The following is a 144,179-nucleotide window of genomic DNA, read 5'->3' as shown; positions in this document are numbered from 1 at the left end:
ACCTTTTGCTTTGATGACTGCTTTGCACACTCTTGGCATTCTCTTGATGAGCTTCAAGAGGTAGTCGCCGGGAATGGTTTTCACTTCACAGGTGTGCCCTGTCAGGTTTAATAAGTGGGATTTCTTGCCTTTTAAATGGGGTTGGGACCATCAGTTGTGTTGTGCAGAAGTCTCGTGGATACACAGCTGATAGTCCTACTGAATAGACTGTAAGAATTTGTATTATGGCAAGAAGAAAGCAGCTAAGTAAAGAAAAACTGGTGGCCATCATTACTTTAAGAAATAAAGGTCAGTCAGTCTGAAAAATTGGGAAACCTTTGAAAGTGTCCCCAAGTGCAGTGGCAAAAACCATCAAGCGCTACAAAGAAACTGGCTCACATGAGGACTGCACCAGGAAAGGAAGACCAAGAGTCACCTCTGTTTCTGAGGATAAGTTTATCCAAGTCACCAGCCTCAGAAATCACAGGTTAACAGCAGCTCAGATTAGAGACCAGGTCAATGCCGCACAGAGTTCTAGCAGCAGACACATCTCTAAAACAACTGTTAAAAGGGGACTTTGTGCAGCAGGCCTTCATGGTAAAATAGCTGCTAAAAAACCACTGCTAAGGACAGGCAACAAGCAGAAGAGACTTGTTTGGGCTAAAGAACACAAGGAATGGACATTAGACCAGTGGAAATCTGTGCTTTGTTCTAATGAGTCCAAATTTGAGATCTTTGGTTCCAACCACGGTGTCTTTGTGCGACGCAGAAAAGGTGAACGGATGGACTCTACATGCCTGGTTCCCACCGTGAAGCATGGAGGAGGAGGTGAAATGGTGTGGGGGTGCTTTGCTGGTGACACTGTTGGGGATTTATTCAAAATTGAAGGCATACTGAACCAGCATGGCTACCACAGCATCTTGCAGCGGCATGCTATTCCATCCGGTTTGCGTTTAGTTGGACCATCATTTATTTTTCAACAGGACAATGACCCCAAACACACCTCCAGGCTGTGTAAGGGTTATTTGACCAAGAGGAAGAGTGATGGGGTGCTACGCCAGATGACATGGCCTCCACAGTCACCAGACCTGAACCCAATCAAGATGGTTTGGGGTGAGCTGGACCACAGAGTGAAGGCAAAAGGGCCAACAAGTGCTAAGCATCTCTGGGAACTCCTTCAAGATTGTTGGTAGACCATTCCCGGTGACTACCTCTTGAAGCTCATCAAGAGAATTCCAAGAGTGTGCAAAGCAGTCATCAAAGTGAAAGGTGGCTACTTTGAAGAACCTAAAATATAAGACATATTTTCAGTTGTTTCACACTTTTTTATAGTATATAAGTAAAAATACTATATATAATTCCACATATGTTAATTCATAGTTTTGATGCCTTCAGTGTGAATGTATAATTTTCATAGTCATGAAAATACAGAAAAATCTTTAAATGAGAAGGTGTGTCCAAACTTTTGGTCTGTACTGTACATCAATTTCACATACGTGAGTTGTGTAGAGTGCATCAGCTTGGCCTATGTGAGTTGTGTAGTTTACATCAGGTTGGCATACATGAATATTGTAGAGTGCATCAGATTGGCATACGTCAGTTCTGTAGAGTGCATCATATTGGCATACATGAATTGTGTAGTGTATGTGAAGTTGGCATACGTGAGGTGTAGTGTACGTCAGGTTGACATAGTGAGATGTGTAAGTCATAGGCCAGGTTTGCCAGGGCAGGTGTTGCATTGATATGTGGTGTCCTTGTGTATCCCTGTTCTGTAACACACTTGGCACCTCTTTTGCCAATTTGCTTTTTTTTGGTTTGAGGGACCTCACCGGGGAAATGTTGACATCTTCAGTTCCGGAAGTACTGCCCCCCCCCCCCCCCTCCTTCCTGATGGCCAAAGATTAGGGCCTTGATTAGCACCTCCTGGAACTGAAGGTACAGTATGTACTGGTCTAGCCTGCACATCACAATAGCACGTAAGCGTTGTACTTTTCCATCTGTACTATGTGCATGGCCAGCTTCTTGCACCACACCTTGACTATTTTCATGGCACTGTATGGCTGGAGGACTTGATCAGAGATATCAACTCCCGCCATGTTCTTGTTGAACTCCAATACACAATTTGGTTTCTGGACCTATGTAGAGGTACCTCGTAGAGCGGTGGGGGTGCTGCCATCATCAAGTATGTTGATCAAGAAAAGGATATCCCTCTTGCCCTTGTACTTGACCACCAGCATGTTGTCACTACATTGGGTTCTGTGCTCACCCTTTCTGTGCAGCTGCCCAATTAGCGTTAATGAGGTCTCTCCGATTTTTATGGAAATCACCGTATGCTGCAGTAGCTCATGCAGCAAGGGACTTGAAGAGTGTAATGCTGGTATAAAAGGTATCTACATAGAGATAATAACCTTGATCCAGCAGTGGGTCCACCAAATCCCACACAATTTTCCCTCTCACTACCAGGAGAGCGGGACATTCAGGGAGTTCAATCTGGGTGTCCTTCCCTTCATAAACTTTTAACCTGTGGGTGTACCCTGAGGTACTCTCACACAGTTTGTAAAGCTTAATTCTGTACCTGGCCCTCTTACTGGGCAGGTATTGACCGCATTTGAGCCTCCCCTTGAAATGTATTAGGGATTCTCCCACGCAGATGTCCCTTTGGGGCACGTACACCTTAACAAAGTTGTTGCTGAAGTGATCAATGACTGGCCAAAATTTGGAAAGTCGGTCATAGTTGAAGTCACCTTTGGGAGGACATTGTGCATTATCACTGTAATACAAAAATTTGTGGATTGCCTCAAATCGGTTACAGGTTATCATAGCCATGCGGAACAGTGGAGTGTTATACAAAATGTCAAGAATGCTGAAGTTCTGGCTTTTTAACTAACCCCATGTGAAGTACAAGGCCTCAAAACTTCATCATTTCTACTGAGTCTATAGTGGTCCAGTTAAAAAATGATGAAGGGAGGTTTTGTGCCACAAATTGCTAGACATACAAATTTGTTTGGGTCACCATGAGGTGTACAAAATCCTCAGACAAAAATACTTTAAAAAGTCTATTTCTGTGAGACTGGTGGTGTTAAATTTTATTCCTGATTGCGCCACAAAATCAAGAATCAGTGGCTCATAATCGTTAGGCGGTTGAGGTCCATACGGTGTCAGTAATGGTGGGTGCTGGATCATTTCCTGTCCTGGGGCGTTTAGCATCACATGAAGAAGAGGAGGAGGTGGATGAAAAATAAAGGAAGGTGGAATCCTCTCCCTCACTATGAGGGTCGGAGCAAAGAATGCGTATGCCTCCTCCACTGAATACCGTGATTGGGATGAGGGGGACATTTTTCCATGTATGAAATGTTTGTGTGTGTATCAATTTTTACTCAGGTGTGTTTGTGTGTGTGAATGGTGTAAACTTTTTTTATTTAGAATAGAAAGAAAAAGAAATTAATCTAGAAAAAAAATTTAAAAAATAAAATAAATAGAATATAAAAATTTGTTAAAATAATAAACTTACCAAAGAGACGTTTTTAAAACAATAAATTACTGAGCATCTGCAACTATCTGACACTAACCATGACAATACTCAGTAGAAAATGCTGTAGTAGTAATATTTTTACTGTCCCTATTATAATCCTATCATCTAATCTAAAAAAAATGTTTTATTCTTTTTTGCACAAAAAAAAACAGCAACCGGAGGTCGGTCACTGTTGTACATCACCGACCAGCGCTCGATGGCTGTAGGATGCACGCACGAATGTGGTGTAAAAAAGGAATAAAAAATAGGGAAAAAAAGGCCTTGCCAAAAGTGAGTACAGGTGCCAATCAGTGATATGCATTTGAGAAGCAGCTCTACGGTTGTAGGATTTTTGCGGAGGTGGTACAAAGGGGAGGGTGGAAAATAGACAGGGACAAAAAAATCCTGGAAAACAGCAAGAAGGATCATTGATTTGTGTCACTGATCAGCTCTCAGTGGCTGCATGGAGCCTTCTGACTGAGCACTCCTCCTTTTAGCCACAGGTGTTTTTAATCACAGCAGGACCACTACCCCTCCACAGAGAGAGAGATTTTGTCAAAGAGAGGACTCACATTAGGTTCCCATGCAGATGAAGACTTTATTCTCAGAGAGGAAAGGCATTGCTAGGCCCTTGTAGACGAGAAATGCCTTATCGTGGCTACAAGGTACACATAAATTGGCCAATTTATGCGCTAAAATTTCTAAATTTTTCATATTTCTAGTGCAGTAATGCAATTCAATTTTCATGTTTCATGTTTGCAGGTTTGGTGCTACAGTGTTTATTTATTTGACTGAACAAAAAGAACTGTCAGAAATCGAGCGATCATGCACTGATAAGCGCTCGGCAGCAGAAGGGGTGTGGGAAGAGTGATAGGGAGAGATGGGAAAAGGGTGGGAAAGGGGTGAGAAGGGGATTGAGGTGGATTAAGAAAGATCAGGGATAAGGAACAGATCAGTGAAGGATAAGGAACAACTTCTTCTTTCTTCAACAGCAGCAGGAACACCAGCAGTGATGGCACAGACTTTAAAAAGTCTGTGGCACCACAAGGCCCATCACAGTTTCATTGCCTGAAACACTGAAAACGCAGACTCCTGGTGCCCTGCTGTGAATCACTATGACTGCAGTCGCAGTGTCGCATTAAAGATATGACCTATCCATACGTCCAAGATTGTCGGTAAGTACCTACCAACCTGGACATATGGATATGTCATGAAGATATGATATGATATGATATGAAGATATGATATGTCATGAAGAGGTTAAAGAGAATATGTCAGCAGGATTTCACCCCAAACTTTTTATATGCACATGTAGCTATTTCAAAGAGAAACCCAGCAATACCTTACATGGCCAGTCTGTTCCTCCATTACTGAGAAATCAATGTTTGAATGAAAGTGCAAATGAGGCTGATGTGCTTTTGGCTCTGGAAGCTCTGTATAAAACCTCTGTCACTATGACTCTATTCCCCACCAAGTGCTGCCTACTCCTGCCTAACTGACCACTCCTTAGCTGTGTTAAAGGGAACCTGTCACCCCGAAAATCGCGGGTGAGGTAAGCCCACCGGCATCAGGGGCTTATCTACAGCATTCTGTAATGCTGTAGATAAGCCCCCAATGTTCCCTGAAAGAGGAGAAAAAGACGTTAGATTATACTCACCCAGGGGCGGTCCCGCTGCTGGTCCGGTCGGATGGGAGCGTCTCCGGTCCGCTGCAGCGCCTCCCATCTTCATTCCATGACATCCTCTTCTGATCTTCAGCCACGGCTCCGGCGCAGGCGTACTTTGCTCTGCCCTGTTGAGGGCAGAGGATAGTACTGCAGTGCGCAGGCGCCGGAAAGGTCAGAGGCCCGGCGCCTGCGCACTGCAGTACTTTGTCTGCCCTCAACAGGGCAGAGCAAAGTACGCCTGCGCCGGAGCCGAATTTTGGGGTGACAGGTTCCCTTTAAATCAAGTGATCGAATTGTGCATCAAGCAGGAGTTGGCGCTGGATAAAGTAGAGGCTTGGGCAGAGCTTCCATGTGCTGAAAGCACCTCCACCTTATCTGCATATCCGTTCAAATGCTGATATCTCATTAACTGAAGATTGGACTGGACATGTAAAGTTATTACTAAATTAGTCTTTTGAAAAGGTTTAAATGCACATAAATAGTCTGAGGGGTGTAATCCAGCTTACAGATTCCCCTTAAATTCCAGGTATGTATGTAATGTCGGGGGCTCTGGATCTTAGCTGCAGAAGAAGTATTTTGTATTTGGCACTTTGTCTTTATTGCCTAGAAATTAGGAAGGAACAATAAGAGTACCATCAGATGTCAACCTAATGTATATTGCTGTGGAACATCTTGAAGTCTGATCAGATCACATTTTTCTATGTTCTCTCTCTCTATACACACATCTATAATATAAGGCTGGGAGCATCACTCTGTCTGAAGCCTTTATAGACTGCGCAAGCGCAAGCGCCGGCGCAGTCTGGACCCCACAGAGTGACGCAGCCTAGGAAATCGCGGTATGCGTAAGCACTGAACGCACACCGCGATCTCCAACGGAGAAGCAGGGACGTGGCAGGAGGGTGAGTATAAGCTATATTCACCTGTGCCGTTCCAGCGCTGCACGTCGCTCCATCTTTCGGGTCCTCTGCCTGTGATGTTCACAGTTCAGAGGGCGCGATGACGCGCTTAATGCGCGCCACCCTCTGACTGAATAGTCACAGCCAGAGGACCCGGAACACGGAGCGGCACGCAGCGCTGGATCAGGGCCAGGTGACTATAGCAAGTGTCAGGGGCACCTGACCCCCACAGCGCACCGGTGTCCCCGCCTGCTCAGGCCCCCCAGCACTCGTCGCCCAGCGACGATAGGTGAGTATGTTATTTTTCTTTTTATATATCGCAGCAGTATACGGGGCATATGCTATGGAGCATCTTATGGGGGCCATAAAACTTTATGGAGCAGTGTATGGGGCATATACTTTGGAGCATCTTATGGGGGCCATAAACCTTTATGGAGCAGTGTATGGGGCATATACTATGGAGCATCTTATGGGGGCCATCAACCATAATGGAGCAGCGTATGGGGCATATGGATGGGAGCAGCAAATTACAGAACGGTGGCGCAGGATGGGAGCAGCACATGACAGAACAGGGGCGCAGGATGGGACCAGCACATGACAGAATAGGGCAGCACATGACAGAACGGGGGTGCAGGATGGCAGCAGCACATGACAGAACGGGGGTGCAGGATGGAAGCAGCACATGACAGAACAGGGGAGCAGGATGGGAGCAGCACATGACAGGATGGGGCGCAGGATGGGAGCAGCAAATGACAGAATGGAGGCACAGGATGGGAGCAGCACATGTCAGAATGGGGGCGCAGGATGGGTGCAGCACATGTCAGAATGGAGGTGCAGGATGGGTGCAGCACATGTCAGAATGGGGGCGCAGGATGGGAGCAGCACATGTCAGAATGGGGGTGCAGAATGGGAGCAGCACATGACAGGATGGGGGCGCAGGATGGAGCAGCACATGACAGGATGGGGCACAGGATGGAGCAGCACATGACAGGATGGGGACGCAGGATGGAGCAGCACATGACAGGATGGGGACGCAGGATGGAGCAGCACATACCAGGATGGAGACCATATACCAATATAAATGCTCGCCACCCGGGCGTAGAACTAGTTCAATAGCTAGTATTATATATTGTGAGGCAGTGACATGTAAGGGTCGCTGTGTGTTCACCCCAGGATGCGCTCAGAGGTGTATTGAGGCCATGGGAGTACATTGCAGTCACGGGCGTAGCTGTGATTGCAATGCGGAATAAAAGTAAGTGTTAGTCTTGGGCAAACTAGTAGTCATGCAGTCCATTTCATTCCTAGCCGGGTTTTCCATGTGGCTGAAGGCCACAGGTTGCTTGTAAAAATCCCTAAAACAGAGGGTTGGGGGTGTCAGGTTCAGAGTCAGTGTCAGTCTGGTGTTTGCAGGAGTACAGAGCAGTCGGCTCTGCAGAGCTCCACCTATGTGAGGCAACTTAGGCAAGCGGAGCCAAACAGCCAAGGCAGCTGGAAGGCCTGGCACCCACAGTATACACAGCGGTTCAGTCACCCACCGCAACTGGTCACGGAGGTGGACTGGCATGTCTATTGGCTGCAAACTTGAGGATATAATTCCAGGCTGCGATCCGGAGCATATTGTGTAGTGTGTATTGTCACGATCACTGATACTTACATGTCCGGCCGGCGCGCTCCGGACGTCTCTCCTCGTCCTTCTCTGCCCAGCTTCTCTGGCTCTCGGCGCGTCGGCGGTCCACGCATGCGCCGTTGCATCTCCTCCGCCACTCGGCTTTCTGGGATGTCGTAACCCGGTGGCTCCGCCCACCGGGTATTTCTGCTCGGCGCTTCCTCAGGAAAGCGCCTGTGTGTCTTCGTTGCTGCGATCCTGCTTATCCAGCATCGTGCTCAGGCCGTTCTCTTGTGCTGACTTCCAGTGCTCCTTTCCTTCCATGCTTATTCTGGCTGTTCCTGGTTCTTTTGTCCTCCGCTGCTTCCATACCCTTAGTATTGCCGTCACCTAATATTTGTGTTTCTTTTCCAGCTCACCGCCTCGTCATCCTCAGCGTTCCTGTTCACCAACTTCACCCAGTCGTCCCTTTGGCTCTGGCAGATGCGGTTCCATCCTCTTTGGACCTGCTCCTAACACTCCCTGTATAGGGGGTGCGTTCATCAGATTTGCTCGCCCTTGGGGGCTCTGGGGTCGTGACCCAGAGGGTCCACTCTCGGGTTCACCATTTCCTCTGTCTCACTCCCGTGTAGCGTGATAGTACACACAGGCCATGGATCCCGCTGGAGCCTCTGCTGCTCAGAAAGAGTTACTCTTTCTTTGAGAAAATCAGTCCCGTAAGATGGCCTTTATGAAGTCCATGGACTCTCGTCTGTCCTCACTTCAGTCCTCTGACCCCAGGAATGCTTCTCAATTGGCCAGTTTGCAGCAAGAGCTGGCGCAACAGCGAGATACCCAAGCCAACATTTTAAGTTATATGGCCTCTGTAGATACTCGGCTTTTCTCTCTGCAGACTTCTGCGTCTGCTGCCGCACCGGTCCCGGCTTCTCACGCATCTCCTCATCTGGCCAAACCTCCACGCTATAACGGTGATCCCAAATTATGTCGGGGATTCTTAAATCAGTGTCGCCTCCATTTTGAGCTTTTGCCTTTACAATACCCCACTGATCGGGCCAAAATAGCTTTTATAATTTCTCACCTAGAGGGAGATGCGTTGGCGTGGGTAAATCCCCTCTGGGAACATGACGATCCAGTGATTTCACATTTAGCAAATTTCTTTGAGACGTTTCGTCGAGTATTCGATGAACCAGGTCGCCTGGCCTCTACTACAGAATCTCTATTTAATTTACAACAGGGCTCCCTATCTGTTGGTCAGTATGCCATTCAGTTCCGCACGTTATCTTCTGACTTGGGTTGGAATAATGAGGCTTTGGTTGGGGCATTTTGGCGAGGTTTATCCGGGCGTATTAAAGATGAGTTAGCGGAGGATCTGATATCTTTGGCTACCCGTATCGACCTTCAATTTCAGGGGCGAGCGCGTGAGAGAAGGATTCCTCGATCTTCCCTACCAACACATAGACTACTTAGTCCTAGGCCCAGGGTATCTACCACCGTACCTGCGCCCGAGCCAATGCAAGTTGACCGGCTCAAAATGTCTGAGCAACGGCGCCAGGAGAGACGCACCCAAGGTCTTTGCTTCTACTGTGGCAGTGCCTCCCATCTCCTCCTGTCCAAATCGTCCGGAAAACTCCTCCGCCTTTGCCAGGTAAGAGAGGCCTCCCTAGGTGCATGTGATACCTCTCTACCCCTCACGCTTTCTGTCTTACTGCATGTCTCTGGTAAACGCTATTCTTTGCTAGCCTATATTGACTCAGGTGCAGCTGGGAATTTTATTAGGCTAGAGGAGGTTATTAGATTTTCTGTTCCCGTTAGGACCTTAGAAAACCCTCTTTTCCTCGCTTCAGGACAGATTGGAGTGGGGAAAGTTTTGCAAGAGGGAGGCCGATTAGTAGAGAGTTACAATAGTCCAGACGAGAATGAATAAGTGAAACAGTAAGAGTTTTTGCAGAGTCGAAAGTAAGAAAAGGGCGAATTCTAGAAATGTTTTTGAGATGCAGGTAAGAAGAGCGAGCCAGTGATCGGATGTGGGGGGTGAATGAAAGGTCAGAATCAAGGATGTTGTGTCTTCAGGTTTCTTGGTGGTGTGTGAACATGTTCTTACAGACTTGTTCACTGTGCAAGTAGCCCATGTGTTCCTGTTTCCATGATTGTTCTCTTGTGTCTACAAGACTGGGGAGTTCCACCACTCCTCTTGGGCTAGCTGCACAAAAGCTGTTCTGCCCTGTATGCACACATGGATTTTTCCTCTCTGAACCCTGTTCACACAGGTAATATACAGATGATCAGGTTTTTAAATACATCAGATAGGGATTGCATACATTAGTTAGGACTGCTCTGATATGAGTATACCGTGAAGATTGGTAGAGCAGCTTAGTATACATTTTTTGCAAAAAACGTATCAACCAAATACCCTGTTATTTACATCTTTTACTAGCACTTGCGGATTACTGCAAACATTTTTTCAAACTGAGTGTTTTTGGTTTTACCATTCTCTTTTGTGTCTTCAGGTTTCTTGGTGGTGTGTGAACATGTTCTTACAGACTTGTTCACTGTGCAAGTAGCCCATGTGTTCCTGTTTCCATGATTGTTCTCTTGTGTCTACAAGACTGGGGAGTTCCACCACTCCTCTTGGGCTAGCTGCACAAAAGCTGTTCTGCCCTGTATGCACACATGGATTTTTCCTCTCTGAACCCTGTTCACACAGGTAATATACAGATGATCAGGTTTTTAAATACATCAGATAGGGATTGCATACATTAGTTAGGACTGCTCTGATATGGGTATACCGTGAAGATTGGTAGAGCAGCTTAGTATACATTTTTTGCAAAAAACGTATCAACCAAATACCCTGTTATTTACATCTTTTACTAGCACTTGCGGATTACTGCAAACATTTTTTCAAACTGAGTGTTTTTGGTTTTACCATTCTCTTTTGTGTCTTCAGGTTTCTTGGTGGTGTGTGAACATGTTCTTACAGACTTGTTCACTGTGCAAGTAGCCCATGTGTTCCTGTTTCCATGATTGTTCTCTTGTGTCTACAAGACTGGGGAGTTCCACCACTCCTCTTGGGCTAGCTGCACAAAAGCTGTTCTGCCCTGTATGCACACATGGATTTTTCCTCTCTGAACCCTGTTCACACAGGTAATATACAGATGATCAGGTTTTTAAATACATCAGATAGGGATTGCATACATTAGTTAGGACTGCTCTGATATGGGTATACCGTGAAGATTGGTAGAGCAGCTTAGTATACATTTTTTGCAAAAAACGTATCAACCAAATACCCTGTTATTTACATCTTTTACTAGCACTTGCGGATTACTGCAAACATTTTTTCAAACTGAGTGTTTTTGGTTTTACCATTCTCTTTTGTGTCTTCAGGTTTCTTGGTGGTGTGTGAACATGTTCTTACAGACTTGTTCACTGTGCAAGTAGCCCATGTGTTCCTGTTTCCATGATTGTTCTCTTGTGTCTACAAGACTGGGGAGTTCCACCACTCCTCTTGGGCTAGCTGCACAAAAGCTGTTCTGCCCTGTATACACACATGGATTTTTCCTCTCTGAACCCTGTTCACACAGGTAATATACAGATGATCAGGTTTTTAAATACATCAGATAGGGATTGCATACATTAGTTAGGACTGCTCTGATATGGGTATACCGTGAAGATTGGTAGAGCAGCTTAGTATACATTTTTTGCAAAAAACGTATCAACCAAATACCCTGTTATTTACATCTTTTACTAGCACTTGCGGATTACTGCAAACATTTTTTCAAACTGAGTGTTTTTGGTTTTACCATTCTATTTTGTGTCTTCAGGTTTCTTGGTGGTGTGTGAACATGTTCTTACAGACTTGTTCACTGTGCAAGTAGCCCATGTGTTCCTGTTTCCATGATTGTTCTCTTGTGTCTACAAGACTGGGGAGTTCCACCACTCCTCTTGGGCTAGCTGCACAAAAGCTGTTCTGCCCTGTATGCACACATGGATTTTTCCTCTCTGAACCCTGTTCACACAGGTAATATACAGATGATCAGGTTTTTAAATACATCAGATAGGGATTGCATACATTAGTTAGGACTGCTCTGATATGGGTATACCGTGAAGATTGGTAGAGCAGCTTAGTATACATTTTTTGCAAAAAACGTATCAACCAAATACCCTGTTATTTACATCTTTTACTAGCACTTGCGGATTACTGCAAACATTTTTTCAAACTGAGTGTTTTTGGTTTTACCATTCTCTTTTGTGTCCTCAGGTGCAGCTGGGAATTTTATTAGGCTAGAGGAGGTTATTAGATTTTCTGTTCCCGTTAGGACCTTAGAAAACCCTCTTTTCCTCGCTTCGGTGGATGGCAAGCCCCTGCAAGAGACTATAACCCAGGCCACGCAGGTAGTAGAACTTCAAGTTGGAGTTTTGCATGAAGAGAAAATTACGTTTTATGCTCTAGCCAATATTTTGCATCCTGTTCTCCTGGGTCTACCATGGTTGCGGACCCACGAGCCCGCGTTAGATTGGCATAATGGCAATGTTCTTCATTGGGGGGATAATAATAATAATAATAATAATTTTTATTTATATAGCGCCAACATATTCCGCAGCGCTTTACAAATTATAGAGGGGACTTGTACAGACAATAGACATTACAGCATAACAGAAATACAGTTCAAAACAGATACCAGGAGGAATGAGGGCCCTGCTCGCAAGCTTACAAACTATGAGGAAAAGGGGAGACACGAGAGGTGGATGGTAACAATTGCTTTAGTTATTCGGACCGGCCATAGTGTAAGGCTCGGGTGTTCATGTAAAGCTGCATGAACCAGTTAACTGCCTAAGTATGTAGCAGTACAGACACAGAGGGCTATTAACTGCATAAAGTGAATGAGAACATGATGCGAGGAACCTGATAGTTTTTTTTGTTTTTTTTTTATAAATAGGCCACACAGGGATAGTTAGGTTAATGCATTGAGGCGGTAGGCCAGTCTGAACAAATGAGTTTTTAGGGTACGCTTAAAACTGTGGGGATTGGGGATTAATCGTATTAACCTAGGTAGTGCATTCCAAAGAATCGGCGCAGCACGTGTAAAGTCTTGGAGACGGGAGTGGGAGGTTCTGATTATTGAGGATGCTAACCTGAGGTCATTAGCGGAGCGGAGGGCACGGGTAGGGTGGTAGACTGATACCAGGGAGGAGATGTAGGGTGGTGCTGAGCCATGGAGTGCTTTGTGGATGAGGGTAGTAGTTTTGTACTGGATTCTGGAGTGGATGGGTAGCCAGTGTAATGACTGGCACAAGGTAGAGGCATCGGTGTAACGGTTGGTGAGGAATATGATCCTGGCAGCAGCATTCAGGACAGATTGGAGTGGGGAAAGTTTTGCAAGAGGGAGGCCGATTAGTAGAGAGTTACAATAGTCCAGACGAGAATGAATAAGTGAAACAGTAAGAGTTTTTGCAGAGTCGAAAGTAAGAAAAGGGCGAATTCTAGAAATGTTTTTGAGATGCAGGTAAGAAGAGCGAGCCAGTGATCGAATGTGGGGGGTGAATGAAAGGTCAGAATCAAGGATGACCCCAAGGCAGCGGGAATGTTGCTTTGGAGTAATGGTGGAACCGCACACGGAGATGGCAATGTCAGGCAAAGGTAGGTTAGTAGAGGGAGAGAACACGAGGAGTTCAGTTTTTAACAGGTTAAGTTTCAGATAGAGGGAGGACATGATGTTAGAGACAGCGGTAAGACAATCACTGGTGTTTTCTAAAAAGGTCGGTGTGATATCAGGAGAAGAAGTGTATAATTGGGTGTCGTCAGCATAGAGATGGTACTGGAAACCAAATCTACTGATTGTTTGTCCAATAGGGGCAGTATACAACGAGAAGAGGAGGGGGCCTAGGACTGATCCTTGAGGAACCCCAACAGTAAGGGGAAGGTGAGAGGAGGAGGAACCAGCAAAACATACAGTGAAGGATCGGTCAGAGAGATAGGAGGAGAACCAGGAGAGAACGGTGTCCTTGAGGCCGATGGAGCGGAGCATAGTGAGGAGGAGCTGATGATCCACAGTATCGAAAGCTGCGGAGAGATTCAAGAGAATTAGCATGGAGTAGTGACCATTAGATTTAGCTGTTAGTAGGTCATTAGAGACTTTAGTGAGGGCAGTTTCAGTAGAGTGTAAAGAGCGGAAGCCAGATTGAAGAGGGTCGAGAAGAGAGTTATCTGAGAGATAGCGGATAAGACGGGAGTGGACCAGGCGTTCGAGGAGTTTAGAGATGAAGGGAAGATTAGAGACAGGTCTATAATTAGCGGCACAGTTTTGATCGAGGGATGGTTTTTTAAGTAATGGATGTATGATGGCATGCTTAAATGAGGAGGGAAAAATACCGGAAGTAAGGGAAAGGTTGAATATTTTTGTTAGGTGAGAGGTGACAGCCGGGGAAAGGGACTGGAGGAGATGTGACGGAATGGGGTCACTGGTGCAAGTGGTCGGGCGAGAAGATGCAAGGAGCCTGCTTACTTCTTCTTCTGTAACTGCTTCAAAGTCAGAGAGTGAACTAGATGCAGTGGGGGAGGGAGGACAGTGCATGGTATGAAGAGATTGGATTCCTGTCGGGCTCGTTGTCTGTTGCCAGTACATCTTGTTGGTGGTTCTTGCTCTTCCCTTGCTCTTCCTGGTCTGCCATCTGTCTACTCTTCCTTTTCTGATGTCTTCAATAAAAAGGAAGCAGAAAATCTTCCTCCACATCGGTCCTATGACTGCCCAATAGACCTCGTTCCTGGTACCATGCCTCCGCGAGGAAGAATATATCCCCTCTCGCCTGCAGAGACTCAAGCCATGTCGGAGTATGTTCAAGAAAACCTTGCCAAAGGCTTCATTCGGAAATCCTCTTCTCCTGCCGGAGCAGGTTTATTTTTTGGCAAAAAAAGGATGGCTCTCTTCATCCTTGCATAGATTACAGAGGTTTGAACAACATAACGGTGAAAAACAAATACCCATTGCCATTAATCTCCGAGCTCTTTAGTTTCAATATTTTTATTCAAAGTTTTAAATACAACCAAAGCTGAACAAACCTCTATACAGAAGAGAAATGTGCATTGATAAAAAAGAGAAAAATGTAACAATTACTCTTCACCTACAATCAGCTTTAAAGGAGGCAAACATAACATTTAAGGACACTTAGACAGTACAAACAGACAAAGGGTGAACACATCAGGGAAGGGGATATCGAATTTGTCATCAATTTAGTATTATTTTTAACATAACAGAAGAGATCATTCACATAGGTTAATACCCAAAGGTCTCGATAATCCGGCTAGGCATTGTCAAATATAATCTTAATCAAGTGTGTATCACAAAAATACCAGAAGTATATGACACTGCACATAAATAAATTGTAGAAAGGCCAAGTTCACCGAAATTTACTTCCCCCACAGACCCCTCAACCACGCATGCCCCACATCATGGGGAAACCGTGAGAGCCTGGGTCAGTTGAGCGGCAGGATTGAGGTCTATCCAGGGGTTCCAAGTCCGGAAAAAGCTGTTCCACTCATCATTTCTGGTTGCTTGAATACGTTCATAAAGTAGAATCGAGTTCACCCTGTCTTTAACTAGCGAAATGGATAGAGACGTGGTTCTCCATCTGGCCGCAATATGTATCTTCGTGGCCATACATATAATAGTTACTAATTTGTGTAGACTTTTAGAGAGTTTAGGATACTTTATTCCCAGTAGAAATACTGATGGGTCCATAGGGATTGCTTCACCACAGATCTGATCGATGATCAACTTGACCTCGTGCCATAAGGCCTTGACAACGGGGCAACTCCACCATATATGTAACATGTTGCCTGAGGCGCTACAACCCCTGAAACAATTGTCGGGTATGTGTGGGTGGATGGCATGAAGTCTCGTTGGAACATAGTATGCCCTGTGGAGGACTTTGATCGATGTTTCTGCTAACGAGGCCTGATGACTGCCCTTTGTTAGTGTATCGCAGGATATATGCCATTTTTCTATGGGCAGAACAAGGCCCAGATCCTCCTCCCATTGTATCATAAATTTTAACTTGTCTTTAGTGCGAGGTGTATTAAAGACAGAGTAGACCAAGGATACCAGACCCTTCCCCATGGGGTCGTATAGACATCTATTCTCAAACCCAGATACAATGAATGGGGTCCTAAGAGGTATAATATGTTTAGCAAAGTGAAAGACTTGATTTATGCGTAGTGCTTCCCTAGATGGTGGCTCATATTTCTGAATAAACTCTTGTCTAGTGAGTAAAGTATTGAATGGGGTACAGAGTTGTTTTACTGTGGTGATTCCCTTCAAGATCCACCATGAGAAGAGAGAGGGCTCTAAGCCTGGTGGGAACATGGGGTTACAGAAGAGGGAGGTGAGTGGGGAGGACTCGGTTTGTAAACCATATTTGAATCTCTCCTTCCTCCATAAAATTAAAGAGTGGGCAGAAAAGGGGGCAGTGTCAGAGATATTTTGTGTAATTTTCCCGGTGGACCAGAGGAGGCCGGGGAGAGAGTACGGTCTTAGGAAATGGGATTCTAAATGTACCCATCTAGGGCATCTGCTACCAGAGTTAATACTTGCTAGTTGGGCTATTTGGGCAGATTTGAAATACAACGTGAGGTTAGGAAGGGACAGTCCGCCTATCTTTCTATGTAGGGACATAATATTTTGTTTAATCCTTGGTCTCTTACCGTTCCATATAAACTTTGAGATGAGTCTTTGTATATCACGTAAATTTTTTGACGGTATTGTAATATGGAGGGATCGAAAGAGGTATAAAAACCTCGGAAGAGATATCATTTTGTTTTTAACCAATAAATTTTTATTGAGAAATTGCATGTTAAACGACACATCAGTGAACATCAGGAAGGGGAGGGGGAGGAAGGGAGGGGAGGGCAATCGGAGAGGGAAGGGGGATGAGGGAAAAAATCCAGTGCAAAATACATGAAGACCACAACATTATCAGTACATAATACACAATTACAGTGTCAAGTACAGCAAAAAAGGAAATTAAAGAAACATACGTTTTAAATGAGGGTAAGAGCAGACTGAGAGATGAATGCGGAGGACACCCAGGGGTCCCACCATGAGAGGACCCTAGTTTTCCTCGACAAACCCTGAGCCATAATTACCTCGTAGCAGAAGTGTAAGTCGATTTTGGCAATCCGTTCGGCTCTGGAAGGGAGATCCGAGGACTTCCAATGTTTGGCAATACATTGTCTGGCGGAAACTAGGACATTAGAGACTATGGGCCGGAGAGGAGAGGGGAGATCGATGAGGGAAATGCCTAGGACAGCGAGCTGGCCACTCAGCGCCAGGGGGAGACGAGTCAAATCGGTAATCAATGCCTCCACCTCACGCCAGAAAGCCTGAATCTGCGGGCACGACCACCAGACATGGGAGGAGGACCCCAAGGCGCCACACCCTTTCCAACAAAGAGGGGAGGAAGACGGGGAAAACTTTGCCAAGCGGACAGGGGTAATGTACCAATGCAGCTGAATCTTTTTCACCTGTTCCAAGTGGCCAATACATGAGGAGAATTTAGAGGGATGTATCATTGCAAACTGCCAATCCTCCAGGGAGGCCTCAAAGCCCAGCGAGGACTCCCAGGAAGTCATAAATTGAAATTTGTCAGTGGAACCATAGGATATGAGGGCTTTGTAGATAATGGAAATAACATGGGGCAATATAGTGGCTGGTCTGAAGAACCTATGAGCCGGGTCCTCTGTTAAAGGCGGGGGCGCCCCGAACGACCGACGTGACCTGAGAAAGCTACGGAGCTGAAGATATTGGAAAAAGTCAGTGATATTTAGGGAGAATCTCCCTGAGAGGTCCTCAAATGACAGAAGGCCATTCGAGCCAAATAGGTCCGCCACCCGGAGCACCCCGCGACTTCTCCAGGAGGAAAGAGAAATGTGCCCGATAGCATACTCCAAAGCCTGCAGAGAGACATAATCATACATGAACCCCAGATGGGAGGAGCTAAGCAGCGCCCAGAGTTTAGCAGCATTCCTGATAGAGCGGAGACAAGGGCCCACAAGAGGAACCCGAAGCAGCTGAAGTTCTAAGAGTAATTTAAGCGAGTTTTGGGGGGCAAAGTGAGACTCAATAAGGAACCAGGGCAAGCATGAGTTCCCCTCCCACCATATTTTAAGGGGCTCAAGGATCGCCGCCCTATAGTAAGACTGCACCGCAGGAGCGCCCAGCCCACCCACGGAATACGGTAGGGACATAATCCGACGCCTGATCCTGTGTGGCTTCTTGTTCCAAATAAACCGATCTATAAGCGATTGAAAAACTGAAATAAACTTCGAGGGGATAAAAAGGGGGAGGCAACGGAAGAGATACATAATTTTACGTAGGAACAGCATTTTAGAAGTTTGTATGCGGGCCATCCATGAGAGCGTCGCATTCGATAGATGATCCATGCCCTTCCTGACCTCTGCAAGAGTTTCCTCACAATTTGCGCGAACTATATTGTCTAACCTAGTTATCCTGATACCTAGGTACGTGAAGCCCAGGGGAGCCCAAATGAACGCGTATTGCGTTTGAATTTGGATTTGAAGGGGAGGCGGGAGAAAAAGGGGAAAGATTGTGGATTTAGTCAAATTAAGTTTGTACTATGAAACCGCCGAGAACTCAGTTAAAATGGAGGTGATCGCGTTCAACGAGGTTAAAGGTGAGGTGCAGGTCAGTACCACATCGTCGGCATAGAGACCAATTTTGTGTTCAGTTACCCCCACCACAATTCCCTTTATGTCCGCACTTTGCCTGACCATTGCAGCCAAGGGCTCCATGACCAGAGCAAAGATGATAGGGGAGAGGGGGCAGCTCTGACGCGTACCATTCCGAATGGGAAATGTCCGAGACCCAAAACACGCCGATCGAACCGACGCACAGGGGTTGGAATATAATGCCATAACCGCTCTACCAATTTGCCCGGTGAGCCCAAATTTCTCCAGTGTGAGTTCAATATATCCCCAGTGCACCCTGTCGAACGCTTTTTCGGCATCAAGCGACAGAAATACACTGGGGAGGCCTCCCCTCTCCACCACATCCAAAAGATCTATCAGGCGCCTGGTGCCGTCCCTGGTCTGTCTGCCAGGAACAAACCCAACTTGGTCTGGGTGAATGAGGCTAGGGAGAACCGAGAATAATCTGTTGGCCCAGATTTTTGCATAAATCTTCACGTCGCAGTTTAAGAGTGCTCTCGGGCGGAAGTTCCCCGGAGATGTTGGGGGTTTCCCTTGTTTGGGGAGAGTCGCTATGGAAGCCTCCAACCCCTCAGCCCTGATACTGCCTGTCGATAGCCAATTATTAAAAAGGCGCAAAAGATAAGGGGAGAGGACAGAAAAGAACTGGGCATAGTAAAGAAAAGAAAAGCCATCTGGCCCAGGGGAGGAACCCTTGTTGGCCTCTCTGACAATCTGCGAGAGCTCAGACTCGACAATGGGGGAGTTTAGGAAAGAGAGCTGCTCCGAAGTGACCGAGGAGAGATTAGCCTTCTCCAAGAATGCCAAAATTGACTCCCGCGAAGGCTGGGGAATCCCTGGGACAGACCCGAGGTCATATAGAGAGGAATAATAAGATGCAAACTCCTCAGCAATATGAATAGGGTTGCACACCTGGGAACCGTCAGGCCTGAGCAAGAATGGGATCTTGGATTGAGCCTCTCTCTTCCTAACACGTCTAGCCAGAACAGCACCCGCTCGATCACCCATTGTATAAAATTTAGCTCTAGTTTTCCTCAGAGTCTTCTCAGCTTTATGGAGGAGCAAGTTGCGGCCATGCATGCGGGCTTTAGAAAGATCAGAGAAAAGCGCTGGTGTAGGGGATAGTTTGTAAGCAGACTCGAGATGAGTTAAATCATCTAGGGCAGATTGGAGAGCTGCATTATACTTCCTTTTTGCCGTTGCCGCCATCTTAATGAAGCAACCCCTGATTACCGCCTTGTGGGCAAACCAAAGGGTGTCATCACATATGTCAGGAGTATCATTGGAGGCAAAAAATTCCCGCAAGGCCTCCTCTATACACTGGGAGCTGGATTGGTCAGCAAGGAGATGGGCGTTGAGACGCCAGTGTGCGGGAGGCCTGATGGCCAAGGGGTCTTTTAGAGTAAGGGTCACCGGGGCATGATCCGACCAGGTGATACTGCCTATATCTGCTGAGATGCAGTGAGGAAGAGCCACGTCATTCACCAGCACAAAATCAATCCTGCTGTAGGAACCGTGCCTGGGAGACAAGAACGTGTAGTCTCTCTCGCCGCAATGCAGATATCTCCAGATATCATGCAGGTTGAAAGAATTAGTTAGAGGACCTGCCTCGCATCTTGACAGGGAGGAGGCAGAACAGTCCAGATCTCTAGACATTGGAGCATTGAAATCCCCAGCAATCAGTTTGTGACCGTGCTGGATGTCGTGTATAATTTTGAAAACCCCCTCCAGAAATTTGAGCTGCCCTACATTAAGGGCATAAATCAAGGCAATGGTGTAGGGTGCATTGTTGATAAGGCATAGAACCACAATGAACCTACCCAGCGGGTCCGCTATAGAGCGAACCAGCTGAAAGGAGTTGGCCCTGCTAAAGAAAATGGCTACTCCCGCCTTTTTTGACGGGCCATTAGCAAAAAATTGGTGCGGGTATAAACCTGAGTGCATTCTGGGGTTATCACATTCCAGCAAGTGTGTTTCCTGAAGACACAAAATATCATGGCGGGATTTGCCCAACTGACGCCACACAACAGACCTCTTGCCCGGAGAGTTGAGACCATTAACATTAATTGAATACAACGAAATACTCATAATGAGGTCATGTAAACAGTTTTGCAATCATCTGGACACCGATAACCTGTGTATGAGGATAGAAGACATGTGGCCAGTAAACTAGAGCATACATATGGGAAAACCGGAAGAAGGGAAGAAAAAGAAGGGAGGGAACGAACAAGACACACGACAAATAACAAATAAACCAGTGGACCGAGGTCCATTTAGGGATACCCTGAGTCCAAAAGGTGAGAATCAGAAAAACAGTTCACCTATGGGGCAAACAACTGCTGCGGATACACTCGAAAGAGGGACCAACGCAGCTAAAAAACAAGAAAAAAAGGAAACCAAAGTAAATCTGTGCGGGAAAATAGCCAGGAACCGTAGATGCAGTGGGCTCAGGCCACCTCCCAGTCCGGTGTAATGCGGGCCCTGAAGCCTCCGCCACCTCCAGGCCTAGAAAGGGTCACAGAGACCGGAGAGTCAGGAGATGAGAGTCCCCATTTGGAGAGAGCGGAAGCTGCGTGAGACGGAGTCAGGCAGGTGGTGATCGATCCATCTTTGCGGATGAGGAGCTTGGTAGGAAACCCCCAGCGGTACTGGATGCCTTTCTCTCTGAGGATAGTAGTATAGGGGGCAAAGGCCCTCCGAAGGGCCAAAGTACCCGGGGAGAGATCTGGAAAAACAGAGATGCGTGCAAATCTTTCAGGGAGAGCTGGATTCTTCCTTAGAGCCTGGAGAAAATCTTCCTTCATTTCGTAGAAGTGTATGCGTGTCTCTTGGGACGAAGGGCCCCAGGCCAGACGGTTTAGGGATCCTGTGCACACGGTCAATTATGATGTCCTTTGGAGCAAACTGAGGGAGAGCTGCAGCCATAAAGTCCTGCAAAAATAGCTTCAAATCCCCTGCAAGGACAGATTCCTCAATGCCTCTGAGTTTAAAGTTATTTCTCCTGGACCTATCTTCCAGGTCCAGGGCTTTAGAGTGGGTTTCAGTGGCCAGGGTTTGCAGGGTCTCATGAGCGTCCCACAGTTCGTTATGGGAAGAGACCAGCTCCGCCATCTTGCGTTCCAGGCGGTCAGTGCGATTACCCAGCTCCACCACCTCCCCTCTTAATTCAGCCAGCATAGTGCGCATATCCTCTTGAATGGAGGTTCTGAGGTCTCCAAGTAGGCCCTTGAGGAGAGCAGCAGTCACCGGACCGTCAGCTGAATCCGACGCCGCAGCGCCTGAATGCGACGCTGCTCCGCCTGAATGCAACGCTGCTCCGCCTGGATGCAACGCTGCACCACCTAATTGCGACGCTTGAGCGTTGCGTTGTGAAGAGAGGGAAGGCCTGGGGGAGGACGGCGCCATCTTGGATTTCGACGGTGGCTGTGGGGTGGCCGCAAAGAAATCAGGAATTCTCCTGGAGGGATCACGGGCGCCCGCTTTAGATTTCCCCATACACTCACCACCGCACCGGGAACCGGTACCGATATCGTGGAGGTGAACGAGGACGCCGAGGAGGTAGATATGGGCCGCTTTAAGGTTCCTGGCTGCGGAGCTCCCGCTCTGTGCGACCTACTCCATCGGCAGTTAGGCCACGCCCCCAAGAGATATCATTTTGATGGCATGTAGTCGACCCAGCATGGACAGATTCAGGGAGGACCATCTAGCTACATCGACCTGGAATTTTTTAATTAAAGGGAGGTAATTCCACTTGTATAAAGTTGATTTATGGGATGTTAGATTAATTCCTAGGTATGTTAGAAAGTGATCTTTTTTGCTAAACCCAAATTGGGTTACCAGTTTGTTTTGGTCGTCCTTAGAAGTATTAATAAACAGTGCCTCCGATTTTTCGACTTTAATTTTAAGGCCGGATATTGTTTCGAACGTGCGGAGTAGGGAGAATAGGTTGGGGAGGGTGGAATAGGGGTTCGTTAGGGCCAAAAGGAGGTCGTCCACAAATAGACTGACTTTACATTGATCTCCGAGGCCGGTGGGGCCTAATATGTTGGGATTGTTTCTTATAGAGTGAGCTAGGGGCTCCATGGCTAGAGTAAATAGCGTTGGCGATAATGGGCATCCCTGACGCGTACCTCGCTGTATGTTTATGGGAGATGGTCTGGTAGATGGAAGCTTCAGATATGCAGTTGGATTATCATAAATTAGCTGTAGACATGAAATCAATTTTTGAGGAAAGACAAATTTTGCTAAAACCGAAAAAAGGTATGACCAGGATAGTGAATCAAAAGCTTTTTCGATGTCTAACGCTAACATCAAAAGTGGCCTGTGAGAGTGGTTTGCCGAATGAATTACGTTGAGGTTCCTCCTTATGTTATCAGGGCCTTGCCTCATGGGTATAAAGCCTACTTGGTCTTGGTGTATCAATGAGGGAAGGAGCTTATTGAGCCTATCAGTAATAATTGATGTAAATATTTTGAGGTCTACATTTAGCAGTGAAATAGGTCTGTAATTTTTAACTAGTAAGTGGTCTCTTTTTGGTTTGGGGATGACCGTCACATGGGCTGTGTAGAACTCAGGGGGCATTTGGGAGCCGTTTAAAAGGGCATTACAGAAGGTTTTAATGTGGGGTGTTAATAAATTGTTAAATTTTTTATAATATATGGCAGTGAGCCCATCCGGGCCTGGGGCTTTTCCTGTTTTTAATTTTTTAATCACTGAGTCTATTTCCTCAGTTAGTATTTCCGATTGAAGCTGCTGGGATGTTGACTCTGAGATATTGGGTAAGGGTATATCTTGTAAAAATGATTGAAACAAGCGCGGAGAAGGTGTCCCGGGTGAGGAGTAAAGTTTCTGATAAAATTCATAAAATGCTTTATAAATGATTTCTGGGAGTGCTGATATGTGTCCTGCATTATCTCTGATGGAGGGTATAGTGTTGATGAGTTGTCTTGACCGTAATTGGCGGGCAAGCATTTTAGAGGGTTTATTTGCCTGTTTGTAAAAGGCGGCTCGGGTCCAGGTTAAAGCTTTTTCCGTTCTGGTGGTTAAGATCGCATCTAATTGCAATTTTACGTCGTGTATTTGATTAATGGCATATCGGGATGTACACATCTGATTTGCCTGTTCAAGTTTAAATAATTTTGTTTCCAACCTATTTTGAAGCTCAGACCTGGTTTTTTTCTTAGTAGATGCTATTTTAATTAATGTACCGGTGATATATTTTTTGTGAGCCAACCAGACATTCCCAGGTGAGGAGTCTTCTGTAGCATTGGTTTGGAAATAGAGTTTCAGTTCTTCTACAATTTGAGAGGATATCATAGGGTCAGCTAAAAGGGATTACCGTATATACTCGAGTATAAGCCGAGATTTTCAGCCCAAATTTTTGGGCTGAAAGTGCCCCCCTCGGCTTATACTCGAGTCACGGTAGCGGTGGGGTCGGCGGGTGAGGGGGAGAGGGCGCTGAGGTATACTTACCTAGTCCCAGCGATCCTCACGCTGTCCCTGCCGTTCCACGGGCTTCGGCGCTGCAGCTTCTTCCTCTCTTCAGAGGTCACGTGGGACCGCTCATTAGAAAAATGAATAGGCGGCTCCACCTCCCATAGGGGCGGAGCCGCCTATTCATTTCTCTAATCAGCGGTGCCGGTGACCGCTGATAGAGAAAGAAGCTGCGGCCCCCGAAGACAGCTGTGACAGGCGGGGACAGCGTGAGGATCGCCAGGACTAGGTGAGTATGTTATATTCACCTGTCCACGTTCCAGCCGCCGGGCGTCGATCCATCTTCCCGGCGTCTATCTGCGCTCTGACTGTTCAGGTCAGAGCGTGCGATGACGCACTAGTGTGCGCGGCGCCCTCTGCCTGATCAGTCAGAGCAGAGAGACGCCGGGACCGGACGCTGGGAGCTGCAATCAGCGAGGTGAGTATGGCTTTTTTTTTTTTTTATTGCAGCAGCAGCGGCCATGGCACAGACTTATACCGAGCATCTATGGGGCAATATGAACGCAGCAGAGCACAGTATGGGGCAGATATGGGGATATATGAACGCAGCAGAGCACAGTATGGGGCAGATATGGGGATATATGAACACAGCAGAGCACAGTATGGGGCAGATATGGGGATATATGAACGCAGCAGAGCACAGTATGGGGCAGATATGGGGATATATGAACGCAGCAGAGCACAGTATGGGGCAGATATGGGGATATATGAACGCAGCAGAGCACAGTATGGGGCAGATATGGGGATATATGAACGCAGCAGAGCACAGTATGGGGCAGATATGGGGATATATGAACGCAGCTACTGATGTCTCAATTAATTTTACTTTTATTGGTATCTATTTTTATTTTTGAAATTCACCGGTAGTTGCTGCATTTCCACCCTAGGCTTATACTCGAGTCAATAAGTTTTCCCAGTTTTTTGTGGCAAAATTAGGGGGGTCGGCTTATACTCAGGTCGGCTTATACTCGAGTATATACGGTAATTTAGCCGCCATCTAAAAAGATTGGATGTGATGATATCAAACTTAAAGACTGATAGGACAGCATCATGGTCTGACCATGATGATGGGACATGACGCGAGAATAGAATAGTTGGGAGAGTGTTTGCCACAGTGATTTGGAGGTCAATTCGGGAATATGATCCATGAGCCGGGGAAAAATATGTATATCCTCTCGTGGGCCCGTTAACTTCTCTCCAGATATCTACTAGCCGGTTATCATTCATTATGCGAAGAATTTTTTTTCTATCAGTCTTCGAAATGTCTGATCGTTTTGATGAACTGCTATCTAGGATAGGGTTTAATGTGAAATTGTAATCTCTGCACCAGATCAGATGGTGGTAGGAGATAGAGGAGAGTTTAGAGAGGATTAATTTAAAAACCGATAGTTGGGTAGTAGCGGGGAGGTAACTGTTTACAATGCAAAGGCTATGGCCTTGTAACGTCCCTTGTAAAATTAAGAATCTGCCCTCTGGGTCTGAATAGGAGTTGGTTACATGGTACGGAAAGTTATTTTTGAGAAATATGGCCACTCCCCTAGTTTTACGGTCCCAGGAGGCTAAGAAGAAACGGGAATAGTTAGAGTCAAAGTATTTGGGGGAAGAGGTGTTGGAGAAGTGGGTTTCTTGTAGACATAAGATGTCTGGCTTGGACTTATGATAGTCCAAGAAGGCTTTTTTCCTTTTTATCGGTGAATTGAGCCCCCTAACATTATGAGATAGAACTCTACACATTGCTAGTTATATAATTACCGCTCCTAATCCAGATGTCTCGAGCGCCTCTCTGATCATATAGAAGATGCCACCTATGTTGATGTTGATATGATGAACAGCTTCGTGTAACTCCAAAAGGAGACAATAGGGAAGGTACAAAACAGGGGGGGGAACAAACATATACCACATAGCATGTAAGAACTTGGGTCAAAAGCCCAAAGAGTGTGGTGATCCGGAGATTCATATTAGGAGAAAAACCGGGTATCACCGGGGTTGGGCGACATGTAGGAAACCCGAAAATCCGACCCTTGCAGTATCGAGCCCTGATAAAGGGGGTGGGGAACGGGAATAAGGGGAGGTAAAAGGGAAAAGAGAAAAGAAGAAAAAAAAAAAGGGGGAGGGGGGGAGGGGAGGGGAAGTAAGGGTGGGGGGTAAGATAGGATCGGGCTATTAATGTAAAATTCGGAACTGGGGGGTTATTAAATGGAGAACAGTGAAGATATTATTAAAGTTTAAAGTTTAGAGTTTAGCATAACTCTCGACATTTGATCTTATAACGATGAATTAACCTGAGAAGACCAGCGGGGTAAATTCTAATGCCAGTCATGTAATACGTGCAGTTTGGCTCCTGGTTTTTGGAGCTGGCTTCCATTCTATGGCAGGTCTTAATTTCCTTTGGGGCTGGGGTGGTGCAATGTCAGGAATTGGTATTCCGGCTTGTTCTAGGGCTTTTTTACCCTCGTCCAGCGAGCGGCAAATATGAAGCTCATTTCCAAGGGTGAAAATTAGTGAGAATGGGTATCCCCATCGGTACTTGACTTGTGCTGTTTGTAGAGCAGCGGTGATCGGTTTGAGGGCTCTTCTTCTGGAGAGCGTAGCTGGAGCTATGTCTGCGTATAAACGCACTGAGTCAGGGAGGCCAGGTAGTGAGGTAAGTGGCCTTGCTGCGTTTAGAATTAGGTCTCTGGATTCCTCATAGTGCATTTTGAGGATTATGTCCCTCGGGAAATCCGAGGAGCGAGGTCTGCCAAGAGCTCTATGGATCCTCGTGATATGTAAAAGCGTGGGGTCTATGTCTGGAAGCAGCGTGGTAAAGAGTGTGGTGGCTGTCTCTTTAAGCGCCATATTGGATTCAGGCAGACCACGTATTCGTACATTGCCCCTGCGAGATCTATTTTCATAATCCTTGCTTCTCAATTCAAGTTCCATGATACGTTCAGCATGGTACCTGAGGGTCTCTTGGTCCTCCTCGAGGGCGTCCGCTGTGGCGTCCATCTTCTCCTCCAGGCTTGATGTACGCTGAGCAATATCCTGCAGCTGTGTGGCGATGGAGTTCATAGCTGAGGCAAGCTCTGCCCGAAAAGTTTCTTGGAGAGACTTAGTTAGGATCGCAGTGGAAATGGAGGCTTCCCCTGTCTCACAGTGCTCCTCTGCATTCCCGTCCACGCTTGACTGTGAGGAGGTGGGGGCGGGTAGGGAAGGAGTTGCGGCGGCCATCTTACCCACACTAGCGCTTGTCAGGAGCTCTGTGATTGTACGGTTTGCCGCTTGATTTGTGCCTCCTTTCTTAGGCATTGCGGTCCGCCGGCTTCCCAGGTATGAGGGGGACCCGTCGGTGTTAATATTTCCCCGGTTTCGGCGCTCTAAGAGGGTGAGTTAGGATATCGGGTCGCGGAGCTCAGCAGAGCATGTCGACTCCGCTAAGGTCCGCGCATGCGCCCATCTCCGAGCTCTTTGACCGTTTAAGAGGCGCACGAGTGTTCACTAAGCTGGATCTTCGAGGAGCCTACAACTTGGTCCGTATTCGTGCAGGAGATGAATGGAAGACTGCATTTAATACCCGTGACGGTCACTATGAATACTTGGTTATGCCTTTCGGTCTCTGCAACGTGCCTGCTGTATGTCAAGAGTTCGTAAACAATGTCTTCAGAGATTGCCTTTATGTTAGTGTCATGGTCTATCTTGATGACATACTCATCTTCTCTCCGAATCTCTCTACCCATCGACGTGACGTCCGTCTAGTTTTACAGCGCCTCTGAGAAAATCATCTTTTCGCCAAGATTGAAAAATGTGTTTACGAGCGGTACAGTGTACCTTTTGTTGGATATATTGTTTCAGATGCGCCGGTCTAAAAATGGACCCAGCCAAGGTGTCTGCTGTTCTGGATTGGCCACGGCCTGTTGGGGTAAAAGCCATTCAACGTTTTCATGGCTTCGCCAATTACTATAGGCAATTTATTCCTCATTTCTCATTTCAGTCGATTCCAACAACTGGTCCTCGGAAGCGCAGAACGCATTTCTAACTTTGAAACACATTTGCTGCTGCTCCAGTGCTACACCATCCAGATGCCAACAAACCCTTTGTTCTTGAAGTGGATGCATCTTCCATGGGAGTTGGAGCAGTCCTCTTACAAAGGTCAGTTTCTGGACGTATCGTCACGTGTGGCTTCTTCTCCAAATCATTCTCCTCCAGAGAACGTAATTATTCCATCAGAGACAAAGAACTGTTAGCCATTAAGTTGGCCTTAGAGGACTGGCGTTATCTCCTCGAGGGGGGTGTTCATCCTTTCATTATTTTCACGGATCATAAGAATCTGGCCTATGTTCAATCTGCCCAAAGACTGAATCTTCGACAAGCCAGATGGTCCTTGTTTTTTGGACGTTTTGATTTTGAGCTCCACTTCTGTCCTGGTGATAAAAATGTCAGACCTGATGCTCTTTCGCGATCCTTTCAACATTTGGAAGAAGTAGAGTCCAGCACATATTATTGATCCAGCTAGGATCATTTCTGTGGCTCCTTTGGATGTAATATCTCCACCTCCTGGGAGGACCTTCGTGGCCAGCGATGACAGGAGGAGGGTTCTGCAGTGGGGTCACTCCTCCAAATTTGCCGGGCATGCAGGAGGTAAGAACACACTCTCTCTTATAGCATGCCACTATTGGTGGCCGTCTCTTCGTTGAGAGGTCCTGGACTTCACCGCTTCGTGCTCTTCTTGTGCTAAAAACAAAGTTCCTTGGCAATTACCTTCTGGATTCTTGCATCCGCTTCCAGTGCCTTCTAGTCCTTGGAGTCATAGTCATATTGCTATGGACTTTATCACGGATCTCCCTCGCTCCTCAAATTGCTCCGTTATTCCGGTGGTCGTGGATCGATTTTCCAAGATGGCTCACTTCATACCCTTATCTGGATTACCATCTGCTCCCGAGTTAGCGAAGATCTTCATCCTTCATATCTTCCGACTTCACGGTTTTCCTCTCCATATTGTTTTGGATCGAGGAGTTCAGTTCACCTCCCGATTTTGGAGAGCGCTGTGCGGTTTAATGAAGGTGACTTTGGATTTCTCCTCCGCTTATCATCCTCAGTCTAATGGCCAGGTTGAGCGTGTCATTCAAGTTCTCACGTCTTATCTACGACATTTCTCCAATGCTCAAGATGATTGGGTTTCCTTGCTTCCATGGGCTGAATTTGCCTATAACAATCATCCTAGTGAATCTTCTTCTAAATCTCCATTTTTTGTGGTCTTTGGGCAAACACCCTGGCATTCCTTTTCCCATTTCCTGCACTTCAGGCGTAATGGCGGGGGATTCTCTGTCCTTGGAGTTCTCCAAAACTTGGCGAGAGACTAAAGAGTCGCTTATAAAGGCAACTGATCGTATGAAAAGGTATGCAGATGAGAGACGTCTTGATACTCCTCCATATCAACCAGGGGATAAGGTCTGGCTCTCCTCTCGTTACATTAGACTAAAAATTCCCTTATATAAACTGGGTCCTCGTTACATTGGTCCCTTTGAAATTTCTAGTCGAATCAATGATGTAGCTTATAAGTTAAAATTACCTGCCTCTATGCATATTCCTAATACTTTTCATGTCTCGCTTCTTAAACCCGCAGTATTTAATAGTTTTCACTCATCTTCATCTTTTGTTCCTTCTTTCTCCTCTTCCGATGATCAATTTGAAGTGAGGGATATTTTAGCCCAAAATACGGTTAAGAGTCGGACGTTATTTCTAATTGACTGGAAGGGATTTGGTCCTGAGGAGAGATCATGGAAACCTCGAGAAAACATCAATGCACCCCATATTTTGAAGAGGTTTCTTTCCAGCTTTAAAAAGAGGGGGAGTAAGAGAGGGTGTACTGTCACGATCACTGATACTTACATGTCCGGCCGGCGCGCTCCCGATGTCCCTCCTCGTCCTTCTCTGCCCGGCTTCTCTGGCTCTCGGCATGTCGGCGGTCCACGCATGCGCCGTAGCATCTCGTCCGCCGCTCGGCTTTCTGAGAGGTCGTGACCCGGTGGCTCTGCCTCCGATATGGCGGCGCCCACCGGGTATTTCTGCTCGGCGCTTCCTCAGGTAAAGCGCCTGTGTGTCTTCATTGCTGCGCTCCTGGTTATCCAGCATCGTGCTCAGGCCGTTCTCTTGTGCTGACTTCCAGTGCTCCTTTCCTTCCGTGCTTGTTCTGGCTGTTCCTGGTTCTTTTGTCCTCCGCTGCTTCCATACTCTTAGTATTGCCGTCACCTAATATTTGTGTTTCTTTTCCAGCTCACCGCCTCTTCATCCTCAGCATTCCTGTTCACCAACTTCACCCAGTCGTTCCTTTGGCTCCGGCAGTTGCGGTTCCATCCTTCTTGGGCATGCTCCTAACACTCCCTGTATAGGGGGTGAGTTCATCAGGTTTGCTAGCCCTTGGGGGCTCTGGGGCTGCGACCCAGAGGGTCCACTCTCGGGTTCACCATTTCCTCTGTCTCACTCCCGTGTAGCGTGATATGTATTGCTGTGAGTTGGACATTATAATGCTATAAAGTAGAAGCATTAAAGAGACTTTTGTTTGGAACTTTGCCGGGTCACTGCCTCATCACTGCATAGGGTGCTACCGCTGCACTACAATATATATATATATTGTATATTTACAGTGGCATACCGTTTATAGCAGCAGACCATGCGGCTGCTATGGGTTCCCAAAGTCAGTAGGGTCCCCAGTGCCAGTGCTGACAATGGGCTTTCCTGTCCCAGCATCCCACTTTCAGTTGTATCTGTATCCTGGATGCAGATACAGTTGAAAGCAATGATGAAACAGGGACCTGTCAGCTCTCTCCTCCATCATTCTCTCTGTGGATGTGAATTCTGATATCTCAACACAGCGGGCGTGACAACATCACTACATTGTGCCAAATGTACAGAGCTTCAGGTCAAATGCTACAGACCCGGGGAGCCTGCGGCAGCAGGGAAACAGGGAGAGGTTGTGTGTTTTTTTTTTTTAAATCAATCATTACATTGCGGGAGCCATTATACTATTTACATGGCTATATCCAGGCCAATTAAATTGTTTAGAGGGCTAGATGGGGGCCTATATACAGTACTGTTTGAAGGGTTGTGAAGGACCATTATATTGTTTGGAGGACTATGTGAGTAGCCATTATACTGTTTGGAGGACTAGTAAATGCCATTATACTGTGTGCAGGAAATTGCAACTATACAGTGTGGAGGGTTGTGTGGTCTCCATCATGCTCTGTGGAGAAATGTGTGGGGCCTCATACTATGTGGTAGGACATTGTCTGGGCAATCCTGTAGGGGGAACTGTGGATACAACATATTGTGTGTGGGGGACTATGGGGGCCATCATACTGTGTGTAGGGGACTCTGGGTGTCACCATACTGTGAGGTGGGACTATAGGGGCCATCATACTGTGTGTGGGGGACTATGGGTGTCACCATACTGTGAGTTAGGACTATAGGGGCCATCATACTGTGTGTGGGGGACTATGGGTGTCACCATACTGTAAGTGGGGGACTATGGGGGTCATGATACAGTGTTGGAGTTACTGTGGGGGCATCATAAAGTGTGGGGATCACTATGTGGGTATCATCTTTTGCGAGGGGGGTAATGCAGGGTCATCATACTATGCGTGTGTAGGTACTGTGGAGGAATTCTCTGTGAAGGTATCATACTGTGTATGGGAGGGCACTTTTCTTGGCATCATATGATATGGTAGGGGCGATGAAAGGGGTATCTTAGTGCGTGGGAACACTAAGGAGCTTCAACAGGAGCAAAATTACGGTACTTTCTAAGGGCTTCAAAGACAGAGCTATGCTCTTCTGCAACCCTCACCAATATTTTTTTTATGATACATATATGTATGTATATATATAATTTTTTATTTATGTTTTCTGCCTTGATAATAAAACCATGCTTAATATAAACCCACACCCAGAGGAGCTCACATGGGCACTTGCATAATGATCACTCATGAATCTCTTTGATATGGCGGCATATATTGAATTGCCTTTTAGTGTAAAGATGTTTGACGTGTAATACGGAAACTTCATATCTTTTGTGATCTTTCAAATGCGTTCTCAAATGACAGCTGTGGGAAATTGCATAGTTTAATAATGGATAAAAATGAAGGGCAGTACCAGAAAGATGATCCTAGCATGATTGATGATATTCCTTTATGTGTAAATGAGTTTTAGCTTTCATTATGAATTTTCTTTACTTTTCGGCTGCTGTTTATTCATGGAGTTAACGCTTGGGAGAGGTGTTAGACTGCAGGGCATGAAACAATTACTTTGTGTTTAATTCTTGCTGCCATTCATAATAATCTTTGTCATATTCTCATTTTATTTCTGAATTTGGCCCGAGCAAAAAATATATTATGCTCTATGCAATAATGAAGTATGTTTTCTTGACCTTGAAACATAGACCTCTCTCACTCTCTCTCTATACTTAACTCGTAAATATATATAATAAAATGGTTACAACGCCACGTAAGTAATATGTGTGTACAAATGCATATATATACGTGTGAATAACATTCTCATAAAGGAACATCAAAGAAATCAAAGTTGAGACTGCAGGCAATAGTGCAAAGTTTTCTCAGCCTCTGGTGTCACGCTGCTTCTTTGTAGAAATGTGTTTCCAAGCGCAGGTGGGAAGAATGAAACATTGTCTTGTTCCACCCGTGTCTGTGGCAGCAAAATGCTACTAGCGCAGAGTGACCTAGTAAAAATAGAATTTTGCCAGAAGCCAAGGCTCATCAGCCTCTGACTGTGACTTATCACAGACCTGTCTGAGTAGTGAATAATAAAGGCAATTTAATCATGGACATCCTCCTAACCTCCATGTACTGTTGTATAATCAATAGAATGATCATCTTATTCAGGCACATTCCAACATGTCGCCTCATCAAGCCTTAAAGAGTATTTCCTTATTTTATATTGGAACAATTAAGTGTGAAAACACACATTGGGTGGTCTTTCTACATGTTTTACAAAGCCATATTGATGATACAAACATAAAAGGGGGTGTGAAGTAGGTTACTTTTTGGACGGAAGACAGGAAAGTGGACGCCATAGGTGAAGTGTAAAGAAAAGTACCTTCCTTTACTACTTTCCTTTCCAAGGTCAGGAATAAATATGGTTTCCAATTATGTAATGGGGATGACTTGTATTTTTTATGCTATTAACGCTTTTCAGTGTATACCAGCATCTCAACCTTCGTATAAACTTGTCAACTGAGCTTCTGACTACTTTTCAGGTATCAAACTTGTAATCTTTTAGAATGAACAGTTATTTGAACCATTCACTTGACATTCACCTCACTATCATGGAAATCATTCAACACTTGACGGTTCCCCCTCCTATAGAGACTATAACTAAATGTATAACTCTTATAGGGCAATATCATATAGAACAGGTCTTAAGTGCTGAGAATGGGTGAAGAAGAGTAATGGCCCGTTCACCTTCTCATCTCGCGTTAAAAACACATCTGTTGATACATTTACCATAGGTCATCAAAACTGCTACTGCCAGTCCTGTGAAGGCCATGATGAGCAGGATACTGTCACGACCGTAGGTGGCGTACGTGGTTGGTGGACCCACTGTGACACAGTGTCGGGCCTGCCTAGGAAGGGGAGTAGATAAGCAGCTAGCTGGTGTTCACTGGAGCTGCTGATGGATGGAGACAGGCTGGGATGCAGGTAGCCGTCAGGTACCACTCCTAGGCAGTCCCCAGCACTGCAGCTGAAGAGGTTCACTGACACGGACTTGGGCTATGTTCAGACTGGATTGATTCGGAGACTGGATTTAGTCCAGATGTACGGAATATTTTGAGGCACATGTATAGACACATATATACTGGTACTGGCACCGACTGCATACGGACCCAGGACATTGTTCAAGAACTGGCTGCACTAGGACCAGGGAATTTGGGTTCAGGACTAGTTGCACACAGACTTTGAGTTTAGAACTGGCCACAATAGGACCAGGGATTTGGGTTCAGGACACTGGCCACACCGGGACAAGGGACTTTGAGTTCAGGACTAGCTGCACTGGGACCAGGGAATCATGGTCAGGATGCTGGCCACACCGGGACCAGGCATTCGGGTTCAGGACACTGGCCACACAGGACTAGAGGACCTCACAATTATACTGTAGCAGAATATGATGGCACTATAGAAATACAATTAATATTATTTATTATTATTATTATTATTATTATTATTATTAATATTAGTATACTAAATTGATCTCGCGCTTCGAGAAGGGATACTTCAGAGGAGCTAAAAAACAAATATCCTAAAGACTCCAATTCCACTCAGGTTAATCAAGTGACAATGTAAATAGCTAAAAGTCCATCTGGCGAACAGAACCACTATAGTGCCCGCGTGGTAAACTTATCCACCTGTCAACAAACATGTAGCTGCCAGCTTACCTGTATATACTGGGTGCTGCAGCGTGCGGTGTATTTATGGATCTGCTTGATGCAGGCTCACTTGCTTAGTGCAGACGTCCGGGGCTGCGGCGCTGTCTGTATCAGATAGTAGAGAGCGATGTAGAGCCAGGGATGCTCCGGCCAGTAGCATCCCTGGATATCGCGCGGAGCAAAAAAATAAAAAATTTGATTTTACTTATATGTTTACATTTTTGTGCATCATATAAAAATCCATCAGAACCCAAGAGGGGGTGACTTTATTAGAAGTATGTCCAGGGCGGAGACGCTATGGATATTTACTCTGGACAGTCTGGCCCCAAAGGGCCTAAATCAGGAGTTGGAATTATTTGCATTTTAAATATATTAAGGACCATCAACTAGGGTTGAGCGACTTTTACTTTTTCAGGGTCGAGTCGGGTTTCGCGAAACCCGACTATCTCAAAAGTCGAGTCGAGTGAAATCGGCCGATTATGGCGAAAAGTCGGGGATCGACCGAAACACGAAACCCAATGCAAAGTCAATGGGAAATCTAACTTTTCTCTCTCTCTCTCTCTCTCTCCTCCGTCCCTGAACAGAAAAGCTGGTGTTACACATTGCAAGTCGCTACAGCGCACAAGCGATAGGTGTCCACGCCCCTAGGACCTATGTCATCACTCTGCCCACGCTCCTTCATTGGCTGAAAAAATGGCGCCAAACACGTCATACGAAACGCGACTTTGGCGCGAAGATCGCCGACCGCATGGCCGATCCCACACTAGGATCGGGTCGGGTTTCATGAAACCCGACTTTGCCAAAAGTCGGCGACTTTTGAATTTGTCCGATCCGTTTCGCTCAAGCCTACCATCAACTAATATATTGTTTGGTAGGCAATATTGAGGAAAAGTATTGTTATATATACATTCAGGATTTTTATATGATGCACAAAAATGTAAGAAAATAAGTAAAATCGAATTTTTTATGTACAGGTCCCATCTGGGGTCTCAAATTAATAGGCTGGACACTCACTGTTTTTTATTAACATTTTTTATATATTTTTTAAATCCTCAGGGTCAAGGACTCTGCTTGTCCCTTCCCCGTTCTTAAATTTTAAATCTAAATAATAATAATTATATACTGTATACGGTACTAAAAAATACTTTTTTTGTAGTTGAAACTATAATTGATCCCATCCCCGTTCTTAAATCTTAAATCTGAATAATAATAATTATATATACTAAAAAATAGTTTTTTTGTAGTTGTAACTATAATTGATCTAGTAGGAGTATTCATGTTTTTAATAGTAATGTTATAAATAAACTTTGGTTTTAAACCACATATACGGTACGTTCTTACTCATATCATAAACCAATGCAATCAATTATTGTATAGTGTGTATGTCCAATACTCATCATTAATATATTTGGGTAAATGCCCTAGCCTTTTACTAACCATATACGATTGATATGTCTGGGTGTGAATGCATGGATGCACAGGCACTTGCTGGGCAGTTTGGGGCTAAAATGATGGGCGGCACACAAACACAGCTAGAGAGTATATATGGAAGGTATATTCTAGGGAGCGGTAACCCTGATGAAGAAGAGCGTGGCTCTTTGAAACGCGTTGGTTGGAATGCAACCAACCCACTTCTTTTTTGAGCAGCATAGCGCTCCATCCTGAACGTGATGTCAGAAGTAGGCGGAGCCTATCGGCCATCTTTTTTTTGCTCCGCGCGATATCCAGGGACGCCCCACTATCTGATACAGACAGCACCGCAGCCCCGGACGTCTGCACTAAGCAAGTGAGCCTGCATCAAGCAGATCCATAATTACACCGCACGCTGCAGCACCCAGTATATACAGGTAAGGCTACTTTCACACCAGCGTCGGCGTCTGCCTATCGCAGTGCGCCGGGCCGACGTACCAACGCATCCTGTGTCAACGCAGCACAACATTGTGAGTTGCGGGGAGGAGGGGTGGAGTTCCGGCCACACATGCGCGGTCGGAAATGGCGGACACAATGCACCAAAAAACGTTACAAGCAACATGTTTGTTGACAGGTGGATAAGTTTACCACATGGGCTCTATAGTGGTTCTGTTCGCCAGATGGACTCTTAGCTATTTACATGGTCACTTGATTAACCTGAATGGAATTGGAGTCTTTAGGATATTTGTTTTTTGGCTCCTCTGAAGTATCCCTTCTCGAATTATCCTCCAGCGCGGCATCGATCTAGTATTATATGTTGTATGTATAGACACAGTTTGGCACTACTCTGTCCGGTTTCCAGCAGCTGAGGATTTTTGCTTTTTAGGGTGAGCGCCAGTGTGACCCCTCAATACTATTATTATTATTACATCATCAAACACAAATTTACAAGTAGAGAAATATATTAATACATCTGCACCACTTATTTCAGTTCCATTTATTAGACTTAGGGAGAATGTATCAAAAATGGCACCTCATATGCCAGCCTTCATCAACAGCTCGCTGGAGTAAGATGGGTGATATTTAATAAGTGCATTCTTCTTAATTAATGTATTTATTAGTGTAGGCAGGCCTGGTGTGATGTCACATATGTATCACGTTGTAGTGATGACATCGCCCCAAGCGGGCGAATCAAAGGTGAAGGCGGAGATGCCATCAGGTACCAGCAGTCCTCAGGACACCAAATTACAGATGTGACCGATGGGCCGAGCCCAGCGAATTGATCCAAAACAACTCTAGCACTTATGACTTTGACAGAGAATTGTGATTTTTAAACACCAGTTTTCTAAATTTCCACTCAGGCTTCCTGTACATGGAATTATTGGCAGGAATTTTGTTTTTGGTTTGAAAAAATAAATACCTTCCATGATTATCTTATTTTTTCACAAACATAATTTTTAGTGTTTTTTTATTATTATTTTTTTTTTTAAGGAATGCATATTTGTGAATTTTGTTGCACACACTTTATTTTCATGCTTTTTTCCCCCCATCATAAACTTATAGGGAAATGCATGCTACAATTGGTATTCCAATCAAAATAATTTTTTACAAGTTAAAGAAAGGATCGTTGTCAATGTTGGTGTTTGATTAAACACTTTCACTCAATTGTCTTTAGACCAGACACCCTTTAAAAGGAATCTGTCGCCTTGTTTTTGCCACCTAATCTGAGAGCAGCATGATGTAGGGGCAGAGATCCCGATTCCAGCGATATGTCACTTACTGGACTGTGTAGTGCAGTTTTGATAAAATCACTGTTTCATCAGTAGTCTATTATTATTAGAGGACTAGTAAACCTGCTTCCAGGTAGTCCTTCATATTCATGAGCTCTGTATAACCCCGCCCCTAAGACTTATTGACAGATTTCTGTGCATGGGCCAATCAGTGTTGGGGGCGGGGTTATACAGAGCTCAGCATTCAGAGAACTGCTAGATCTGCAGCAGATAAAATAGTGATTTTATCAAAACTACACCAAGCAAAGTGAAACCTCACTGGAATAAGGGTCTCTGCCCCTATATTATGCTGTTCACAGATGTGATAGCAAAAACCTGGTGATCCCCTTTAATCTAAATGGTAGCTTAAAAAAAATTCCATATGGATGTCATCCATATAGCATCCATTTTGTACTCATCCATTGCACAGATTACATACAAAGCTGTATTTGGCCTTATTTATTTAAAGTGTGGCATACGGATTTAAAAAACAGACATATATGAAAAATGGACACCATACACCATACACATAAAAGAAATCTGTCTTTTTCTCCATACTCTCATCTAAACCAGGGTTTACAGGACACAGAGATTCAGGAATCAGGAGCCCTGCCCAACTACTTTTAATAAACTTGTAATATACACACAGGTATTACTGATACAAATGGAACAAATTGGGGTCAATAGAAACCTCCGGGAAGTAAAATTCATGTATAATTGTGGATACAACGGACATGAACTGGAAGGGCATTATATACTATGGGGAATGGAGACAGGAGGAAGTGAAAAAGTTAGGGAGTCCAAGAAAGTAATGGATAAAAAAATAGCAAAACAAAATGTCAACGAGAAATGTTTGTTGCATGACAGACATAAAAACTATCCCTTTATATTGGGGTCTGTTTAGCTTCCATTGGGGTATCCGCCAATGACTGCACACTTTAACCTCTGGGTTCATCTGAGTAGGGCACCAAAGTACCTTGCCCCGGCCCTGTCTATCATTATTGCAGTGTGCATCAGTGTCCTGATCATAGAAGTATCCACACAACTGTACTACAGGATCATTGCCAGCAGAGGGCGCTGGATCACATCATTGGCACACACATCCAGCATTCATTGGGATATACAGGAAATGCACTAATTTCACTTATCTTGTCTATACAAATTTCCAGATACACACTCTACAGTGACTCATTATTATTCACATGGACCCAGATCTACACTCATGGCTCAAGGCATAATTATTTCTTTAATTAAACTACTTTGCATGTCCTCAGTAAGATTACTCAGTTATGATAGTTAGTTTGACAGTCAACACCTATTTTCATAAAATCTACAATTTTAGGCCTTTTTCACACGTCAGTGTCTCCAGTACATGTGGTGACAGTTTTCACACGTAGCGAAGACACTGACACACGCAGACCCATTCAAATGAATGGGTCTGCGCACATATCTGTGTTTTTTGTTTTTTCACAGACCGTGTGTCCGACTGACCCACACGCAGACATGTCCGTTTCTGTGCAGCCGCACGGATCACACAGACTCATTCAAGTCAATAGGTCCGTGTAAACACATACCGCACGCGGATGCCGTCTGTGTGATGCATCAGTATCACACGGACGGCCGCCAGGGAAGAAGCGCTACAGTAAGTGCTGTTCCCCAATGGTTGGTGCTGAAGCCAACTCTCATCACTCTCCCCTGCTGTGCCGGCGATCAGCGCGAGCAGAGGAGAATGATGTTCGAATGATGGCAGCAGGTGGGGGCTTTTGGGACTCTTACCCCTATCATCTGACACCTGCTGCCGCTAATAACAGTGACAGCAGAAGCGGAGGATCGAGGTATTCCACAGCCATCGCCTGCAATCTAACTAAATAAATGAATGAAAAACCTGACGTGGGTTCCCACCTATTTTCTTGAACCAACCAGTTAAAACTCATAGCTGGGAGCTGCAACCCTCTGTTGTCAGCTTCTGCAAGGCTAGTTATCAAGAATAGAGGGGTCCCCATGCTTTTTTTTTAAATTATTTAAATAAATATTTAAAAAAATGGAGTGGGGTCCTCCCATTTTTAACAACCAGCCTTGCTAAAGCTCACAGCTGGGGGGCTGCTATTCTCAGGCTGGTAAGGGGCCATTGATATAGACCCCCCAGCATAAAAACAGCAGCCCGCACTGCCCAGGAAAGGCACATCTATTAGATGTGCCTTTTCTGGCGCTTCGCCCTGCTCTTCCCACTTGCCCTGTAGCGGTGGCAAGTGGGGTTCATATTTGTGGGGTTGATGTCACCTCTGTAATGTCAGGTGACATCAAGCTCACAGCTTGGTAATGGAGAGGTGTCTATAAGACACCTCTCCATTACTAATCCTATAGTTACAGTATATGTTAAATAAAGACACAGCCAGAATAAAATCCTTTGTTTGAAAAAAATTACACAGACTCCTTTAATATTCAAATTAAGCCATTCTTACTGCAACGCTTAATTCCCCGAAGCCCTCGATCTCCTGTAATAAAAATAAAAAAGCAACAATATTTCATGCCTGTCTGTCGTTGTGTCCCATGTCGTAATCCATGTCTGGGGACTAAATAGTTTTCAACCTGGACGGTGCCAAGATGTGACCGTCCTGGCTGAAAACCACTGGTGAATGAGATGCTGTGAGCGCAGCATCATTCACCAGCAGTGATATCATCACCGGCATTTTTCCACAGTCCTGAGGTTCAGCCCAGCCTCAATGATATCGCCGCTGGTGAATAATGGTGCCATGTCATATTGGCAGAGCCCCTGAGGTGCCAGAACAACAATCCCCCATATGTGAACTCATTTTACAAACTACACTCCCCAATGAATTCATCTAGGGGTGCAGTGATCGTATTGACGCCACATGTGCCTCACAGAATTTTATACCACTGAACGGTGAAGAAAGAATAAATTACATTTTTACCATTAAAATGTTTTAGCCCCAAGTTTTTAATTTTTCTAAGGGCTAATAGGATTTTTTTTACAGCAAACTGAGGTCCATATTTTCCTGAGTGCGCCAATACCCTACATGTAAACGGGAAATATTTTTCAGGCACAGCGCAAAGCTCAGAAGGGAAGGAGCGCCATATATTACGGTACCATGACCCACTGCGATAGCCCATAAGGTGCCAGAACAGCATAACCCCCATAAGTGACCCCATTTTACTAACTACACCTTTCAATGAATTCATCTAGGGGTGCAGTGATCATATTGACCCCATGGGTGTCACAGAATTTTATACCATTGGGCAGTGAAGACAAAATAACTACATTTTTACCACCAAAAATTAGTTTTAGCTCCAGATTTTACGTTTTCACACAAGAAGTGGGTAAAAATAGCACCAAAATTTGTCCCTCAATTTCTACTGAACGTGGCAATACCCCATATGTGGCTGTACAGTACTACTTAACCACATGGAGAGACTCAGGAGGAACAGAACACTATTTGCCTCCTGGAGCACAGATTTTCCTAGAACAGTTTGCGGACTCCATGTACAGAGCCACTAATTGCTAGAAGAGCAGAATCCCCCTCAAGTGACCCCATTTGGGAAACTCTACCCCTTGGGGAATTTATCTACAGGTGTAGTGACGATTTTGACTCCATGGGTATTTTCTAGAAACAAGCAGCAATGAATGTTGTGGAGTGAAAATTGCAAACTGATGTTGTAGTGACCAATACGCTGTAAGGACCAGTTTGTTGCAGTCACCAGTACATTATGCCCAACCCGTGCTTCTGGAGGCTTGCACCTGTAAGATAGGCGGGCTCTCATCACTTCAGAAATGCAAAACGTGGATGCAATATGTAGTTTAGGTACACTATGGGGCTCAGAAGGGAAGGGGGGACATTTGGATATGGAAGCACAGAATTTGCTGAATTTCTTTTGTCGAGTGAGGAGCCATTTTGCTTTTCTGTAACCTTTGTGCTACCAATAACGTGGAAGCCCCTATATTTCCGTTAACAGTTGATAGACCTGAGTGAGGGCTTGCTTTTTTGTGGATTGAGTTGAAGCTTTTATTGGTAACATTTCACATAATGTTTGGGATCCTATTTATCCGGTGCTCTACACTGAGCACTTACTTTGAGGTTTCCCATCTAAATCCATTCACTATAATGAGGCAGCAGGGTTACTCTGGACTTCATCTGGCCTTTGTTCAGCGGTGTCCTTCTTTTCAGAAGTGCACAAAACTGTGGCAGATGGCACTTTTATGCAATCATGAAAATACAGACACCGCCGGATCACAGGTCACACAGCGTCCACAGTGCCTCCATCTGCCTTATTATAGGGAATCTTCTGCTGGGAGTTAAGTCTGATTCACGTATTTCAGACATTTACATGAAAATCCCGGTGTAAGTATTCAGCGCAAAGAGCAGGATAAATGTGCTCTGAGCCTTACTGCGATCTTTGGGAGGCAGAATGAAAAAATCATCAGCATGTGAAGAATTGGTTTTATTTATTTTTTTACGCCATTCCTCATGCGGTATAAATGATTAGTCAACTTTATTCTTCAGGTCGGTGCGATTACAGATTTAAATCGGGTTTTTATGTTTGACAGCTGTCACACACTAAAGATGCTTTTCATTGGAAAAAATTCTCTCTGCACCACCACATTTTGAGAGCTATAATTTTTCCATATTTTGGCATACAGAGTCATGTGAGGTCTTGTTTTCTGCAGGACGAACTGACATTTTTATTGATACCATTTTCTGGCACATGACATTTTTTGATCAATTTCTATTCTGATTTTTGGGAGGCAGAATGAACAAAATCCAGCAATTCAGGGATTTTTTTTTTTTTTGGGGGGGGGGGGAGTTTATGCCGTTCCGCGTGTGGTAAAATTGATAAAGCAGTTTTATTTTTCGGATAAGTACGATTACAGCGATACCTCATTTATATCTTTTTTATGTTTTGGCGCTTTTATACAATAAAAACTGTTTTATAGAAAAATAATTATTTTTGCATCCCTTTATTTTGAGAGCTACAAGTTTTTTTTATTTTTCAGCTGATGGAGCTGTATGGTGGCTTTTTTTGTGAGGGACAAGATGACGTTTTCAGCGGTACCATGTTTATTTATATCCGCGATTTATTCCACTTTTTGTTCGGCACAATGATGGTAATAAAACATTGTTTTTTGCCTTTTTTTATTTTTTATGGTGTTCACTAAAGGAGTTAACTAGAGGGACAGGTTTATAGGTCAGGTTGTTGCGGACGCTGCGATACGAAAAATATGTGTAGATATTGTTTCGATTTTTTTTCATTCAAATATTTATATAGAGATACAATATCTTTTGTTTTTTAGTATTATTTTTTATTTTTTTATATATATATTTTACAATTTTTGATATGTTTTTGTTTTTTTAACTTTTTTCTAACTTTTTTTACTTTGTTCCATTATGGGACTATAATTTTTTGCAGTCTGATAGCTTGTACATAATTGGGATGCAAGTAATAACAACCCCAAAAACATGTTGTGAGATGCAGGGTGTGGCAAAATCTACCTAACACCCAAGCTCTCACTAAATCAGCTCCAAAATACCATATTTTTAAATAGGAGAACAATACGGAGCATTGATGAAAAAGTATCACAAATATTTATTTAATAAAAGTATCTACCGTAGTACAACATGAAATTTAACATCGTTTATATCATACAGTAACGTACAAAGATGAAATGCCAAGAAATGCTAAGACCCTCCTCCCCAAAATACCCACAGATGGTACCCCACAGTGGAAAATGGCACCGCCTCCCCCTCCTTCCTATGTGAGAAAGAGAAAAGGGAAGGGATAGCATAAGAGCAGGCACACTATAATGGACACGCCACAAGCGACGTAGCTCAATAAAAATAACACATATCCCAAACTCAATGTCCCATAGTGGGATTTAAGGTAAAAAAATCATCATAAGAGCAGGCGCCCTGTAACAGGCATGTCGCAGTGAGCCAAGCCCAATAACCGATGCCCACAGCCCAGAAACAGCGTCCCTCAGTAGGGAAAAACAACCGCTGCTAAAATGGGGAATGGATAATAGAGACCGGGCTTACCAGCAGTGGGGGCGAAGTGGGGAGACAACCGGGCGGTGGACCCCGACGCGCGTTTCGCGGCAACACGCAGCCGCTTCCTGAGGCTAGTAGGGGATATCCAACTGAAGAGATGAAAACGGTGGCACTCCGTGATCTTGTTAAAACTTCTTAAAGCAGTGACTTAAAATATAGATGCAGGGGAGTGGGTCATACAAAGGACGGTGGCTATTTCGCATAAGTATAACGCTTCAACAGGTCCAGGTACGGCTCAATGTGGGTGGGTGGTCCCTTATTTAAAAAAAAAAAAATTGGAAGAATGTGGTAGTGCGACAGGCTGACAAGGGGGATAATATAGTTCTACTCACAAGAGAATTTTACAAAAAAAGTCCATGAGGCAACTTTCAGATATTACCATGTATACTCCTCGTCTCAAGATCCCACTAATAAATTCAAATCCAAACTCCAATCTTTTCTTAGAAAACATGTTGATCGGGGTATTTTACCCTAGAAAATAAGAGGAAAATTATTCACAAACAAACCGCACTGGTATTGTATACCCAAAATTCACAAATCAATCACCTTGCCGCCTGGTCATCCCATAATTTCAGGAGTGGGATTTCTGTCTGATGCACTGTCTAAGCATTGACTGGCTCTTGTGACACCTCCTAAAAAAATGTTCTATCCTGTTTAACAGACACAGGAGATTTCATAAAAGTGGTAGGAGTGGAAAGATGATTTAAATTTGATGCTAATTGATGTGGAGAGTTTATAAACCAGAATACCATCTCGCTCAAGCATTGAAGCAGTGCGGAATATTCTGGAAAACACAGAAAAAAATCCAGATTATCTTCATATGTGAGTCGCTGGACTTTAACATTAACACAATATGGGTTTACATTTTTATATAAAAGGTATATTCAATGCACAGGTACTGCCATGGGCACGCCCGTAGCTTGTGCTTTAGCAAATTTATACCTAGCTGTTTTTGAAGAGAGATATATTTTTTGCCCTGCCAACCCTTTTTTTTTAAATACATAAAAGTTTTCACTCGATATGTGAATGATATCTTCATGGTATGGGCAGGCACCAAGCAGCAGTTTGATGATTTTGTGACATACATGAACCAGTCAAATGATATGAACATGCTTTTCACGTCAATTTTTGGTTATCTGGAGTTGAATTTCTTGGATGTTAAAATTGAAGGAAAAAAATGGTATTGTGATAACTGAAGCAAATAAGAAGCCAACCTCCACCAATTCCCTTTTACATTTTGGAAGCGCAAATCCCCCCGACAAAAAAACTGCCTCACCTTAGAGTCAGCTTCTTCATTTAAGGAAAATCAATAATACTAAAGCTCAGTTTGAAAAAACAAGCAATTGAAGTAAAAAATAGGTTTATTTTGAAAGGCTATCCAGAAAGAGTTTTAGATTAGGCTCTGGTAAGGGTCAGTAAATTCAAACAAAAATCTTTGCTAAATACAGCCGCAATAGACAAAAAAACAAATAAGATTTAATGTTAATTTTCAATTTGGTCCCATGGATAGCAATTATCAACAAATGGCATGTGTTGGAAACAGATAAAGACCTGTGTGGAATAACCTTACATAAACCATTGGTTACTTATAGACACTGCCCAAATTTAAAGGATAATTTAGTCAGTAAACGATTGAGAACTACTTCCACGAATTCATTGGGAATCATGAATGTGGTTCTTACCAATTCTGTAGGGTTCACCTTAATATGAACTCCATTAAAATTGGTACAACAACGCACCAGGCAACTGAATTTATATCTTGTAAAACACAGTTTGTCGTATACATCATTTTTTGTCCTTGTTGAAGGTACTATATAGGCAAAACCGTCAGACCTATGTATGTGCATTTCGGGGAACACTTTAAATCTATTTTTTCAGGAAAATAATCCACTAGACTAATAGAGCATGTCCGCAATACACATAATTCAGATCCAGAACCTTTGCTGGACTAGAGAGAGTACATCTTCCCGATCAGGGAGGTAATTTAAATAGATTACTTCTACATAGAGAGGATAAATGGATTTTAGGCTAGAATGCACATGGTCCAATTGGTTTTAACAAAAAGATAGATATGACTGATTTTATAAAAATATGCAGCATTTCTGTGATATGGTGTTTGATTACAGAGATATGGGAAATTAGAGGCATACCTTTCTATATAAGGGACCGCCCACCCACAATGAGCCGTACCTGGACCCGTTAACACTAGGACTACTGGACTCGTGACCCCGACTAGAACTACTGCAAGTAAGTAGTCAAAATGACTATACTAGTAGTCCTAGTGTTAAAGCGTTATACCCACGCAAAACATCCGTCGTCCTTTGTATGACCCGCTCCCTTGCATCCCTACTTTATCTCACTGCAATAAAGAAGTTATAGCGAGATCCCGGAGTGCCTCCTTTTTCATCTCTTCAGTTGCATTCCATACGATGCAGTTAATTTGATGTGTTGCAGCTGTGATCCACGATGCCGTCAGGCTGGTCAATCACTTTAGGCTGTAAAAGGTATGTACGAGTTGTTCTATGTACAATGCCGGAAACTTAGACGCATGCTGATGGTAGGAAATGAACTTTATTCCAGTCAAGAGGGTGGTGCCAGCACGGGTCTCTGTTTTGTGTATAGCGAGTGGCAGCTGTAACTGCGCCGCCGGCACTGACTGAGAGCAGCTCAGCATTAGGGCCGCCTGACTGTCAGTCAGTCCCGGGGGTGCTATTACAGCTGCCTCTCTCTATACGCAAAATGGTGACTGAACCCCTGATGGCGCCCCCCGTGACTGTCATAAAATTAATTTCCTCTCAGCAGCGTGGGTCTAAAGGCCGGCACAGGGCACTTTGACAATGCTATTAATCTGCAGATTAACCCCATATCTGCAGGTTAACAGCATTTTTTTCAGGTGACCGGTTCCCTTTAAGATTCAACTTAAGGTACATTCTTATAAGTATTACAGATCCAGGTACAAATAGATTTTCTTTTATTGTACATTTCTTTTATTTTTTTTATTGCAATGGGGGAAGGGTAAGGAGAATGTCAACAGAAATTGTGAATGAAGTAAGTTATTCAGTAAATCATTTCCCTACAGTTTTCTGCGTCCACAATTCTGCGGCCTGAGGCCACTACCTTTGTTTGCTTTACTGTAAGTATATATCCGATTCTATTGTACTACAGTCTCCAGATCAGATTATGGTAGCATTTATTTGACAAATGTTTCATTGCAAAATGTCTTTAGTTTAGTTATATGTTAATATTTTCCTTTCTATCAACCTTCTTGAAAAGGTGATCAAAGGACCAGTAAAATTCAATTGAAGGTAAATAAGGTAAAAGGATTAAACAAATTAGAACCCAAAGAAATTACTGCCAAAAATCTGCATTTACGGGGCCTTCAGATAAATGTTCCTTGGCTGGAACTGGACAGCTCACTTACCACCTTAGACTGACTGTGAGAATCAGTACTAGTGTCTGCCCATTCTGCAGCCGAGCTCAGGGAAAACTGTCATATACAGTAGTAATGGAATCTAAAGAGGGTAAAACTGCTAAAAAAAACCCACATAAATGCCGTATATGATTTTATTTTCACTGTATACTCACAACAGCTTATTCTAAAAATTCACTTGAAACAAGTTAAACTTTAAGGCTTATACAGTTATAAGAAAAAGTAAGTACATCTTACTTGGATTCTATTCAGGACATGTTTGGTAACCCTGCCAAACAAGCTGCACTAATTCAGCATTTTTTTAATTGTAATGTCATAAACAGAGGCCTTTAGAGTCTGAACTGTAGCTCTTGGGTTTTTTGCAATTTTTCTGAGCATTACATGGTCTGAACATGAGTGATTTTTCTGAGCCTTCACTCCTAGGAAGATAGCCAGCATTCTTAAATGTTTACAACTTGTAAATAATCTTTCTCCCTGTAGAATGATGAACTCCAAATTGTTTGGAAATGGCCTTAAAATTCTTCCCAGATTGATAGGCAGCAGCAATTGCTTATCTAAGAACTTTGTTGATGTCTTTCCTCCTTGACATTATGTTAACATTCAGCTGAATGCTCCACACCAGTATAAAACTTCTGGTTTTATAGAGGTGGTTACTCTTGCCGATGAACAACTAATCAAGAGCATTTGATTAGCAGCACCTGGCTCTTACCCACCCTCTTAATTCTTATGGAAGCAGTGAGGATGTACTTTATGTTTCACATACAGCTTCTGTACTTTGGCCTAGTTTTTGTCAAATGTATAATAACATGTTGATTTTTTGTGTGTTTTTGTGCATGTAAGGTTGAATTTACCTAATCTTTTTACTTTTTATTTTTTAACCCCTTCAAGACCCAGCCTATTTTGACCTTAAAGACCTTGCCGTTTTTTGCAATTCTGACCAGTGTCCCTTTATGAGGTAATAACTCAGGAACGCTTCAACGGATCCTAGCGGTTCTGAGATTGTTTTTTCGTGACATATTGGGCTTCATGTTAGTGGTAAATTTAGGTCAATAAATTCTGCATTTATTTGTGATAAACACGGAAATTTGGCGAAAATTTTGAAAATTTTGCAATTTTCACATTTTGAATTTTTATTCTGTTAAACCAGAGAGATATGTGACACAAAATAGTTAATAAATAACATTTCCCACATGTTTACTTTACATCAGCACAATTTTGGAAACAAAATTTTTTTTTGTTAGGAAGTTATAAGGGTTAAAATTCGACCAGCGATTTGTCATTTTTACAACGAAATTTACAAAACCATTTTTTTTAGGGACCACCTCACATTTGAAGTCAGTTTGAGGGGTCTATATGGCTGAAAATACCCAAAAGTGACACCATTCTAAAAACTGCACCCCTCAAGGTACTCAAAACCACATTCAAGAAGTTTATTAACCCTTCAGGTGCTTCACAGAAGCAGAAGCAACATGGAAGGAAAAAATTAACATTTAACTTTTTAGTCACAAAAATTATATTTTAGCAACAATTTTTTTATTTTCCCAATGGTAAAAGGAGAAACTGAACCACGAAAGTTGTTGTCCAATTTGTCCTGAGTACGCTGATACCTCATATGTGGGGGTAAACCACTGTTTTGGCGCACGGCAGGGCTTGGAAGGGAAGGAGCGCCATTTGACTTTTTGAATCAAAAATTGGCTCCACTCTTTAGCGGACACCATGTCACGTTTGGAGAGCCCCCGTGTGCCTAAAAATTGGAGCTCCCCCACAAGTGACCCCATTTTGGAAACTAGACGCCCCAAGGAACTTATCTAGATGCATAGTGAGCACTTTGAACCCCCAGGTGCTTCACAAATTGATCCGTAAAAATGAAAAAGTACTTTTTTTTCGCAAAAAAATTCTTTTAGCCTCAATTTTTTTCATTTTCACATGGGCAACAGGATAAAATGGATCCTAAAATGTGTTGGGCAATTTCTCCTGAGTACACCAATACCTCACATGTGGAGGTAAACCACTGTTTGGGCACATGGTAAGGCTCGGAAGGGAAGGAGCGCCATTTGACTTTTTGAATGAAAAATTATTTCCATCGTTAGCGGACACCATGTCGCGTTTGGATAGCTCCTGTGTGCCTAAACATTGGCGCTCCCCCACAAGTGACCCCATTTTGGAAACTAGACCCCCCAAGGAACTAATTTAGATGCCTAGTGAGCACTTTAAACCCTCAGGTGCTTCACAAATTGATCTGTAAAAATGAAAAAGTAATTTTTTTTCACAAAAAAATTCTTTTCGCCTCAATTTTTTCATTTTCACATGGGCAGTAGGATAAAATGGATCATAAAATTTGTTGGGCAATTTCTCCCGAGTACGCCGATACCTCATATGTGGGGGTAAGCCACTGTTTGGGCACTCGGCAGGGCTCGGAAGGGAAGGCGCGCCATTTGACTTTTTGAATGGAAAATTAGCTCCAATTGTTAGCGGACACCATGTCGCGTTTGGAGAGCCCCTGTGTGCCTAAACATTGGAGCTCCCCCACAAGTGACCCCATTTTGGAAACTAGACCCCCCAAGGAACTTATCTAGATGCATATTGAGCACTTTAAACCCCCAGGTGCTTCACAGAAGTTTATAACGCAGAGCCATGAAAATAAAAAATAATTTTTCTTTCCTCAAAAATGATTTTTTAGCCTGGAATTTCCTATTTTGCCAAGGATAATAGGAGAAATTGGACCCCAAATATTGTTGTCCAGTTTGTCCTGAGTACGCTGATACCCCATATGTGGGGGTAAACCACTGTTTGGGCGCACGGCAGGGCTCGGAAGGGATGGCACGCCATTTGGCTTTTTATATGGAAAATTAGCTCCAATCATTAGCGGACACCATGTCACGTTTGGAGAGCCCCTGTGTGCCTAAACATTGGAGATCCCCCATAAATGACACCATTTTAGAAACTAGACCCCCAAAGGAACTAATCTAGATGTGTGGTGAGGACTTTGAACCCCCAAGTGCTTCACAGAAGTTTATAACGCAGAGCCATGAAAATAAAAAAAAAATTATTTTCTCAAAAATGATCTTTTAGCCTGCAATTTTTTATTTTCCCAAGGGTAACAGGAGAAATTTGACCCCAAAAGTTGTTGTCCAGTTTCTCCTGAGTACGCTGATACCCCATATGTGGGGGTAAATCACTGTTTGGGCACATGCCGGGGCTCGGAAGTGAAGTAGTGACGTTTTGAAATGCAGACTTTGATGGAATGCTCTGTGGGCGTCACGTTGCATTTGCAGAGCCCCTGATGTGGCTTCACAGTAGAAACCCCCCACAAGTGACCCCATTTTGGAAACTAGACCCCCAAAGGAACTTATCTAGATGTGTGGTGAGCACTTTGAACCCCCAAGTGCTTCATAGAAGTTTATAATGCAGAGCCGTGAAAATAATAAATACGTTTTCTTTCCTCAAAAATAATTATTTAGCCCAGAATTTTTTAATTTTCCCAAGGGTAACAGGAGAAATTTGACCCCAATATTTGTTGTCCAGTTTCTCCTGAGTACGGTGATACCCCATATGTGGGGGTAAACTACTGTTTGGGCACATGCCGGGGCTTGGAATTGAAGTAGTGACGTTTTGAAATGCAGACTTTGATGGAATGCTCTGCGGGCGTCACGTTGCGTTTGCAGAGCCCCTGATGTGCCTAAACAGTAGAAACCCCCCACAAGTGACCCCATTTTGGAAACTAGGCCCTGAAAGGAACTTATCTAGATGTGTGGTGAGCACTTTGAACCCCCAAGTGCTTCATAGAAGTTTATAATGCAGAGCCGTGAAAATAATAAATACGTTTTCTTTCCTCAAAAATAATTATTTAGCCCAGAATTTTTTATTTTCCCAAGGGTTACAGGAGAAATTGGACCCCAAAAGTTGTTGTCCAGTTTCTCCTGAGTACGCTGATACCCCATATGTGGGGGTAAACCACTGTTTGGGCACACGTCGGGGCTCAGAAGGGAAGTAGTGACTTTTGAAATGCAGACTTTGATGGAATGGTCTGCGGGTGTCACGTTGCGTTTGCAGAGCCCCTGGTGTGCCTAAACAGTAGAAACCCCCCACAAGTGACCCCATTTTAGAAACTAGACCCCCCAAGGAACTTATCTAGATATGTGGTGAGCACTTTGAACCCCCAAGTGCTTCACAGACGTTTACAACGCAGAGCCGTGAAAATAAAAAATCATTTTTCTTTCCTCAAAAATTATGTTTTAGCAAGCATTTTTTTAGATTCACAAGGGTAACAGGAGAAATTGGACCCCAGTAATTGTTGCGCAGTTTGTCCTGAGTATGCTGGTACCCCATATGTGGGGGTAAACCACTGTTTGGGCACACGTCAGGGCTCGGAAGTGAGGGAGCACCATTTGACTTTTTGAATACGAGATTGGCTGGAATCAATGGTGGCGCCATGTTGCGTTTGGAGACCCCTGATGTGCCTAAACAGTGGAAACCCCTCAATTCTACCTCCAACACTAACCCCAACACACCCCTAACCCTAATCCCAACTGTAGCCATAATCCTAATCACAACCCTAACCCCAACACACCCCTAACCACAACACTAACCCCAACACACCCCTAACCCTAACCACAACCCTAATTCCAACCCTAACCCTAAGGCTATGTGCTCACGTTGCGGATTCGTGTGAGATATTTCCGCATCATTTTTGAAAAATCTGCGGGTAAAAGGCACTGTGTTTTACCTGCGGATTTTCCGCGGATTTCCAGTGTTTTTTGTGCGGATTTCACCTGCGGATTCCTATTGAGGAACAGGTGTAAAACGCTGCGGAATCCGCACAAAGAATTGACATGCTGCGGAAAATACAACGCAGCGTTTCCGCATGGTATTTTCCGCACCATGGGCACAGCGGATTTGGTTTTTCATATGTTTACATGGTACTGTAAACCTGATGGAACCCTGCTGCGAATCCGCAGCCAAATCCGCACCGTGTGCACATAGCCTAATTCTAAAGGTATGTGCACACGCTGCGGAAAACGTGAGTGTACAGTTCAATGTAAACCTATGGGAAACAAAAATCGCTGTGCACATGCTGCGGAAAAACTGCACGGAAACGCAGCGGTTTACATTCCGCAGCATGTCACTTCTTTGTGCGGATTCCGCAGTGGTTTTACAACTGCTCCAATAGAAAATCGCAATTGTAAAACCGCAGTGAAATGCGCAGAAAAAAACGCGGTAAATCCGCCATAAATCCGCAGCGGTTTAGCACTGCGGATTTATCAAATCCGCAGCGGAAAAATCCGCAGAGGACCAGAATACGTGTGCACATTCCTAACCCTAACCCTAGCCCTAACCCTAGCCCTAACCCTAACCCTACCCCTAACCCTAACCCTACCCCTAGCCCTACCCCTAACCCTACCCCTAACCCTAACCCTACCCCTAACCCTACCCCTACCCCTACCCCTAGCCCTAACCTTAACCCTAACCCTACCCCTAACCCTAACCCTACCCCTAACCCTAACCCTATTCTAACATTAGTGGAAAAAAAAAATTTTCTTTATTTTTTTATTGTCCCTACCTATGGGGGTGACAAAGGGGGGGGTCATTTATTATTTTTTTTATTTTGATCACTGAGATAGATTATATCTCAGTGATCAAAATGCACTTTGGAACGAATCTGCCGGCCGGCAGATTCGGCGGGCGCACTGCGCATGCGCCCGCCATTTTGGAAGATGGCGGCGCCCGGGAGAAGACGGACGGGACCACGGCTGGATCGGTAAGTATGATAGGGTGGGGTGGGACCACGGGGGGGGGGGAATCGGAGCGCGGGAGGGGTGGAACGGAGCGCGGGGGGCGTGGAACGGAGCACGGGGGGGCTGGAATGGAGCACGGGGGGGTGGAACGGAGCACGGGGGGGTGGATCGGAATGCAGGGGGGGTGATTGGAGCACGGGGGGGTGATTGGAGCACGGGGGGAGCGGACACGAGCACGGGGGGAGCGGAGCACAGGGCGGAGGGGAGCCGGAGCAGTGTACCGGCCAGATCGGGGGGGTGGGGGGGGCGATCGGAGGGGTGGGGTGGGGGCACACTAGTATTTCCAGCCATGGCCGATGATATTTCAGCATCGGCCATGGCTGGATTGTAATATTTCACCCGTTATAATGGGTGAAATATTACAAATCGCTCTGATTGGCAGTTTCACTTTCAACAGCCAATCAGAGCGATCGTAGCCACGAGGGGGTGAAGCCACCCCCCCTGGGCTAAACTACCACTCCCCCTGTCCCTGCAGATCGGGTGAAATGGGAGTTAACCCTTTCACCCGATCTGCAGGGACGCGATCTTTCCATGACGCCGCATAGGCGTCATGGGTCGGAATGGCACCGACTTTCATGACGCCTACGTGGCGTCATGGGTCGGGAAGGGGTTAAACATGTCTGCTAAGATGAAAGGTGCATTGTAATTGTTTGCTATTGGCAAAAAGATTTTTCTTTTAGTTTTCATGAATCTGCTCTTGAAACTGTTATACTTAGAGGTAAAAGTCAGTATCTGCCGTCTAGAGCTGCCTTCTTGATAACAAGCTCCTAGAAAATATTTTTGCAAAATCAATTTTACTTTTTGAGAGAACCTTAGCTAACATGGTAGGACACTGTACACTTACAGAACAGAATGTGAAATAAACTCCATGCAGTTCCGAAATGTTCTTTGCGTGATGATCCATATACAGGTCCTTCTCAAAAAATTAGCATATAGTGTTAAATTTCATTATTTACCATAATATAATGATTACAATTAAACTTTCATATATTATAGATTCATTATCCACCAACTGAAATTTGTCAGGTCTTTTATTGTTTTAATACTGATGATTTTGGCATACAACTCCTGATAACCCAAAAAACCTGTCTCAATAAATTAGCATATTTCACCCATCCAATCAAATAAAAGTGTTTTTTAATAACAAACAAAAAAACCAACAAATAATAATGTTCAGTTATGCACTCAATACTTGGTCGGGAATCCTTTGGCAGAAATGGCTGCTTCAATGCGGCGTGGCATGGAGGCAATCAGCCTGTGACACTGCTGAGATGTTATGGAGGCCCAGGATGCTTCAATAGCGGCCTTAAGCTCATCCAGAGTGTTGGGTCTTGCGTCTCTCAACTTTCTCTTCACAATATCCCACAGATTCTCTATGGGGTTCAGGTCAGGAGAGTTGGCAGGCCAATTGAGCACAGTAATACCATGGTCAGTAAACCATTTACCAGTGGTTTTGGCACTGTGAGCAGGTGCCAGGTCGTGCTGAAAAATGAAATCTTCATCTCCATAAAGCATTTCAGCCGATGGAAGCATGAAGTGCTCCAAAATCTCCTGATAGCTAGCTGCATTGACCCTGCCCTTGATGAAACACAGTGGACCAACACCAGCAGCTGACATGGCACCCCACACCATCACTGACTGTGGGTACTTGACACTGGACTTCAGGCATTTTGGCATTTCCTTCTCCCCAGTCTTCCTCCAGACTCTGGCACCTTGATTTCCGAAAGAAATGCAAAATTTGCTTTCATCAGAAAAAAGTACTTGGGACCACTTAGCAACAGTCCAGTGCTGCTTCTCTGTAGCCCAGGTCAGGCGCCTCTGCCGCTGTTTATGGTTCAAAAGTGGCTTTACCTGGGGAATGCGGCACCTGTAGCCCATTTCCTGCACACGCCTGTGCACGGTGGCTCTGGATGTTTCCACACCAGACTCAGTCCACTGCTTCCTCAGGTTCCCCAAGGTCTGGAATCGGTCCTTCTCCACAATCTTCCTCAGGGTCCGGTCTCCTCTTCTCGTTGTACAGCGTTTTCTGCCACATTGTTTCCTTCCAACAGACTTACCATTGAGGTGCCTTGATACAGCACTCTGGGAACAGCCTATTTGTTGAGAAATTTCTTTCTGGGTCTTACCCTCTTGCTTGAGGGTGTCAATGATGGCCTTCTTGACATCTGTCAGGTCGCTAGTCTTACCCATGATGGGGGTTTTGAGTAATGAACCAGGCAGGGAGTTTATAAAAGCCTCAGGTATCTTTTGCATGTGTTTAGAGTTAATTAGTTGATTCAGAAGATTAGGGTAATAGGTCGTTTAGAGAACCTTTTCTTGATATGCTAATTTATTGAGACAGGTTTTTTGGGTTATCAGGAGTTGTATGCCAATATCATCAGTATTAAAACAATAAAAGACCTGACAAATTTCAGTTGGTGGATAATGAATCTATAATATATGAAAGTTTAATTGTAATCATTACATTATGGTAAATAATGAAATTTAACACTATATGCTAATTTTTTTAGAAGGACCTGTATAGTTCGGATAATGACAATCATTCTCCTGTTCTCTGTAATAACCGAGGCCATGAGGGCACTACATCCGCGATTGCTATGGGGAACAATGTTATCGTATTGCAAACCGAGTTGTTCTCTGTGCTCTTTTGTTGTTTTTTTTTACAACTCACCAAAGGCAAAGGGAAATTGATACTAAGAAGGAGGCCAAAGCTTTGATGTTCGAGGCATGCAATAATCTTACAAGTCTTAGGCAAAGTATTACATTCTGAATGCTGAGGAGGAGGTTTGTTCTGATGTCTAAATTAGAGACAGAGAAGAGGTCAATCAGACTTTATAGGAAGCATAATAATCTTTAGGTTGGCAAGATAATATAAGAACACTTGATTTCATTCCGCTTAATGCCAGTTACAGAAGAGCAAAGAAAAGACCTAATTCTGTGAAATCTATGTATTCCTCCTTGAATAAGCTGACTCACGGGACTGCATATTTGTTATAAAGGCTACCTGGGAAGATGTGAACCTGTTGGGTTGCTAAAGATTTAGTATTGGAAGATGAGTATAAGGGATTCCCTGGTTTTCACTATTTAGCATTCATACCAAGATATGGACTTCACAGTCGGGAATCCGCAAGTTGCCACCTCCAGAGTAGTCTCCATTAGAAGCAGATGGTCTGTGGATGACTCCAATACACGGTACCTAAACAGCAGGCAGAAAGCATAGTCAGACAGGCTGAGGTCAGAGCAGGCAATGGTAGAATGGCAAAAGATCAGGGCAGGCAAAGGTAGAGTGGCAGAAGGTCAGGGCAGGCGATGCTACAGTTGTAAAATGTCACAGCAGACAACAGTAGTGTGGCAAAAGATCAAAGCAGGCAATGGTAGAGTGGCAGAAAGTCAATAAAGGAAATGGTACACTTGTAAATTGTCAAGGCAGGCAAGGGTAGAGTGGCAGAAAGTCAGAGAAGGCGACGGTATAGTGGCTTAAAGATAGGGCAAGCAACTGTAGAGTGGCAGAAACTCAGGCTAGGCAAAGAAAGAGATAGAGTGTCAAGGCAAACATCTGTAGAGTGGCAGAAGGTCTCAACAACAGGTATCAACAAACTGGCAGACAGTCAGTAGACAGGTAAATGTGGTCAAAAGCAAGCCCAAGCCCAGAATGATTGGTTGAACCTCTTATAAAGACTGGGACACTTGGGTATTCGTAATAGGCAGCAGCACTGATCTTCTGAAAGCCCACAATTTACTGCATGAGAAAAAGAACCCACATTTCTGATTCACGATCATAATATCTACCAGTTGTCTTTACTCCCACGTGATGCCCCCAGGGGAGTGATCATGAGTCGCCCGTCAGGGCCGTGGGGTACTCGGTACCTGGTCCGGTACTTAAAGGGATGTGTCACAGCAGCGGCGACCCGGTCCGTGGCCCTGGGTGCCCATGTTAAAGGGACTGTCTTTAAAGGGATTTGTAAAATAATAAATGTTCGTGACGCCACCTGTGGTTTTCAGTCAAGGATGATCAACGCTGCTTAAGGGGTCCTCTGGGGTGATGTTATGGCAGCCAGATGGTTTAACTTCCCACAGGTGAAGTAGGTCCCCAGGGCTCCCAGTGCATAGATGGAAGATGGTAAGTGGTGCAGTAAAGAACGAAGGACGCAGTTGTGCAGTCTTTTTACCTGGTTTACTGATGATAGCTGGCAGCCACAGTCCAGGGCACCAGATCACAAGTACAGGCAGGGTCCGGCCGGCATGGAAGTGAGTTCAGAATTCAGCTTTACCAGGTGAAGTTAAAAGCCTTCCTTTTAGCGCTGTGTTGTTGTAGTCCCTTACTGCCTAAGGCTTCTGGCAAGGTCCTCTCAGTTCTTTCTGTCCCCCTTTAGGTAGGACTAAAACCTGGATGACAGGTGACTCGAGCCTTTTTACAGGGTCTCTATCACGACCCGGGCTCTATGTGTCACTGTGTCTCCTGGATGTTAGGGTGAACAGGTGATGTATAATCCAGCTGTCCTGCCAGTTTCTGCTGTGTGTCTTAGAGTCCCACAAAAGCCTCTGTCTTCTGGCTACCGGTGTCTGCGCTCAATCAGGGATGTAGCCCAGTCATTCTCCCTTGTTATCACATTCCTGTGCTTCGCTCTCTGGCACGTTAGCTAAAGGCTGTTCTTCCTGCTTTATCTCACTATCTAGGAGCTACAGCACCTCAGGCTGTATGGCCCCTCACCCGTCCTTCTGCCTCAGACTGCTCCAGTCTGCTGTCTGGCACCAACTGTTTAAATCTTCCTAACTGCCTAGCAACTGCTAAGCAACTAACTCCTCCACCTGTCCAGAGAGAGCAGCTCCCATGAAGTCAGGTGTAGAGCTCCCCCTTCTGGCCTGAGTCAGAACGGTGTTGTATGTGCTAATTACCCATTAAGAGGAATCCTTCATTGCTTCCAAGCATGACATCACACTCCCCGTGAGGAAAGCAATGCCACTGTGACAACCAGGACCCTGGGGCGTCACACTCACATGTCCTTACTGGAAGATGGACGAACTTTACCAAGCATCTGCTTGCTATGTAAACTTGTTGAGTATTTGGTGAGTTTTTTACCTCTGTATTTGTAATCCAAAACCACGGAGGTAAAAAAAACGTACCAAATAGTCAACGTGTGCACGTGGCCATATAGAGGTGAAGGCACACTACAAAGTATCTGCCTGCAGACCTAGAGTATTTTATGCCGAACTGTACATAATGGTGGATGGTGGGTGGCATGACTTCCTAGCTTGAATCAAACAGAATATACATACATTGAACTGTCCATGTAGGTTTGTGTCGCCTAGTGCTAGTCATGAAATAGATGCACTAGGCATTATACACAGCAGTTAATTTCCGTTTATCCTAATCTGTTCATTTTAACAGAATTTCACCTCATGAAAAAACTCATCAGTTGACAGGATAGATATGTCCCAATATTTTTTTGTCTTTAGTCAATGGTTAACATATGTCTGGATATGGTACAAATGATTGATGATGATTTTGCCCTGCATACATTTTGCAATCTGCTTTTCAGTATGTTTCTATCAACTTTAATGAAGTAAAAAAATCAGAATGGTGCTGATTTAGAAAAAAAACATTCATTACCATTAAATAAGACAAATATTAGATAGGTGGGGTCCAACTAACAAGACTATTTCTAGTAACATATAGGGGGATCTCCTACCACCAGCTCCCTTTTAGATGGTTTAAATAATAGAGAAGAAGGTCCCTAGATGCGGTGGGATGGCTTTTACAATTTTTTTAATCAAAATTATGTTACAGTTGTGCTCAAAAGTTTACATACCCTGGCAGAATTTTTGCTTTCATGGCCTTTTCCCAGAGAATATGAAGGATAACACCAAAACTTTTTGTCCAATTTGTGTCCAATTTGCCATTTTTTCTCAGTTTTTTTGTGTTGTTCCAATGTATCCAAAGGAAATAAACATGTCTATAACAAAATATGTAATTGCAAAAACTTTATGGGAGAAATACTTCATCCTCTGGAACAATTTCAAGGGTGCCAACATTTTTCCCCTTTATAAATAAATTTCATATAACAAAAAAATTTGGATCAAGAGGTTAAGGTCTTGCAGCAATGACATATGTACATTATAAAGCATCTATAATTTAATTCCTAATGCTTCTGTGTACTTAAAAGCATGGTTTTCTATCTTGATGGAAATTAGAGATAGTCAGTAAATCTACCAGAGAGAAAAATCTAAAAGTTAAATAGCAGAATCACACCACTCTGCCCTTGCACTTAAGCCAAAAAAATCTCCTCCAAGCCTCAGGGGTCACACAGCGCACGTGGTGAAAGCCCCCAAGCCAAGATCAAAAGAACACTCTCTACACAGTGTGCCCTGTGCAATGTGTGCTGGAAAACCTTAGTTAAACCATAATCTCCGGTTTAAAGTCCCAAGTTAAAATGAGATAAAAGGAGATAGGCAAACAGTTAATTGTTGGGGATTATGTATTATGATAAGAGCAAGCCAATGGTTCTAAAGAATGAAAAAAAAGATGTGCTAACAATCTGCACATAATTTACACTTCTCAACAGGTGGGGAAGAAAACGCAGCCCTTTTTACACCAATTATAATTACCGTATTATGCAAAGGTTGACTTCATTTTTATTAATTCCCATTTTATACCGTATATCGGGCTATGTAGACGGGCTGTCTGTGGCTATTAAATGACTGCCAATTTGGCTAGATGCCTGCCATCCTACCGCTGTTTAATGGCCAGTTTAGGGAAGTGCGGCTGAAGTTCAGCTCACCACAGTGGCAAATCATGGGCCCTCAGCTTTGGTCGCACTGCCACTGTCCATTAGACAGTTTGACCATATTTCCATGGGCACAGAATTGTTAATACGATCCTTCTGTGCCCACAGACTGTCATTGTTCCCCTTGTTTCTATTTAGCCCATACACCACTGTATGCAATGTAGTTGCAGGGCTGAGCACTTCATTCAGTGCACTTCAGAGCTGTTTTTTGAGCGATCGGTGGGGCTCTCAAAATGTGTATGGGGGCATAGTGTGATGTGAGATATATATATATATATATATATATATATATATATATATACACACACATACACACACACGGATAAAATTGAACACACATTTTTTCGTCCATGCTCAGCGTGGTTAAAGATGCCAAACAACACAGTGACTACTTTTCACCCCTTAAATAGGCAGACTGACTTTATTACAAGTTTGCAGACACCAGTTATACTAATTACAAGACACTAGCTTATCATGTCCCTATGGTCAAATTATTTTCAATGTTTTGTAGGTCGGACATCATTTTTGTCCAGGCATTTTTCATTAGCTTGTTTTTTATTTTTCTGTTGAACCATAATACAAAAGCCATGTCTGATTCTCATTAGTTGATATTTCGTAAATATAAAATTACTTTTGTCAGTTTCAATTTATTTCAGTGAATATTGTGGGATTTTCTTTCTTTACATATAAATTGAAACAACCGATTTTCAATAGAAATATTGTTTTCATGTAAAGTAAAAAGATGCAGTCCAGCAAGAATAGATAAGAAGGGTAGTTTACTCCCAGATGTTGCACCTGCGTGCAGGCGTCTCGTTACTCCTTGCATTGTCTGAGCATGTAGAAATTTCTCCTGTGGATTTACAGAATGTCCAACTAAGGTAGCAATATCTACCAAAAGTTAACTATTTTTTGCATATATTCTTGCCGAACTGTATTTTTTTGCACTTCATACTATAAAAATATCTCTACTGAAAAATCCATTTGTTGGGCGATTTAATTTACAGGTGGATTTAGAGAGTGTTAGACCGCTCTGACACACCGAACTGGACTTGCTGTGTTGCCAATATTTTAATATGAATTCATGAGCATTTCATGCAACTATTTTTCTTACTTTAACATAAGAAACCAACAATTTTGTCCATGTGTGTATATGTGTATATACACTGCTCAAAAAAATAAAGAGAACACTTAAACAACAGAATATAACTCCAAGTAAATCAAACTTTTGTGAAATCAAACTGTCCACTTAGGAAGCAACACTGTTTGACAATCAATTTCACATGCTGCTGTGCAAATGGAATAGACAACAGATGGAAATTATTGGCAAGTATCAAGACACACTCAATAAAGGAGTGGTTCTGCAGGTGGGGACCACAGACCACATCTCAGTACCAATGCTTTCTGGCAGATGTTTTGGTCACTTTTGAATGTTGATTGTGCTTTCACACTTGTGGTAGCATGAGACGGACTCTACAATCCACACAAGTGGCTCAGGTAGTGCAGCTCATCCAGGATGGCATATCAATGCGAGCTATGGCAAGTGTTGTGAATTCTGTTGTCAAGCTCCCTCCTGTGGTCATGAATGGTACTTCGGCTGCGGCTTCTGAGTTTCCTTCCACAGGTGACGAGGTTAATTCATTAGCTGGCTGCTCTATTTAACTCAACTTAGATCATTGCTCCATGCCACCTGTCAATGTTCCAGTATTGGTCTAGTTCTCTCCTGGATCGTTCTTGTGACCTGTCATCCCAGCAGAAGCTAAGTTCCTGCTTGTTTTTCTTTGTTTGCTATTTTTCTGTCCAGCTTGCTATTTTGATTTTTGTCTTGCTTGCTGGAAGCTCTGGGACGCAGAGGGAGCGCCTCCACACCGTGAGTCGGTGCGGAGGGTCTTTTGCTCCCTCTGCGTGGTCTTTTTGTAGTTTTTTGTGCTGACCGCAAAGTTACCTTTCCTATCCTCAGTCTGTTCAGTAAGTCGGGCCTCACTTTGCTAAATCTATTTCATCTCTGTGTTTGTATTTTCATCTTTACTCACAGTCATTATACAGTGGGGCAAAAAAGTATTTAGTCAGTCAGCAATAGTGCAAGTTCCACCACTTAAAAAGATGAGAGGCGTCTGTAATTTACATCATAGGTAGACCTCAACTATGGGAGACAAACTGAGAAAAAAAAATCCAGAAAATCACATTGTCTGTTTTTTTAACAATTTATTTGCATATTATGGTGGAAAATAAGTATTTGGTCAGAAACAAACAATCAAGATTTCTGGCTCTCACAGACCTGTAACTTCTTCTTTAAGAGTCTCCTCTTTCCTCCACTCATTACCTGTAGTAATGGCACCTGTTTAAACTTGTTATCAGTATAAAAAGACACCTGTGCACACCCTCAAACAGTCTGACTCCAAACTCCACTATGGTGAAGACCAAAGAGCTGTCAAAGGACACCAGAAACAAAATTGTAGCCCTGCACCAGGCTGGGAAGACTGAATCTGCAATAGCCAACCAGCTTGGAGTGAAGAAATCAACAGTGGGAGCAATAATTAGAAAATGGAAGACATACAAGACCACTGATAATTTCCCTCGATCTGGGGCTCCACGCAAAATCCCACCCCGTGGGGTCAGAATGATCACAAGAACGGTGAGCAAAAATCCCAGAACCACGCGGGGGGACCTAGTGAATGAACTGCAGAGAGCTGGGACCAATGTAACAAGGCCTACCATAAGTAACACACTACGCCACCATGGACTCAGATCCTGCAGTGCCAGACGTGTCCCACTGCTTAAGCCAGTACATGTCCGGGCCCGTCTGAAGTTTGCTAGAGAGCATTTGGATGATCCAGAGGAGTTTTGGGAGAATGTCCTATGGTCTGATGAAACCAAACTGGAACTGTTTGGTAGAAACACAACTTGTCGTGTTTGGAGGAAAAAGAATACTGAGCTGCATCCATCAAACACCATACCTACTGTAAAGTATGGTGGTGGAAACATCATGCTTTGGGGCTGTTTCTCTGCAAAGGGGCCAGGACGACTGATCCGGGTACATGAAAGAATGAATGGGGCCATGTATCGTGAGATTTTGAGTGCAAACCTCCTTCCATCAGCAAGGGCATTGAAGATGAAACGTGGCTGGGTCTTTCAACATGACAATGATCCAAAGCACACCGCCAGGGCAACGAAGGAGTGGCTTCGTAAGAAGCATTTCAAGGTCCTGGAGTGGCCGAGCCAGTCTCCAGATCTCAACCCTATAGAAAACCTTTGGAGGGAGTTGAAAGTCCGTGTTGCCAAGCGAAAAGCCAAAAACATCACTGCTCTAGAGGAGATCTGCATGGAGGAATGGGCCAACATACCAACAACAGTGTGTGGCAACCTTGTGAAGACTTACAGAAAACGTTTGACCTCTGTCATTGCCAACAAAGGATATATTACAAAGTATTGAGATGAAATTTTGTTTCTGACCAAATACTTATTTTCCACCATAATATGCAAATAAATTGTTAAAAAAACAGACAATGTGATTTTCTGGATTTTTTTTTCTCAGTTTGTCTCCCATAGTTGAGGTCTACCTATGATGTAAATTACAGACGCCTCTCATCTTTTTAAGTGGTGGAACTTGCACTATTGCTGATTGACTAAATACTTTTTTGCCCCACTGTATGTGGGGGGCTGCCTTTTCCTTTGGGGAATTTCTCTGAGGCAAGGTAGGCTTCATTTTTCTATCTTCAGGGCTAGCTAGTTCCTTAGGCTGTGCCGAGTTGCATAGGGAGCGTTAGGAGCAATCCACGGCTATTTCTAGTGTGTGTGATAGGATTAGGGATTGCGGTGAGCAGAGTTCCCACGTCTCAGAGCTCGTCCTATATTATTTGTAACTATCAGGTCATTCCGTGTGCTCTTAACCACCAGGTCCATTATTGTCCTTACCACCAGGTCATAACAGGCAAGAAGGTTTGCTGTGTCTGTCAGCGTTGTGTCCAGAGGCTGCAGGTGCTACCAAGAGACAGGCCAGTACACCAGGAGACGTGGAGGAGGGGCCATAGGAGGGCAACAACCCAGCAGCAGGACTGCTACCTCAGCCTTTGTGCAAGGAGGAACAGGAGAAGCCCTGCAAAATGACCTCCAGCAGGCCAAATGTGCATGTGTCTGCACAAACAGTTAGAAACCAACTCCATGAGGATGGTCGGAGTGCCCGACGTTCACAGATGGGGGTTGTGCTCACAGCCCAACACCGTGCAGGACGCTTGGCATTTGCCACAGAACATCAGAATTGGCAAATTCGCCACTGGCTCCCTGTGCTCTTCACAGATGAAACCAGATTCACACTGAGCACATGTGACAGTCTGGAGACGCCGTGGAGTGCGATCTACTGCCTGTAACATCCTTCAGCATGACCGGTTTGGCAGTGGGTCAGTAATGGTGTGGGCATTTCTTTGGAGGGTCGCACAGCCGTCCATGTGCTCGCCAGAGGTAGCATGACTGCCATTAGGTACCGAGATGAGATCCTCAGACCCCTTGTGAGACCATGTGCTGGTGCGGTTGTCCCTGGGTTCCTCCTAATGCAGGACAATGCCAGACCTCATGTGGCTGGAGTGTGTCAGCAGTTCCTGCAATATGAAGGCATTGAAGCTATGGACTGGCCTGCCCATTCTCCAGACCTGAATCAGATTGAACACATCTGGGACATCATGTCTCGCACCATCCACCAACGTCACATTGCACCACAGATTGTTCAGGAGTTGGCGGATGCTTTAGTCCAGGTCTGGGAGGAGATCCCTCAGGACACCATTCGCCGCCTCATCAGAAGCATGCCCAGGCATTGTAGGGAAGTCATACAGGCACGAGGAGGCCACACACACTAATGAGCATCATTTCCTTGTCTTGAAGCATTTCCACTGAAGTTGGATCAGCCTGTAACTTCATTTTCCACTTTGATTTTGAGCATAATTCCAACTCCAGACCTCGGTGGGATGTTAGTTGTGATTTACGTTGATAATTTTTAGGTTTTATTGTTCTCAACACATTCCACTATGTAATGATTTACAACTGGAATATTTCATTCAGTGATATCTAGAATGTGGGATTTTAGTGTTCCCTTTATTTTTTTTGAGCAGTGTATATTGAAAAAAATGAAATATATATATTTACATAAAGCTCAGTCATAGGTATTTTGTCTAAAATTGCCCAACATATAATTTAAATATTATATTGATCCATCAGCCATAATATTTGTATTGTGCACAGTTGTGCTCAAAAGTTTACATACCCAGGCAGAATTTTTGATTTCTTGACCTTTTTTCAGAGAATATGAATGATAACACCAACATTTTTTTCTCCACTCATAATTAGTGGTTGGGTGATGCCATTTATTGTCAAACTACTGTGTTTTCTCATTTTAAATCATAATGACAACCCAAAACACCCAAATGACCCTGATCGATAATTCATATACCCCATTTCTTAATACCGTATATTGCTGCCTCTAACATCAATGATAGCTTGAAGTCTTTTGTGGTAGTTGTGGATGAGGTTCTTTATTTTCTCAGATCGCAAAGCTACCCACTCTTCTTGGCAAAAAGCCTCCAGTTCCCGTAAATTCCTGGGATGTCTAGCATGAACTGCGAGCTTGAGATCTCCCCAGAGTGACTCAATGATATTGAGGTCAGGAGAGTGAGATGGCAACTCCAGAACCTTCACATTGTTCTGCTGTAGCCAATGACAGGTCAATTTAGCCTTGTGTTTTTGATTGCTGTCATGTTGGAACGTCCAAGTACGTCCCATGTGCAGCTTCCAGGCTGATGAGTGCAAATTTGCCTCCAGTATTTGCAGATAACGTGCTGCATTCATCTTTCCTTCAACTTTGACCAAGTTTCCTGTGCCTTTGTGGCTCACACATCCCCAAAACATCAGTGATCCACCTCCGTGCTTTACAGTAGTAATGGTGTTCCTTTCATCATAAGCATTGTTGACCACTCTACAAATGAAACGTTTATGGTTGTGGCCAAAACGTTCAATTTTGGTCTTATCACTCCATATTACCTTGTTCCAGAAGTTTTGAGGCTTGTCTTTGTGCTGTTTTGCGTATTGTAGGCGAGATACTTTGTGGCGTTTGCACAGTAATGGTTTTCTTCTGGCGACTCGACCATGCAGCCCATATTTCCGTCAAGTGCCTCCTTTATTGTGCATCGTGAAACACCGCTAGTTTTCAGAGAGTCTTGCATTTCAGCTGATATTATTTGTGGGTTTTTCTTTGAATATAGAACAATTTTCCTGGCAGTTGTGGACAAAAGTTGTGTTGGTCTACCTGACCATGGTTCTGTTTAACTGAGCCCTTGATTTTCCCTTTGTTAATCAGTTTTAATGCTGCTGACTGGCATTATCAATTCCCTAGATATCTTTTTGTATCCCTTTCCTGTTTTTTACAGTTCAACTACCTTTTCCCATAGGTCCGTTGACAATTCTTTTGTTTTCCCGATGGCTCACAATCTCAGTGGCTGGATGAAAGATGCAAGATTCTGTCTGGATCCCAGAAACTTACTCAGCTTTTATGCACACACACTGATTACAAGCAAACAGGTCACAGGTGAGGATGCTACCTGTTGTGAGTTCTGTTTTTGGGCTCCCTCTGGTGGTTACGGATGGTACTGGGTGACTTGTCTTTCCTGGGTTTCTGGGTTCCACCTGTTCCATCAGCATATGGGAGTTTCCTATTTAACCTGGCTTTGCTGGCATTTCCTTGCCGGTTATCAATGTATCCAGCGTGTCTTGTTACCTCTGCTCCCTGCTCCTAGAACCTTCTGGACAAGCTAAGTTTGGATTTTCCTGTTTTGTGTTTTGCTTAATTTGGTTTTTAGTCCAGCCTGCAGATATGTGATTCTCTGCTGCTGGTTGCTCTAGTGGGCTGAAATTGCTTTTCATGTACCATGAGTTGGCACATGAGTTCAAGTAATTTCAGGATGGTTTTTTGAAGGGTTTTTCGCTGACCGCGCAGTTCACTTTTGTATCCTCTGCTATCTAGCTTTAGCGGGCCTCATTTTGCTGAAACTGTTTTCATACTACGTATGTGCTTTCCTCTCATTTCACCGTCATTATATGTGGGGGGCTGCTATTTGCTGTGGGGTATTTCTCTGGAGGCAAGAGAGGTATGTGTTTCTTCTGATAGGGGAAGTTAGATCTTCGGCTGGAGCGAGACGTCTAGGATCATCGTAGGCACGTTCCCCGGCTACTTTTATTTGTGTGTTAGGTTTAGGGTCGCGGTCAGCTCAGGTTCCATCGCCCTAGAGCTTGTTTGTATCTGTGCTTGTCATTTTTGTGATCCCCTGCCATTGGGATCATGACAGTATAACCGGCCCGCAAAGTGTTAATTGTATTGGCTGAAGTAGGAGGATAAGTAGTCTGAGGAAGTTTTTTTTTTTTTTTTTCCCCTTTCCCTCAGAGTTTGCTGCCTAGCCTTATTGCAGCCTGGCTACTTCCTCCTCCTCTTAATCTTTGAATGGCTCTGATCTCAGCTATTTATCATGGACGTCCAGAGTTTGGCTTCCAGCCTAAATAATCTTGCCGCTAAGGTTCAAGATATACAGGATTTTGTTGTACATGCTCCTATGTCTGAACCTAGAATTCCTGTCCCAGAGTTTTTTTCTGGAGATAGATCTCGTTTTCTGAATTTTAGGAACAATTGCAAGTTGTTTCTTTCTTTGAAATCTCGCTCCTCTGGAGACCCTGCTCAGCAAGTCAAGATAATTATATCTTTCCTGCGGGGTGACCCTCAGGATTGGGCATTTGCATTGGCACCAGGGGACCCTGCGTTGCTTAATGCGGATGCGTTTTTTCTGGCATTGGGTTTGCTCTATGAGGAACCTAACCAAGAGATTCAGGCTGAAAAAGCTTTGTTGGCCCTCTCTCAGGGGCAAGATGTAGCAGAAATTTATTGTCAAAAATTTCGGAAGTGGTCGGTACTTACTCAGTGGAATGAGTGCGCTCTGGCTGCAAAGTTTAGAGATGGCCTTTCTGAGGCCATTAAAGATGTTATGGTGGGGTTCCCTGCGCCTGCTGGTCTGAATGAGTCTATGACTATGGCTGTTCAGATTGATCGGCGTTTACGGGAGCGCAAACCTGTGCATCATTTGGCGGTGTCGTCTGAACCGTCACCTGAGATAATGCAAGGTGATAGAATTCAGTCCAGAAGTGAACGGCAAAAGTATAGGCGGAAAAAAGGGTTGTGCTTTTATTGTGGTGATTCAGCTCATGTTATATCAGCATGCTCTAAACGCACAAAAAAGGTTGATAAGTCTGTTGCCATTAGTACTTTACAGTCTAAGTTCATTCTGTCTGTGACTCTGATTTGTTCATTATCATCCATTTCCGTCGATGCCTATGTGGATTCAGGCGCTGCCCTGAGTCTTATGGATTGGTCTCCTGCGGCTGTGGAGGCCTTTCAGGAACTTAAGCGCCGGTTTTCTTCTGCTCCTGTGTTGCGTCAGCCAGATGTTTCGCTCCCTTTTCAGGTTGAGGTTGATGCTTCCGAGATTGGAGCGGGGGCGGTTTTGTCACAGAGAAGCTCCGATGGCTCAGTGATGAAGCCATGCGCGTTTTTTTCTAGAAAGTTTTCGCCGGCTGAGCGGAATTATGATGTTGGTAATCGGGAACTTTTGGCCATGAAGTGGGCATTTGAGGAGTGGCGTCATTGGCTAGAGGGTGCTAGACATCGTGTGGTGGTCTTGACTGATCACAAAAATTTGATTTACCTTGAGTCTGCCAGGCGTCTGAATCCTAGACAGGCTCGTTGGTCACTGTTTTTCTCTCGTTTCAATTTTGTGGTTTCATACCTGCCAGGTTCAAAGAATGTGAAGGCGGATGCTCTTTCTAGGAGTTTTGTGCCTGACTCCCTTGGAAATTCTGAGCCCTCTGGTATCCTTAGGGATGGGGTGATTTTGTCTGCTGTCTCCCCAGACTTGCGACGTGCTTTGCAGGAGTTTCAGGCGGGTAAACCTGATCGTTGTCCGCCTGAGAGACTGTTTGTTCCGGATAATTGGACCAGTAGAGTCATCTCCGAGGTCCATTCTTCTGCGTTGGCAGGTCATCCTGGAATATTTGGTACTAGAGACTTGGTGGCCAGGTCTTTTTGGTGGCCTTCCTTGTCGAGGGATGTGCGTTCTTTTGTGCAGTCTTGTGAGGTTTGCGCTCGGGCTAAGCCTTGCTGTTCTCGGGCCAGTGGATTGTTGTCACCTTTGCCTATCCCGAAGAGGCTTTGGAGGCACATTTCCGTGGACTTTATTTCGGATCTCCCTGTCTCTCAAAAAATGTCCGTCATCTGGGTTGTGTGTGATCGCTTTTCTAAAATGGTTCATCTGGTACCCTTGCCTAAGTTGCCTTCCTCCTCTGAGTTGGTCCCTCTGTTTTTTCAGAATGTGGTTCGTTTGCATGGGATTCCTGAGAACATCGTTTCTGACAGGGGATCCCAGTTTGTGTCTAGATTTTGGCGGACGTTCTGTGCTAAGATGGGCATTGATTTGTCCTTTTCGTCTGCATTCCATCCTCAGACGAATGGCCAGACTGAACGAACTAATCAGACCTTGGAAACTTATTTAAGGTGTTTTGTTTCTACTGATCAGGATGACTGGGTTACCTTTTTGCCGCTGGCCGAGTTTGCCCTTAATAATCGGGCTAGTTCTGCTACCTTGGTTTCTCCTTTCTTTTGTAATTCGGGGTTTCATCCTCGTTTTTCCTCTGGTCAGGTGGAACCTTCTGATTGTCCTGGAGTGGACATGGTGGTGGATAGGTTGCATCGGATTTGGAGTCATGTGGTGGACAATTTGAAGTTGTCCCAGGAGAAGGCTCAGCAGTTTGCTAATCGCCGTCGCCGCGTGGGTCCTCGACTTCTTGTTGGTGACTTGGTGTGGTTGTCTTCTCGTTTTGTTCCTATGAAGGTCTCTTCTCCTAAGTTCAAGCCTCGGTTCATCGGTCCCTATAGGATCTTGGAAATTCTTAACCCTGTGTCGTTTCGTTTGGATCTCCCGGCATCGTTTGCTATTCATAATGTGTTCCATCGGTCGTTGTTGCGGAAGTATGAGGTACCTGTTGTTCCTTCGCTTGAGCCTCCTGCTCCAGTGCTGGTGGAGGGAGAATTGGAGTATGTTGTGGAGAAGATCTTGGATTCTCGTGTTTCCAGACGGAAACTCCAGTATTTGGTCAAGTGGAAGGGTTATGGTCAGGAGGATAATTCTTGGGTGGTTGCCTCGGATGTTCATGCTGATGATTTGGTTCGCGCTTTTCATAGGGCTCATCCTGGTCGCCCTGGTGGTTCTCGTGAGGGTTCGGTGACCCCTCCTCAAGGGGGGGGTACTGTTGTGAGTTCTGTTTTTGGGCTCCCTCTGGTGGTTACGGATGGTACTGGGTGACTTGTCTTTCCTGGGTTTCTGGGTTCCACCTGTTCCATCAGCATATGGGAGTTTCCTATTTAACCTGGCTTTGCTGGCATTTCCTCGCCGGTTATCAATGTATCCAGTGTGTCTTGTTACCTCTGCTCCCTGCTCCTAGAACCTTCTGGACAAGCTAAGTTTGGATTTTCCTGTTTTGTGTTTTGCTTAATTTGGTTTTTAGTCCAGCCTGCAGATATGTGATTCTCTGCTGCTGGTTGCTCTAGTGGGCTGAAATTGCTTTTCATGTACCATGAGTTGGCACATGAGTTCAAGTAATTTCAGGATGGTTTTTTGAAGGGTTTTTCGCTGACCGCGCAGTTCACTTTTGTATCCTCTGCTATCTAGCTTTAGCGGGCCTCATTTTGCTGAAACTGTTTTCATACTACGTATGTGCTTTCCTCTCATTTCACCGTCATTATATGTGGGGGGCTGCTATTTGCTGTGGGGTATTTCTCTGGAGGCAAGAGAGGTCTGTGTTTCTTCTGATAGGGGAAGTTAGATCTTCGGCTGGAGCGAGACGTCTAGGATCATCGTAGGCACGTTCCCTGGCTACTTTTATTTGTGTGTTAGGTTTAGGGTCGCGGTCAGCTCAGGTTCCATCGCCCTAGAGCTTGTTTGTATCTGTGCTTGTCATTTTTGTGATCCCCTGCCATTGGGATCATGACAGTTACCTTTAGTAGCCATTCAAATCCATTTGTGTCAACTTCTGTGCATGTTATCAGGCCAAAATCACTAGGATATGTGAACTTTTGATCAGGGTCATTTGGATGTTTTGGGTTGTCATTATGATTTAAAAAGAGAAAACATTGTAGTTTGACAATAAATGGTTTCACCCATCTATTAACCATGAGTGGAGAAAAAGTTTTGGTGTTATCATTCATATTCTCTAAAAAAAGCCAACAAAGCAAAAATTCTGAGCACAACTGTACCTCCTGTTGTGAATTCTGTGGCTGAATTCACTCCTGTGGTCACAAGTGGTACTGCAGCTTCTGAGCTTCCTCCCTCAGGTGTTCTGGTGAGCTCGTTAACTGCTTCATTACTTAACTCCGCCTGATGCTGCTATCCTTGCTCCTTGTCAATGTTTCAGTGTTGGATCTGAGCTTCTCCTGATTGTTCCTGTGACCTGCTGCTCTGTATAGCTAAGTGCTTTTTGCTTTTTTGTTGCTTTTTTTCTGTCCAGCTTGTCTTTTGTTTTGCTGGAAGCTCTGAGACGCAAAGGGTGTACCGCCGTGCCGTTAGTTCGGCACGGTGGGTTTTTTTTGCCCCCTTTGCGTGGTTTTGCTTTAGGGTTTTTTGTAGACTGCAAAGTTCGCTTTACTGTCCTCGCTCTGTCCTAGAATATCGGGCCCCACTTTGCTGAATCTATTTCATCCCTACGTTTTGTCTTTTCATCTTACTCACAGTCATTATATGTGGGGGGCTGCCTTTTCCTTTGGGGAATTTCTCTGGGGCAAGTCAGGCCTATTTTTCTATCTTCAGGCTAGCTAGTTTCTTAGGCTGTGCCGAGTTGCCTAGGTAGTTGTTAGGCGCAATCCACAGCCGCTTTTAGTTGTGTTTAGGATAGGATCAGGTGTGCAGTCTACAGAGTTTCCACGTCTCAGAGCTCGTTCTTGTATTTTTGGGTATTTGTCAGATCACTGTGTGCGCTCTGATCGCTAAGCACACTGTGTTTCTGGATTGCCTTCATAACACCTGTCATTAGCAAACATAACAACCTCCCCCCTATGCTGCCAAAACCGCTCTGACCTCTTTAGACATAAACACCACACAGCCACTGAAGGTGTCCTGCACTGTCTGGCATCTAGACTTTAGCAACCGATCCTTTATGCTGTGAGGTGCCCTTACATCAGACTTGGTTTTGCAGGACAGCCCACAGAATCAAAATTGGATTGATAGTTGAAGGTCAGGTCAATAACGTCATCTCTTTGTCGTATTTCTCAATATTTTCCCCTTGTGATAGGAGATAACTTTTTGATTGCTAGGTATGTGACCGCTGAAGCCCCCAGTAATCCGGAGAATTGTTCTGAAGAGCCCCAAGTTAATGGAGTGGAGGTCGATCATGTACATTTCCGCTCAATCCATTCTAATAGGAGTGCCAAATATCAGATGAGGGATGTGCTGAACAATCTCCGCTGCCCCCATTAAAGGTGAATGGAGCGGCAGTGCGCATAATCGACCACTGCTCCATTCACTGGGCGCATCAGATCACTAGTTCTCAGTATCACCGGGGTCCCAGTGGTCAGACCACAAACGATGGGAAAGTTATCTCCCATCCAATAGATATGGGTAAATATTTAAAACTTGAGAATACCCTTTTAAACGTGTTTTTGGTGGTAGATGGGTCTCCCCTGGCATTCTGACCAGTCTGTCTGTTGCAAGCTTGGATTCTTTGTGTGTTCTCACACCTTTCTACCATAGCCAGCATTAACTTTCCGCAAATTCTGCAGAAGAGGCTCTTTAATGTGACTAATCCATACTGGCGAGTTGTCACTCTTCCTGTGTATTAATGAATTTTGACTACCCATGGCCCTGTAATTGGTTCAATTGTTTCCCTTCATACCACTTCCCGTAGGTATTAACCGCTGGTCTGGAAAAAAACAGTCTCAAAGAATTCCCCCACTTGGTTTTATGCTGTGTCCAAGTAGATTTAAGGTTTAAGAGTTAATTTAAAAGCGTAACAGTAAAAGTAAAAAACATTGATGGTGGTGCCCAAGTTGCTAAATTAATAAACATGAAAAGCATTTTTTGGATTGGTAACCATGGAAACATTTTTTTTTTTTTTACTTTGGGGTGAAATGTTTTACTCTTTTTTTTGCATTACCAGCATGACAACAAATGACAAGTACAACATATATCCATAGGAAAATTAGCTTCATTAGTTCTTCAAAGAACCACATTCTGTCTCATAAATATAAAACTTTTACAAATATACAATCCATATTTTTTATACAATTTGTACAAGGCATAAAAGAGGCACAAGAGCTTACAATCAGTTCTTTTAGGACTTGAGGCACAGATAGTAGAATTTAACATAAGAAGTTTCTAAGTGTTGACATGTAGAGCTTGGATTCTCTGAGAGCACCTGAGAAATGTCATTTGTGGGAAATTTACCCAAACAGGTACCCAATTTCTAGAATCTCAGACTACGAACACAACAGCTGCCATATCACAGATTAGATTTCAGCTATGGTTTAAGGCCAAAACCGGCTTTCAGTCTATAATTTAATTAAAAAAAAAAAGTGAATCATTAAGTGCAAACTAAGATCATTTTTAACACCTTGTGTCCAGTGAATTTGATAAAATACAGTATATATTGCATTGGCGATTAGGCCATCGGCCGCACGTTGTGACATTCTATTCCCAATGGAATGGTTCAGTCCTGGAGAAAAACCATCCATGCCGTGCACTGGATGTCTCCAAGGAGGATGTGCTCCTATATGCAGTCACAGAGCAATCCTCGTTAGGTTTTCCTCACAGCTAAATTTTGTGTGAAGAGTGGTGCTTCTGGATCAACGTTATAAAAGTGGCAGACGTGGTCTGTGGGGAGTTGCATCCGGCACTCTTCTAGGGTAAGGAACAGAGCCCTGAAGGTCTTATCACATGGAACTCTATAAGGTAAAGAAAAAAGAAAAAAAATGGATTATAATAGGCATTAACAATTCCAATGAATGGAACAAAGCTGCAATACCACATACAGCTCCACTTTTTTCCCACTGTCTTGAAAGCAATGCCATGTATTTTCAGTTTATAAGGCATGATAACAAGATACATGGATTTGATGCTGCCAGATGTCACTGCTCCATGAGGTTTTATAGGATATTAAGAGGACAATCACAGAAGGTCATTGGATTTTAAATGTAAAATTATGGGAAACTCCCTCAGCAGAAGGAATCTTTATTTTGGTTGTGCTGTATATCTCAGGGATTTCTTCCCAGAAGGTAGTTCTTTGGTGAAAACTCCACAGGTGAAGATCTTACTAGCTTCTGCCTCAGGAACATTTGGAGGAACCATAACTCTGGTCGCCAGGCTTCCAGTCTACCGCAGTTGCAACGTTGTGGTGGGCTGTTTGCTGAAGGGAGTCTACAACCCTCAAGAGCTCATCAAAATTTCTACCGGTGGTTGCTGTATACAAGATTGACAGCTTCATTTTCTTATCTGGACCAATGATGAACACAGATCGGGCTGTCACGGGCATCCCATAGTTGTCCTTCTCATCAGGATCCAGCATACCCAATTTTATAGCAAGGTCCCTTTTGGGGACAGCAATTATTGGGAAGGGTAGGGTCTCTGTTGGCTCCTCACAGTTGTAAGAATTTATGTCCTTGCTCTAGCCAAGATGATCTGGCACAGAATCTATGGACAGGGCGATCATGCGGACAAGAAACGAAATGTGCACTTGATCGCCCTGTCCATAAATTCTGTGCCAGATCATCTTGGCTAGAGCAAGAACATAAATTCTTACAACTGTGAGGAGCCAACCGAGACCCTACCCTTCCCAATAATTGTTGGCCCCAAAAGGGACCTTGCTGTAAAATTGGGTATGCTGGATCCTGATGAGAAGGACAACGATGGGATGCCCGTGACAGCCCGATGTGTGTTCATCATTGGTCCAGTTTTTATAGGATGTCCAGTTTCAAACAATTCTTGCCAGTTATCAATTTTCTTTGATATTTGCTTCTCTTTGCTACATTAGGGCACATATTGTTTAACTTATACAAACATCTATATTACCGGTTTTCTATTTCTATGATGGACAGAGAGTCAAATCATGTCGCTACCCTGACAGGCCTTGTTGATTAATAACGGGGTCCTTTATATCTTTTCATTTTATGAGAAAAAAATAATACTACGCTATCTTTTCGTACATAAAAGACGGAAGCAGAGCCTCTTACAGAAATGTGAATCTGGCCTTAGCAGTATTTTCTAAAGTACGGTAAGTCAAAGCTGATAGTTTGAAATCTATTTCTTGTCTTATCCCAAAAGCATGATGCCTATTTGTTCCACCTTTCTCCCTTAAGGCCTCCATACACATTAGACTAATGATGACCGAATCTGCCAATATCAGCCAACACATCAATCTGGCATGTCCAATTTTGGACTACCAGTTCATTTGTTCCGTTAGGGAAAGAAACCCGCCAGACTAGCCTGGTGGCGATCTTTCATAGAAAAGACAGAAGTACTCAATCGAACTAATGTTCCTGTACATGGGAGAAATGGCCGAGGTGGCTACCATCTGAGTAGCCATCTAGTGGATATGCGGGGCTCAGTTGGATCAGATTGGAGGTTGTATTAAAACTCAAGCCTCTATAATTCACTGTGAAGTCTGAAAACTAGTGTATCCCCACTATGGTAATGAGCCGGTGTTGGGTTGATGTGTCTTGGGTTAAATTATTACACATCACCAGCCTCTGTACTAAACATTTCCAAAAAATAACTCGCCCAGCTGAGAGCTGCATCTATTTCTTGGCGGCCGCTCAAATCTTCCAGTTTTCAATCACTAAATCGAAAAATCTATAAGGAGCTCTGATCTTATCTGTTAGTCCTCATGTTTCATTTGAGGACCATATGTTTTTCATTTTTACCATTAACATGCTTTTTGTATCTGCTAAACTGTCTTGGTTCTTGGCACGAAATGAATATACTTAGAAAACACTGTGACATGTTTTAGAGATTTCTCATCAGGCTTAAGAAAAGGAAGTGTAAACTCACATGCACAGATGTTCTCCGCTCAGTCAGCAGCTGCACAGACACGATGGAGATGAAACGGGTGTAAAATGACCTCGGAGGCTAAGGGAAAATCTGGAAGCTTGAATATAGAGGCAGCCTGCGGGGACTTTGAGTCCCCATCACTGGAGCCTGTACTGGTGGGTCCTGCCAAATAGTTGTAATGCCTGATGTTTTACACTGCGTGTTCACATACAGCTTCAATCTCTTCTGTACCAGCACCTAGAGGAAAATATATATATAAAAAAAATTAGGAGACAAATCCCAACATGAGGAGCATTTTGCCCAGCTTATTGGCATCGTTTTGTAGTTTACACTGGTGATAATGGAGAGTCAGAACATATAAATTATGTGCGATTGCCTAAGACGCCGTAATTTGGCTGGCCGTTCTTCCTCCCGTCTCCCATACACATGCAGAATTCTTGCTCAGACAATTGTGCTTGTGTTTTCACTCTGAAGATCGGAGTAAGCTGCTGCCTGACATCTATGCTGGGGGCTTATCTCCCCCGGGGAAACGAAATATTGGGAGTTAAAACTCAACAACCCTGGCCCTTCTTTTGCTTGACATTATTGGTCATGGCAGAATCAGGATGCCTCCATATACTTAAGATAGCTGGCCAGTTCAGCCAAAAAAACGATGGGTTCGGCTGACATTGCTCTAATATGTATTGAGGTCTTACGAGAAAAAAGGCACAAGATTTCTCAATACATACTGCAAACTATTCAATTGCCTAAGACGAGATGAAGATGGTGTTCTTCCTTTGAACGTTTTTTCTTTAACTCTTTCTCTAGTTTTCCTGCTTAATGTTAAAATTAGCTTTTATTTCAGCTCTAGCCCTACTCATAATATGCCCATTTTACTCTCAGTACGAAGTCATTGACATGGCTTTTCACTATTTTACTAATATATGCAGTTTGTACTGGGAAATCTGGGGATAGAGCCACTATAAGATGTGTATGGGTCTTTAGCAGGACACCATATTGCTGTCAGCATCGAGCTCCAGAGCTGAACCTCCTGGTTACCTCCATGGGACGTACCTTGGCTGTGAGGAGAGTGATGCGGCGGGTGATACAAGTGCATCATTGCTGTGTTTTCCCGATGCGTGTTCACATTTGTATGCGGGAGTCTGTCTGCATCTGTCCAGAGTGGATGGTCTCTTTCAGAGTGCTGGACACCATGGCTTGTATTGCGGGTGCTATATGGTGGAAGATGCACCTGCGCAGATAATCTTTTCTTCCGATGACTTCTAGTTGAAGGTTCACTCCTATGCCCCCTAAAAGACACTGGGGCTTCAGGGTCATTTGGCTCATGTTCTGGTGGTGGAGATTGCTGTGAGGACTGGTTGTGCCTCACAGCTTCCCTGCTGCTCCTTGAATCAAGGTAGTGCCTAGAAGACTGAGTCCTTGGCTCTTTTCTAGTCAAAAGAGATTTAGATTCCCCACTATGGCCATTAACTGACCTGTGCTCCCTGTGACTCCCAATGTCTGTCCTTGTCTCCCCCCTAGAGAGCCTAGATCTCCGTTTGGGTCTGGGCGGGTGAGATGAATTGGGTTGTTGCCGTCTGTAGTGGTGATGTCTGTGTTGGTGGTAGTGAACATGGCTGGCATAGGAACTTTCAGCAGGCACAACAGTGTTAAATCCTGGGAGATCATTATGAGGTAGAAGGATAGAGGCAAGTGCTGGAGGTGGTGAATCTCCTCGGTTGCTCTGAGAGCTGTGGCAAGAAGAAGAGGAGGAAGATCCTTGTAGGCAACGTAGACTGACATCTGTACAATTCTCACTGGAGGAGCCATTAAAAGGACCTGAGCTGCTATCACTGCCCGGGTCATCAGGTAAATATCCACTGGACACGTGGCAGAGCGGAGAAATGCCAACTTCTCTGGGTCCTTCTGGTGTACGACGGTGGGAATGGGGCACTGCTGCTTCCCACTGAAGTCCAGTACCAAGAGTATATGGGGAGCGGGACAAAAATATAGTATTGTTCAGTGGAGGATATATTAATGGTGTCGTGTGAGGATGTGTAGGATACTGAAAGTGAGCAGTTCCTGGATATTGCCTCCATAGCTGTGGATGTGAAGCAGGTCTGATTGGTGCAGGATGGGGAGTAGTGCTTGGTTCTGCTGTAAAAAAAAAAAAAAAAAAAAAAAAAAGCATGAAGAAAAAAAGTATGAAGAAAATCCAGAGCAATCAACCCTACTATAGGCTAGAGTCACACAACAGTAATTTCTTTAATCACAGAAAATCAGTCCAATTATGCTAATCAAGAGTGTAATCTGATTTTCTAGGATGAGTAGAAACATTTATTTTCCCATCTTCTCCATGCTGTCAGTCTGTGAAAATCAGATGACACTCGGAGGTCATCCGAGTGCAATCTGTTTTTTTCCCACAGACTCATTGACTTGCGTGATGGAAATCGAGCATGCTGTGATATTTTCCTCTGAAAGACTCAATCCATGGAAAATATCAGATTTGTGCACGGCCCCATAGAATAACATTGGCCCGAGTACAGTCCGATGTTTTGTCGGACCACACTCGGACAGAAAACACAGTCGCCTCCACGAGCCCTTAAGATTACTGTTTTGCGCAGTTAACTACAAAACTTGTATATTTTTCTATAAGCCAAAGCGGATAAAGCTATCACTTACTGATCTATCGATAGCTGCTGACAGATGAATTGTAGCGTCATCCCCCAGTAACGTGTTCACTTACCTAAGATGTCAAACATGCAGAGGGGACAGGTGTGATTGTCCTTCAGCCAAATGTCCACACAATTCAGATGGTACTCATGGCTACAAGGTAAAATCCGTAAATCCTACAAAAAAAAGTCAGAGAAACGCTTTTACAATACCAACATCTTTGTAATATACAAGTAGTTTCCATTGTATTTGTAGGAATACTGCACATATTTAGCCCAATGTTTGTTTCACCTGGCATCAGAATTGGTACTTGCCATAAGTGATAAAATCCTTGCACCATATACTCTCCTGGCCATAAGTGCCCATATCACGGAAACACAGAAGAGTACATTGCTGCATATGTGACACCATATTGGAAAGCGTCACCAGTACAAGAAACGTTTCACAAGGATTACCTGCCCATCAGAAAACTCATCCAGACATATGGCGCACACAGGCACAGAGCTGCTGGTGCTGCCGGTTTCTACATGACGACCATTGGAAGTCCTATGATGATCGCTTGCTACGCGAGACTGATATTTTCTGGAGCCGAGGCGACTTATGGCCAGCGCAGTCTGCTGCTGTACAGTATCCTGGAAGAAAAGCCACAGATACAATGTAAAATTGATTCTTTGGTTTTCACCCTTATATTATTACATCTGTGGATGAAGATCTTAAGACAATGCCCAATTTTTCCTAAAGACGAGGGCTGTCACGTAATAGCAGAAATAAATCCCAGTCCTTTTCAAAACTACTCTTAAAGGGTCAGCAGACTCAGCACAGGATGACTGTTCAATCCAAGTCCCGGTGCTCCATGGCGTGGCCAATCATTTACATACACCTTCCCGCCTGCTTGTTTCCCTCTTTCTCCACCCCTTATGTGATTGACAGCTCTGGCTTCATAGAGCCAAAGGGTGGAGATAGATGGAAACCAGCAGGAGGGAAGGTGTATATAAATGTTTGGCCCCACCATGGAGCCCCGAGCGCCTGTACTTGGTTTCATCGGTCATTCTGTGCTGACAGCCCCTTTAAATCTGATATTGGAGAAGGTAGTGGGCAACATGGATATTAGGATGCAGGAAAATTTTCAAAAGTGTACAATCCCGTATCTTTCTTTCAGTTACCTGTGCCGGGGATGGCTTGCAACGAACCCGAATCACAGAGTATAGGACAATGATGGCCACTGTTCCAACCACTGTGCTCAGAATCCAGATGTCATGGACGAACTAAGAATGGAAACGGTTCATGAGTTTTGGGCACCTTTCTGTAGGCGGAGGACTTCTAACAAATTCCCCCACCCCTCATAGTAATACAGTAATCACCGCGCCTCACCAGCTTCGCTGGCGTCTGAACCTCAATCCTCACGTAGGCTTCAGTGTTATTGTGAACCAGGGTCATCAGCCGTTCTGCATCCCGGCCGCGTACTAGGACCACCGGAGTGTTGAGCTCCGCAGGCTGTTGTAACTGCGTAACAAGAAAAGCAATCCTGTAAGGACATTGCTACATGCAACACAATAGTTCATTTTGTGGAAGAAATTGTCCAGGATCTAAAAAAATGGCTAAGTTGCTAAAGTCACCTGTTCAAAACCCATCAACTTCAGTGGTCTCTTGTCTACCGTACATGCATGTTACTGCTGCAGTCCAGGCAATGGCTGATCTTAAAGGGGTTGTCTGGCCTCAAGCTCCAAGTCTGCAGTCACTCTGTCTGGCCTTGCTCCATACACGTGCATTGCGCTACGGTGGGCCCATCTAGTCGGCCCATCTAGTCACACACCTGCGGTCATGAAACCGCTGCTGTTGAATCCTCACAGTGCACAATGCATACAGTGTGAGGATTCACAAATCTGCAATCACATAGAGCAACTGCAGACTTGTAGCTTAAGGCCGGACAACCCCTTTAATTGTCTTGTGCTGTACATGCAAACCTCACTGCTGAGAAAAGTGACTGACTGCAGCGGTCACGTGTATGTTTTGTTAGCACTTGATCACATTCTGAGACCACTTTTGACCTAGTCTTCTTTAATCCTACTTTCTGGCTCCTTCCTCCATGCTTTACACTGCAGATCATTGCACTGAGAGTGGCCGTCAGATAGGAATAAGTAATTATAAGCTACAAGCAACTAAAACACCAGTAGGATAGAAATATTTACATCAAAGGGGCAAATCTATGCTGGGAACTGAGGCTTAATAAAGAAGGGAATGGGCTGCGTATCTGCTTTACATCTCGCAGAACTGAACACTTTGAAATAGCCCAGAGATACAGAAAGTTGGTGTACAGATTTCACAAAGCGGCACGGCTTGAATTACCTGGTGCTCAGCTCCCTGATCATCAGTAATATCGAAGATTATAGCTCGAGAACCCCTCTCCCCTGCGAGGCGAACCTGAAATAAGAGCCATGAGATTACTGGAGGGCAGATACCACAGTACAAAGGAAAACAAAGGGATCGGGGAGAAAGGAGGGTGAGGAGTCAGAGCGGAGCGGCACACTTACGGATCATATTCTAAAAGGGAATCTGCCGGGGAACCTGGACTAAGCCGGCACCATGTGCGATTATGTTACCTAGCAGAAATCCCGATACACATCACTCCTTCCCCCAGCACTAAATATGTCAGCGCAGTCATGGGCTCAGCCATTGTTACTGGCCAAGCAGGACGTCCAGGTTTGCACTCCAACTATGTAATTTGCTCCAGGTGAATTAATGAGTGAGTTCATTCACCGTATTACCTACATTATTGGGCATGAAAATGTGGCTTTGTTAAAACTATTGCTTCCACAACATGCCTCCTCCATTGTGATGGATCTCATTAAAAGGCCCTTGTAATGTAGACTTCTATTGAACTTGTATAAGAGGAGCTTTTTTGGAACCTTAATGATGACCCAACCTTAGAATAGGTAATCAAAATCAGACTGGTGGGGTATCCTACCATTCACCAGATAGAAGGTGCTGTGCATCACCGGGAGTGACACAGCGCCAGACACCACCGGAAGTGGCACAGCAACAGAAACAACCAGGAGTGACAGCGCCAGACACCACCGGGAGTGGCACAGCTCCAAACTCCACCGAGCGTGGCACAGCGCCATACACCACCGGGAGTGGCACAGCGCCATACACCATCGGGAGTGGCACAGCGCCATACACCACTGGGAGTGGCACAGCACCAGACACCACCAGGAGTGGCACAGTGCCAGACACCACCGGGAATGGCACTGTGCCATACACCACCGGGAGTGGCACAGTGCAAGATATCACCAGGAGTGGTATAGCGCCATATTGTTATTATTATTATTATTATACACCACCGGGAGTGGCACAGCGCCAGACACTGTGTAGTGGCTGTGAATGGTACTGCAATCTCTCCTGTTTGCTTGTACAGGGGAAAGCTTGCAGTACTACTCAGATGTACTACACTATGTACAGAGCTATATCACATCCAGTGCGCAGTAGCACCTTCAATCAGCACATCATGGTTTGGACAGAATTCAGACCCAATTAAGCTGATATTGATGTGATCATCAGCATTAGGCCGGTGTCACACTCAGTGTAGGGAAATACGGTCCGTATTTTATAGGCTTAATACGCAGAAATGATCCCAAAACAGTGATCCGTATGTCATCCGTAGGCAGGGTGTGGCTGCGTATTTTGCGCAAAACCTTCGTATGTAATCCGTATGGCATCCGCACGGCGAGATTTTCTCGGCGGCTTGCAAAATGGACATAGAATGGATCCATGGGCTCAAATATTCGTGAAAACTTATATACAGCTATATATATATATATATATATATATATATATATATATATCAGTGAGACACATATATGTATATATATTTATATTTAATACAGCGCAAGATAGCAGAAAAGCCGGTAATTCAATTGTCGGCTTTTGCTATCTCCTTCACAAACCTGACAGGATATGAGACATGGTTTACATACAGTAAACCATTTCATATTCCCTTTTTTTTGCATATTCCTCACTACTAATGTTAGAAGTGTCTGTGTGCAAAATTTGGGGGCTCTAACTGTTAAAATAAAGGGTTATTTCATGGAAAAAACTGGCATGGGCTCCGGCACAATTTTCTCTGCCAGAGTGGGAAAGCCAGTGACTGAGGGCAGATATTAATAGCCTAGAGAGGGTCCATGATTATGGCCCCCCCCCCCCCCCGCCTTGAAATGAGGTTTATTGTACTAACAGAAAATGTGCAATCTGCATTCACATGGGCACCCTTATCATTTTCTTGCTTTAAATACTCCTACCTACTTTTTACTGACTTACTAAAGCACTTTTTTTGGTTTTCTAACCTCATTGAGCTTTGAACTTCATAGCCAGGTGTATGCAATCATGAGAAAAGCTACTTAAAGTGGCCATTTGCAAGTTGTTCTCCTGTTTGAATCTCCTCTGAAGAGTGGCATCATGGGCTCCTCAAAACAACTGTCTAATGATCTGAAAACAAAGATTATTCAACATAGTTGTTCAGGGGAAGGATACAAAAAGCTGTCTCAGAGATTTAACCTGTCAATTTCCACTGTGAGGAACATAGTAAGGAAATGGAAGAACACAGGTACAGTTCTTGTTAAGGCCAGAAGTGGCAGGCCAAGAAAAACATCAGAAAGGCAGAGAAGAAGAATGGTGAGATCAGTCAAGGACAATCCTCAGACCACCTCCAGAGAGCTGCAGCATCAACTTGCTGCAGATGGTGTCACTGTGCATCGGTCAACTATACAACGCACTTTGCACAAGGAGAAGCTGTATGGGAGAGTGATGCGAAAGAAGCCATTTCTGCAAGCACGCCACAAACAGAGTCGGCTGAGGAATGCAAAAGCTCATTTGGAGAAGCCAATTTCTTTTTGGAAGAAGGTCCTGTGGACTGATGAAACCAAGATTGAGTTGTTTGGTCATACAAAAAGGCGTTATGCATGGCGGCCAAAAAACACAGCATTCCAAGAAAAACACTTGCTACCCACAGTAATATTTGGTGGAGGTTCCATCATGCTTTTGGGCTGTGTGGCCAATGCCGGCATCGGGAATCTTGTTAAAGTTGAAGGACGCATGGATTCCTCTCAGTATCAGCAGATTCTTGACAATAATGTTCATGAATCAGTGACAAAGTTGAAGTTACACAGGGGATGGATCTCTCAGCAAGACAATGATCCAAAAAACCGCTCCAAATCTACTCAGGCATTCATGCAGAGGAACAATTACACTTTTCTGGAATGGCCATCCCAGTCCCCAGACCTGAATATCATTGAACATCTGTGGGATGATTTGAAGAGGGCTGTCCATGCTCGGCGACCATCAAACTTAACTGAACTGGAATTGTTTTGTAAAGAGGAATGGTCAAAAATACCTTCATCCAGGATCCAGGAACTCATTAAAAGCTACAGGAAGCGACTAGAGGCTGTTATTTTTGCAAAAGGAGGATCTACTAAATATTAATGTCACTTTTCTGGTGGGGTGCCCATACTTATGCACCTGTCAAATTTAGTTTGAATGCAGATTGCACATTTTCTGTTAGTACAATAAACCTCATTTCAAGGCGGAAACATTACTGTGTCCAACAGTTATTAGATATATGAAACTGAAATAGCTGTTGCAAAAAAAAAACAATTTTATAAAACATTAAGCTTAAGATTAATGGGGGTGCCCAAACTTTTTCATATAACTGTATATATATATATATATATATATATATATATACACACACACAAATATACCCCTATACTATGTGTAGACATTTATTCTATCTATTCTAACCTATCAGTGTGATTTTACTGTACACCGCACTGAATTACCGGCTTTTCTATAGAACACTGGTTGCTTATTTCTCGCAAGTCACACTGATGGTCCGTGTGTAATCCGTATTTTTCTCGCCCCCATAGACTTTCATTGGCAGATTTTTTGCACAATACGCTGACAAACGCAGCATGCTGCGATTTTCTATGCCTGTAAAATACGGCTGAGAAATATACGGCAGATAGGAGCTGCCCCATAGAGAATCCGTGTGCAATGCGTAGTTTTTGCGCCTCTCATACGTCCGTAAAACTCGCTAGTGTGACGCCGGCCTTAAAGTTCAGGAAAACTCCTCTAACCTTATAAATAGTAGGTCAGATTACGACTGCTACCGCTCTTGATCCACTGACTTTGTCCTACCCTAGTTGGATGTCTTTAGTCCTTTTCATCACAAATCTAAATGTCAGGATGATTGTCATATAGTGATGTCCTTTACAGGACTGATTTCAGATGTGAGACATTGTAGATTGTGAGCCCTCGCGGGCAGGGTCCTCTCTCCTCCTGTGCCAGTTGTGACTTGTATTGTTCAAGATTATTGTACCTGTTTTTATTATGTATACCCCTCCTCACATGTAAAGCGCCATGGAATAAATGGCACTATAATAATAATAATTGGTATAAAACAAGGGACCCATATCTATAGACAAGTGCTACTTGTTTGCCCACCAGACTGCCAGCTATGCCCCAGAACTACCTTGCAATCAAATATTGAAAGTCTATGGCCTCCTTAAGATAAATGTTATTGGTTACATGGTGGAAGTCATCATGAATACCTGCACAGGTAAACCAGGAATAGACCTATAAGGAAATTTAATATTTTGGAAGCGCACCCAACCTTTTAAAATAGTCATAAATTCCAGCACCAAAGGGGTTTTTTTTTTCAGGTGAAACTATTCTACATTTGAGGCATAATAATGGAGGAATTTACTTGCAAAGTTCAATCAATTAATGGTCAGGTACGGCACCTATCCTAAATTTCCATCTATGCTACACATAGGGTACTAGAGTACAGACACCGGTGACAGGGGATAACAGATGGCTTTTAACTACTACTACCCCCTCCGCATTCCACCACTTCAGGTGCACGGTCAGAGGTCAGTGGCCAGCTGTTTGATCAAAAGCAGGATGAGAAAAGCACCCAGGGAGACGGAACTACATTCACCATTGTCATTACCAGGACTCTGCTACCAATTCCTCAGGGTAGTTTTATTGGTGGAACTACATACTATAGTTCCTAAAATAATGGAGCACAGTTTCATTTTCCTTCAGGCTGTCCTATACACAGCTCATAAAGTGGACCCAAAGGAGATGAGCGTGGTCTGTGGTTTTTGATTGTGGCTTGTCTCCATCACTGTTAGCTAGGAAAACAATCTTAGTTCTATGGCTTTTAACAAAGGCTGATGTGAGGGCCCATGGGAGCCCAAAAAGAATCACTTTAAGGCTGCCGTCACACTAGCAGTATTTGGTCAGTATTTTACATCAGTATTTGTAAGCCAAAACCAGGAGTGGGTGATAAATGCAGAAGTGGTGACGTGTTTCTATTATACTTTTCCTCTAATTGTTCCACTCCTGGTTTTGGCTTACAAATACTGATGTAAAATACTGACCAAATACTGCTAGTGTGACGGCAGCCGTATACTTACTTCCCATCCATACAAGAATCATAGAATGGTAGAGTTGGAAGGAGCCTCCAAGGTCATCGTGTCCAAACCTCTGCTCAATGCAGGATTTCCTAAACCATCTCAGACAGATGTCTGTCCAGCCTCTATTTGAAGACTTCTACTGAAGAGAAGTCACCACCTCTCGTGGCAGCTAGTGATGAGCGAGTATACTTGTTGCTCGGGTTTTCCCGAGCACGCTCGGGTGATCTCTGAGTATTTGTTAGTGTTCGGAGATTGAGTTTTCATCGCCGCAGCTGAATAATTTACAGCTATGAGCCAGCTTGATTACATGTGGGAATTACCCAGCAACCAGGCAACCCCCACATGTACTCAGCCTGGCTACTAGCTGTAAATCATTCATCTGAGGCAATGAAAACTTAATCTCTGAACACTAACAAATACTCGGAGGTCACCCGAGCGTGCTTGGAAAACCCAAGCGACAAGTATATTCGCTCATCACTAGTGGCAGCCTGTTCCACTCATTGATCACCCTCACTGTCAAAAAGTTTTTTCTAATAACTAATCTGTATCTTCTCCCTTTCAGTTTCATTCCATTGCTTCTCGTGTTTCCATGTGCAAATGAGAATAAGGATGATCCCCCTACACTGTGACAGCCCTTCAGATATTTGTAGACAGTATTAAGTTTCCTCTTAGCCTTCTTTTTTGCTAAACATTCCCAAATCCTGTGACCATTCCTCGTAGGACATACTTTGCAGTCCGCTCACCATCCTGGTAGCTCTTCTCAGAACTTGCTCCAGTTCAGTGAAATTGACAAATAGCTATAGCTGTGAATAGGTGAATGGACCGTATTCTTAGAGCAGTCTATCACACAGCAGGTAATTAAGCATTACCAAAAATTAGCCAAAAGTATCAGTTACGAAGCCCTTGGGAGAGATAATGTTATCATCTGAACCCCCATTTGATATGTTTTTCGCCAAAGAGAACATCTTTAAACATCCAGACTTATTGAGCATTCATTTATCTATGCTTTTATATAAGGTACTACTTTACCTTGCTTGCCAGGGATAGGCATGGTTGGGGGGAACGTTCTGGGCTCTCCAGTTTCACAATGGAAATGAATACAGGTTTTGGCGGGTCGTCATCACTGGCATTGCAAAGAGACAGTGGGTGAAACTAAAAAGAGAAAAAAAAAACATTAGTAAGTGCTCAGCCATGTGCTGGTTCTTTATGCAAGGAAAGGTCAACTTTTGGGGGGAAATAAAAAGACTCCTGAGAACATGGAAAATGGGAGAAAACAGCAATCCTGCCCACTTTTTCTTGTAGACCTTGGGTCACAAGCCTCGAGACATATATTCATATGAGCTGAAGCACTTCCCATCAGGGCTGCCATACAAGAAGTATAAAGGTATGTGCACACGTTGCGGATTTCCTGCGGATCCGCAGCTTTTTTGCGGTGCATAAACGCTGCAGATCCACAAGTGATTTACAGTACAATGCAGTACAGTGCGGAAAATTCCGTGCGGAAACGCTGCGGATTAAAAGAAGTAGCATGTCACTTCTTTTTTGCGGCACTGCAGCGTTTTTGTACCCATTCCATTATAGAAATCCGCAGGGGTAAAAAACGCAGTAAATCCGCACCAAAAAAGTGACAAATCCGCAGCTGCGTTTTCTGCCAAGAGATGCATAATCTGCACCAGAAATTCCCAAGCCTAATCCGCAACGTGTGCAGATAGCCTAACTGCTGCTGCCTGATGCTGGATTGTGGATCGTTGGTCACAAAAATGTGTGTTTTCTTGTCTTCTTTTGTATGTGTGTTTCCAGTTTTTGATTACACATGTTGGTATGAACCATGGCTATCTACAGGATGTCCACAATGCCTAAAAGTATCAACTCCAACTTGGCCACAAACCAAACTTTGAGTGAGGCCAGCCTTCACTCAACAATTGAACCCTACTTTACCAGGAGGACTACCAGAGGGATAGTAGAGGTCGTTATTGGGGTCATAGTTTAGAAAAACTATGGTGGCCTGTGCTGAAAGCTTGTGATTTCCAGAAGGTGTGGGTGGAATGAAATTTGGTCTCACTCAATGCCCTCTGCTTTACCTCTAACAAAAACTCAGCTAAAAGTCAATACTTGAATACTGCTCCCAGTGTTTACCAGATCAGGGGTCATTTGGCCCCTGTGGGCGATAGCTATGCTTTTCTTGGCACGGATTAAAAAAAAAAAAAAAAAGTGTATGTGAAAAAAATGTAGCCTCATACCATGCTGAACATTATCCGTGCAGCCGGAGAGCTGCAAAAAAAGAGTGACAGTGAAATGAGATAGGTGGGCAAACAAGGAGAGAGTGCAAGGTAAATGTTTGCAGATAGATGAACAATATCAGGTATCTAGGTTGAGGGGCTCCATGGAGGAAGTGAAGGAGATAGAATGAGATAGGAATGTCCCCAGACGTTCTAAACACGAAGAACCTGCGTATGAGAATATAATAATTGTGCTCCTGGCTCCAGCGCTCGCTCCAATCCAGCCACAAGGAATGCCTGTGTACTCAAAGCTGGATAACAATATTTAGTCTGAAGAGAGAAGGACACAGATAAACATAGCATCTTCCCAGCGGGCCCCACAAAACCCGCTCTGTACAGTATGAAGGCAATCCCACCACGTATACACAGACCAGCCCTATTCTGCACAACACATCAGCCTCATAATTAGGACAAGTTTCGATGTCTGCCGCCGACACAGCACTCACTGGAGTAAAAGCAAAAAGCAGTGACTGGTGGACAGATGTCAATAATATTACACATACAAGTGAAGATTAAGAATTATTGGAGCTGTCTGCTTCTTTCTTGAAAGTTTATGGTAACATTAATGGCCATAAATGGTTATCCCCAACATTTAAAGTTATTACCTATCTACAGACTAAGGGATACCTTAAGGATATCGGAATCGGTGAGAGTCCCAGTCATCGGTCCACATTTATCAACAAAACATTCCCTATCCTGTAGATAACTGATGTTGGGAATAACCAATTAAGGTAGCCGTGCACCGTAGATACAATGCTTGTTGGGCTGGGACATCGATTTGGTCCAACCTTCCTATGTACGTGTATGCACAGCTGAACATGTGCTCTCTACGGAAGAGGGAAATATTCTCTGACAGCAAATTATCTATCTCTGGGGAGAACAAGGAGTCGGTCATATTAAAATCCAACAAGCCGACCATCTTTCCCCAGACATCTGGTGTCATTGTAGAGTCAGGACCACCCTGTACACATTAGGTGGTTGACTGGTCCACTTTTCGTTGAGTTGATGTTCATCTACTGCGTCTGGTCACCTCTAAGCATTAGATAAAAACTGGAAGATTAATTAACGATCGTTGGTTGAACGACCAACAATCGTTAATTAATTACCCATTCTTATTCATTCAACACTTTTGTTTTTATTGGAGGATGATCTGGGAAGCAGCTTGTGAGCCCCAAAACATCAAACACGCCAAACCAGTGTTTTTAATGACTATGAACGTTTGTTAGTCATGAAACAAAATGTTGCTCGTTTCACCAATCCAGCAGATCAAGTCTTCCAGTTGAAATCGTCTTTTTCCATCAACTTTAATCTAGTAGGTACGGGCACCCATACTCGCCAAGTACTTATGCGGTAAGGAATTCCTGCTCACTGATGCCACCTATGAGGTTGATCAAGTTGATTCACATTTTCGTTATCTGCATTTCCACATTGTCTGAACACTAAAGAGAACAAAGAAACCTCTGCACCTAAAAATTAGCTGTAAAAATGAGCAAGTCCGCCAAAATGTCATGTTACAAATTCAGGAAACAATTATTTTAAATTAAAAAGCAGTGACGTATCTGCAGAATCTGGAATAACCTCTAGGGCATTCTCTAACATTAGATGGCAAAATGTACAGAGTACGACAAGACCGGGCTGAATTTTTCCTGTCGGACACAAAAGATCTATTACTAAAAAGAAGAGATGGATGTAGCGCATTCACACTGACAGATCGAGATGTTCATGGATTTCATTTTTTTTCCTTAAATACAAACTTTGGAATTCTACAAGGAAAATACTTGAAATGACTAACAAAAAAAAGCTTTTAAAAACATTGCCGCAGAATATATAGAACATGAATAAGCCAGGTTACCATTTAGGCCTGATTGGAGATAAGATAAGGTGTCAGGCTTCTTTTAGACACCATAAAAAAACTATTGCAAAACAAAACAAAATAATCAGCGTATAAAAAGTATAGAAATGTTGCGCAATCAAGAACATAAAAAAGAATGAAAAACATAATGATCTTCAAATCTTGCTTAGGCTTTTCTGTAATTGACCCAGTTCACTTAAGGTATTTAAACGATGTTATGAAATATGTCTCTATATGTGTAAGCTGATAGGTGATTAGAAAGATAAACTACTGAGCATCAGATGTATAAAAGCAAAGTGTGCAGGACGGTGGCCGTCTGTGTATGGGGCCTCGGCCGTCTGTGTATGGGACCTCGGCCGTCTGTGTATGGGGCCTCGGCCGTCTGTGTATGGGGCCTCGGCCGTCTGTGTATGGGGCCTCGGCCGTCTGTCTATGGGGCCTCGGCCGTCTGTCTATGGGGCCTCGGCCGTCTGTCTATGGGGCCTCGGCCGTCTGTCTATGGGGCCTCGGCCGTCTGTCTATGGGGCCTCGGCCGTCTGTCTATGGGGCCTCGGCCGTCTGTGTATGGGGCCTCGGCCGTCTGTCTATGGGGCCTCGGCCGTCTGTGTATGGGGCCTCCGCCGTCTGTGCATGGGGCCTCGGCCGTCTGTGTATGGGGCCTCGGCCGTCTGTGTATGGGGCCTCGGCCGTCTGTGTATGGGGGCCTCGGCCGTCTGTCTATGGGGCCTCGGCCGTCTGTCTATGGGGCCTTGGCCGTCTGTGCATGGGACCTCGGCCGTCTGTGCATGGGGCCTCGGCCGTCTGTGCATGGGGCCTCGGCCGTCTGTGCATGCAGCCTCGGCCGTCTATGTATGGGGCCTCGGCCGTCTATGTATGGGGCCTCGGCCGTCTATGTATGGGGCCTCGGCCGTCTGTGTATGGGGCCTCGGCCGTCTGTGTATGGGGCCTCGGCCGTCTGTGTATGGGGCCTCGGCCGTCTGTGTATGGGGCCTCGGCCGTCTGTGTATGGGGCCTCGGCCGTCTGTGTATGGGGCCTTGGCCGTCTGTGTATGGGGCCTCGACTCGAGAGGAAATCAGTGGTGACAAAGATTTGTTTTTCTTGCGATAAGCCACGACTAGAAGTGTCTGGCAGGGGCTTACTGCCTCCCCCTATCTATGTAAAATATAGGCAAGCTTAGCAGAGCAGGCATGTGATTACTAGGGGGAAGATTAGCTGCTGGACAATGGCTATTGGGCTTCTTTAGGAAAGGTTCACCATACAGCAGTTTTGAAAGGGTCTTTTTTTAAGCCAAAATAAGACTCAGGGTGCATTGACATTGAGTTTTGGCCCTATTGGTGCTTGCATCCAAAGACCCCCTCCGCAAAACGGGATTCGGGCATATGTGCCGACGTGGCCATAGACAATAATGGAGCAGACAGAGCAAACGTGCGCTTTGCTGTGCATCATTTTCAAGCACGTACGCCTACTGGAGGCCACACTCAAGGCATAGTAGATGGCGCCTGAGTGTCCACCTCCAGTAGGTGTATATGCTTGAAAATGATGAGCGAGAGCACGCACGCTGACTCTGTCAGCACTATTATAGTCTGTGGACCTATCGTGCATAACTCTGAATCTCGTTTTGCAGGGGGGGTTCGGATGTAAACCCCGACGGAGCTTATATCCAACCAGTGTTGGCAGGGAAAATTCTGCGTAAAATTTGTGAATTTGATGTGCTTTTACTTGCGCTTTTTCCCCCCATTCATTTGAATGGGTGAAAAACCACACAAAAATGCTGAAAAAACTGACGCTGCAGATCTGAAAAAAAAAACACTTTGAAGGTCTAAAATCAACAAGGAAAAAATAAACAGCTGATTTTTAAAAATCTCATTTACCTTTCTGATACTATAAATGGTGCTTTTTTTCCACGACAAAACACAGAACGCAACATGTGAACAAGCCCTTAGGTCTTTCCTTTTTTATGGAGGCATCGGTGACTATAATCTGTGCAAGTGTTTGCAGGTGACCACCGACTCTCCAGTGTGTGGACCCCAATCCCGACCGGCTGAGTGTGACATAAGGGAAGGCTATTGAGATTGGATGTGGTCAACAACCCAACTTTTAGTTTTAGTTAGAGACAGACAGTCAGGGTTGGGGGGATAATGCCTCTAGCCTTATACCAACTGCAAAGTTTATTTTGCAGAGATTAAAAAAATAAAAATAAATAAAAATGTAGGATTATAAAATGGAAAAGTCAGAGGGATATGTGTGTGACAGGGCAGGCGCTGAGATTTTGCAGCGACCTGCCTCCTCGCTCTCTTTCCATCTTGTATTAACTGTCGGCCCCTTTAGTGCTGTTTGAACTCTTTGCAGAGCAGAGTTAACGATTGCAGGCAGTGTGTGCCTTGGCTGCCAGCCGAAATTCTTACACACCCGTGGCACATTCTCACAGAAGCCAACATGCTGATAAAAGGAGCGAGCAGGGGCAGCCGCAGAGAAGAACCGAAGGGAGGATTCTTCGCGCTGTAAACATGTGCTAAACTTGGGTATTAATATTTTACTCCTTCTACTAAACAAAGTATAAAAGATAAAGTCATGCCAACATAACAATAAGACAGAAAAGCCGTAAGTACACAAAGTGACCTGTACAAAATGTGCATTAATGATAGGTCAGCCACTTATCAATGAGCCATCCAAACAGTGTATAGCAGTGGTAAATGAATATGTAAGGCCCCGTATACACCAGAGATAAAAACTCTGCTGGCAGCATTAAATTGGCATCGGTATGGCATCTGTAAAGCTTTTTCTGAATGCCTGTGAAGATTATATTGTGACGGTTGAACAATAAGGCTATAGATGCTTCACTCATGAACTTCTGAGGTCAATCAACTGTTACCCGGCTTTTCCAGAAACAGGTATAACTAATATTAAACACAGCTCCAAAACATTCCCAACAATAAGGCAACTTAAAGGGAATCTGTCACCAGGTTTTTGCTACCCATCTGAGAGCAGCAGGGTATAGGGACAGAGACCCCGATTCCAGCGATGTATCACTTACTGGGCTGCTTGCTACAGTTTAGATAAAATCACCGTTTTCGCTGCTGCAGATCTAGCAGTTCTCTGAATGCTGAGCTCTGCGTAACTCCGCCCACATTTCTGATTGGCAGCTTTCTTTGTGCACTGTGCACAGAGAGAAAGCTGCCAATCAGTAGTGAGGGCGGGGTTATACAGAGCTCATGAAAACGCAGAACTACATGGCAGCCAATTTAGTAGTCTTCTAGTGATAATTTCCTGCTGATAAAACTGTCATTTTATCAAAACTACAGCAAGAAACTCAGTAAGTGACACATTGGTGGAATCAGGGTCTCTGTCTCTACATCATACTGGGCTGACATTAGGCGACAAAAACCTGGTGATGTATTCCCTGTAAAATGTAGCATTTTGGGATTTCATTTTTAACCAGACATTACACAAGGGTTATGTGGCATCACAACAGAAATATCCCTATTATCCCTTGAACTAGTAGAAAGGCTGGCGAGCTAAAAAGACGCTAATTCTGAATCTGTGATGGTCATATTTGCAGCATCATTTCCCTGCAGTAAGCCTGACTATCCTATCCACTTTTTACTGTAGTTTGAGAGTATATGAGGTGTCGGGTGGTGAACAGTGGCGTCACTTGCATGGGCCCCAATGCAAAATCTCCAATGGGGCCCCCAACAACCATAGGATTTAATTAGTGATTATCTTTTCATATGGCACAAAGGGACCTTTGGGGCCCCTCTAGTCTCCAGGGCTCGGGTGCCATTGCAACCCCCGCACCTATTATATCTACACACCAGGTGGTGAAAGATTCCTTAGTATAAAACATAAATGCAACTGCGACCAATTACAAGAACAACATTTCTCATCTGTCTGCTTGGCTTACATTCTTATAGTTTCTGGGGCAAAATTAAACATTTACTAACACGTTTTCCAAGCAGAAAAACCGCATCACAAAAGTCAAGTGTGAGCATACTCTTGCAATGGAAACACGAGGTATGACTGATAGAAAAGGTTAGGGTCCCATCAAAGAAAGCTAGCCTTGTTGTGGCTGGTGGGCACACATGAATTTGTAAGTATATTTTATATGGAAGTGTTTGAATACATGATACATTGCAGGCTTTTGCTCCTGTTCACACTTGTTTAATTGTTAGCAGGTGCTGTTCAGATTATTTTTTTGTAGAATACATTTGGAGGTTGTGACTGCCTCCATGGTGGGCTGAACCCTCCTCCCATCAGTCTACGGCCTCATTCAGACTGTTTTCATCAGTGTTCTGCATCAGATTTTCAGTGTTTGGTCAGTTTCTCAATTTTTTTTTTAACATCAGTTTTTCATCAGCGATTTCCTCGTATGCCCCCACACCCCCAAATTTACAAAGCTTCTCCTGCCTTTTGCAATGTTAAAAATGGACAGTATATAGCTGGCATCTGTGCTGTCTTGGTTTTTGTCACAGACTAGTGTGGGTCACAATGATAATGTGTGCAAAACTGTAAAGCGCTGCGGAATATGTTAGCGCTATATAAAAATAAAGATTATTATTATTTTGATCTGTGACTCGGATCAAATATCTGTCTGTATTTTGGTGCAGATCAAAAAAAAAAAAAACACATACGGTACATGTAAACTGCCCCATAGACTATAATGGATACACAGATAGAACATGCATGCAAAAAAACAGATGTCTGGATGAGGCTTTAGGCTTTCTTAAATTAGTGCTGGATCCTACTTGCCCTTTAAATTTGTAAACTTTTGCCCCAAGGGAGGTATGTCTAATAGAAAAGGTTAGGGTCTCATCAAAGAAAGGTTGTGGCTGGTGGGCGCACACGAATTGCCCAATTTGTGGGCCAATTATTTAAATCAAAGGATATGTTTTGCAGCCGTAATGCAGCTTACATGTCATATACTCAATGCTTGTATCTGTCTTAGCGCACCGTGTGCTGCTGATCTGCAATCAAGAGTATTGAATCATATGTGAGCTCATGGAAGTTTTTATAATTTGGGCAGAAAAATATGATAGTAATTTCCACACAAAAAAAAAATTTAAATTCATGAGCAGCTCAATGAATCTAAAAGTCTAAGGCCGGCTTCACACTCAGCGTATGAAAATACGGTCCGTATATTACGGCCGTAATACGCTGAAATGTCCCGAAAATAGTGGTCCGTAGCTCCTCCGTAGGCAGGGTGTGTCAGCGTTTTTTGCGCATGGCATCCTCCGTATGTAATCCGTATGGCATCCGTACTGCGTGGTTTTCTCGCAGGCTTGCAAAACCAACATACCGCTATAGAAATGATCCATGTGTCCCAAAAAGAAAAAAAAAAAAAAAAAATATATATATATATATATATATATATATATATATATATATATATATATGTCATTAGACACATATATGTATATATATTAATATTTTTTCCAGCGCTACACAGCTTGAAAGCCGGTAATTCAATTACCGGCTTTTTCTTTCTCCTTCCTAAAACCCGACATGATTTGAGACATGGTTTACATACAGTAAACCATGTCTTCTCTCCATTTTTTTTGCAGATTCCACACTACTAATGTCAGTAGTGTGTATCTGCAAAATTTGGCCGTTCTAGCTCTTAAAATAAAGGGTTAAATGGCGGAAAAAATTGGCGTGGGCTCCCGCGCAATTTTCTCCGCCAGAGTAGTAAAGCCAGTGACTGAGGGCAGATATTAATAGCCTGGAGAGGGTCCACGGTTATTGGCCCCCCCCTGGCTACAAATATCTGCCCCCAGCCACCCCAGAAAAGGCACATCTGGAAGATGCGCCTATTCTGGCACTTGGCCACTCTCTTCCCATTCCCGTGTAGCGGTGGGATATGGGGTAATGAAGGGTTAATGCCACCTTGCTATTGTAAGGTGACATTAAGCCTAATTAATAATGGAGAGGCGTCAATTATGACACCTATCCATTATTAATCCAATTGTAGTAAAGGGTTAAATAAAACACAAACACATTATTTAAAATTATTTTAATAAAATAAAAACAATGGTTGTTGGAGTATTTTATTCTACGCCCAATCCAGTCACTGAAGACCCTCGTTCTGTGAAAGAAAAAACATAATAAACCAACAATATACTTACCCTCCGCAGATCTGTAACGTCCAACGATGTAAATCCTTCTGAAGGGGTTAAAACATTTTGCAGCAAGGAGCTTTGCTATTGCAATGCTACTCCTCGCTGCAAAACCCCGGTGAATGAGTCTAAATATAGATCAATGAGCTATATTTAGCTTCATTTGCGGTGAGGCGCCCCCTGCTGGATGTTCATAGATCGTGGGAACTTTCCTAGAAAGCCTGGGAGCTTTCTAGGTAAGTTCCCACGAGAATAATTGTGCCGTATTTTTTGCGAGTTTTACAGACGTAGTTTCTGCGCTCTTACGTCCGTAAAACTCGCAAGTGTGAAGCCGGCCTAATAAGAGACCTGATGCAATTAGCTGCTCCATTTTTTCCCGGCTATAGATAATCTTCCTGGTTCCTGCCTTCTGGGCGAGCCTTGGGGGCTGCAGGGTGCGAGAACATGAAATCACAGATGGCTTGCATGGTACCTGCAGCAGTTTTCAGACGTCCCTGGTTAATAAGTTGTTGCCTCATAAATCAGTAATGTGGTTACTTTGTGTAAGTGTTATTTTTAACAATGCCTTTAATATAGTATTAATTATGATCTGTTCCATTTAATAAGGGCTTGTTCGAAACGTGTGATCTTATGTAACAACTCCCACATATGGAAAATGGAGTTAATTTAATCAAATGTTCCATACTTCTTGGCTCGCAGAGGCCGTGCTGTAGCGTATGAAACTCAGAAAAAAAAACAGCCTGCTCTCTGAATGGCTACATGAGCGCTGGCATTGTGTAATGGGGATCCAAGCCGAGTCAGGTTTACTCCTTTGAAAACGGTGCCAACCAAACAGGCACAAATTAGCTCCACCAGTCTGTTCTCACTTCAGTAATTTTCCCAGTATACAGTCATGAAGATCCAGAATAGTCCAGCACTAAAAGCCATTTACCCATTAAAGGGAACGTGTCGTACACCCCAACCCAGGAGCATCCATATATTTATGAGGAAATTCCCTTCCTAACTAGCCCCGTATAACATTTTTCAGTAAAAATTAGGTTTAAAAAAAGCATTTATATTGTCCCTGCCTCCTATGATAATTCAGGCTCTGACTAGTCCATGGGGCGTTAGTTGCCCCAGATTAGTAAGCCCTCTTTCCATGTTATCACACCCCTGTGGGCGTGCCAACATAATTTGCAGGAGCTGTCGTCATCGCCAGATACTGCAAATCTCGCGTACGCCCGCCACACATTTCGGTAGCATCACTGCACCTCAGTAGCCAGGTGCGCGCACGCTTCGCGGCTTCAGAGACGCACTACGCATGACAGTGAGCCATCTTCTGAACTTCCGGTCACGTAAAGTGCGCCTCAGAAGTTGGGTGTACGGTTCTCCGGCTTCAAAGGCGCACTTGCACATGACCGGAAGTTCAGAAGACACATAACAAGCGGCAAGTGAAGCACTGTGTGGATTTTATCATTTGGGTGAAGGGTCTCTTTTCTTCTGACATTTCCAGGACCATAAAACAAAAATCACAACTTAAAACCAAAAATATTATCTCAACGAATGAGCCTTTCATTTTAGACATGGCTAAAATGGATAGAAATTCTGTTCACACAGAGGATTTCTCCTCAAATTTTTTTTAAAAATCTTAGTTTTTGCAGTGAATCTGTGATAGGACCCTGACGATGGTCCTTAGATTTCTGCAGTCAGATTGCTGCCATTCATGTGACAAAAATATCAACAACCATGTGAACATTCACACAAGTTTTGAAGCAAAATCCTTAACAAAAATTTGTTCAAATGAGCCACTGACACTGAATGTGTATGGCTGAAAAATGCTGAGGTCTGTGGAGAATCTGATGTCTGTGTTGGTCACACACAAGATGCACAGAATCCACCAATCATCTGCAGATAAATATCTCATGTCTATGGACAGCTTACGTAAACTTTTTTTTTATATCAACTGAAATAAATCTTGTTAAAATATTCTAAATTGTTTATCACTATTTTTAACCTAATAATACAGACCACAGATTTCCTTTTAGAAAGGATTACCAGTATACATAAATCTTTTGGTCGCCAGGGCTGTGGAGTCGGAATCGGAACCCATTTTGGTAGAGTCGGAGTCATGGAAATTGAGGAGTCGGAGGTTTCGCTTACCAACTCCACAGCCCTGGCAGGGCTGTGGAGTCGAAGTCATGGAGTTGGAGCCCATTTTGGTGGAGTCAGAGTCGGTGTGATAGAAATTGAGGAGTCGGAGTCGGAGGTTTGGCTTACCGACTCCACAGCCCTGATTCTGCCAACTTCCCATATACAAAGTCAGTAGTAGCCAGCTGCCCAGCGTCTCTAGCAGTGGGCTACCTGACCAAGTTTGGGCAAGTAACACAGCTGATATGGTTGTAACTAGACTCAGGTCTATTAAATCCAACATACCCGACCCTTCTTTCCACCAACATCTGACGCTGGTTATCAAGGCACTCCAGTACACATTAGCTAGCCAGCAGGTCTTGGCATTATTGACAGGTTTGGTTGAATTAATCTAATGTGTATGGGACCTGTAATCTGTTTCTTCAAAGAGAGACTATCATCAGAAAACAACCTATTGTTTAAATCAGACTTTTCTCTGAATTATATATTTCTTTAAAATTTGGATTTTTTCTTTAAATTTTATTTTTACCTTATATAAAACATATGTATAAAAATAGAAAACTTGCAAATTTTCACAGTGGCCACAGGGGATTATTAAGACTAATTTCCTGTTTAAGGAAACAACACGTGTACATGAGCTGCAATGGTCATATTGGATCTTTTTGTATTGAGGTATATAATGAGCCTTGTGGTAAGGCCATTGTGATGGAGGAGGAGGAGCGCCAGGTGTGACATTATTTATTGTGGATCCTGTGTTATCATCTTTGTATAAAGGTGTTAACTGTCATTGTAATCTTGCCTCTGCTGATAAGGAGCCTGCTGCAAACTCCTCTTGAAAGGACAGGAAGTTTTTTTTAAAAAAAAAAGCCATTATGAAAATTATAAGATTACTAATTTTTTAAAATAAAGATTATGATATGAAAAAAACAACTCCCAATATATTTTTATATGTATAACACAAAATCCTGATTTAACCAATAGGTCATTTTCTGATGATAGATTCACTTTCAGAACAAATCATAAAGCTCCGATCATAGCTCCCCAACTTAGGTTGTCACCCAACATCCTAGTGCCTTTGATCATGAACATCCCAGTAAAATTAGGATTTGTTCAGACAAATCGCCCACGCACAGCACACATGTTTATGCCCCGGTTAAAGGGGTTATCCCGCATTTTTTAATATGGCCTACAAAGTAACAGGCAGCAACTATCTGCCTATTCTGCCCAGGACTGAGCTCTGTCGGCACAGAACGGTCACAAGCTTCTCCTGCCAGCGATTCAACTGCTTCCGCTGATGTCACGTCAACAAAATAGAGGCTTCTCTTCCGCTCTGCCGTCACTGCTGAGGTAATGTTGATTGATAGCTGGTTCCCTGCTGCCTACTCGCAGTAACCTGGCTGTCAATCAGCATGATGCCGGCAGTCCTACCCCATTGACAGAGCAGCCCGGTAGAAGAAGAGCTGCTCTGTAGACGCGAAGCAGGTTAACCCCTTAGTGACGGAGCCAAATTTTTTAAATCTGACCAGTGTCACTATATGTGGTAATAACTCTGGAACGCTTCAACAAATCCCAGTGATTTTGAGACTGTTTTTTCGTGACACATTATACTTTATGATAATGATAAATGTAGGTCAATATGTTTTGTGTTTATTTATAAAAAATATCAGAAATTTGAGAAAAATTTCAAAAAATTAACAATTTTCAAACTTTGAATGATTATCCCTTTAATCCAGATAGTCATACCATAGAAAAACATTAATAAATAATATTTCCCACATGTCTGCTTTACATCAGCACCATTTGTAAAATGTTATTTTATTTTGTTAGCATTTTAGGAGGTTTAAAAATGTAGCAGTAATTTTTCTTTTTTTCATAGAAATTTACAAAATTTATTTTTTTAGGGAACTATCCAGGTTTGAAGTGCCTTTAGGGGTCCCATATATTGGGAAACCCCCAAAAGTGATACCATTTTAAAAACAGAACCCCTAAACATATTGAAAACTGCTGTCAGGTAGTTTATTAACCCTTCAGGTGCTTTGCAGGAATTAATGCAAAGTGGTATGACAGAAATGAAAATGTGTATTTTTACCACCTAAATATCTCTAACTTCTGAACAGATTACTACAGCCGGCAGACTCTAAGGCCGCTATTTGGTCATGAATTGCCATGGCAAACATTAGGACCACAAAATTATGATCTCATGGTGCCAATTGGGATAAAGGGGAAGCCCCCACACTCTGTTAACCATTTATAATGATGTAGTCACTATTGACAGCAGCATCTAAGGGGTTAAACAGATTTGGACGGTGCAAACACTGATCGTGGCTGTTGCAGGAAGTTGTCAGCTATAGTGTACAGCCAACAGCTGCTGGATTGTCACCTGTATGGGGAGGCTATTCTCTCATATCTCAGGTCAGTTAAAAGACGTATTGGCGGTCATTACGGGGTTAATAGTCGTCAGGAGCAGGCAGTGACCATTCTGAGCCAACGCACGGTGGAACAGGCAGGTAGTTGCTTTTTTTTAGCAACTAGCTGCCTGTTAGGCCACGTTCACACTATCAGTATTTGGTCAGTATTTTATATCGGTATTTCTAAGTCAGGAGTGGGTGATAAATACAGAAGTGGTGACGTGTTTGTTTCTATTATACTTTTTCTCTGATTGTTCAACGCCTGATTTTGGCTTACAAATACTGAGGTAAAATACTGACCAAATACTGAGCGTGTGAACGTGGCCTTAGTTTTTAGGCCCAAAGTAAAAAAAATGAAAACGACAGCCTCCAGAATTCGGCTAAGACAGAAACATCATTTTGGAATCTGGAAGAAGATGGATGACCGCATATATGGGAGCTGTAATGGGAACGTTGGGAGTTATTTTATTTGTTTTTTAGGGGAAATACTACAGATTCTCTTCTCAATAACAGGCAGCCCTAGTATTAATACTACAAGTATAATAACACCATATTTCATTTTACAACACATTAGACAATGTAATGCCTCCTCATGTCTTTGTGAATACAGGCAAACAGAATTCCTCTGTGGCTACGTATCCCGACACGTCTTCCCACATGTCTACATGGATCCAGCAGACGCAGCTCCAGCATTTCTTCACCTTGGAGTACAGTTCAATGAACAAAGTTCTACAGGTCTCTACTGTGAAGGAAGGAATTATCTCAAGTCTCCCTCACTCTCCCCCAACTCGCTCCCTTTTATCAGTCCTGCCAGCAGCTGCACGTAGCATGGTTATAAAACTATTTCTTTTGTTCCACTTGTAATAAAAAAAAAAGTTGTTCCCAGGGCGTGTTCTGAAGGCAAAATGAGCGGTGCCTCTGAAGTATATTATCCTTCCATTATAGCAGGAGAGTGATAATGCAGGGAAAGGTCATGTCCTGCCTCGCAGCCTCTAAGTGCTCCTATTTATTAACAGTCCTCCATGCCCAAGTCAAGGAGTAAACAGACTCATTAACAAAAACATCTAGAGGACTTTCCTGCCTTGTAACATTCAGGTGCCTCACCTCATATGAATGAATAAGTAGATTAAACTTTTTTTTTTTTATTAGTCCAAAAGTGTTTTCCCCTTGGACTCGGATCACTAAAAGAATTTTAGGAAGTGAAAAACTAAAACCTCCATGAAAAACAAAAATAAAGAGGAATGGAAGCTAAAGTTTCAAGAACTTTTATTTCGCCTCTGTAAAATTCCCTCATGCGGCCACACTACTGTGCACAATTTGGGTTTAAAAACTTATCTTTTATTAATAGAATTCTAAAAAAGGTACTAAAGCACCTGGATGTAAGCAAACAAACACTAATAATATATGCATATATACAGCTCTGGTATAAATTGTGAGACCACCACATCACAAACCCTGTCATGGGCAGCCCAATCTCCAGACCTGAACCCCATTGAAACCCTGTGGAATGTAATCAAGAGGATGATGGATAGTCACAAGCCATCAAACAAAGAAGAACTGCTTACATTTTTGTGCCAGAAGCAGTGTGAAAGACTGGTGGAAAGCATGCCAAGACGCATGAAAGCTGTGATTAAAAATCATGGTTATTCCACAAAATATTGATTTCTGACTTTTTCGTGAATTAAAACATTAGTATTGTAGTTTCTAAAAGATTATGAACTTGTTTTCTTTGCATTATTTGAGGTCTGAAAGCACTGTTTTTTGTTGTTTTTTTTATTTTGACCATTTCTCCTTTTCAGAAAAAACCCCAAAATGTATTGCTTGTAAATTCGGAGACATATACATACACACACAAAGGGTCATGTGGTGAAATAGAGAATTCGGGGAGTAATTTGCCCTATACTGTTCCCTTTCTGTCCTCAGAAATTGGCACCCTATCAATATGATATGGCTTCCCCGCTAAAAAGCGATTATCACCCCTTTGACCCGGTTAACTAACCCTATAAGTAATATACAAAATGACATTACAATCTTCATCCCTACACACAGGGGGTATGTCCCTGATGATGGACAGCAACCAAAATAATAGACAATATAAATAAGCTGAAATGGAGCCAGTATGGCCTGAATAAGAAGGTTCTTAGAGGAGCTGCCAGGTGATGGACATCATACCAGCAGGGTCCCGATGCGTTTCCCCCCCTTCTGGTAATCCAGGGGTTCATCAGTGGAATCACACAGTGAAGGAAAAAAAGAAAGAGGGAGCAGTGCTATAATGGATGCAAGCACTCCCCAGACCATAAAAGTGTGTACTTTTATATCACCCCACCAAACCAGATCTCACACTTTGCACTGATGAGGGGCAGTATCCTGAAACACAGTGTCTGCAAATTGAATTCTGGTTTTGGCTTTTATCCTAAGTCAACAAGGCTCATTACGGCTATGTGCACACGTTGCGGGTTCTTTGCGGATCTGCAGTGTTTTTTGGGGTGCAGAAACGCTGCAGATCCGCAATTGATTTACAGTACAATGTAAATCAATGAGAAAAAAAAAAGCTGTGCACACGTTGTGGATAATCCGGTGCGGAAACGCTGCGGTTTAAAAGAAGTAGCATGTCACTTCTTTTTTGAGAATCTGCAGCATTTTTGTACCCATTCCATTGTAGAAAACAGCAGGGGTAAAAAACGCAGCAAATCCGCAATAAAACCGCAGCAAAAACGCACAAAAAATGCTGCGGATACGCACAAAAAACGCGACAAATCCGCAGCTGCGTTTTCTGCCAGGAGAGGCAGAATCCGCTCCAGAAATTCCTAAGGCTAATCCAAAATGTGTGCACATAGCCTAAAGGCTACTTCCTATAGGTGGCGCTGGAGATCTAGTCCTCGTCCTCTCTGAGGAGACAATTTGCATACAGTATATCTATAGATATAGCTTTGTGTTTGGTTGCCTACATCCAGGTGCTTTACTACCTTTTTTAGAATTATATTAATAAAAGGTACTTTTAAATGGGTTTTGTTTTTTGTTGCACCTTTATAAAGGGCCCCAAACTACTCATTTCCTGATTGTTTCCTCAATTTTGGGCTCCAGTGTAGAAGAAGGACATACCGTAGATGATCTACAGTGGATGCAGAGAAGAGCGACCAAGGTTATTGAAGTTGGGGTCATTCAGTTTGGAAAAAGGAAGGCTTAGGGGCGATCTTATTACAATTTACAAACATATGAGGGGACAGTACTGAGATCTGTATAATGATCTTTTCACAATTAGGCCTGCATGGATGACAAGAAGGCATTATCTACAGCCTGAGCAAAGAGGGTTTTATTAATCATCATAGACATAAATTCTTTACTGAAAAAGCAGTGAGATCATGGAAATGGACAATTCACTAAACAAGTACAAGGAGGCCTGGATGCCTTTCTTGATAAATATAATATTACAGGTTCTGAGTACCGGATTCTGTGATGGGACGTTGATCCAGGGACCTAGATCGATAGTCATATATGAAGCTGGGAAGGAACATTTCCCCTAATGGAACAATTAGCATCAGCCTCATGGGCATTTCATCTTTCTTTACATCAACATGTTGGGTTATAGGCAAGTACTCGATAATCTTACCATATGTCTTCTACTACTATGAATCTATGAAACATTTATTACAACACAATTGTAATACTTTACCTCTATGTATAATCTCTGTTTACCTGTTCCAAATCTTCAATGATCTTTGCTGACAAACCCCATACTTGGAGGTGACAATTTTCCATTGAGATCATGGAATTTTTATTGTATATTCATGCAGGAAAAAATGTCTTATTTATGGTTTTCCTATTATTTTTATTAAACCTACATATAAAATGAAACTGGAATACTGGACCCGCATGAACAAAGGCATACAATGTAAAGTTTATGCACCCAAGTCAGAGCTAAGTGTATGGTCCAAGCGTGGTTAACAACTAAGTCCCCATCGAACCTATCCATTACAGTAAATGCCTGCCCACTCTCCCCAGTCCCATAAGCTCACTGCCTCGGGGTAATCCTTGACGCCGATCACTCCTTCAAACCACATATCAAAGCCCTTTCCACTTCCTGCGAACTTCAACTCAAAAATATTTCACGAATCCGATCATTCCTCAACCAAGAATCTGCAAAAACCCTAGTCCATGCCCTCATCATCTCTCGCCTTGACTACTGCAACCTCCTGCTCTGTGGCCTCCCCTCGAACACTCTTGCACTCCTCCAATCTATTCTAAACTCAGCTGCCCGACTAATCCACCTGTCACCCTGCTATTCCCCAGCTTCTCCCCTCTGTCAATCCCTTCACTGGCTCCCCATTGCCCAGAGACTCCACTACAAAACCCTAACCATGACATACAAAGCCATCCACAACCTGTCTCCTCCATACATCTGTGACCTCGTCTCCCGGTACTTTCCTGCACGCAACCTCCGATCCTCACAAGATCTCCTTCTCTACTCCCCTCTTATCTCCTCTTCCCACAATCGAATACAAGATTTCTCTCGCGCATCACCCCTACTCTGGAACTCTCTACCACAACATATCAGACTCTCACCTACCATCGAAACCTTCAAAAAGAGCCTGAAGACCCACCTCTTCCGACAAGCCTACAACCTGCAGTAACCACCAATTGACCAAACCGCTGCATGATCAGCTCTACCCTCGCCTACTGTATTCTCACCCATCCGTTGTAGATTGTGATCCTTCGCGGGCAGGGTCCTCTCTCCTCCTGTACCAGTTATGACTTGTATTGTTTAAGATTATTGTACTTGTTTTTATTATGTATACCCCTCCTTACATGTAAAGCGCCATGGAATAAATGGCGCTATAACAATAAATAATAATAAGCCTCCATGTTTTGTGCATCCCTTTAAATAATGAAAACTGAGCGCTGCACAAGAGGGTTTTCCCAAAGACAAAGTCCTATGACTTGTCAGTGTGCGTTTGACTTCGGAGACTGTTCGCAATAAGTAAGGTCTCAACCCATTAAAATAAATGAAGATAATTAAAAATCTGCTCCTCTATGGCACAAAATCACATTGTACATGTCAAACTCTGACTTGCAGACAAATCTGGCCCACAGGGTGAATGTATTTGGCCCGCAACCACCCCACATGGCATCGCATTTTTGTCAGTATTGGCATACTGGATGCCGATTCAATTAAAAGCAATGATGAAAGATGGAGTTGTCAGCTGACACTCCCTCCGCCATCATTCTCTCTTTGCACCTGACGTCTCAGTGAAGCAGGTGCGATGACGTCATTACTACATGCCTGCTGGGCCGCACAGTGCAGAGGTTCAGAGGACTTGATGCAGAGAAAGGAGCAGCGAGGGACCGGGGAGACATTCTAGGGACATTATACTGTATTGAGGACTATGTGGTGCTATTATATACTGTATACAAGGCAATGCATGGTCCATTATATTGTATGGAGGACTATGTGGGGCCATTATACTGTATGGAAGTCAATGCAAGGCCCATTATACTGTATAGAGGACTATGTGAGACATTATTCTGTACGGAGGACTATTTGGGGCCATTATTCTGAATCGAGGACTATGTAGGGCCATTATTCTATATGGAGGACTATGTAGGACCATTATAATGTATCGAAGGAAATGCAGGGCTCATTATAAAGTATTGAGGATTATGTGTGTTCCATCATGCTATATGAAAGGCTATATGGGGCCCAGTATACTGTATTGTGGACTATCTGGGGTCATCATACTATATAGAAGGCAATGCAGAGCCCATTATACTGTTTGAAAAACATTGGGGGCCCAATTTCCAGTATGGAGTACTATTTGGGGCAATTATACTGTATGGAAGGCAAGGCAGGGCCCATTATACTGTACGGATGACTATGTGGGGCCATTATACTGTATGGAATGCAATGTAGGGCCATTATTTTTTATGGAGGACTATGTTGGGCAATTGCACTGTACGGAAGGCAATGTAGGGCTCATTACTCTGTGTGGAGGACTATGCAGGTCCCATTATACTATATGGAGGACTCTGTGAGGATCACAGTTGAACATACAGTGATGTGGCAACCATACATTGCCGTGAGGTTGATGAGCGTACAGTAGGGTCATTGTACTGTGCTTGTGGAGGATATTATGAAAGATTTCCCTGTACGGGTATCTTACTTTTTTGGTGGGCACCTTTGTTGGCATTATATGTTATCAGTTTTAGTCACGGTTTTTATCCTTTGTTATTACATATTTAAATTAGACCATTGGGCCAGATGGTTTTTCTGCTCTTACATAACATATATTATCCCAGCATGCCTCATTTGTGGTTATTTTATTCTAATGTTTATTAATTAAAATGTACTTTATTCATAGGACAACCCCTTTCAGTTGCTTCCATTTGAAAAGGCAATATTTGATCTGGAAAAACTTTTTTTTTAATAAATATCAATGTTGGCCCTCATCTTTCTTCAAGTTTTTAATGTTGGCCCTCTGTGTATTTGAGCTTGACATCCATGCTCTATTTGAAAAAAAGGATTAAAAAGTCTTTGTCATTGGGATTATAAGGCTACGTTCCCAAGATGAGTTTTTGGTGGGGTTTTTTTTTACGTTGCATATTATTGAAAAAATGCAAGTAACCTATTATTTTAGTCAATGGTTTCAGAAATGGTGCAGAAAATCAAAAACTCACCAAAAGCTCATTGTGGGAACGTAGCCTAATGATGAAATGCTAAAGATGGGTCATGAAACCTTGTTGTTTAAAAAAAAATGCAGCGTCAAAACAAACCAAAAGCACATTGGGAGAACATAGCCTATAGGGGTGGTCCAGCTTTCAAAAACAGCACCACACCTGTCCACTGGTTATGTCTGGTATTGCAGCTCAGATTCGTTAACATTAATTCAGAAAAACAAAGAAAATTCTAAGATCAGAGGTATATTCTATGTAGACAATGTGTAAGGAGTATATTCTATATGACTGACAATGTGACCGTATACTCTTAGGGAGATGGAAAGAATACCACATATTTGTGATGTGATTGGCCTTATAGACATCTGAACCAACTCAAGTTAATAAAGACATTTTACACCTTTATTACCCCAGGTCTACTCTTAGATGGCCGTACATCTCGGGTTGTAAGTCAACTTTCTCATGACAACTGTGATAATGCTATCAGTTCTGTCTTTCATAAAAATAAAAAGTGAGGGGCATAAAAAGATTACCTATTAGCTGACACATAAAACTACGGAACGCTCCAAAGCTCCGAAACAAAAGCACAATTGTACAGTAAGTTCATACACTCATTTATGGCTGCTTTATCGGAGAAAGGCACATTGTGAGCTGTGATTTCAGGTTTACAACCGCGGTGCGCTGTACACACACGAGAAGGAGAAGGTTATGGGCATCAGTTTTACAAGAAGAAGAAAAATATCTAAACTTAGGGTATTGTTCACATGTAGCGGGGTTTTTGCTTGAAAAAAAGGCAAAATGTTGCTGTTCTAGCAAAGTGAATGAGATTTCTGAAGTCTCGTGCACACGTTGCTTTTTTCCTTGAAGATTTGAAGAATTCTTTCAGCGTTTTTCTCCCATCTTAATGAATGAGAAAAAAAACGCCTGCAGAAAATACTTAAGCTATGTTCCCACATTGTGGTTTTTCATGCAAACTTTAAGCTGCATTTTACAGAACCAGCAAAGTCTACAAGATCTCAGAAATCTCATGCGCACACATTGGTTTTGTTTTCCTGACTGAATTGAAAAAATTGCTGCGTTTCTGCAAACTGCAGCGTGTCAATTCTTTCAGCGGAAACAAAGGGTAAAGTGCAAAAATGCAGCAAAAAAAACTCCCGGGTTTCAGTTTTTGAACTTTTTTTGGTGCAAAAATCAGACAAATCGTGCTTTTTTGGGGGGCCACTAATGCTACTTTTACACATCAGGTTTTTGCTCTCAGGCTCAATCCAGCTATATTTAAAAAACTGGATCCGGCGAATGTTGCCGCTGCTTCTTGTAAACAGCTTCTTTACCGCCAAGTGAGCAGGTTTTGACTGCGGGAAAAAAAAACGCAGCAAAAACGCAACAATGTGAACATAGAAACGTGGAGAACATACAAGGCTTCTAAAGAGATGGAACATCATCATAGCAACATATTAGATGTAGAAGACAAAATTATTGGATGTGCAGGACACACTAATTAGACTATATAACCACAAGAGAGAACAGTCTACTAGTCCAAAATAATACAAATATAAATTTTATTAGAAATACAACAGGTCATGAGTGACAGCAAAAAGCTAAAATTGGCAAGCACCTGCAAGCTGCATGATAGGGGGACAGAGCAGCAAAAACACCCAATCAGTCATAGTCAAACATAATAAAGCGCCCAGACTGGAGTGCCAAACATTAAATGTGAAGGAGTGATATATATCTGAATATATATAGTGATAGTGATATATATCTGAATGGCATCTCACCATTATGGACAAATTAATATCAACAAGGCATTCGTATAGCATATAGTAACATACCAAGTGATGATGACCAATGAACGACGCGCCACGCCGTCCCCCACCCTCCCGACGCACGTTTCGGATCAACCTTCCTCATGGGGGGCGTGCCAAAATTAAAACGTCCCGTCTTTTTATGCCTAATATGACTGCGGAAATACCAATCACCCGTCGCAGCCAGATCACGCCCATTAACGCTGGTACACACGGGCCCATGTGACCAAGCATCAGGGGACGGCCGGAAGAGACTAAGATCCAGTATATCCAATGGTCCGCGCATGCGTGGAAGTTGTGGCGCGGCCATCTTTGTAAAGGGAAAAACATGCCCATAAATAAGTGAGCAAACCAATACATATGGCATATTCACAACGAGCGAGACATATATATGTGTGCAGATCATACAGCAGCCATCATGATATATAACACTGGGGAACACAATTTTTTAAGAGTTAGGTCAGACAACTGTTCTTAATTAATTTTTGGATGCTGAATCCAGAAATGATCTCAGTTTTTCTCTATCACGTCAAGTTTTTGAACTATAGGATTTTTGTCTTCTCAAAACTATGTAAACTACTGTACCTAAAAAGTGTTTGTTTTTTTAATTAAATAGTACAAATATGAACAAAAAATGAAATATATAAGAAATAGGCATGACAAAGTTGTGACTACTCTTACAAGTTGCCACGTAGCTCTATATGAGTCGAATTGTAATCAGATAACAAGTCTTATTACAGATATCAGTGCAATTGTGCTTCTCTGGCAGGTAAGTTGTGTAGGAAAAACTTGACGTGCTAGAAAAAAACTGACTACATTTTTGGAATCAGCATGCCAATTTTAGTATAAATCAGCTCAAAAACCTAACTCAACAGAAATTTTTTTTCAAATTGTTCCCTAATTGAAAATGATCAGTAAGTGCCCACGGATATAAACATACAACGCAAATATTATAGCTAGTCTATATATAGCAGCATAGAGTACCCACACCAATCAACGCATGCATGGAAGTTATGACCTAGCCATCAGGATATAGGAAAGCCATATCCCTAGATGTAGGGGAAAATAGATGTATGTAGCATACCCATAGCAAGTGACAAGAATATATGTGCAGATGTAATTATAGCCTTTATGATACACGATAAACAAAAGGCATATATGGTACAGGTATCTAACAAATATATATACCGTATTTTCCGGCGTACAAGACGAGTTTTTAGCCCCTAAAAATTGTCCCAAAAGTCTGGGGTCGTCTTATACGCCGGGTACGGCGATCCTGGATGGTTCCAAGGGTCTGAAGGAGAGGAGACTCACCTTCAGGCCCTGGGATCCATATTCATGTAAAAAATAAAGAATAAAAATAAAAAATATGGATATACTCACCCCTCCGAAGGACCCTGGCTCTCACCGCTGCAAGCATCTGCCTCCGGTCACCTGACCGCTCACGTGACTGCGACGTCATCGAAGGTCCTTCACTCACTGCATTCTTAGGAACGGAGGCAGACGCTTGCAGCGGTGAGAGCCAGGGTCCATCGGAGGGGTGAGTATATCCATATTTTTTATTTTTATTCTTTATTTTTTACATGAATATGGATCCCAGGGCCTGAAGGAGAGTCTCCTCTCCTCCAGACCCTGGGAACCACACGCCGTATAAGATGACTGGGCATACAAGATGACCCCCGTCTTATACGGCGGGTATATCCCAAATTCCATATTTTATATGGAAAAGTTGGGGGTAGTCTTAAACGCCCAGTCGTCTTATACACCAGAAAATAATTTAGCTTTTTGCTGTCACTCATGACCTGTTGTATTTCTAATAAAATTTATATTTGTATTATTTTGGACTAGTACACTGCTCTCTCTTGTGGTTATAACGTGTGAACATAGCCTGTTGTGGGCACAAACCCTTATTTCTGAACACATCTTGTGTGATATGACCAAAATCTTATTTTGGTAGATAAGCAGTCAGTTCAGAAGTCACAGGCTCGTCCCCTACAATCAATGTTATTGGCGAACTCCAGAAAAGTTATATATGACCTTATTCTGCTCATAGCCTTGATGAAGGTACACGCTGGGGAGAATGTATCAACATTGGCGTTTCATTCATCAGTCTTGAACCATAAGTAAGGTTTACTACCTTTAACAAGAACCACGCAGTATTTGTGAGCCAAAACTAGGAGTGGAAAAAACAGAGGGAAAAGCTATAATAGAAACACGTCACCAAGTCAGTAACTTTGTTCCACTCCTGGTTTTGGCTAACAAATACTGATGTGAAATACTGACCAAATACTGAGCGTGTGACCGTAGCCTTATACTGCGGTTCTAAGTCGCTTGCATGAGAAAAACAAAACTAATCGCACTTTGTTTGAAATGGACAAGTCACCAATCCCGCATGTCATCAATGGGAAAACACCGAGCCTGGTGCACCCTACGCCCTGCTTATCAGTGGTCGAGCCATGACTGCTTTCTGATGGGCAAGTCTGGGGTCCAAAATGGCCAAAAGAGTTTAGAGCAAAATAAAATATCTCAACTCCATACTCTCTCATTTTTAGGAAAAGAATGGATTACTATTAAAAGAAAAATTAAAAAAAATAGAAAAGGCTCCAAAATAAGTTAAACCTTCCTATTGCAATCAACTGACTACTCACAGTACACGATATAATGGACGTATCACACGAAATGACAAAACAAACAAGAAAATATTGCTGGCAGAAATGAGCGCAATGAGTACAGGTATATGTACCAACATGTATGGAAACTACAAGGCCTTATTCAGACATCCGATTTTTTCAAGTATGAGAGTGCAGAGTTTCACCAGAGTTTGATGAAAGTTTGCTCCGCGTTTCATCAGATTTTCTTGTACGTGGAATAATTTTAAAAACAAACTTTCTTCTCCTTCTCCATTCTGACAGTCTGCTAGAACAGGATAGCACCCAGATGTCAATCGAGTGCAGTCAGATTTTTTCACGGACTCATTGACTTTCATTGTTGATGTTGATCAGACTCTTGGATCAAAATCGGACATGTCTCCGATATTTTCCGCAGACTGCCTGGTCCGAGGAAAAAATAATCGGACATGTGAATGGCCCCATAGCATATCACAGGCATGAGTGCTATCCGTGAAAAACACAGACACAGACTCTTATGAGAAAACCGAACGTCTGAGTGAGGACTAAAACGAACACACAGGAACGTCAGGTTCGGAAAAAGACTTTTGCTGCTTTCTGCCCTTCACTGACCCTTATTAGCACTGAACCGAAACACAACCTAATGCAGATGATTAGGATGCAGGCTGCACTGGGACACAACCAGTTAATACTCCTGGTGAACCGCCACCTCTTCCACCCCCTTTATAATGTATGGCTATGAACAACATAAATCAGCAGAGGCCGGTGTAACACAAGAGCGGATCACTTACAGGTTATTTGATTCACAGGAAACAGTTATTAATCAGAACGGATTGCCTTTCTCCAGTATCACAGGTTCTATCGCAAAGACTACAACTGGCACCAGAACGCTAAGCAGCGTAGAACATACTCTATAAAACATGTAAAGCCGGCGGAATCCTCGTGCTGCCCAACGGTAAAGCCAACCAAAGACGTGGAACAATATGTCTGCTGATGATCTGCCATTTTATTGGAGCTTACACAAATCCACGTTTTATCACCAAAATCATACTCCTCCGAATGGAACTCATCTCCTATCGCAGACATTTCTGAAACAAATGAAGTGCAAAGTCATCCTACTGGAGGCCATACACATTAGTGTAAAGTGGATCACAAGGGATTATTTCAACCAAATGATTGGAAATGAAAGAGAGAATGTGTCATCAGAAAATAACCTATTGGGTAAATCAGATTTTTGTGCAAACATATTTTTTTTTTAACATGTCGCAGACTACATTAAAATAAAAAAAGAAATCTTGCAATTTTCACACTGACCACTGTTTTTTTTTAGACCTTAACTTCCTACTGTTTCAGGAAATAACAAATGTTCATAGCCACAATTGTCAGATGCTGAGCCGATCTTTGTACTGAAGTGTAAAAAGTCATTATGAGGGGGGAACAGGGTCAGGAGTATCACTGGTGTGTAGAGGTGTCACCTGTCATTGTAATCATGTCTCTGCTAATATGGAGCCTTGCTGAAAAGTCTTCCTGAAAAATGGCCACCAGAGGCGGTACATGCGGAGATTGAGATCTCGGGAGGTCTCATTTCCAGAGATCTCAATCTGCGCATGCACCGCTGCCTCCGGTGGCCATTTTCCTGAAGCTCACCGCAGGGACCTGAATGGGAAAGGGGACTCCGCTCACCGGCCCTGACATCTGATGAGCGCCCAGGCATCGCAGCATCGCCACACTCCTGCCAACACCGGCCTCCTGAAGCAGCAACCCTGCATGCTGTGACCCCGCTCCACCGCCACTTTCCAGGTAAGCTACAGTTAAAACGGATTATAAGATGCACCACCATTTTATTTTAAAAACAAAATGTTTTCCTATTTTCCACCCCCAAATTTAGGGTGCGTCTTATAGTCTGATGCATTTCATAATCCGCAAAATAAGATATATACTCGTATAGTCCAACCCAGAATGTCATAGGGAAACCAAAACCTTTTTTTTTAAGTTCATATTATAAAATATTGCAATTTTTTTAATACATGTAACACAAAAACCTGATTTAAACAATAGGTCATTTTATCATGATTCATTCCCTTTTAAGGGGTTTTCCATTAACAAAGTTCATTTTAATTAATAAATCTTGGAATAAAAATAAATTTCCACAATTTCCTGTGCTGAGATAATGTTATAAATGTGCCTCTGCTGTGTGTGTACTGTGTAATGGCTGTGTCTGACCGTACACATTTATAAGATTATCTCAGCACAGGAACATTTTTTAAACACATCTAATTGTGGAACTTATTTTTATTCCGAGATCTATTAATTTAAAAATGTTGATTAAAATGAACTTTGTTTGTGGAAAAACCCTTTAACAACAAAAGTATCATTTTAACTGATTGTTGACTGACCATCTGTAAAGAAGTTTAATATTTTCAGCCGATAGTCGCTAGTCCACAAAAGATCTACATACAAAGAACATTCCTAGAAAGATTGTTTGTCTTTCTTTGAATTGTTTTTGACAGGTTTACTAGAATGGATATGGTTACATCAGCTTAGTGATGATTCACAAGACGATCATTCCATCAACCATTTGGATGAGGTCAGATGAGAGTATGAAAATTCACCTTTTGTTCATCCAGAAAACGTGGGCGAATTTCATCAGTATTGTCATCCGAGTGTCCATGTTTTACTTCCATGTGACATCAGTCTTTCTACATCGACATTTAAAATGTACTTAGTAAAATACAGTTCCCGGTGTTAAAAATGGCAATGGGATCGATCCGATTTGTTTAGAGCACCCATAGACTTCAATGGGCACATCTCATTGGATATACGGAAGAGATTAGTTCATGCCGCTATTATTTTCACACGGATGCCCAGTCATCTGAACAGCCTTATAGAATTACGTTATACATCTGTATAATACGCTCGCATGAATGAGCCCTTAACTACTTTCTGTATCATGCGTTTGGGCATTGGCCAAAAAGTAGGTGATAAATATTCGGCAAAAGTAGGCAACATATGGTCACCCAACTGTTGGAGTTACAACGACTTTAACGCTCAAACCAACTGGGAATATAATTCAACGTCTTGATACCATGGGTAATTGTCCACTAAGTAGAATAGTTAAGGTTTGTTTACATGGAATGACCGGGGCAGTAAACGACCGTTGGCTGGTAAACCTTTACCAATCGGCAGTCGTATAACAGGCTGTTTAGAGTCCGACCACAGTAAATGATGCACAGTGAAGGATCCATAGTAGAATATTCAGTGCGCGAAGGCTGCCATTATTCTCGGTGTGCACTCGGTGATCGACAGACTGCTTACAATTAAAGATTATCGTGAAGCGAGCGTTCTTACCAATGAGATATGTCCACAATACTCTTTTAGTGTAAATGCACCTTCAGACTGCACAGATGATGATCTATGTCAATGCAGACCTTACATTATCATTTTTTTTCTCCACAGGTCAATTCTAGATAATACAACTGATACGCAAATCGCCTAGTCTTTTATGTCCACATTTTGATGATGGATTGAAGGATTAAGCAACAAAACAACATATTATTTAACATAATTTACTTGCATTGCTAAATGAGCTGTGATCTGATTATTCAGCCAATCATCCAGCCATGTCCAAAACACATTTCACAAGAACATGATAATTATAATCCAGATTTTAGGAAGCATCACAAGGCAGTGTTTTAAGCTTACAAACACTTCAAATACTGAGCTAAGCTTTTAAGGTGGACATATATTTTAGGGTGTGTTTAGGGTGAGTTTTTGGAGCAGAGACTGAGTGAAAACTCTCCAAATCGGTGCCGAGCTGATCGATCCCACATTTCTGTTGAATCTGCCATGGTGGATTTTGTTGTAGGCCCCCATACATATCAGACTTAAGGTACCTTTACATATAACGATTTCGTTAACGATATCGTTGCAACTTCACGCTTTTTGTGACGTAGCAACGATCCCGCTAACGATCTCGTTATGTGTGACAGCGACCAACGATCAGGCCCCTGCTGGGAGATCGTTGGTCGCTGGGGAATGATCAGGACCTTTTTTTGGTCGCTGATCACCCGCTGTCATCGCTGGATCGGCGTGTGTGACGCCGATCCAGCGATGTGTTCACTTGTAACCAGGGTAAATATCAGGTTACTAAGCGCAGGGCCGCGCTTAGTAACCCAATATTTACCCTGGTTACCATTGTAAAAGTTAAAAAAAAAGTACATAATCACATTCCGATGTCTGTCACGTCCCTCGCCGTCAGCTTCCCTGCACTGACTGTCAGCGCTGGCCGTAAAGCAGAGCACAGCGGTGACGTCACCGCTGTGCTCTGCTTTACGGCCGGCGCTGACACAGTCAGTGCAGGAAGCTGAAGGCGGGGGACGTGAAAGACATCGGAATGTGAGTATGTACTTTTTTTTTTTTTACTTTTACAATGGTAACCAGGGTAAATATCGGGTTACTAAGCGCGGCCCTGCACTTAGTAACCCGATGTTTACCCTGGTTACCCGGGGACTTCGGCATCTTTGAAGACAGTTTCAACGATGCCGAAGTCGTTCCCCTGATCGTTGGTCGCTTCAGAGAGCTGTCTGTGTGACAGCTCCCCAGCGACCACACAACGACTTACCAACGATCACGGCCAGGTCGTATCGCTGGTCGTGATCGTTGGTAAGTCGTTTAGTGTAACGGTACCTTAATGTTGGGGGAGATAAGGATCCATCCTTTTGTCCCCGGCAAGATAAACTGCAGAGGAGTCTCACAGTGGCGCTCTTCTCATGGAGAGCACAGGAATGCTCGGTAGGGAGAGCTCTCCAGTGTATTGAGGAAGTTGGGAGGTATAATTGCTGGACAAACGATAGACCGAACCATTGTTCCTCCGACAGCTATCTATTGTGTATAGATCTGCGCTGGCGTCACTGTCCCCGCCTTCGTACGAATTGAACATGAGGAGTCCAGAGATCAGCTGCAGCCCTGGCTTCCTCTTCATGTTCAGTTTGTCCGAAGGCGGGGACAGCGACGCCAGCCCTGATTGGGCACCGGGCACCACGTGTCACAAAACCTCACCAGAGCCACGAGGCTGTGAGTGCCGACACCGCTGGGACAGCGCCGATACGGGAGGGTGAGTATAGCCTTTTTTATTTTATCGGGGCCAAACATTTAGATCAAGAAGGGGTTGTCCTAGTAGTTGGCAACCCCTTTAATGTGTGGGGGTGTTTGTACATAAAAAATGTCTACAGGATTTTTCCATCTGATGACTCTCAAAGTCCATTTATTGTTCTGATATAAACTTTGATGCTTCAATGGCCTACGGTCCATACAAGGTGGCATGGTTGTGTCGTAATTAGAATCTCCAGGGCCCAAATGTAGAATTTATAACAGAGCCATCACCACGAGATGTTACCATACAGTTGGATGTGGCAGAGGGAACATAACGCGCTGTGGCACGCTCGCCGGTGGGTTTAATAAACTCAAAGCTGCCTTTCCTTTAAGCTCACCACGTTTGAGTTACTGGAGACCAGTAAGAAAAGTACCGTAACTGGAATTCTGTTTACTACAGTCTAGCCCTCCCATGTAGGCTTAGAATTGCTAAGTAATCGCATAGATCAAGGCCAGAAGCAGTGGAAGAGCAAGGACACCAGGCTAGTTGAATGAGAATTCTGTGAAAACATTTCTGTGCGTGTCCATCACCCATAGTTGTAGTTTCAAATGTGTACTGGCACAAGAGAATAACTATAGTCCTTTTCGGACGACTACAGAAATTGCCATTTACTCTATCGCCAAATTGCAAAGATCCACAATCAAGTCTGGATGAGCCGACCTAAAAAAACGAAATGAACTAATCACAGCATATGAAACTAATAAAATGCTTTGGCGAAAATTTTTCAAAAGAATCTGCAAACTGCTCGCTGGCGTAAGTCCCCCTCCTTAAGTGTTCAGCAGATCATCACAGTGGTCTGTCATGTGCAGGGTCATTCAATAGCTAAATGATGACTAGTTGCTATGGATTTACACATGTGAAATTCTGCCCTTTGTTAGTAATAATCTCTTGCTGGGAAGGAATTGGATATGCTATGCAGGCATTTTCTCCAGCAAGATCAAAGACCTGCCTGGGTTTCCTGCAATGACCCAGGTTTAGTATTTACACTTATTGGTTGTAAAACTTAATGACAGTCTGAAACTAGCAAGAAAGGCAAATAAAAATAGGAGCGAGCCACTAGGACGGCAAAGCCGCGTTTCCAATAATGTAGCATCTGCTTTACGAATATTGTTCACGGAACCGCAAGTGGGTCGTCGCAAAGCCCAGTGATTTTACAGGGGTCCTGTCGAAAGGTTTTGCGAGTGACACATGAGTGATTATAGAGTTATAAAACGAACCCACTTAGATCCTGCTAATATCACCATGTCACGTTTAATAATAGCGGATCAGATCTGGTGGGGTGGAGGATTTAAACTGAAAAAGGCTTGGATGTGGTCACAAAGCCGAATAATGAGGAACCAGATAGACAGCTTTGTAGTCACTAGACTGAATTCCCATGAACATATTTTCGGTTTGAGTGCTGTCCATGGAAAAAACGGAAAGCACTAGGACCAATTTTATTTAATACAGGATTGAAGGTCCGCATGAAAAACATTGCAGAATGCACTATTTTCTTCCGTATTTCAGATGAGGCTTACCTATTCCAGTGTATGGGTGAGCAAACAAAATCAGATCCTATACAGATCAACCAGTAAATAGCTCATTTTTTTTTTTACAGATACATTGCCCACCCTATTTAGTGTTGTAGATTTTATTTATTGCTGATGTAAACAAAACGGATGCCAATAATGATGAAAGATCAACTGTTTCTTCTGGAGGAAAATAAGAAAAAAAAAATTACGACCATGTGGGGTTGTTCACTACTCGGACAACCCCTTCTCAATCCTCAATACTCGCCTCCGCTGCCAGTGCTTTTTCAGCGGTGTTGACACTTGCATTCCCGGTGATTGCGTAACATTGTCATGTCATGCAATCCCTGCGGCCAATCAGCATTTCCTCCAGATGTATGTAACTCGACCAAAGGTGGGAGAGTCAAGGGGCCACTGATTGGCTGCAAGGACCGCATGACATAATACATAATGTCACGTGATCTCGGGGAGAGCCAGTGCCACAATGCTGGAATAGCGCTGGCACCAGAGATGAAAAGAAATGTTATTACATAACAAGGGGGCAACGTAGGGATTGAGAAGGGGACAACCTCTCTAATCTCCAGAAAACCCTCGATTCTGAAGTGTGCTTTTCAAAATCCTTTTGGGGTTTGCCTTCTCTAGAGGAGCACACGGGTGTTTTTTCATGTTTAGCTGTGCGCAGGGATCCTGATTAATAATATTAATCTCTCGACATGTAGTGACATTTTTATTTACTTTACACTGTGTTTTATAAGATACCAATGCACTGCCCTTACTTTAACCCCGCTCCAGCTCCGTGCTTACAATGCAGCTGTGTCAGAGCGGGGCTGGATTTAATAGTTACAGAACTGTAGAAGCGAGAATAATCAACCATGTTACAGCTTTCTGCAAGCCGTCAACTGTTCCCCAAGTTTCCTGCTTAAGCCACAAAAGGAATGACTGTAAAAAGCAGCGGAACATGAGCTCACTTCATTTTCTTCTAACAGATTGGAGAAATCCTATCAATTATTCAAATGTTTTAGCGCTCAAGTTGGGTTCTCTGTCTTTAAAGAGAACCCATCCGCACATGTTTATGGGAAATAATGAAGCAGACGGTTAATTCAAACCTGTCACCAGTTTTTACTATCCCATCTGAGAGCAGCATAACATAGGGGCAGAGACCCAGATTCCAGAGATGTGTCACTTAGTGGGCTGCTTGGCCTTTAGTAGTCTGTTTTCTTCTGCAGATCAAGCAGTTATCTGAATGCTGAGCTCTGTATAAACCCGCCCACACTAATGATTGGCACATTTCTGTGTACACTGTGCATAGGCAGAAAACTGCCAATCAGTGGTAAATCAGTAATTTTAATCAAAACTACAGCAAATAGCCAAGAGACACATCACTGGGATTGGGGTCTCTGTCTCTACATTATGCTTCTCTTATATAAAACCTGGCAGAAACCTGGTGATAGATTGCGTTTAACTAGGGAGTAATACAAAGGTGCTATTTACAGACAAAAGCAACAAGCCTATAGCCCGATATACCCTTTAGATAACTGTCGGCTGAACAGTGGTTCTGGTATCTCTCCCATATACATTGGGTGATCCCAGGATTGTTATGACCATACACTTTCCGAATTTGGGGCCATTCTTCAATCAAGACAAAAAAAAATCAGACAGTAAAATAGCCAAACGTACAGATTTTCCATAACGCAGGAAAGTTTCTAAGCACTGAGCCAGCCCCTTTCCCAGGAGGAGCAGTGTCCCCCACTCATGTCCCGTCTCGATAGTGACACACAGGATCTGAGGACACGCACGTACACGTCTATCCACCCACTGAAGTGGCACCAACCTGTTTACGGCTACACTGACACAAACCCGGAGACACCATTAATAAAACATTTACACATTACTGAGGAGGTAAAAGATTCCACACCTTGACAAAACCTAGGATAATTAATTTATTACCATATACTTGCTGTGCAAATGAGTATGAAATATTGTTCCGGGCCAGGGGTGGACTCCGAACACCCGGGGCGTGGTGACCTGCTCGGAGGCGAGATGCTCAGCCCATTAACTGGGTGCGTGTGGAAAGCAGTCAGGGAAGTAATGTGCTCCATGGGCCGGATTACTACTGGGTTCTCATAGCTGCTGAGCTACGTGGTACTTCCTGCCCAGATCCTCAATCTGTCCATATTGAATGTTTCCAGCTATTTCCAGCAGACTGGACTGTCCTTCCATAGCAAATCAGAGGCCGGTATGTACACACACCAGTAGTTCTTCCTACTTAATTCCACCAATTCACACAAGTCAATATTTCAAGTTTCTTTCTTGAGCCCAAAGCAGGAAAAGTTCTTGAGAGAAGGTGAATGTTACCCAGGAGAGAAAACAATCCAGGAAATATGTATTTCTCAGCAAAAGCTACCTGTTGGGTCTTTGGATAAGTGTTATTTCTGGCCTTGGGATTTTAATAGAGTGGCGTTGGATAGGAGAGAGAGAGATACGTCGCTGAATTCCTGTGTGTGACGGTCAGCAGTGATCTCTCCACGACGGACCGCTATTTTCCGACGGATCCAGTGCACGACGGATGAAACGGATGGCCATCTGTCACAATCCGTCCCTAATACAAGTCTATGGGAAAATGCAGGATCCTGCATTTTCAAAAATCGACGGATTTCGACGTGAGACAAAAGACAGAAGTGTGAAAGAGGCTTCATTGGACATGACACTCCTTCTCAACCAGTATGAATTTTGGGCAAGTCTTCGTAAGATGGTTATTAAGGAATGGACGATTCTCTGATGATACACCCTTTTAAAATACGTAACCGCTGCAGTCAATCACAGGCTTCAGTGGTGCTGCTGACATACCGAGGACGCAGACACACCGGTTATGAAGGTGGTGAAGGAAAATCGTTCACACATCACCATGTGTCTCCAAATACAGAACGGGCGTCAAGTCTTTCAATCATAGATGTTCTGGGAATGATCCACTCCTGGTTTTGGTTACAAATACTGATGCAAAATACTGACGTCCTGGGGGATTGTTTTGTTTTTGCAATGTAACTTCCTTTGCTGGTCATGAAGAACCTAATCCACCGTGCCAACTATCTATCTCTGAAGATGCCGCCAAACCTGAGAGATAACGGAATCCCAAGTTGTGACACTCTGGATGTTGCGCTCAGACGAAAACACACAAGAAAAACACATTGCAGCAAAGTAAGAATCTGTATACAGTTATACACATGAAATAGCCTTAATGTAGAATATACATGATTTGTCAGACAAATGATACACAGCTTGTAAAAATCAGTGTCTCCAACCCATGAAGAATCCTCTGCATTCCCTGCACATCCGCATTTCCAGCCACATTTGAAAAAGGGCACAAATGGCACCATAGAGTATAGACTGACTCATAATGATATATGGGATAATGCTTAGAAAACCAGTGGGATCTGTCACTACCCGGGATCCTGTGTGCTGCTTAACCACTTTATGACTGGAAGCACAAGGCAAACAGAGATTGTCACGTGTCCCTGGTTTTAAACTTTTACATCATTGCACTAAAACCAAAGCTATTCACATGACATCATTGTTTTAAAAATAACTTCTCATCAGGTCAAAAGTGGACAGTTTTTGCTATTATTGTATTCCCTCCGCTACCCTCAGCATTGTTTTTTTTTAATCTGTCATGTGGTTCCAGATATAGACCTTTTGGTTGAGTGCTAATTTTTATGGTCTTTGCCAACAAGAGGTGTCTCACAGGACTCTCCTGGGGGGCTGTGTCTCACAGGACTCTCCTGGGGGGCGTGTCTCACAGGACTCTCCTTGGGGGCGTGTCTCACAGGACTCTCCTGGGGGGCGTGTCTCACAGGACTCTCCTGGGGGGCTGTGTCTCACAGGACTCTCCTGGGGGGGCGTGTCTCACAGGACTCTCCTGGGGGGGCGTGTCTCACAGGACTCTCCTGGGGGGCGTGTCTCACAGGACTCTCCTGGGGGGCGTGTCTCACAGGACTCTCCTGGGGGGCTGTGTCTCACAGGACTCTCCTGGGGGGGCGTGTCTCACAGGACTCTCCTGGGGGGCGTGTCTCACAGGACTCTCCTGGGGGCGTGTCTCACAGGACTCTCCTGGGGGGCGTGTCTCACAGGACTCTCCTGGGGGCGTGTCTCACAGGACTCTCCTGGGGGGCGTGTCTCACAGGACTCTCCTGGGGGGCTGTGTCTCACAGGACTCTCCTGGGGGGCGTGTCTCACAGGACTCTCCTGGGGGGGCGTGTCTCACAGGACTCTCCTGGGGGGCGTGTCTCACAGGACTCTCCTGGGGGGCGTGTCTCACAGGACTCTCCTGGGGGGCGTGTCTCACAGGACTCTCCTGGGGGGCTGTGTCTCACAGGACTCTCCTGGGGGGCTGTGTCTCACAGGACTCTCCTGGGGGGGCGTGTCTCACAGGACTCTCCTGGGGGGCTGTGTCTCACAGGACTCTCCTGGGGGGCGTGTCTCACAGGACTCTCCTGGGGGGGCGTGTCTCACAGGACTCTCCTGGGGGGCTGTGTCTCACAGGACTCTCCTGGGGGGCTGTGTCTCACAGGACTCTCCTGGGGGGGCGTGTCTCACAGGACTCTCCTGGGGAGCTGTGTCTCACAGGACTCTCCTGGGGGGCTGTGTCTCACAGGACTCTCCTGGGGGGGCGTGTCTCACAGGACTCTCCTGGGGGGCTGTGTCTCACAGGACTCTCCTGGGGGGCGTGTCTCACAGGACTCTCCTGGGGGGCGTGTCTCACAGGACTCTCCTGGGGGGGCGTGTCTCACAGGACTCTCCTGGGGGGCGTGTCTCACAGGACTCTCCTGGGGGGCGTGTCTCACAGGACTCTCCTGGGGGGCGTGTCTCACAGGACTCTCCTGGGGGGGCGTGTCTCACAGGACTCTCCTGGGGGGGCGTGTCTCACAGGACTCTCCTGGGGGGCGTGTCTCACAGGACTCTCCTGGGGGGCGTGTCTCACAGGACTCTCCTGGGGGGCGTGTCTCACAGGACTCTTAAACAGATCCAGTTGCAATCAGCTTTTTTAGCCGTACGAAAAAGTTGTCTGCACAACTTTTTACCCTGCTAAGACAACGGATTGCTGCTGGATCCGTTTCAAACCGATAATTACTGGACATGTGAACTTAGGCTATCTTGGGAGTGCCAGTTATGACTCCATGGTGGACAAGATGAAAAGCTTTATTTACATTGCTCATCTACTTTAAACCAAGGAATAAACCTTTTCTTTTGCGAACTTTGTGATTATGACCTGTAAATAACACACAGGATTTTCTAATTTGGACTATTTTTGGTTCTTTTCATCCTACCACAGTATAACCATATTGGTTATCTTGTCTGTAAAAAAAAAAAAAAAAAAAAACAGTTACAACATTTACCGTAATTGAAAAAATTGTCCCTACATAAATGCAGAGTGAACTCTTTCCTATAGCTGCAGAAAATCCTGCCACACATATTAAAACCAGCAGTATAGGAATTTGGCCTCTTTTTGCAGATGCAAGAAGCATTTTATTTGCAGTTTTTACATAAAATGATGAATCAATGAAAAAAATAAGCATTTTTGAGAAATCCAATCACTAGAAAGACTTGTCGCCAGGTCAAAAGTGCCCAGTTTTTGCTCTGAATTATGCCTGCTCTACATGCCACCTTTGAGAATTCAATTTTATTTTTATTTTTTTTATTTTAAAACCGCCGTATGGATCCAGAGATATGGGCATTGTTATTAAGTGATGATTTTTATCATCTTTACTGAGGGGGCAGGGCTCATAAGACACGTCCCCAGGGAATCTTAAGGCAGATCTGCATTATTACCCTGCGAGAAACACCCCATTGTAAAGACCGTAACAATTAGAACTGAATAAAAAGGACCATATTTCTGGAACTGTATGGTAGATTTAATAAAAAAAAAAAAAAAAAGAAATACTCAGGAGAGCAGTGGGAATAAAAGGTGGAGAGCAAAAGGTGAAAAAAGAAGTTCCAAGTACAGACCACTGCACAACTACAAAGACCTAGAGACACAAACTCGGATGGGATACAGGGCAATCAGTAGCTGGATAATTGCTGAGCGTGTTCACGGGCGGCACATCGTGTGTTTAGCATTTCCGCAGAGGACATCTTTTCTTCAGATGATAAAAGATATTTCAATTTCACAGGTTTTAAAAGGAAGAAATGAACCATCTACAACAATTTCAGGCCAATTCTTCATTTTCCATTTGAATAAACTTTCACTTATTACTGTAATTCCCTAACTACTATAACAGGGGCGCCTGGCCGCTCTTCTTTTCAAACCCACAATAATTACCATCTGCTATTCAGGAAACCCCTCAGCAGCACATTTTTCAGCTACGAGTCCACCATAACCCTGCCCAAAACCACGAGTGATCATAGGCTGGAGAGATTACTGTGTTCTCAGCCGAATGCCAAAACTTAGTGATGCAAGTGATACTCCTGCATTGTGCCAGCCACAGTGCCCTGATAATGCAGGACATGGCAGCAGCCGATCCGCAGCTGCTTGTGTGGACAATCTCTTGTATGTTCCAGACAGTGCTGGGAATTCATGACGGCTCGACCCCTCTGTCCTCTTCACACAGACAACTTAAAAAGTGATAAGCCAAAGCCTGCACCGACAGCTCTAGATGGATGGTCCGCTACTGGACCTGAAAGGACATGGAGATGCCTAGGTGTCCTCACCTGTGACCATGACAGAAGGATCTTCTCCTTCTATGGTGGCCAGTCTTTGTTACACTTACCCAATGGTGAGATGCGCCATACATTAACATGGTATCCAAATGCACATGGAAAAGCGGCCAACATAATACACTTTTTTCTAGCCTTGCCCAACCCACATAATTAATGAGTGTTATCCATACAAAAATGGACATACCGTAAGTACCATCATTTGGCCTTTAGTTAGCTTCAGAAGTCCACCCACGAATCATGATGTCTGGACACCCGCGGGTCTCATGACCAGTGCTGTGGAGTCGATAAGCCAAAACTCCGACTCCAACTCCTCAATTTCAATGACACAGACTCTGACTCCACCAAAATGGCCTCCGACTCAACAGCCCTGCTCCTGACCCGAACACAATACCAGCATGTACGCCTACTTGGCTGGTGAGTTCAGGTCAGGAGATACGTGGCCGGTCTGGACATCACAGTCTATACATGAACTGTGACTATCAAACACATGAAATTGCTTAGACACATGTTCACACTTCAGTATTTGTTTGTCATACTCCATCATTATTAGTGATGAGCGAATATACTCGTTACTCGAGATTTCCCGAGCACGCTCTGTGGTGTCCTCTGAGTATTTTTTAGTGCTTGGAGAATTAGTTTTCATCGCCGCAGCTGAATAATTTACATCTGTTAGCCAGCATAAGTACATGTGGGGATTCCCTAGCAACCCCCACATGTACTTATGCTGACTAGTAGCTGTAAATCATTCAGCTGCGGCACTGAAAACTAATTCTCCGAGTACTTACAAATACTCGGAGGACACCCAAGCGTGCTCGGGAAATCTCAAGGAACGAGTATATTCGCTCATCACTAATCATTATATGTAACCCAAAACCAAAAGAGAACTGGAAACACTTGCACCACTTCTGCATTTCTGTTCCACTCCTGGTTTTGTGATGGGAAAATACTGATGAAAGAACTGGAGTGTGAATGTGGCCTAAGAGTGACCGCTGGGGTTCAGATAGAGATCAAAAGAGAGATCTTTTATCTTCGGACTGGAAAACCTTGATATACCACAAAAAAAAAAAGGTAGTGGATTCTTTTTAGCATGAGAGCCTTTGTGATATATCTTTAAATTGGCCTCAAAACAAACCGCTGCTCTGCTTTGATCTTGTAATCTGTGTTCCTGGAAGATAAATGGTTATTATCTTTATGCTGAGGGCTACATGGGCGACTTTGTTGTAAAATTAAATGTAATGACCAAAACCCGGGGTCAATTATCAAGGGCTATCTAATACAAGGGTGATCAAGCTGCACAGGTCATCCCTGGCTGTAAGGGAGACAGTCTAGTCAATGTAGAGACCACTTATAATCGGGAGCTCGCATTAGTAGGAACACTTGTGGGCTGATTACTGGCTTGTGTAAACTTGCTGGCAATCGCCATACAAGCGAAAAACCATTATCATCAGCACATCACCCTGTGTGTCACCCAATAACAATGATGTCCTATGCACGCAAAATGATCAGATTAAGGCCGGGGTCACACAGTACTCAGATCCTCGCACATGACAGAATCACAGCACAGGTGTGGAGAAAACGGAGAAAATAATATCTCCATCTTTTCCATTCCGGCGTCCACGATACTTGGACTGCACTCTGATGACATCCAAGTGCAGTCCGTTGTTCCACATGCACCCACACATGCTGAGATTGTTCTCTCATGCCATGTTATATGCTTGTGTGCGTGAACCCTAATGGTCATTCAATAAACTCTAGCTATTAAACAACTGCCAATTAGCTTGTATATAGCCGACTGGCGGTCATCTGACAGTTGCTGCTCTCAGGAGTAAATGTATTGGAAGACCACAGAAAAGGGTTATGCAATAATCAAGAAAAAGGGAGTTTTTGCCTATTAATTAGGACTTTTCCACTTTGAACTGGTGTGCTGCCTCCATTTTTTTTATCTTCTATACTGAAGGATTGGTATCTGCTTAGGGGCCTCTGTGGATACACTTGTTGTATGTGGAGGCTACTATTGCACATTATTTTGTATATTACAGTAGAACAATTCTAAGACTACTTTCACACTAGCGTCGTACGACGTAATGCGTCGTGTCGACGTACCGACGCATGCTGTGAAAGCGCAGCACAACGGGGGCAGCGGATGCAGTTTTACAACGCATCCGCTGCCCCATTGTGAGCTCCGGGGAGGAGGGGGAGGAGTTCCGGCCGCGCATGCGCGGTCGGAAATGGCGGACACAACGCACCAAAAAACGTTACAAGCAAAGTTTTTTGGTGCCGACGGTCCGCCACAACACGACGCAACCGTCGCACGACGGTTGCGACGTGTCGCAATGCATCGCTAATACACGCCTATGGAGAAAAAAACGCATCCTGCAAACAACTTTGCAGGATGCGTTTTTTCAGCAAAACGAAGCATTGCGACGTGCGTCATATGACACTAGTGTGAAAGTAGCCTAATATGTGCATGAGGACAATTACACTCGTCTCTGGATGCCATTACGGTTCCCAATGTTCAGACCTCTATTTCTCTATTCCAGAGACTATTTAAAATGCGTAATGAACCTGTCCAAAAACATAAGTGATGATCCCCATAATCAGGTTTCTGACTCCATGCCCTTCTCCATTATTCCATATCCTGGAGAATATGACACTTCTAAAATGACACATAAAGAGGGGAAATTGAAAATGTAAACATATGTCCTCACAAAACTTTCCTTTCTTCAATAAGCACTTTAAAAACACCATAAAAATGTATGCCTGAAAAAAACGTCTTGCTCGCAGCACAGATCTGTTTTCTTTGGCAATGGCGCTGGTCGGAAGCCTTGAGTTGGATAATGAGAAGTTCCCCGGTTCTTGTATGTTGTAACATTAATGACATAATAAAAAGCCTGCATTTCAATAACAGAGCGAGCGCTCTTCCTTACAACCCACCTGCTCCCTCTCCCACAGCCAAGTCCTCATGCCAGGCAGGAATACGCGCCCGCTGCTGCCGCCGCACCGCTCTCTGCCAGGAACAATGCCTGCGTGTACGCACAACACAGGGCTGCAAGTCATTAAGGTTCCCGCAAACCTCACCAAGTGTGAAATATGGCTGACGAATGCCACCACGGCGAGCTGCCTTATACAAGGTGCCTCCTGATATTACACTATTTTCTGCTACACGGTTCACTGACGGTCATTTTTTTTGTTCGCCTTGTTCACACATGGGTTGTCAGAGGCATACTAGCCATAAAAAAAAAAAAAAATTTAATAATTGGTTTGCAATTTCAAGATGCATTGGCTCCATGACTCCTGGAATTTATCCATCTTGGTCTATCGGACGTCTGAAGTTGTCAGATATCCACTTCCTATATTAACAGAGATTCTTCCGCTTTAAATCCATGCTTTACACTTCAGCTCTTCTTACATTTTATGTAATGCTATTTCTTCATTTGGGCCATTTATCTTATGTGCTTGGGATTTTGCAAGTATTGTATTCACAATCAGGATTAAAGGGGTGTTCCTATCATTAAAAGCTATCCTCAGGATAATGTGTGGATCGGTGGGGGATGGAAAGCATAGACCCCCCATGGATCCCACGAATGGGGCTCTGAAATGCCCTGTTGGAATAGAGCAATGGTCTCACATGTGTGCCGCCACTGCTCCATTCATTCACTATGGAAGTGCCAGAAAAAGCCAAACGCTGTACTGGCGCTCACTGGCAGTCCCATAGGATAAATAATGCACTTTTTTTTTTTAAATGTTATTATGAGTTAGGCTACTTTCACACTAGCGTTAACTGCAATCCGTCACAATGCGTCGTTTTGCAGAAAAAACACATCCTGCAAAAGTGCTCGCAGGATGCGTTTTTTCCCCATAGACTTGTATTGACGACGCATTGCGACGGATTGCCACACGTCGCATCCGTCGTGCGACGGATGCGTCGTGCTTCTGCGGACCATCGGAGCAAAAAACGCTACATGTAACGTTTTTTGCTCCTGACGGACCGCTTTTTCCGACCACGCATGCGCGGCCGGAACTCCGCCCCCACCTCCCCGCACCTTACAATGGGGCAGCGGATGCGCCGGAGAAATGCATCCGCTGCCTCCATTGTGCAGTGCGTTAAACGCTAGCGTCGGAATCTCTCCCCGACGCATTGCGATGGGAAACTAGCATACGCTAGTGTGAAAGTAGCCTTAGTATCACCTACATACACCACAGCGAGGAAATAAAAGGGTCTTAAAAGATGGCAGCAATAGAATATATAGATGGAAATTCAGAATAATTCCCCACAATTAAAAATATCCATAACTAGAGAGAAGCGGCCAAAGTTCATCCATTTGTATAGATCGCAGCTTCCCACTATTTCTCAATAGGAGGGATATATATATATATCTATATATATAATTGTCTAAGGGTTTTTCTGTCTGTCTTTCTGTCTGTCTGTCCTGGAAATCCCGCGTCTCTGATTGGTCGAGGCCGCCAGGCCTCGACCAATCAGCGACGGGCACAGTATCGACGTAGAAACCCGCGTCTCTGGTCGAGGCCGCCAGGCCTCGACCAATCAGCGACGGGCACAGCGACGATGATGTCATAAAGGACGTAGACATCCCGCGTCTGATTGGTCGAGGCCACCAGGCCTCGACCAATCAGCAACGGGCACAGTATCGACGTAGATGTCATAATGGTTGCCATGGCGACAATGATGTCATAAAGGTTGCCTCGACCAATCAGCGACGGGCACGGTCTGCCGCGAATTCTGGAATCATCATTGTCCATACACTACAGGGACATGTATATTCTAGAATACCCGATGCGTTACCCTGTCTGTCTGTCTGTCCTGGAAATCCTGCGTCTCTGATCAGAGACGGGCACAGCATGGCGACGATGATGTCATAAAGGTTGCCTCGACCAATCAGCGACGGGCACAGTCTGCCGCGAATTCGCCTCGACCAATCAGCGACGGGCACAGTATCGACGTAGATGTCATAATGGTTGCCATGGTGACGATGATGGCATAAAGGTTGCCTCGACCAATCAGTGACGGGCACAGTCTGCCGCGAATTCTGGAATCATCATTGTCCATATACTACGGGGACATGCATATTCTAGAATACCCGATGCGTTAGAATCGGGCCACAATCTAGTATATATATATATATATATATATATATATATATATATATATATATATATAAAGCCCCTTGCACAATCCTGTATAGCGTTTGCCACTGACACATCATTTATCTGAACTTTGAATCATTTGTTATACATAATAGGCTACCAAATAGGAGTAAATTAATCCTAAGTGTTCAGTCCAGGGTGGACACAATGGTGGAATCTGTACAGTCACGCAGGGGTCCAAGGGGTAAGGGGGCCCATTTACACCTTTAACATAGGTGGAATTGTGCATCAAGATGAGCTATTGGACTGCAAAGGGCCCATATAGTGTTCTTGCACGGGCGCCTCTTCTGTCTGTGTCCGCCAGTAGCTTAGACAACACCATTAGGATCCTCAGACGATCCCACAAATAGGTCTTCCCACTAATTACATTACTTTGCCAGAAGATAGGTGATCAGAGCGTAACTACAGCGTTTGTAGCTCTGGAATCTAGGGAGTCCCAAGAGGTCTCTTTGGCCATATAAGAAGACCAATACTATTAAAGACCTGAGACAGCTGGGGTCCGCTGTTAGAGGTTTTGCATTGGGGGCCATGAACTTACTTTAAGCGATAAATGTCTGAGCGCTGATGGTGCAACCGCTGGGATCCAAAGTCTCCTGTGTGCATGGAGCAGTAGCCTGCATGGTGACCACTACTCCATTCATCTACATGGCAATGAGGACGTAGCTGAGCCATCTGTTTCATAGAAGGGAATGGAGCAGTAGCCGCACGTGGCGCTATTGGTCCATTCACACATGGGTTCCCTGTCCTTACAATTGGTGGGGGCCCCAGCAGCTACACCCCAGCTATCCTATATTACCTATCCTGTGTAATCAAAACACAGGCACCGATGGACCTACCTAACAGTGTCCAGATGAAAACTAGTGATATTTTTCTACTCAAAAGCATCAGCATCTACAATGGAGTCTCTGTTGGGAAGCCCCCAGTACGGACACCACCATAGGCTACTGCTCCTCCTTATTGCACCAAGGTGGAAAGAGATTCGGAAACCTCTATGGACGTACTGGACTGTTTTCTTTATAATAACCTGACGTGAAGCTGGGTACACAACCTTTTCCCTTTATAATAACATTTTCTGAAAGAGAACAACCACTTAAAGGCTAAACTAGTGTTTAAGTATATACACAACAGTGGCCATCGCATCCGTCCACCATAAAAACCCATAGCACGGCATGCTTTTTAGCAGCGGTCCTCTGTATGTAGCGCTTTCCTGTGCGGTATAACAGTGTGCCCACATATAACAGCCTGATAGTGTCCTTTTGGCCTCCACTAAGGGAATGGAGCCTATGGCAACGATAACGTACATACGGGGAGCTTTTGTTGGGACTAAGTGTAATATACAAATAGGGCCTGATTCATCATTTGCAGAGGGGTTTTTTTAAGTAACTTTTCTTTGCCTTATGGTATTTGTTGATTTTTTTTGTGTCAAATTTCTTGAAATGGCACATGTGACTCATGCATTTTGCAGAAAATCAAACATGCTCTTTATTTTTTACTTTATCCCCACTTTGTGACTTTTTAGCGCAGTCACATGTTTCACTTAGATGTTGCAAAATTTGAGTTAAAACATAAAAATCACTCCAAAATCATTCAGTTGCACAAAAATGTTGAGATGAAAGCATCTTGTAACAGCAAATGAGCCCACAATGATAAATATAAGAAAAAAAAACATAAAAACAAATAAAGCACAAATTATTAAAGAGTATTAAGGAGCAAGAAAAAAACACATTAAAACTAGGCAAAAAATAAGGTTTAAATGCAACAACGAATGGGTCCCGCAGCCTCACATGAGTCTGTGGATTCCAAAATTGCAGGGGGCGGACAGGAGCCTAGGTCATGTAAAAATAAAAAAAAACCTCTCCTTTTCATCCCCTTCCCATAGACTTCAATATGCAGCTGTAATCTGATACCTCAGTGAGCTGCCAGCCCGTCTTATTTAAATGGGACGAATTTTAGCTGTATTTTAGACTGAATGATGAATTAAGAAGAAGAGGTGTAAGGGGGGGGGGGGGGGGAGTGGCTCATAAGTGGAGAAAGAAGCTCGGAAAATATATATTCCTAATATTTGATTCTACTATTGATTTATGCAAACAGTCTCGAAACCGCAGCAACCACCTCATTTCTTTGAATACGCATATATACAGTACTTATGTAAATTGTGATCTGGATGATGGCAGCAGACTGAATTTTATGGGGCTGGACTTGCCAAGGAGATGGAATGTAAGAAATGATAAAAGTGAGCATGCATCCTAATGTTATACATGAAGATATAAAATCACCAAACTGGAACAAAGAGGCACTTGTGTGGCATGATAGCGCTGGCAGTCAGCGGGCAATTTTATTATAGTAATCTGTAGAATCAGTTATTCTGTGCCTCATTATAGGAATGCTAGGATTACAGGGGGCTCTGCTGCTTATTACAGAGCGCGCACAAGGTCATGTGTACGGGGAAAACTATACTTACACAATGTAAATGTACCGTATTGTTCTCACAGCGATGGGGCTCATGGGACACTAAGGAAATGTCCCAATTTAGTCTTTAAAGAGATATATGTATATATAGGTCCCATTATGATAGGTGAATTGCCATGCAGCAAGAAATGGTCACCAGTGGGGCAAATGAGCCGGTGGTGATCACAATACAAGGACGATAAGTCGCAAGCCGTTTCCGCTCACATGGCTTGTATGGGGCTTGCCGTTATGTGATAAAATCCACCATGTAGCCCATACAGGAAAGATGCAGTGACCTTTCTTTCCGTTAGCCATGATTACCTACGAGAGCAGGATAGTGTCCTGGTGCCAGGTTGCCAATGACAGCTGCCACGTAATGTATGCCAGCAGTCGGAACAACCTAGATGTGTACTCTCTGCAGACCCCGGTGTTGTCACCATCATGTTCACCTTATCTCTGATACATAAAAAAAATCCTTTAATCTGGCATGAATGGTATCCAAGTGCCTCTGCCAAGCTCTTCACTGGCTTCCTGTTGTCCAGAGACTCCAGTTCAAAACCCTAACCATGACGTACAAAGCCATCCACAACCTGTCTCCTCCATACATGTGACCTCGTCTCCCGGTACTTACCTACACGCAACCTCCGATCCTCACAAGATCTTCTCTTCTACTCCCCTCTTATCTCCTCTTCCCACAACTGCATACAAGATTTTCTCCCGTGCTTTCCCCATACTCTGGAACTGTCTACCCCAACATATCAGACTCTCGCCTACCACGGAAACTTTCGAAAAGAACCTGAAGACCCACCTCTTTCGACAAGGCTACAACCTGCACTGATCCTCAACCTACGGAACTGCCGCACAACCTGCTCTACCCTCTCCTACTGTATCCTCACCCATCCCCCATAGACTGTGAGCCCTCGCGGGCAGGGTCCTCTCTCCTCCTGTACTTGTGTGTGCCTTGTTTTGCTCATGTTTATTGTACTTGTCTATATTTGCCCCTTTTTTCACATGTAAAGCGCCATGGAATAAATGGCGCTATAAAAATGAATAATAATAATGTGGGGTGATTAAAGAGTTAAAGGGCTTGTCCAATGCCCACTAAAGGGCAAACCCTTATTCATGGTCTCCGTGTGCATCATAAATTCTAGCAAATATCTTTCCTTACCTCCCAGACCAGCGCCGCTCCTCAGATCTCGGTTTCCTGACATAACCTATGTCATATGACTGCGGCAACCAATCGGCGTCCGCTGATCGCCTGTGGCCTTCATATTTCCATCTAGGTGGAAGAACACGGTTCTCCGACAGGATTCTGGAGGCTACAGCTGATCCATAGCCGGTGATTGGCTGCTGCGGTCATGTAAAATTGCTTATAACAGACCAGCGGGGGACCCAGGATTCACAGAGAAGTGATGTTAGTCCAGGTGGTAAGTATGGATTTGTTTGTTTATGTACCCTGTGGCCATTAATAAAAGGTAGTCCAGTAGTAGAGATGGAGAACCTGTTTAAATATTATGAATGAACTGGCAACTAAAGGTAAAGTAAATGGAAATAATTTGGAAGCCACGAGAACCTCCCAAAAGAAATCTTACAATGATATGTGAATACAAAACAATGTGGAACCAGGAAACATCTCTGAATCCTATCACCCCTGCAATACCATATTCAACGGGATAGATAGATAGATAGATAGATAGATAGATAGATAGATAGATAGATAGATAGATAGATAGATAGATAGATAGATACAGTACCAGCAAAGTCTATGAGATTCAGAAATCTCTGCACACACCTTTTTTTCCCCGACTCTTTTGTCAAAGAGCTGAGTTTTGCTAAATCCAGCTTGTCACTTCTTTCAGCGTTTTTCACCCATTCAATGGGTAGTGCAAAAAACGCAGGTATCAGATTTTGCTGCGTTTTGGCGCCAAAACCTGATAAAGTAGGATCAGATTTGTTTTTTATGCACTAAACTTTATCAGCGTGCGCAACAGACAAATGTACCCCGACAGAAAAGCCACAAAAACTAAGCAAAACCTGTTTTTTGTAAGCAGCTTAAACTTTGCTTTAAAAAAAAAAAAAAGCAACGTGTGAACATAGCCTTACATTGCCATTGTTTGCTAGCGCTGATAAACAGCCAATACATCCAGAAATCTGTAGCTGACAGTTTAGGTCCCTGTAGGTTCCACTTGTGGCCTAACATTTTGCTTTGCTTTTACTTGCCATCTATGAACTTTTTTATATATATAGTTTGGCCATTTAAACAATGAATTTGTATTTATTTATCTTGCTCACTTATATATCGCCATTTATTCCACAGCCTTTACAGACATTATCATCACTGTCCCCATCGGGGCTCACAACCTAGATTCCCTATCAGTCTGTCTTTTGGAGCATTTCAATACGGCTCTAGTAGTGATCTAACGAGCTCTTGTCCATCCCCGGTACAGTCTAAATAATCAGCATCTAAAAATTAAGGACATTTTCCAGATTTAAGTTTTCTTTATGCAGTTTGCACTTGCGCTCTCATGCTGTGTGGTCTTTTTTTGCTGTATTTTTTTTTTCAACATTTTGTAAAAATATCTGAGAAACCAGTGTTGTGTCCGCAGTGAGATGCAGAAATAGATCCTAGAAGATGATGATTGTGAAGAAAACTCTGAGGGGTGAACTCATCGAGAAGTTTTTTTTTTACCAGAAAATGACTAGTTTGTGCACAAATTGCGTAGCGGAAAGATTTCGTGACTTTTGGTGATTTTATGCCAAGTCCATTAACTTTTTGAAAAGTTGCTGTCAGGAGGGAGCGTGGCTTATGGCTGCCCAACACATTGGCTTTAGTTTACATGATAAATTATAGCAGAAATACCCTAGATTTCTGGCTGAAAGATGTTGGACATTCATCACCGGCGTGCACCTTGCTGCATATTACAGTGTCGGACCGCTCTTCAAGAATTATTTCTTAAGACTTCTTTTTTTTGGAATACACTCCCAGGCCTCATTCAGACTTTTGTTTTTCACATATATGTTTTATGTATGGCCGTCACATAAAAAAAAAACCCATACCCATTGTAAACGTCAACTATGTGTCAACTGTGTGTCCGCAAAACATTCATGGAAACGTTCATTTTAGATGGGAGCCACGGATCAATATCAACCATACAGGTCCATGTGATGGCACCATGACGGATACTGAAATGAATAGGAGAAACTTTCTTTAAAAAAAAATGTTTTCAGAAAATCATTGATGAAACTCTGATGGTAAAACCTGACACTGACCGAACAGTGATGACAATCTGATGGTCCAAACTGAATCACTGATACAATTCAGATCATAAACACTGATGAAACGTGGACTGTTTTTTTTGCGTCTGATGTCTGAACGTGGCCTTAGCTTTGGCTTCATAGACTGCATCCAAAACCTGAACCTGGAAGCAAACGCTACATGGTCCTTAAGATTAGTGACCCTTCACCTTTGGGGTCACTTTCATTTGGCAACTGCATTCACAGGCCCCTAACTAGCAGAAAACCACATTATGTTGGGAGAGTTGGGCCGGATTCACACCTCCATCATTAATGGTCCTGAGATGCATGGACTGGCCGGGGGTCTCCGGACCCAAATACGACAGTCCCATAGGCAGATATGAGGCTGTCGTTTTGGGGTCAGAAGACCCTCAGCCAGTTTACACATCCCGGTTCATGATTAGACTGAATTTCGCAAGTTTCACAGTTTTTTACGAAGCTTTCTTACTGTTTTCTTAAATGTGGCAGCAAACGTGAAGTACCAGCACTTTAACACCACAGTCTTACAAGCGCACAAACCCTACTTGTGGTAGCCCCGAAAATGGTCCCGGGACGTTGTCTGATCCCACTGCTATTGGTGACGATTCCTGAAAGTGACCAGGATCCCGGGATGCGGGGTGATAATAAAGCCGTGTTGTCAGTTCTATGGTAAATATTGGGGATATTAATGTACATAAACATGGAAGCTAAACTCTCAGCAATGAGAACAGATCAGCGGACGGCCCTATCCTGGGACCGGTGTGGGGTCTTTATGGGGTTTTCAGACTCTGGAAGAAATCAAGAATGTTTCTATTCACTGACAGCAAGCAGAAACCTTAAAACCAGACAAAATGATGTTACACCATTGTAGAACCGGTCACTATGTGATTAAACTATCACTAATCTGGGGGTTAGGATGTCGGCAGCTCAGGGGGCTGCACCAAAATCTAGAAGGGTCTTAGCTGACTTATGATGGCGGCACAGACTGTAAAAAAAACCAGAAACTAATGGAAGGCAAATAGCAGCAGTGTGAACGGGGACTAAGGATGAGATAACGTGGTGTTTTCGGAGGTGCGATCACTGCCCCCTGTTCAGTGCTGAGGTCACACAACCTTTGGGGGAACCAGATGTGATTATTTGGGTGTCATCCTACACAAGTGTCTGACAATCCATGAGGAGCGTGTCACACGAGGCTGTCGCTATCTGGCATGGCAGGTTTCATACCACGCTGCGTGAAGGTCATTATTACCCGGCACTGGAAGTCCTTATCTCCACATCACGAGTACATAGTGCCTGTGCCAGCAGAGCCGCCATGGCCGCGCTGGCGTTTCACCCCGCGTTTATGGCTTATGATAATACCTGGGAACCAGGCGCCGACATTCAGACAAAATCAATTGGAATCTTGTTCTTAGGAAATATTACTAACACATTATTATTACCTGGATTTCCGGCCCGGGTCGCCCATGTGAAGCCATCAGGTGTATGGGCAGCGGGCATGGAATGCCAAGTACCTTTCCGGGTGGAATGACGGGCAGCATGCGCGGAGGCTTTCATGGTATTTCCCTGCACTTCAGAGTTATTCTCCCCTCTGCCAACATGGCAGCACACACCACATCTGTGCCCACGACACGTGGGCACTGCCAGGCCTGGTCACACTCAGGACCTCTGCCGCAGGCGCTAAATGCCAGGACAGGTACTCTGGTCACACTCACCTGGAACAGCTTGCCCTCAGCGCCGCTGACATCCGCCACCTTGGCGAACACCCCCTCCACGGTGAAGTTTGGGTGCTCCATCTTCACAGGGTACACCTTGAGCAGGGCTTTCTGCTGGTGGTCCTGCTCCGTCAGTGCCAGCCTCGCCTGTAGAGTTACCAGAAGCAGCAGCCAGAGGGATGCCAGCTGCAGCCGGGCTCTAGTCATACTGCAGCCAGCAGCGGGCATCCATAGCCAGTCCCAGGAACCCTGCGTGCCAGCAGTGCCAGCCGCCGCTACCCCCAGGGCAGGGGCCCCCCATCCATGGCCTGGGCTGTCACGTACTCCTCCTCAGTCGCTGCTCACCGCACAGTCATTCATTGGCTCCTCTCAGCAGCATCTTAATGCCGGCAGCGTGCGGCGCGGAGCCGGCGAGGTGCACAGGTAGATGAGGCCGCCGGCCAGTGCCTCCTCCTCCTCAGCGAACGCAGCGCAGGCCCCTTCTAGCTCCACTCACATCTCCCGGAGCCAATCCCCGCTGAGCAGAAGGGGGATTCCAGCTCCTGCCGCCCTGTGTGCAGCCTGTGTCCGCGGCTCCGGGCTCGCAGTGAGGACGCTTCTTCCCAGGACACTGAGCTCCCTCCCCGGGGACTGTGCTGCTGCTGCTGCTGTGCTCCTACCTGCTGACACAAAGTGAGGGTGGAGCAGCTGCAGGCGATCCCCTCCCCTCCCCCCTCACTGAGAATGTGGTTCTGCTGGCTCCCAGACTCCCTCTGCAGCCTGGCCGACAGATGGCAGCTCCCTGCCTGCTGCTGCCTCCTCTCTGCATGTGCCGGCACATAATGCGAGCAGGCTGGGTGTCACTCAGGCATCACTGTGCTGGACATATATACGGGGTGTATGAGACCCCTAGTTCATCACAAAGACCCTCATTATTTCTCTCACGTTCCAAGAACCATGAAGTTTATCAGCCTAACATGGCGCCCCCCAACCTACTGGGCCCCTATGCAGCTGCACACATGGCACCCATGGCATGTCCAGCCCTGCTGTGGTGCTTCCTGACCAGAGGGAGGATGTACCAGGGCTGCCAATGGGAACAAGCATTGCCCCTGTGCGGCCGAGATGCAAGCTCTGCTGTGACCCTGTTCACACTTGTTTTTTTTTTGTGCCGTTTTCAAAGTAAAAACATTTTCATAGTCAGTGGTCACGTGGTGATTGATGTGGGTCTGGATTAGTATCCCACATCAACATTTGCATTCAATCTGCTTTCCTCCATCCATGGATTTTTTTTTTTTTTCACCACAGGTTAATCGTAGTTTTCTCATTTGGAGTCACTGCAGATTTTTTTCCCATAGTGTCCGGTTTCACATTGGCGGTTGTGTCCGCAGCATCTTGTCCGCAACCAAAAACGCATGCAAAAACGCATGATAACGCAGTGTTTTTTTTTATCTGCATCAGCTTACGCATGATGGAAAAAAACTTGCTGTGTTTGCATGTGTTTTTTGCCTGCGTTTGCGCTATTTATGCGCATGCGTTTGATATTTCCAGGAGGGCGTGTCTTAATAGGCGGGGCTATATCAGCTACTGGACATGCGCCGTCCGAAGTACGCAAGCGCATTGAACGCATGCATACGCAAAGACATGCGTTCCCATAGTAATCCATTTTTTTAAACGCACTCTTCCGCATGCTCATGCCTGCACATATTTGATGGAAATTTGCAGCCTCAAAAATTGCAACATAGTGCGTTAGCCGAGCCCCACGAAAAGACGCATGCATAAGCAAACGTGGGCGAACGCATGCACCCGCGTATACAATGTAAAAGATATGAAATCAATGGATGTATGCGTCAGGAACGCTGCGGACACAACCGCAAATGTGAAACCGGCCTCAACGTAGTTTTTCAATGGCACTGTATGAGATTAGAATTATTCTTATTATTGATTAGTATAGCACCATTTATTCCATGGCGCTTTAAATGTGAAAGTACGTGTCCGTTCAGAAACGGCGCCACTCTGGTAGACAGGCCGCGTCTGGTGTTACAACTCAACCACAGCGCTAACCGAGCGGGAGTAAGGGGTGGCACGGCTATGAGTCCCCCTTTTACTCTTCACAATGCTTAGAAAATAAGGTTGGGAGATCGTTGACTTTGTAAAAGGACATCAGGGGCACGTGAGAATGTAAAAATGGCAGCACAGCACAGCTCCCACATCGGCAGTTCTTGACTATTAGTGATGCTCAAATTTAAAGGGAATGATCCTCTTTACCTAGACTTCTGGGGACCCCCAGCAGCGGTGCAGAGGAGTGTCGGGTGATCGGTAGCGGTAGGTATGTGGTTTTTATTTTATTTTTTTATTATTTTTAGAGCCCTTTGATGCATTTTTAAAAAAGATGGACAACCCTTTTAAGTCAGGCTTGTAAAGGGGCTCTGCGGAGATATCACCCTGTAAAGACGCCTTTACCTTTAAGTCTCCCTGCAGTTCTAGGTTATGCTTTCTTATAGGAATATGATCTGCTCTCAGGCATGTCATGTGGGCAAAGAGCCTGCAATCAAAGATCAACTAAAGTTCTCAGCAAATCACTAATGCAGTGTAGGGGTCACTAACTTGTGGCTGTCCGAGCATGCTGGGAGTTGTAGTTTTGCACCAGTTTAAGAGATAGAGGTTAGAAGCTTAGTCCAAAAGTTGCTCTCCAGGAAGAAGTACTGGAAGGAGTAGAGAAATTCTGGAAGGAGTTGTAGATCCACATCATCAGGACGGCCATCGCTTGCCTTGTCCGTGGTGAATCTGCAGGACTAGTTTTAGCTTAGTGACCATAATGATCACCAGTCTGAATTTTGGTGTCTTCTGCTAATATGGTTCCAAAAGGTCACCATCTTTAAGCCTCTCAAAGTTATATACGGTAAGTCCATTTCACCAAAGAGGAAGATGTATAGGGGCCTCATGTATATGGCCGTACACGGCGCTCATAAAATTCTCTTGTCTCTTGCGTTTCACATGGTGGTTTTTTCATTACATTAGTAAAAAAGGACAAATTGCAGAAGTTCTTTTAGAGTAGAACACAGTTCTTTAAGGGTAGGACACAGCTGTACATACGATACGATACGATACACTTTATTGATCCCGTGGGAAATTATGGTATCACAGCAGCACAACTTAAATCATAAAAATCATAAAGGAATTACATAGTTGACATGACAGTGGAGTTGACAGAAGAACATTATACATTATACATTAGAATAGGACATACACAACGAGTGAACTGAAATGTAGAGAAATAAGTAGACTTTCACCTTGGTGGTTTAACCCTAGTGTTATTGTTGTACATTCCCATGGCAGTTGGCACAAACGATTTCCTATATTTTTCCTTCTTACACCTCAGAAGTATTAGCCGGTTACTGAAGGTGCTCTTCTGTCTCATGAATAGCTCATATAGTGGATGTGCATTATTGTTCATAATTGTCATACACTTTTTCAGAGTTCTTCTCTCCACTACCTCCCCAAAAGAGTCCAGATTGCAGCCCACAGCAGAACTTGCCTTCTTGATAATCTTATTCAGCTTATTAGCATCAGAGGCCCGCACACTGCTACCCCAGCACGTGATAGAGGCACATAGAGGCACCGCACCATCTGTACCTTGTCAGTATTAGTATATGTTACACTAGAGGGAATCCGTCAGCAGGTTTCTGCTATGTAATCTGACAGCAGAACGAGGTAGAGACAGAGACCCTAATTACAGCGATGTGTCACTTACTATACTGGGTGCAGCCGTTATGATAGAATCACAGTTTGCTGCGGATCTAGCAGAGCTCACTTGGTGAGCTGTCTATAATCCCAACCCACACCACAGCTTTATGTACAGTGCAGACCAAAAGTTTGGACACACCTTCTCATTTAAAGATTTTTCTGTATTTTCATGACTATGAAAATTGTACATTCACACTGAAGGCATCAAAACTATGAATAAACACGTGAAATTATATACTTAACAAAAAAAGTGTGAAACAACTGAAAATATGTCTTATATTCTAGGTTCTTCAAAGTAGCCACCTTTTGCTTTGATAACTGCTTTGCACACTCTTGGCATTCTCTTTGCAGCGCCCCAGGGTCCTGGTCGTTGCAGTAATATCATTCTCCTCTAGGGGGGAGTGGTGTTGCGTTTGAAGGCAATAAAGGAGATCTCTTTACCAGGTATCACAAACATGCAACACACTTCACACTCCAGTCCACCAGGGGGAGCTATGCTCCTATTTATTAGGGCACTCTTCACAATTAGGTAAAACTGGTGGTCTGGATAGGAAGTGATAGCCAGTTTCCTACACCACACTGATGAGGGGCAAAAACCCCAAAACAGCTGTCTGTGGATGGATACCATGCTTGGCATAGGTGGTTTTCCTTTATTGGATGTTTTCCTTTATTGGATGCTGCCCTTCCCTTGGTTGTTCCTTCCCGGTGAAAGGCCTGGCTATTCACTGCCTGCGTTGAGAAACACGTGATGGTGTCTCCGCAGCTCCTCTACTTGCATTTGCATATTTGGGGGCAGTGTTCTGGATCACTGCGTTGAGAAACACGTGATGGTGTCTCCGCGGTGTTGGATGTTTTGGTCTCCACGAGGTCAATCATCCGTGCCTTTATAGACTTTCTACTAGGCACTGCTCCTGATAGCCAGTTTCCTACTCCACACTGATGAGGGGCAAAAACCCCGAAACAGCTGTCTGTGGATGGATACCATGCTTGGCATAAGTGGTTTTCCTTTATTGGATGTTTTGCTTTATTGGATGCTGCCCTTCCCTTGGTTGTTCCTTCCCGGTGAAAGGCCTGGCTATTCACTGCCTGCGTTGAGAAACACGTGATGGTGTCTCCGCAGCTCCTCTACTTGCATTTGCATATTTGGGGGCAGTGTTCTGGATCACTGCGTTGAGAAACACGTGATGGTGTCTCCGCGGTGTTGGATGTTTTGGTCTCCACGAGGTCAATCATCCGTGCCTTTATAGACTTTCTACTAGGCACTGCTCCTGATAGCCAGTTTCCTACTCCACACTGATGAGGGGCAAAAACCCCGAAACAGCTGTCTGTGGATGGATACCATGCTTGGCACAGGTGGTTTTCCTTTATTGGATGTTTTCCTTTATTGGATGCTGCCCTTCCCTTGGTTGTTCCTTCCCGGTGAAAGGCCTGGCTATTCACTGCCTGCGTTGAGAAACACGTGATGGTGTCTCCGCAGCTCCTCTACTTGGATAGGAAGTTAGTCAGAAGCTGGCTGGGCTTCGCCAAGTCAGTTCCTGTCAGGCAGACAGAGGGGGAGGAGGAACATCTAGTAGTTGCCGACAGGGTTGTCCCGGACAGGGGTGGAATCCTGTCAGAGGCCTAAACAGAAGGTCACGAAGCTGCCCCTGCCCCACGTGCGGCAGCATCCTAAGAAAGAGAGACGAACAGCGAATTGTATTGTAGAGAGTGAGAAACAAAGTCATAGCAAAAGGAGAGGAAACCATTAGGAGTTCTGCCACGCACAGGCTGCCTCCTACTGAGGCGCAGCCAGGGCTGCCACTAGAAATTTCGGGGCCCCATATTGGCAAAATTTTCGGGGCCCCCTTGAGACTTCGCCCAGGCTCCACCCCAGCCCCGCCTCCACGCTCCACCCCTCAAACTGTCCACAGTCCCACCGCTCTCTCTAGGAAAAACTCCACTTCTCACCTATCACACATTAACAGTTCCCATCACCAGATCACACATATAGCCGGCAGCTTTTGTTTTGGCCAAAAGATTTTTTAAGCCGCCACCATAACACGGTAAGATACTTTTGGCCGGGCCCTACTCTACTGTAACCTAAGCAACAAATCACAAAAGAAAAGGTGCACATAATGTCCAAAAATAGATGAAATCTTTATTCAATATATACATATAAAAACAAGAGAAAATGGAAACAGTGGGTTTAAAAAAAAAAAAAAAATAGCAGATGTCATATACAAAAACACATGGAGTATGACTACCCCCACTATACAGCATGCAGGAAGAGGTGCAATATCAAATGCTGCCAAATACATACAATTGCCATATCAAAAGTCACAAATCTCAGAGCTCCTTAATAGTAACTAGCTCCATATAAGGAGACATAGAGCGTGCCACATGTAACGCACACAAGGGCCCATACAAATAGTGCGGCAGCAAAGGATACCAAAATCGTATAGCTCTTACCAGCAGCTGATGTGGGGACAGTGCCTGCTCCACGACCCACCCCAACGCGCGTTTCGGAGATGTCCTTCCTCAGGGGGCGCCCCCTGAGGAAGGACATCTCCGAAACGCGCGTTGGGGTGGGTCGTGGAGCAGGCACTGTCCCCACATCAGCTGCTGGTAAGAGCTATACGATTTTGGTATCCTTTGCTGCCGCACTATTTGTATGGGCCCTTGTGTGCGTTACATGTGGCACGCTCTATGTCTCCTTATATGGAGCTAGTTACTATTAAGGAGCTCTGAGATTTGTGACTTTTGATATGGCAATTGTATGTATTTGGCAGCATTTGATATTGCACCTCTTCCTGCATGCTGTATAGTGGGGGTAGTCATACTCCATGTGTTTTTGTATATGACA

At 44.0% G+C, this 144,179-nt stretch overlaps 1 protein-coding gene and 1 pseudogene across 2 annotated transcripts; both read right to left on the bottom strand.

The window, feature by feature from the left end:
• Window positions 1-72,787: 72,787 nt before the first annotated feature.
• Window positions 72,788-138,283, bottom strand: RNF43 (ring finger protein 43). Of its 2 annotated transcripts, none has more exons than XM_069761452.1 (10): window positions 137,615-138,283; window positions 86,796-86,918; window positions 80,641-80,715; window positions 79,666-79,797; window positions 79,458-79,559; window positions 78,750-78,926; window positions 78,368-78,470; window positions 76,696-77,778; window positions 75,643-75,879; window positions 72,788-73,541 (listed from the first exon to the last, which is right to left on the bottom strand). In XM_069761452.1, exons 1-9 carry the CDS (start codon window positions 137,840-137,842, stop codon window positions 75,833-75,835), a joined length of 2,070 nt encoding a protein of 689 aa, XP_069617553.1. In that variant the 5' UTR covers window positions 137,843-138,283; the 3' UTR covers window positions 72,788-73,541; window positions 75,643-75,832. The 2 variants fall into 2 exon arrangements, with proteins under 2 accessions (XP_069617553.1, XP_069617552.1); XM_069761451.1 differs by having other exon boundaries at window positions 76,696-77,775; window positions 137,615-138,073.
• On the bottom strand, window positions 73,725-74,365 carry LOC138671567 (peroxiredoxin-6 pseudogene; annotated as a pseudogene).
• Window positions 138,284-144,179: the final 5,896 nt, after the last annotated feature.

The sequence above is a fragment of the Ranitomeya imitator genome, chromosome 3 (assembly GCF_032444005.1).
Source record: "Ranitomeya imitator isolate aRanImi1 chromosome 3, aRanImi1.pri, whole genome shotgun sequence".
Lineage (NCBI taxonomy): Eukaryota > Metazoa > Chordata > Amphibia > Anura > Dendrobatidae > Ranitomeya > Ranitomeya imitator.
The sequence above is the reverse complement of the archived record's forward strand: the minus strand, read 5'-3'. Positions and strand labels throughout refer to the sequence as shown.

Excerpts from the sequence above, each read along its gene's own strand:
- RNF43 (XM_069761452.1), bottom strand. The coding sequence starts at position 137,842 with ATGCCCGCTGCTGGCTGCAGTATGACTAGAGCCCGGCTGCAGCTGGCA. Across the intron at positions 78,927-79,457 it reads GCAAGCCATCCCCGGCACAG|GATACTGTACAGCAGCAGAC; the intron begins GTAACTGAAAGA and ends CTTTTCTTCCAG. Across the intron at positions 77,779-78,367 it reads CTGCATGTTTGACATCTTAG|CAGAACCAAGCACTACTCCC; the intron begins GTAAGTGAACAC and ends TTTTTTTTACAG.